General features: G+C 48.7%; 39 protein-coding genes across 39 annotated transcripts in view; 20 read left to right on the forward strand and 19 right to left on the reverse strand.

The window, feature by feature from the left end:
• Positions 1-579: 579 nt before the first annotated feature.
• FSUBG_8249 (farnesyl pyrophosphate synthase) lies at positions 580-1694 on the forward strand (the record flags this gene model as incomplete). Its single annotated transcript, XM_036686637.1, has 2 exons — positions 580-699; positions 771-1694. 2 exons carry the CDS (start codon positions 580-582, stop codon positions 1692-1694), a joined length of 1044 nt encoding a protein of 347 aa, XP_036536204.1.
• Positions 1695-2268: 574 nt separating this feature from the next.
• FSUBG_8250 (uncharacterized protein) lies at positions 2269-5102 on the reverse strand (the record flags this gene model as incomplete). The annotated part of the gene is made up of 3 exons (XM_036686639.1): positions 2269-4110; positions 4168-4973; positions 5036-5102. The coding sequence occupies 3 exons, from the start codon at positions 5100-5102 to the stop codon at positions 2269-2271; spliced, it is 2715 nt and encodes a 904-aa protein (XP_036536205.1).
• Positions 5103-6825: 1723 nt separating this feature from the next.
• Positions 6826-8025, reverse strand: FSUBG_8251 (dTDP-4-dehydrorhamnose reductase; the record flags this gene model as incomplete). Its single annotated transcript, XM_036686640.1, has 4 exons — positions 6826-7127; positions 7250-7702; positions 7758-7777; positions 7841-8025. The coding sequence occupies 4 exons, from the start codon at positions 8023-8025 to the stop codon at positions 6826-6828; spliced, it is 960 nt and encodes a 319-aa protein (XP_036536206.1).
• A 1163-nt stretch (positions 8026-9188) lies between these two features.
• FSUBG_8252 (uncharacterized protein) lies at positions 9189-10929 on the reverse strand (the record flags this gene model as incomplete). The annotated part of the gene is made up of 4 exons (XM_036686641.1): positions 9189-10209; positions 10262-10440; positions 10499-10834; positions 10894-10929. The coding sequence occupies 4 exons, from the start codon at positions 10927-10929 to the stop codon at positions 9189-9191; spliced, it is 1572 nt and encodes a 523-aa protein (XP_036536207.1).
• Positions 10930-11109: 180 nt separating this feature from the next.
• FSUBG_8253 (u3 small nucleolar RNA-associated 13) lies at positions 11110-14124 on the forward strand (the record flags this gene model as incomplete). The annotated part of the gene is made up of 4 exons (XM_036686642.1): positions 11110-11192; positions 11230-11476; positions 11524-11551; positions 11603-14124. 4 exons carry the CDS (start codon positions 11110-11112, stop codon positions 14122-14124), a joined length of 2880 nt encoding a protein of 959 aa, XP_036536208.1.
• A 455-nt stretch (positions 14125-14579) lies between these two features.
• Positions 14580-16196, forward strand: FSUBG_8254 (ubiquitin thiolesterase; the record flags this gene model as incomplete). The annotated part of the gene is made up of 1 exon (XM_036686643.1): positions 14580-16196. One exon carries the CDS (start codon positions 14580-14582, stop codon positions 16194-16196), a length of 1617 nt encoding a protein of 538 aa, XP_036536209.1.
• A 555-nt stretch (positions 16197-16751) lies between these two features.
• FSUBG_8255 (translation initiation factor 4E) lies at positions 16752-17881 on the reverse strand (the record flags this gene model as incomplete). Its single annotated transcript, XM_036686644.1, has 3 exons — positions 16752-16941; positions 16998-17795; positions 17847-17881. The coding sequence occupies 3 exons, from the start codon at positions 17879-17881 to the stop codon at positions 16752-16754; spliced, it is 1023 nt and encodes a 340-aa protein (XP_036536210.1).
• A 2101-nt stretch (positions 17882-19982) lies between these two features.
• Positions 19983-20626, forward strand: FSUBG_8256 (60S ribosomal protein subunit assembly export LOC1; the record flags this gene model as incomplete). Its single annotated transcript, XM_036686645.1, has 2 exons — positions 19983-20282; positions 20339-20626. The coding sequence occupies 2 exons, from the start codon at positions 19983-19985 to the stop codon at positions 20624-20626; spliced, it is 588 nt and encodes a 195-aa protein (XP_036536211.1).
• A 358-nt stretch (positions 20627-20984) lies between these two features.
• Positions 20985-22567, reverse strand: FSUBG_8257 (embryogenesis abundant; the record flags this gene model as incomplete). The annotated part of the gene is made up of 7 exons (XM_036686646.1): positions 20985-21128; positions 21179-21307; positions 21367-21481; positions 21531-21645; positions 21701-21766; positions 21876-21966; positions 22016-22567. The coding sequence occupies 7 exons, from the start codon at positions 22565-22567 to the stop codon at positions 20985-20987; spliced, it is 1212 nt and encodes a 403-aa protein (XP_036536212.1).
• Positions 22568-25699: 3132 nt separating this feature from the next.
• On the forward strand, positions 25700-28792 carry FSUBG_8258 (CMGC CDK CRK7 kinase; the record flags this gene model as incomplete). Its single annotated transcript, XM_036686647.1, has 5 exons — positions 25700-26126; positions 26179-26592; positions 26640-26775; positions 26831-28495; positions 28549-28792. 5 exons carry the CDS (start codon positions 25700-25702, stop codon positions 28790-28792), a joined length of 2886 nt encoding a protein of 961 aa, XP_036536213.1.
• An 863-nt stretch (positions 28793-29655) lies between these two features.
• On the reverse strand, positions 29656-31167 carry FSUBG_8259 (uncharacterized protein; the record flags this gene model as incomplete). The annotated part of the gene is made up of 1 exon (XM_036686648.1): positions 29656-31167. The coding sequence occupies one exon, from the start codon at positions 31165-31167 to the stop codon at positions 29656-29658; it is 1512 nt and encodes a 503-aa protein (XP_036536214.1).
• A 1976-nt stretch (positions 31168-33143) lies between these two features.
• FSUBG_8260 (RIC1) lies at positions 33144-33539 on the reverse strand (the record flags this gene model as incomplete). The annotated part of the gene is made up of 3 exons (XM_036686650.1): positions 33144-33343; positions 33395-33436; positions 33494-33539. The coding sequence occupies 3 exons, from the start codon at positions 33537-33539 to the stop codon at positions 33144-33146; spliced, it is 288 nt and encodes a 95-aa protein (XP_036536215.1).
• Positions 33540-37292: 3753 nt separating this feature from the next.
• On the forward strand, positions 37293-39565 carry FSUBG_8261 (RNA binding protein; the record flags this gene model as incomplete). The annotated part of the gene is made up of 4 exons (XM_036686651.1): positions 37293-37448; positions 37579-37636; positions 37784-38490; positions 38585-39565. 4 exons carry the CDS (start codon positions 37293-37295, stop codon positions 39563-39565), a joined length of 1902 nt encoding a protein of 633 aa, XP_036536216.1.
• A 1409-nt stretch (positions 39566-40974) lies between these two features.
• FSUBG_8262 (uncharacterized protein) lies at positions 40975-43065 on the reverse strand (the record flags this gene model as incomplete). The annotated part of the gene is made up of 1 exon (XM_036686652.1): positions 40975-43065. The coding sequence occupies one exon, from the start codon at positions 43063-43065 to the stop codon at positions 40975-40977; it is 2091 nt and encodes a 696-aa protein (XP_036536217.1).
• A 567-nt stretch (positions 43066-43632) lies between these two features.
• Positions 43633-45252, reverse strand: FSUBG_8263 (histone acetyltransferase type B subunit 2; the record flags this gene model as incomplete). Its single annotated transcript, XM_036686653.1, has 6 exons — positions 43633-43807; positions 43862-44347; positions 44400-44915; positions 44992-45025; positions 45079-45150; positions 45216-45252. 6 exons carry the CDS (start codon positions 45250-45252, stop codon positions 43633-43635), a joined length of 1320 nt encoding a protein of 439 aa, XP_036536218.1.
• Positions 45253-46017: 765 nt separating this feature from the next.
• FSUBG_8264 (alkaline phosphatase D) lies at positions 46018-50480 on the forward strand (the record flags this gene model as incomplete). Its single annotated transcript, XM_036686654.1, has 5 exons — positions 46018-46022; positions 46082-46175; positions 46235-46544; positions 46595-47908; positions 47956-50480. 5 exons carry the CDS (start codon positions 46018-46020, stop codon positions 50478-50480), a joined length of 4248 nt encoding a protein of 1415 aa, XP_036536219.1.
• A 306-nt stretch (positions 50481-50786) lies between these two features.
• On the reverse strand, positions 50787-51570 carry FSUBG_8265 (SPC3-signal peptidase subunit; the record flags this gene model as incomplete). The annotated part of the gene is made up of 3 exons (XM_036686655.1): positions 50787-51033; positions 51086-51367; positions 51425-51570. 3 exons carry the CDS (start codon positions 51568-51570, stop codon positions 50787-50789), a joined length of 675 nt encoding a protein of 224 aa, XP_036536220.1.
• Positions 51571-52939: 1369 nt separating this feature from the next.
• FSUBG_8266 (protease ULP2) lies at positions 52940-56150 on the forward strand (the record flags this gene model as incomplete). Its single annotated transcript, XM_036686656.1, has 3 exons — positions 52940-54027; positions 54082-55587; positions 55640-56150. 3 exons carry the CDS (start codon positions 52940-52942, stop codon positions 56148-56150), a joined length of 3105 nt encoding a protein of 1034 aa, XP_036536221.1.
• A 396-nt stretch (positions 56151-56546) lies between these two features.
• On the reverse strand, positions 56547-58295 carry FSUBG_8267 (component of the u3 snoRNP complex; the record flags this gene model as incomplete). The annotated part of the gene is made up of 1 exon (XM_036686657.1): positions 56547-58295. One exon carries the CDS (start codon positions 58293-58295, stop codon positions 56547-56549), a length of 1749 nt encoding a protein of 582 aa, XP_036536222.1.
• A 204-nt stretch (positions 58296-58499) lies between these two features.
• Positions 58500-59487, forward strand: FSUBG_8268 (proteasome subunit beta type-2; the record flags this gene model as incomplete). Its single annotated transcript, XM_036686658.1, has 5 exons — positions 58500-58504; positions 58549-58677; positions 58736-58893; positions 58957-59206; positions 59286-59487. The coding sequence occupies 5 exons, from the start codon at positions 58500-58502 to the stop codon at positions 59485-59487; spliced, it is 744 nt and encodes a 247-aa protein (XP_036536223.1).
• Positions 59488-62567: 3080 nt separating this feature from the next.
• FSUBG_8269 (ATP-dependent RNA helicase DED1) lies at positions 62568-64715 on the forward strand (the record flags this gene model as incomplete). The annotated part of the gene is made up of 3 exons (XM_036686659.1): positions 62568-62782; positions 62839-64151; positions 64204-64715. 3 exons carry the CDS (start codon positions 62568-62570, stop codon positions 64713-64715), a joined length of 2040 nt encoding a protein of 679 aa, XP_036536224.1.
• A 1632-nt stretch (positions 64716-66347) lies between these two features.
• Positions 66348-68135, forward strand: FSUBG_8270 (uncharacterized protein; the record flags this gene model as incomplete). Its single annotated transcript, XM_036686661.1, has 3 exons — positions 66348-66750; positions 66800-67989; positions 68043-68135. The coding sequence occupies 3 exons, from the start codon at positions 66348-66350 to the stop codon at positions 68133-68135; spliced, it is 1686 nt and encodes a 561-aa protein (XP_036536225.1).
• A 2429-nt stretch (positions 68136-70564) lies between these two features.
• On the forward strand, positions 70565-72892 carry FSUBG_8271 (uncharacterized protein; the record flags this gene model as incomplete). Its single annotated transcript, XM_036686662.1, has 1 exon — positions 70565-72892. One exon carries the CDS (start codon positions 70565-70567, stop codon positions 72890-72892), a length of 2328 nt encoding a protein of 775 aa, XP_036536226.1.
• A 1373-nt stretch (positions 72893-74265) lies between these two features.
• Positions 74266-76671, forward strand: FSUBG_8272 (uncharacterized protein; the record flags this gene model as incomplete). The annotated part of the gene is made up of 2 exons (XM_036686663.1): positions 74266-74802; positions 74854-76671. The coding sequence occupies 2 exons, from the start codon at positions 74266-74268 to the stop codon at positions 76669-76671; spliced, it is 2355 nt and encodes a 784-aa protein (XP_036536227.1).
• Positions 76672-80287: 3616 nt separating this feature from the next.
• Positions 80288-82518, forward strand: FSUBG_8273 (uncharacterized protein; the record flags this gene model as incomplete). Its single annotated transcript, XM_036686664.1, has 2 exons — positions 80288-81299; positions 81377-82518. The coding sequence occupies 2 exons, from the start codon at positions 80288-80290 to the stop codon at positions 82516-82518; spliced, it is 2154 nt and encodes a 717-aa protein (XP_036536228.1).
• Positions 82519-85926: 3408 nt separating this feature from the next.
• FSUBG_8274 (transcriptional activator Mut3p) lies at positions 85927-88890 on the forward strand (the record flags this gene model as incomplete). The annotated part of the gene is made up of 6 exons (XM_036686665.1): positions 85927-86157; positions 86209-86309; positions 86365-86429; positions 86490-86852; positions 86901-88137; positions 88188-88890. The coding sequence occupies 6 exons, from the start codon at positions 85927-85929 to the stop codon at positions 88888-88890; spliced, it is 2700 nt and encodes an 899-aa protein (XP_036536229.1).
• Positions 88891-90610: 1720 nt separating this feature from the next.
• FSUBG_8275 (mediator of rna polymerase ii transcription subunit 19) lies at positions 90611-91645 on the reverse strand (the record flags this gene model as incomplete). The annotated part of the gene is made up of 1 exon (XM_036686666.1): positions 90611-91645. One exon carries the CDS (start codon positions 91643-91645, stop codon positions 90611-90613), a length of 1035 nt encoding a protein of 344 aa, XP_036536230.1.
• Positions 91646-94906: 3261 nt separating this feature from the next.
• FSUBG_8276 (homeobox-leucine zipper ROC3) lies at positions 94907-96526 on the reverse strand (the record flags this gene model as incomplete). Its single annotated transcript, XM_036686667.1, has 3 exons — positions 94907-95639; positions 95690-95827; positions 95874-96526. The coding sequence occupies 3 exons, from the start codon at positions 96524-96526 to the stop codon at positions 94907-94909; spliced, it is 1524 nt and encodes a 507-aa protein (XP_036536231.1).
• Positions 96527-105129: 8603 nt separating this feature from the next.
• Positions 105130-106148, reverse strand: FSUBG_8277 (3-hydroxybutyryl dehydrogenase; the record flags this gene model as incomplete). Its single annotated transcript, XM_036686668.1, has 2 exons — positions 105130-105960; positions 106017-106148. 2 exons carry the CDS (start codon positions 106146-106148, stop codon positions 105130-105132), a joined length of 963 nt encoding a protein of 320 aa, XP_036536232.1.
• A 420-nt stretch (positions 106149-106568) lies between these two features.
• FSUBG_8278 (replication fork protection complex subunit Tof1 Swi1) lies at positions 106569-110147 on the forward strand (the record flags this gene model as incomplete). Its single annotated transcript, XM_036686669.1, has 3 exons — positions 106569-106643; positions 106698-109074; positions 109126-110147. 3 exons carry the CDS (start codon positions 106569-106571, stop codon positions 110145-110147), a joined length of 3474 nt encoding a protein of 1157 aa, XP_036536233.1.
• A 244-nt stretch (positions 110148-110391) lies between these two features.
• Positions 110392-112642, reverse strand: FSUBG_8279 (chloride-bicarbonate anion exchanger AE2; the record flags this gene model as incomplete). Its single annotated transcript, XM_036686670.1, has 6 exons — positions 110392-111293; positions 111342-111829; positions 111901-111966; positions 112027-112048; positions 112107-112255; positions 112440-112642. 6 exons carry the CDS (start codon positions 112640-112642, stop codon positions 110392-110394), a joined length of 1830 nt encoding a protein of 609 aa, XP_036536234.1.
• A 2043-nt stretch (positions 112643-114685) lies between these two features.
• FSUBG_8280 (mitochondrial respiratory chain complexes assembly YTA12) lies at positions 114686-117406 on the reverse strand (the record flags this gene model as incomplete). Its single annotated transcript, XM_036686672.1, has 2 exons — positions 114686-115467; positions 115522-117406. The coding sequence occupies 2 exons, from the start codon at positions 117404-117406 to the stop codon at positions 114686-114688; spliced, it is 2667 nt and encodes an 888-aa protein (XP_036536235.1).
• A 970-nt stretch (positions 117407-118376) lies between these two features.
• FSUBG_8281 (modification methylase) lies at positions 118377-118850 on the reverse strand (the record flags this gene model as incomplete). Its single annotated transcript, XM_036686673.1, has 1 exon — positions 118377-118850. The coding sequence occupies one exon, from the start codon at positions 118848-118850 to the stop codon at positions 118377-118379; it is 474 nt and encodes a 157-aa protein (XP_036536236.1).
• Positions 118851-120462: 1612 nt separating this feature from the next.
• FSUBG_8282 (DNA-directed rna polymerase ii subunit rpb11) lies at positions 120463-121027 on the forward strand (the record flags this gene model as incomplete). The annotated part of the gene is made up of 4 exons (XM_036686674.1): positions 120463-120506; positions 120560-120618; positions 120670-120780; positions 120831-121027. 4 exons carry the CDS (start codon positions 120463-120465, stop codon positions 121025-121027), a joined length of 411 nt encoding a protein of 136 aa, XP_036536237.1.
• A 293-nt stretch (positions 121028-121320) lies between these two features.
• Positions 121321-121838, reverse strand: FSUBG_8283 (u6 snRNA-associated Sm LSm5; the record flags this gene model as incomplete). Its single annotated transcript, XM_036686675.1, has 6 exons — positions 121321-121359; positions 121409-121472; positions 121524-121551; positions 121603-121641; positions 121695-121751; positions 121814-121838. The coding sequence occupies 6 exons, from the start codon at positions 121836-121838 to the stop codon at positions 121321-121323; spliced, it is 252 nt and encodes an 83-aa protein (XP_036536238.1).
• A 596-nt stretch (positions 121839-122434) lies between these two features.
• On the forward strand, positions 122435-124184 carry FSUBG_8284 (werner syndrome helicase; the record flags this gene model as incomplete). Its single annotated transcript, XM_036686676.1, has 3 exons — positions 122435-123428; positions 123479-123925; positions 124126-124184. The coding sequence occupies 3 exons, from the start codon at positions 122435-122437 to the stop codon at positions 124182-124184; spliced, it is 1500 nt and encodes a 499-aa protein (XP_036536239.1).
• Positions 124185-124664: 480 nt separating this feature from the next.
• FSUBG_8285 (ribosome biogenesis ytm-1) lies at positions 124665-126151 on the reverse strand (the record flags this gene model as incomplete). Its single annotated transcript, XM_036686677.1, has 2 exons — positions 124665-125998; positions 126058-126151. 2 exons carry the CDS (start codon positions 126149-126151, stop codon positions 124665-124667), a joined length of 1428 nt encoding a protein of 475 aa, XP_036536240.1.
• Positions 126152-129893: 3742 nt separating this feature from the next.
• Positions 129894-132242, forward strand: FSUBG_8286 (uncharacterized protein; the record flags this gene model as incomplete). Its single annotated transcript, XM_036686678.1, has 5 exons — positions 129894-129972; positions 130044-130141; positions 130194-130469; positions 130527-132085; positions 132137-132242. 5 exons carry the CDS (start codon positions 129894-129896, stop codon positions 132240-132242), a joined length of 2118 nt encoding a protein of 705 aa, XP_036536241.1.
• Positions 132243-134610: 2368 nt separating this feature from the next.
• Positions 134611-135417, forward strand: part of FSUBG_8287 (Noc1p) — a gene marked incomplete at both ends in the record, with an annotated part of 2488 nt that continues 1681 nt past the window's right edge. Inside the window, 2 exons of the mRNA XM_036686679.1 lie at positions 134611-135080; positions 135139-135417. The exon at positions 135139-135417 is cut by the window's right edge and continues 1681 nt beyond it. Coding sequence (XP_036536242.1) covers positions 134611-135080; positions 135139-135417 — 749 coding nt within the window. The remainder of the gene's footprint in view (positions 135081-135138) is intronic.

The following is a 135417-nucleotide window of genomic DNA, read 5'->3' on the forward strand; positions in this document are numbered from 1 at the left end:
ATTATAATTAAAAAGGTATTAAAATAGTTAATTAAAAGGTTATTATATTTAGTTATTATTTAATAAGAATCTGGCTTATTAGTATTATAATAGGAACCCGATACAGAGGTCACGTGTTAATAGGTATACCGGGTCCGGTATAGGTATGGGTTCCCCTAGGTAAGGTAGGTACTTACCTAATCAGGCTGCTCTCACCGCCTAGCACCCCCACTTGCCTTACCTCTACGAACTTACAGTAGTAGATAGGTACCTATGTACTGATCTAGTGCCCCTCCACTTTACTGGTCCATTGAACCGGGGTCTTCCTTTGTTTGGTCTCACCGAGCAAATCAAAGCGTCCACAACCCTCCTGCTCCAATTCGCGAATAAGGGAAGAGGGGCACTGAGCAAATCCCCTCTTAAAAAAGACCCCCAGTCTATTGAGATTAGTAGATAATTGTCCGGTAATTATCGTACATGTTCCGAAGATCAGTCTGTCATTCTCACTTCTGAATTTCGTTTTCCTTCTTCGTCTTCTCTCCAAAGACGGACTCTCCAACTTTCTTTTCCAGCGCGCACACGTACCTCAATTCAGCAAAGATGGCTCAACAAACCACCCTCCAGGAGTTCAACTCCGTTTACCCCAAGCTTGAGGAGGCCCTTCTCGACCATGCCCGCTCCTACAAGCTCCCTCAAGAACAGCTCGACTGGTACAAAAGAGTAAGTATGAAAAGAAAGCCGTTCATCAGTATGGATCGAGTTCCAATCTGAACTGACACACTGCTTTATAGTCGCTCGAAGTCAACCCTCTCGGTGGAAAATGCAACCGCGGCATGTCCGTCCCCGACTCGGTCTCCCTCCTCCTCGAGAAGCCCCTTACCGAAGAGCAGTACTTCCAAGCTGCTACGCTTGGCTGGATGACAGAGCTTCTCCAGGCTTTCTTTCTCGTTTCTGACGACATCATGGATTCGAGCATTACCCGCCGTGGCCAGCCCTGCTGGTACCGCCAGGAAGGTGTTGGCATGATAGCTATCAACGATGCTTTCATGCTTGAATCCGCCATTTACACACTTCTCAAGAAGTACTTCCGCTCTCACCCTGCGTACGTCGATCTTATCGAAATTTTCCACGAGACAACCTTTCAGACCGAGCTCGGCCAGCTGTGTGACCTACTCACCGCTCCTGAAGACAATGTCAACCTCGACAACTTCTCTCTTGAGAAGTATAGTTTCATCGTCATTTATAAGACCGCCTATTACTCATTCTACCTCCCCGTCGCCCTCGCCCTTCACCAGCTCAACCTCGCCACTCCTAGCAACCTCAAGCAAGCTGAGGATATCCTCATTCCTCTCGGGGAGTACTTTCAAATTCAAGATGACTATCTCGACAACTTCGGCAAGCCTGAGCATATAGGCAAGATCGGCACCGACATCAAAGATAACAAGTGCTCTTGGCTGGTCAACCAGGCCCTGGCCGTAGCAACCCCCGAGCAGCGAAAGATTCTTGAGGAAAACTATGGCCGCAAGGACGATGAGAAGGAGAAGGTTGTCAAGAAGCTTTACGATGACCTTAATCTTGAGCAGCGTTATCTCGACTATGAGGAGAAAGTTGTGGGCCAGATTCGTGAGCGTATTGCTAACATCGATGAGAACGATGGTCTCAAGAAAACCGTTTTCGAGGCCTTCCTTGCCAAGATCTACAAGCGCAGCAAGTAAACTAAAAGCTCTGAATTGAATCATATCGATACATAAGTGCAAAAGAAAGGGTACGATAGATGAACAAATTCCAGAGGTTGCTTTCAAAGCGAAAGTGGCAGATGTGTCACGTCCGTATAGCCAGCGGCACGCACAATGAACCAAGTAATCAAATTGAGAAGATAGCTGATATCATAAACGTATGGTGAACCCACTCTTCAAGGAAAAGATGGAACCCGCCATCTTGTACCAATACGAGCTTTTGCTCTTGCTCAAGGATATATAGAAGATCAAGAAAAAGTCATGCAAAACAAAAATTCCGGGAAAACGCCAAAAGGAACACATAACGGCAAAACCAGAATATAACTCGCAAGTCCCTGCCCGAGCTAGCACTACTTTCCCACTCCCGTTCACCCAAATCAGTACTATGTACCACTACCGCAGGTAATATTCTGATTCGTCAAAAAGGCCACAAACTCATGATTGAGAACGCTTATTCTTTGGACATGATAGACACAACTGCATAAGCTTTTAACATCATCTTCAATAACCAATAGTTTGTGAAAGGAAGGAAGGAAGGAAGGCTCCGGCCTTTTTAATTCCTTGACGAGAAGCCCATCGTCCCGGCTCGATTAATCAACGGCTCTCGCGGACGAGGATCACGGCCACGAGACTGTTCGAGCGGCGCAGTGTTTTCTCGCCGTAACGACCGGATTGGCAAAGGGGGAACAGGAGGAGCATGGCTAGGTGATTGTTGAGTTCCTGCGATGGACCGGCTCCGAGGACGGCTACCAACCGTCATGGACGAAGAAGAGGGCAGAGGTCGAGACTGCCCAACAAGACCAGAGGCACTCCGAGTGTTGAATGAATTGTTCGTCGATCCCCCGGTAGCGAGACTGATCAAGGGACCACCGGCTGGAGCTTTTACACCATGGCCCTTATTCTCGCGCCAGCGAGGCGGCTCAGGGAAGCTGTTGGTAAGATTGACTAGCGGCTGGGGCATATCCGGGACCTTCTCAGACGTGGTAGGACGCCTCTTGGAATCTCGCACAGATCGACTACGGTAGCGTGGCTGAGAAGACTGATCTGTTCCCAAAGGAAACCATGATTTTGAATCTGCCATATTCTCATTAGGAGACGTTGGCGAGACGACACCACCGTTGAGAAGTGAAGGGCCCTCTGTGAAACCGGCATTCGCTGAAGGAACACTGTTGTTGACTGGCGCTCGCTCAGAGATCTTGCGCTTTTGCTCATACCCTTGACCCAGGAGCGAGGCTCCTTTTGTGAAAGCCGCGTTTGTGGGAGGGGGGCTGATGACAGGTGCCCGTTCAGCTATTTTGCGTTTCTCTTCGTATACTTGACCCAAAAGCCCCGTAGAAGAGAATTGCGTCTCGTCCCGAGCCGTTGGCGGTGACCTATGCTTTTGATGTATTGATTTGGACTTTGTTAATACGTTTGGCTGTTTGCAGGTCGCCTTCCGGACGAGTCCACTTTTAAACTCAGTATCAGAATCACCATGTTTTGTTTTGTCCTGTTCTAGATCTTTGCCAAACTCCTCCAGGGGTTTATCAAAGCGGTCCATATCGAGAAGTGGCTGGAAAGCGCCAATGGTGTATGGAGTCTCGTCCACGGAAACCTGCGTACTATGCCCTTTATATGCGGCAGAACTCTTGGATCTAGAAACGGCTTTAGGGACTGTGTCGTTTTCCAAGTGCATGGCAAGTTGCGGGGGCTTGTCCTTTTTCTCGAAGTCAACCTGCTTATTGACCAGGTACCAACTTCGCCAACGTTGCACAAGTTCAAGAAAACGCCTGGCAAGTTTTCCGTCTTCAGCGCAGAAAAAATGAACAAAGTTCTCGCCGTTTGGGAAAACGAAGGTCTTCTGTTGGCTCTTAACAGCATAGCAAAAGCGTCGGGGGGCCTTTAGATGACGCCTGGCCTCACTCTCTCTTGGTGTATAGATGTCAAAATCTGATAAATGACACAGGACAGTACTGTCTTTGTCCGAAGCCTTCGAATCAGGCTTCTTGGAAGCAAACATCTGACCGGATTCCAGCAAGGTGATCCACCGCTTGTTCCATTTGCCTGGCCTGGAGGAGTGGTACATTTGCACTGTGAAGCCTGGGGGAGGGGTTGGGGTTCGTGGCACAGACTTCATATCGAGATCAGGGTCATCGGTTTGTGAAATATCATTGGTGACAACAAGAAGAGAGTTCTGCTGGTCACGATCCCAAGAATTCATAACGTCACGAATTCGTTCATAACGGCGAAGGCGCCGTTCGAGACCAAGTTCAATGTAGCATTCGATCAATACGCTGGTCTTGGGATCGATATCATGGCTGGTCAGGTTGGCGGTCGAGTAGAGGATATCAACAGGAGAGGTATCAGTGTTGACAGGAAGATTGATGACCGATGACAGGCATCGTACGCACACACGCTACAGAGAAAAATCACGTTAGCATGAGCACACCTGAGGATTAGGAATACAACTTACTCTCTCACCTCCATTGCTCGCCGAAGTTGGGGCGTCAATGCCTTGCACGATACCTTTACCACCCTGTTCTATGAAACTCATTTTCCCTGGTGATGAGGATTCCTCAGGACTGGTAGGCCGGCTGAGATCAAGAGAAAAGACTGTTGGTGCCCCTGGGCTTGGCGTGCCGGCTTGGCTTGTCAAAGCATTCGATCGCCGAGTACGATAGAGAAAGGAAAACTTGTCAAGAACAAGAAATCGTGGAAATTTAGGGGACGGAGTCGGCAGTTGCGCTCGGCGGCGGGCTAGGTCGCGTTTCTTCTGCTCGGCGAGGATACGATCAGTCTCAGCTTCAAGACGGGCGACTATGTCGGCTAGGCGTTCTTCCTCGCGCTCAAGGCCCTCTCGTTCGATTTTTGCAGCGCGTTCGGCAGTTTCAGTATTGATACGCAAGGCGTGTAGATTGCGACGTTTAAACCTGGCAATGTCGCTCGCAGACGGCACGGTACGAAGTATAGGTGATTCTGGAGCTGGCAGATCAAAAGCATAAGTCGGTGGAAGGGGTTTAAATAAGTCAGGGCCCCGGGGACGACTGCGGCTGCGGCTTCGACTACGGCTGCGGTCACGGCCAGTAAGATGCGTAGTGCTGCGGGAGAACTCTTGACTCAAATTTGGTGATCGTAGAGGTAGAGGTTTCGAAGCTAAGTTTGAAAGGAATGGTGGGATGTTCGTAGTTTTAGGCGTTAGAACATATGACGGACTTGCCAGGGGGCTACTGGGGCCGGGCGGGACAGCGGGCGATGGCGCGGTCTGAGACTCTGCTGAGGCTAAGTTTAAGTTGCCTGATGCGCCAGCGAAGTTTTGTGCACACGGCGACACCAATACTGACGGAACCGGGGAACGAATGATCGAAGGCACAGAACACAGCGAATCCTGACGGTGCCTATTGGGCCCATTGTCATTATCAGCGCTGGCCGCAATTCGTGGAGAGAGGCTACCAATGACCCCTGTAACGCTCTCCACGAGACCTTTCAAGAATTCGACTCCACGATGGCTAACTGAAACCGAGACCGAGGGGGATGGCAGCGCTGGGACCACCGGCTCAATAAGTTTTCGCTCGCGCGATAATGTTAATAACGAAGTCACACTCCTGGACCGGCGTCGAACAGTTCGCGGTACTAATGTTGGTGAGTCAAGTCGTGGGTAACAATCCCCCTCGGCAAGATGGGCTCCTTCTGATGGCGGGTCGGCATAAACCTCAAAGGTTCTTCGAGGTTCAGCACACACACTTTTCCCGCGTAAATTTCTGTATTTCGAGAAGTCCGGTATTGGTGGTTTTGTATCATTGATTGGGAATTGCAAGTAGTCATGAAATTGCAATGAGGCAGCCGCGACCGCCGCTGACGACGACATACTAATGGTGCTGCCGCTAACGAATTTGTTCCTGCAGTGGCCAATGGACCCTTGAGTAGCACTGATGCAGCCCTATCGGACCCTTTCAGGACCTGAAGCGTCCAACAAGGTTTTCGGATCGATCCGTACTGAGTTAGTTGCAAGAATATTGGGCAGGTCGTCGCTTAAGATCGCCGACAGGGTTGATCTTAGGTGTTTTCGTATCAGGTACGTCTACTCCACGGAAGTTGATAAATGATAGGAAACGACCGACAAGAAAAGCCGATGGCTTTTGGTAGCATCCATGAGAACATGAATCTTCAATTCGATGATCAGAAAACGATTGCTTCCGTATTCAGATAATACGAGACCGAAACTCAACAAACGTTCACACCGGGTGAACAATGCTGATTGCTGATATAGGAATACGAGCTTGGAATAAGCTGATCGTGTAAGTTTTTTCAAATGAGATGCTGTAAGGAAAGCAACCAACGGCCACAATTTTTGCGATTTGAACAAGCAGTCGACGAAAACCCAAGTCGAGGGCGCCGAAGGGGGCGGGAATCAGCATCCATAATATTAGAAGCAAGCACCACACGACTGGACGAGAAAGTGCAGACCGGTTTTCCCAGACTCATCCCTAGACAAAGCTCAATTCTCGGTAATTTAATAAAAGCCCGCTCAATTGCAGCAATGGTATGTGGCCAGGTGCAAGAGGTGAGTGTTTGGTATGAGGCCAGGCTTTTAAGGGCCGAGGTGCAACTTGCTCCCTTTAGATATTCATTCCAGTATTTAAGGACGCGACTGAGCGAACGCCAGCTCTCTATAAGACACATTAACCAGGTGCCTATTTAGTAGGTACCTACCTAGGTAATTTATCAAGACAGACAACTCCCCTTGCACTATAGCTGCTACAGCTGCCAGCAGGATTCGAAAATACCTTCTGCCGCGGATAAAACATGTTAGGTGTTCCACGAAAGAGTTCCCGGCGAACAGAAACGTGCTGGGTTGATGCTGCTATGATCTGACAAAGTCGTGACCAAGACGTGGCTTTTCTATAGTCGTTTTCTACCATTCTTCAGTTCAACGAATGAAATAATGCAGTGATAGTTTCGGGGTCCGGTTTCTTCATACGTCGTGTCTTCAGTCCTATGCTACGTCCAAGACATCCTCCCTTTTTCCACCAAGCACGACTCAAGGGAAGCCTTCGTGTCATCTGAAACTTTTTCTCTTAAGAATACATATCCCACACCGGAATGCAGCGATCCTTTCTGGTAGTGCTCCTTATTACTTGCGAAATGCGCGAACCTCACGTCTCCACCAGCCTTTGAAGTCGCAGGTTGAAACATCAATTCCCAGATCTTTCAGCGCCTTTGTACTCAAGTGGCAGTCGTAAGGTCGCTGTACACTGGCATTTGGGTCATTCCCTTCCGTGTTGGGCTTAATCCCTTCCGTTGACAGGCCCATTATCTCACCAAATAGTGTCACTATCTCATACTTCGTCATTCGATCCTCTGATGAAAACTGGAGAACTTGAGGAAGATAAGATCTCTCCTTAGTTGGAGTATCGAGATACTTGATTGAAATATCTGTGCTTAATGTCAGCGGTATATTCTCACGCACTTGTTTGCCCTAAAAGAGTCTGGGCAAGACTTGTTCAAATGACACCGTTGTTTTGACACCTGGTGGCTAAAGGTAGAGTGAGACATACCGTGGCAGACCCTACCGATGTCTTCTGTGTTCGTAGGATATCGAATTGCCCAGTGGTCCATGCTAATTTCAGCTCCCTGTGTCTGTGCCTTCCATAGTGCATCCATGAGAACATTGACCGCACTCTCAGCTGGCGTCTCAGCGTTCCCATAGAGGACAGGAACTCGAAGAACGACACCTAGGCCCTCCTTTCCAGCCTGCTTCAGTGTGTCCAAGACGGCCCGCTCACCATCCAGCTTCGTTTGGCCGTAAAGATTGGTAGGCCGAGGCTTGGAGTCGGCTTCGTATGGAGCATCCCCCGGCGTGCCGGGGAACACGTAGTCAGTTGATATATATATGACAAAGATGTCTCTATCCGCGGCCAGCTTAGCGAGTGCCTTACTCGCAGCGACGTTGAGTTCACGGGCACCTTCCGGGTCTTTATCGACCTTGTCTGGGAACCGTTGAGCAGCACCTTTCGCGTGTAATTCGTTAGTCTCTGTACAGATGAAACATACCAGGCAGCTTACAGTGGACAATAACTTGTGGTCTGAAGGTAGGTAGTAAAGTCAGTCTACTGGCACAGCATCCATAGAGGGAAGGGACTGCATACTTGGTCTCATCCAGAAACTCTCCCACTTCCGTCTCATTGCTTAAATTGACCTTGAAAGTATTGATTCCGTCTGCGCGAGAATAGCCCGTGCCTTTGACATTCCAGTTCTTGAGGCCGAACGCTGTAGCGACCTCACGACCCAGGAGGCCGGTAGCGCCGGTGATAAGGACAGTGCGATCAGACATTGCTCAATAAGTTGCAGGACAATTGATATTCTTGAAGTGAATTTTCAGTTATGACGTTCGGGTGGTTGCTAATGAAGCTGGTTTGGATATTGAAGTAGCAGTTGAAACGTCATCATCAAAAAGAGTCAAGGTGGGGGTTATTAATATCCATGAGGGGCAAGAAATGACGCTGAAGCTACACGGCTATATACATGAATTATAATGCTAGCTTTGGTGCTTCTCTACTATTGAGCACGATTGAGGCTCAGTGCTATGCCGGTTAGAAGCACCCAGTTTGTAAGTGATACAAATTGCATCTCTAGGTAGTTGTCCTTGAATCATAATCTGATATTCTAGTCATGTTTCCAGCTCCTCTAAGATTACTCACTGGCCCTGTTCTAGAACTTATCTACACTTTATTCCTCCCAGTCTATCCGCAGATAAGTAAATGCTCACAATAACCATCTAGGCATAAGTTTTTTGTTGCGCTGGTCTTGAATTTTCAATTTTATTGGTTCATATTGATAACTTTGCAATCGATAATTATAACGTCAACTCTTTACTTAACATGAGCAGATTAAAGGAATCAGACATGATACTAATCCAAGAAAGGTATGATGGATTTAACACAATATTGCTGTGCATTTTCTAGCTGTTCAACACATACATATTGGACGATAGTATGTGACCTCTTGCAACGCATCAGATCGCAATGTTATTTTGACAATGCATCCGTGTATCACGCCCTTCTCCCGATGTCTTAGCCTCTGCGCCCATCTCGACTATGCAACGCGACAAGGCGGGTTGTTCAGCCACAGTCACCTAGGCCTTCGGTCAGGCATGGAAGTTGTTCTGAAACAGCCGTGATGCATTAAGGTTTCTGAGCCAGTCCGAGGCTGCAACGCAAGGTCTCATGCAAGCATTTAACTTTTCTTTTTATGACACACGTTTTGCATGGCTTGACGGTAACGATTGGGACAAAGAAATCCGTCCAATGCCCAGCCTGTTCTTCAGATAGGTCAGGAAGACCCCGGTTGAGAGCATCAAAGAACGCAAGCAAGTCGATATGGAAACCACACAGTGTTGAATAAACATGGAGAATTCATGGTCAAGTCGTTCGTATTGGACAGGCGCATTCTGGCATATGCTGTGTGGTATGCAAAATGGGAATCGTCGGGCCTTGGTTAAGTACTTTCATCTGTCCAATCTTGTCTTTTCTCCTGCTCCTCGGCTTCGGCCTCCCGCCACTCGTCAGAGGTTGTGTGTAAGACTGTGGCCACTGTCGTGAAGGCTGCCCAAATCTCTCCGCATAAAGCTAAATGCAGCACTTGAGTACAGAAAAAGTTGATAGCGAATGTCAAATCGAGATGACTTAGAATATTGATTTCGCAAACGTCATGAGTTGGGAGGTTAAACCGTTGACGGAGACTGTGGGCCATCAACCGCAGAGCGGTTGCTTCCCATGGTGCAGTCACCAATCTCAAAACGGCATCAGTGAAGATATGTGAGGCAATCAACGGGGGCAGCTGCGTCAGCATCGTATCGCAGTAGGTGGTAGTAGGCATAAGTGCTCCCCTTGCTTCAACGCTTGGTCTTAGTTCAGCGCTCCAGAGCCCAGGAGGTGCTTCGCTGGTTTCAGCTGTGGCTTCGACATCAAAGCTGATCAAGGTGGCACTAAGGCCTTCATTATCTTCTTCGTCAGTTGCATAGTCATCCCCACGCGCTGAGAAAGTACTTGGCCGCCGAACGGCTTCTACTGGGCCTGTGTCGTTGGGCATTTGTCCATCGATCGGCCGTATAGGCGACACATCATCGATTGTGCTCCGAGCACGCCGGTGCTCTGATCTGTCACCAGGCCTGTCGGCTTGCATCCAGCTGTTACTCACGCCAGGGAGAGACCCAGTGTTCGGTAACCACCGAAATATTCTTGCCCAAATTCGGGGTCTCCAGTCACGGATTAGTCTCTGGGACATTACCCAGACCAGGAACGGCGTCGAACATATGCACAGGCCTCCAACCCATTGTAGAAGAGACTGGAAAGAAAGATCCTTCGCTGGTGGGGGGGGCGGAATTGGTGAATCTTGAGTAAATGGGACGAAGAAAGATAGGCTTGGGAGCCAGTTAGTGCTTGAAGCCAGGCCAAGCCGTTGCAGAGCAATATATAGCTCTAGATGAACCCGAATGTATGACCAGACTTCATGGGCACTATTGCTTGTAAGCTGTGAAGTTTAATAACTGGCTTGGGGGAAAGGCTTACAGTCGACGAGCAATCACCCTGTCGGGCCTATTCCGCCACAATAGAGCAATTTGTCGATCGATGTAATTACTGAAAAGGTTGACAGACGCACCGGGCAGAAGATCTTGGGAGATAGAAAAGGTACTTCGGGACTGTGCATACAAATCCCAAAACGGGATGTGAGAATAGCGTTTGTAAATCTGAATGGCAAGGCACCTAGTTAGTATATAAAACAGAAAGAGTTTTCAAACAACATACCAAGACTCGCTGACGGAAGCCATCTAGCCCAAAGGCCCCGGCAGCGTCCACGCAACGAAGGGCGGAGAAGGCAAGGTTTATGCCCACGTCATCCTCATACATGGCATGACGTTTATCAGACTCGGCCTCTGGATTAGTAGTTGGGTTTTCTTGCTCAGCGACCCCAATAACTAGCATAACTTCATTATGGGAACGAATGATATCTCTATTAAATCTTTTCGTTTCAGGGTTGATGGGACGGCCTCGATGGTCATATTGTTGGCCAGAGTCGTTGGTATTCGGTGGCTCGTCATGATCATCATCCCATTCAACAACATCGTCATACGGAGACCGGCCCTTACAGTGTCAGTGATTCGAGAGAAACAATCGGCGGCTCGAGCTAAAGGATGCCTTACAAGCGCTTGGGCAGTTAAGGGGCCCTGCATTCCCATGATGAAGGTAAGTAAGCACTCATCAACACAAGGCGGACATGTGTCGCTTCATGTGCAGTTTCTGATATGGCTTAAGTCGCCCTCGCCCTATAAGCTCTGTGCGTGAGCTCTCCCTGCGTGTCAACGATCTGCTGAATGAATTCACCTGGGTTGTAATGAAACGGTCGTTCAAGTGAAGTCATGACGGCTAACCCGATCAACAAGAATGTGGCGTTTCCTGTGGCTGGTGTAGATGAGCTAATGCACCCGATAGCCAATCAAATGTATGTCTCTGATAAGGCGCCTAAAAAAAATTACTAGGAAGGCTCATGCGCCGACCCATGATATTCTTTACATCGAATATTTGTTAACTCAAAATTACAACAATACAATGGCAAATAAGCAGCCGTTGAAGACCACGTTTGACGTAAACCACGTCATACGCCCAATATTCACAGGGGGCTCAGTAGCTATTGACAATAGCGCACGTATTCTAGCCACAGTTCTCGGTGAGGATGCAGTTCTCACAGATCCTACAAACGGGAAGCATTTGGCTCAAATTGAGGGTGTAAGGACCACTTGCAAACCACATTGGACCGTGACTGACTTTCCCAGGATGGAGAGCTCATTTCCACATTTGCTTGTTAGTCTCCAAAGATCGCTCAAACGTGCAAGCAACTAATACTGATTATAGTAACGCCCTCTGGATCTCACCTCATTATTTGCTCCCGCTCTTTGTCTATGAGAATATACACCTTGAGAGTGTCGCAAGAAGACGGAACTATTGACGCTACACTCACAAGAACAGTGAAGGCGCACACTACTCCAGTCGTCGTCCTGGCAGTTGATCGGACCAGCACCCTGTTGGCCACCGGAGGAACCGATGGAGCTGTCAAAGTTTGGGATATCATTGGTGGCTTTGTTACACACACTTTCCGTGGGTCTTCTGTTTTGGTATCAGCGCTCTTGTTCTTCGAAGCTGCCGCTCGGCCGATCGACAGTCATTCAGGGAAGGGAATGAAAACCAAGCGCCAAGAAGAGCCCGATGAAGAAGAGGAGGAATCAAGCGCTGTCAATTTCCGGCTGTCATGTGGCCAACAAGATGGAAAGGTCCGTGTATGGGACCTGCACAAGCGTAGTTGCGTAGCCAATTTGGACTCGCACGTCTCGGATATCCAAGGTCTTGACTACTCCCCAGAACAAAACGCTCTTGTTACCGCAGGCAGAGACAAGACCATAACCTGGTGGGACGCCAGATCCTGGAAGATTCGCAAAGTTGTTCCTTGCCTCGAACTGGTCGAAGCGGCTGGCTTTATCGAAAATGGAAGCTTGACTTATTCCGCTGGTGCCAATGGTTCTCTTCGCATCTGGGATACGGATATGGGCAAGGAAATCACTCCCCAGCAATCTGCGAAAAGTGAAGAGGAAGGCGTTGTCTCTGGCATTTATCGCCCTGGTCTCCCTTTTATCCTTCTCGTCCAGGTTGACCATACTCTTGCACTATATAGACTTCCCCGAAAGACAGAAACCACCCCCCTCCCAGCTCCGGAACCCTTCCGAAGGATATCAGGCACACACGACGACATAATCGATCTCGGATACTTGCTTCCAGACCGCTCGATGGTTGCTTTGGCCACAAACTCGGAGGATATCCGGATTGTCTCAGTCACTGAGGCTCAAAATGGGGAAGCCGACTGGGATTCGAATTCAAAACCTTACTTTGGTCAAGATGTTGCTCTGCTGAAAGGCCACGATGAAATTGTCATCTCACTGGATATCGACTGGTCAGGCCACTGGATTGCTACCGGAGCGAAAGACAACACCGCTCGTCTCTGGCGCATCGATCCAACAAACAACTCCTACATCTGCTGGGCGGTTTTCTCCGGTCATGCTGAATCATTGGGCGCTGTTGCGTTGCCCAAGGGAGTACCTCCAGAGTCCTCGCCAGCTCGGTCAGACCCCCTTAACCATCCTCCTTTATTCCTCATCACAGGTTCTCAAGACCAGACCGTCAAGAAATGGGATATTCCCCGCACCGCTCAGCAGAAGGGTCAAAAGGGTGGATCTCGGGCCATCTTCACTCGCAAGGCTCACGAAAAAGACATCAACGCCATTAATGTTCACCACTCGGGTCAACTTTTCGCCTCCGCATCTCAAGACAAAACCGTCAAAATTTGGTCAGTAGAGGAGGGTGAAGTTCAGGGCATCTTGCGTGGTCACAGACGTGGTGTCTGGACAGTTCAATTCTCTCCTATCAATATGCCGGCGATTCAAGGCGAGGATGGACCTGTTACTGGAAAGGGCGCTGTTCTCACTGGCAGTGGTGACAAGACCATCAAGTTATGGAATCTTGCCAGCTATACTTGTGTAAGGACTTTCGAGGGCCATTCTAACAGTGTCTTGAAAGTTGCCTGGTTGAACATGCCCGCTAGTCAAGAACAGTCCAGGAAGCGAGTCCAGTTCACAAGCGCCGGTGGTGATGGCCTTGTCAAGGTCTGGGATGTCAATTCAGGCGAAGCTGACTGCACACTTGATAATCATGAGGATCGTGTTTGGGCTGTGGCTGTTCACCCCGAGGATAACACTATTGTGTCCGGGAGCGGTGACTCAACCGTCACTTTCTGGAAGGACACATCGTCAGAGACTCAAGCTGCCGCGTCCCAGGCTGCTCTCAAACTGATTGAGCAGGAACAGGAGCTTGAGAACCACATACACGCTGGCTCATTCCGCGAGGCTATCGTTCTTGCATTGCAACTTAATCACCCAGGAAGGCTTCTTAACTTATTCACTTCAGTTATTACAACTAACAACCCTGATAAGGGCAGCTTGAGTGGCTTAAGTGCTGTGGACGAGGTACTGGGTAGCCTATCCGATGAACAGATCTTCATGCTGCTTCTGAGGCTCCGAGATTGGAATACAAACGCTCGCACAGCTCCTGTGGCACAGAGAATCTTGTGGACTCTGATTCGCAGCTATCCTGCCTCCAAGTTCTCGAATTTGTCTGTCAAAGGGGCTAGGGGACAGAAGAGCCTGAAGGACGTGTTGCACGCCATTCGTGCTTACACTGAGAGGCACTACAAGCGTACCGAGGAGTTGGTTGATGAGAGTTATCTGGTGGAATATACCCTGCAGGAGATGGATGACCTTGCGCCATTGCTCGAAGATGGGGATGGCCTAATCAAGGATGCGGGTAACGATGTTGTCATGGCAGGATAGATCAAAACCAGCATCCGCTTTCTTTCCTTCATATTGGTTCATTTGGCTAGGTAATCAGGTACGGTCATTCTGGCTTATTCCGGAGTACAAAGGTTTAGACAAAATGTGGTTTTTCTACTTGCACCTGTCTTCTGGCTGTGATCGATGATGGGTCTAAGACGTACTATCTTTTACCTTCCTTACCTAAGTACCTAGGTACCTTAGATAAATGTCAATGGATCTGTTTTGACAGGGATATTCAGATGGCCTCCACTGCCGGAGTGGGTCTGAACATGAGCTCCAAGGCTCCACCCAATAACCACAATCACCCTACTTGAATCTTGAATCTTTCTTCCCTGGCATCAAGTCTCAATTGCGATCACGCGAACGCGACCACGGCCAAGGTCGCGAATAATCATTATATTGTAAACCCACATAGAAGCGAGCTACATCCATTAGAACGTCTGAGATAAATAATGGCAAAGCGCCAGGCCTCCGAGGCCCTCGACGATCTTGTTGGTGTAGCCTCGCCAGCTTCCAAGAGATCTCGATTGGACGACATTGATTCACCTGAACCGAACGGTACCTTGAACGAAATCATCGACGAGTCTAATATCAGTGGAAAGGCGCAAGAAGACGATGCAAACGGAGAGGATGACCAAGACCCCACTGCCGCAGCACCCATAAGACAATCAGCGCCTACTGACGGATACCATGACCTTTACCTCGACACTATCGATCGCAACGTGCTCGACTTCGACTTCGAGAAGTTGTGCTCCGTTTCCCTTTCGAACATAAACGTTTACGCGTGCCTTGTCTGCGGAAAGTATTTTCAAGGTCGTGGTCCGAAATCTCATGCTTACTTCCACTCGCTTGACGAGGATCACCACGTCTATATAAATCTAGAAACGCAGCGTGTCTATGTCCTTCCTGAAGGGTACGAGGTCAAGAGCCGCGCGCTCGACGACATTAAGTACGTGTCGGATCCGCGATATAGTAAGAAGGAAGTTATCGAGATGGACCGCACACCACGTACCAGCTACACCCTTGATAGAAAAGTGTACATCCCTGGATTTGTGGGAATGAACAACATCAAGGAGAATGACTACCTCAACGTCATAGTACAAGCTCTTGCGCATGTCACGCCATTGCGCAACTACCTACTTCTCGAGGACTTTTCGAACAAGACGGAGCTTGTGAAGCGATGCAGCATTCTAGTCCGCAAGATCTGGAATCCGAGGGCGTTCAAGGCTCACGTCTCTCCTCATGAGCTTCTCCAGGAGATATCACTGCGCTCAAACAAGCGCTTTACCCTCACAACTCAGTCGGATCCTGTCGATTTTCTATCCTGGTTCTTGAACAACCTCCACCTTGGGCTCGGCGGCAGCAAGACAAAGCCTGGCAGTTCCATGATCCAGCGTACGTTTCAGGGCAAGATGAAGGTTGAGTCCCAGGCCATCACAGCTCGTGCCGACGCTACTGATCGACTGCGCTTCGAAGATGCGGATGTCAAAGTGGACATTGTGCGCTTCCTCCTTCTGACGCTGGACCTCCCGTCAGCGCCACTCTTTCAGGACGAACTCGAAAAGAACATCATCCCTCAAGTTCCCCTGACAACCATTCTCACGAAATATGACGGTCAGAGGGCTCAAGAACACCACACTCAACGCAAGCGTTATCGACTCATGCACCCTCTCCCCCCCTTTCTTGCCTTTCACGTCAAGCGCTTCTCCCAGAACAAGTTTGTTTCTGAGCGCAACCCAACAATCGTCACTTTTGACGCCCGTAATCTCGATATGTCACCATACGTTGAGCCAAACCCCAAGGAGTGGCCCCCAGGTGAGCCCATCTGGTATGATCTGGTAGCCAATGTCATTCACGAAGCTGTTCGAGTACGAGAGGACGTTGTTGACAGCGGCGAGGAACGTAAGACATGGAAGGTTCAGCTGAAGAATAAGGCAACGGGTGAATGGGTGGTCTGTCAAGATTTATATGTTGATAAAGTACAGAGCGAGCTATTATATCTTGGTGAGGCCTATCTCCAGATCTGGGAACGGAGGAGAGATCCCAGGGTTAAAGGCAAGGCCCTATGACGGTAAATACCACCAATAGTGAGCTTCCATCCGCGCATATACAATAGATTTTTAATACCACAACTTTACGATCCGATTCACTCGTTCCTGGGAGAGAAATATCAGCTAACGATAAGACTCAGGTAACTAAGCATAAGTTTAGGATGATTTTAGGATACCTTTTGCTGAGTTTATTTTGAGACCCCGTTTTAAGGTCTACACAAGCTCGCTCTTTGAACTATAGCTCTCGCTGAAATACGCTATGGCGAACCGTACCCGATCATACGCAGCTAGTAATACATCGTTCATAAACAAGGTCGTCACCGTGACCTCGCCCGTCGTGCGCAGCCGATGTCTCATATCTAGTTGTCCAGTCCACCTACCCTAAGCCTCATAAACACGGTATCACAGCCCCATCCAGAAGAATTCTCCAACTCCGCCCCAAGGTGATTGTGGAAACAAAGGAACAGAACGAGCAAAAAGAATATGCCACTCAACGCTGACGTTTGAAGGCACTCATGATATACAATACAAAGACTACACCGAGATGGGTTTCCAAGAGCGCGCTTCAATCTCCTAAGGGTGGGACTGTTCAGCGGCCTGCTTCGAGGGTCCGCCTGTGTGGCGCTTGTCGTGGTGGTGATGTTGGCCAGCCTTTTCGCGGCGCTGCTCCTCAATGGCTGTTCGTTGTTGAATGCTAGAATCGTGGCTCTTGAATTCGATGCGAGTGCTTGCTGGAAAGTTAAGGACATGCTTCATCGTCTCGCTGTTCACCATTTAGCTAAAATCAGAGGAAGTCGATTACACGCCATTGAAACTTACCGAATCTTAATGACTCGACCCCCATCAGTGCGAGTCCAGATGCTGAGAATGTCCTCTCCATTGCGAACACTCAACACAGCACCACAAACATCATCGCTAGCATCGGCAAACTGATCACCAATGAGGCTGAGAATGAGATCTTCCCAGTACCTGTCTGCTACACCCTTCTTCATCCGAACCACCCACTTTCCTCCCTTCTTGTTAACATCATCCTCCCATATTGGGCGAATGCCTTTCTTGAAAAGATGAAAATCAGAGACAACGGGGAGTGTAGAGGGACGTTTCAGGTGACGATAGATCTCCCAAAACTCTTCCCCAGTCCGTACAGTTGCGATCTCGTGTAGCGTCTTCTCATATTCGATGAAGCCGTGTGCCTTCGAGATCGGTGGTCGGTACCAAAATGTCCATGAATCAACTAACGCATGCGAAGGATTTGCCGCGGATACCCCAGACTGGTTCTCAGAAATCGCAGTCATGCCGGATCCTTTACCCGCACTCTTAGATGGGTCCTTCGTGCCGGACTTGACTACCGCTGATGCCATGGCAGTATCGAAAGGGTTGGCCGAAGTCTTCGGGGTTTTAGCCGACCCAAACGAAGCAAACGCTCCAGAGCCTAGGCCAAAAGCACTAGAGGCACCGCTCGTGGGTGACACTAGACCTCCAGGTGTGGTATTGAAAGGGTTCGGTTTAGTCGATGAAGGAGTATCGCCACCTTGGCGCTTGGGGAATGAGGCATTGCGATTGAAGGAGTCACCACTGGACCCTTGTCCGGGTGTTGAGAGGGAAAGCTTGCCGGTGCTAAGAAGGCGTTGGTAAGAACTCCATATTGTAGGTGAATGTGCAACTTACTTTGTGCGGCGGGACCAGAGGTTGCTGGTATCCATCAAGACCGAATGGGACAGGTCCGTCGACAAATCAATAGAGGGCGGGGAAGACCTGGTAAGGACGCCTTGAATAGACCAGGGGCAGAATCGGAGAAAGCGTGTGCAACGTCGATACACTTATAGACTGCGGCTGGTAGTGTCGGTGTCGATTTAGTAGAAATAGTGGTCGATGTTCGTGATGTTGGCCGTTGGGAGTTACACTGTCTCAAGGTTGAGGGGGGGCTGATCAGTAGATTCACGGCGAGATTTGTTCAAGGTCGAAAGATATTGTAAGATGATACAGTTATAGGCGAATTCGTGACGTTGTGTTATTTCGCAGTGTCGTAGTACGTATTACAGAAAAGAGCTGAAGAGGTTGGAACGTCAAAGGTGAAGTTGTATGTTTGGGATTTTTGATTCGGAAGAGTTGCAAGTGGGAAAGATAGTATGTTGAAGGTATGGAAGAATTTCTGACAGCCCACCTACCACTAAATCACTAGCCTGCCTAACGTTACCTTTGTACTAAAAAAATCCGAGCAGCACTGGCAGGCCTGTGTACTTTTTATGTAGCCTCACGGCTATCTTCATAGGGTCATGTACTTAACATTTACTCACCGTGGCCCCTGTCGGATCGCGAGCCCTGGAAGCTAGCACCCATCTCGCTGGAAAACACTCCAGTCATGGAGGCTGCGAAAAGCCTGTCCAACGGCCCATCCCCAGCCCCCAGGCTCCGTTCGCATATGAAATCATGACCGATCATACGGAGTCTGTCTACCTAGGGAGTACAGAGCAGTACATTGGATACCTTACCGAGGCGATCTAGGTTAGTAGGTACCTTACGTTAGAGGTTACCCAAAAAATGACGACTGTGGCCAAGTAGTGGGATTGGATGTCAATGTCAACTGAGGTAGCTTGACCTAGCCTGAGAGGTTGAGGCTCATAACTGGTACTGGTCGAGGTGGTAAAAAATGTGGAATAATGAAATTACCTTTCCCGCAAGCCGCGTCAGAATTTCGAAAACAACATGCACAAGTGAGTAACACTATGGCGATATGTCCTTGAGTTTCATCCAAGACACCTATTAATCGTTTCCTCATGACTGGCACTGATGACCGAACTCCTGTTCCTTAATTATGAGATCTGTTGAGAAAGGTCAAAGCTGTTTCCTTCCCGGCATAATAATACAATGAGGTTGATTAGTGTTTTCAAAAGATCTTAGTAAATCGACTTGTGGGTTGTTCCCTTGGGGTTGACAGTGACATTGGGCTCTGAACATGTGAGATAAACGAAAGAAACCAGGTTTTGATATATGCAAAACCCCTACCCACGGCTGAGGGAATGATCATGGCTTGTAGGTCCGTGGCATCATGAATCTCCTATGAGTCTTGATTCGCTTATCCTGGATACCAGGACCAGACCCTTCAAGTACAGTTCTGTGACGAGTTTTACACTTGTGTTCGTCGAATAATATAAAAATCATGTAATATATAATTGATAAAAGCGCCTGGCAGTTACCTAGAGGCTCTTATCCGACATTCATATCGGGTAAGGTATTTTCAGATCTGCTACCACCTGACTTCTCCCTCGTGTAAAGTATGGTACTCACTCTGTCAGGTACGTTACTAGGTAACGACCTAGCGGTCGCAAACAGGTACAGCTCATCTATGATTGCTGCATAAGGTACCTACCTATCTAGGTACCTATTTACCACATCTGATCCTCAGGGAGCAAGAAAATATCACACCTTGATATAAGGTATTAAAATAAACTTAGTAAAATGTATCCTAAATTTATCCTAAATATATACTCAAGTTATATAAAATTACCTAAGCCTTTTATTCTTTAGGATCGAGGTCCTGGGTTTTCTTTTCTCCCCTAGCCTTAGGTACCTTAGTACTGTACTCCGTATGAATTTGAGTTTCATCAAAGCTGGCTGAGACGAGACCAATCGCCCTTTCTAGGCTCATCCACTCGGCCCCACTTCACAGCCTAAAAAGTTTCTTATCGCGACCTCTTATCACATTACTCCAGGAAAAAAATATTCCAAGGCTTAGGTAGGCCAACAACACTCAAACCAGGTACCGCGGATAAATTTCAAGTGCACACCTCCACCACTGTCGCAATGGGCGTCACACGAACAAAGACCATCAAGAACAAGCACGCCGCTGCTCCTGGTGCTGCAAAAACTTCCAAGCGCTCCGCCACCGATGGCATTGCTAAGTCAAAGAAGTCAAAGGGTCCCACGTTGAGCAAGCAGGTCAAAGACAAGGGTCGCGAGGCACTTCTGCAAAAGTTCAAGAACCCTAAGAAGAAGAAGTATACGGACCAACAGTTGGGTATTCCCGAACTCAACACTGTCACGCCTGTGGGCGTTATCAAGCCTCGTGGGAAGAAGAAAGGCAAGGTTTTTGCTGATGATCAGGTAAGAAGTTATGGCCTTGAACGTCCTTGCGCAATTCTAACCTACTACCTCTCCAGGAAAGTATGAGTACTATCATGGCCCTCGTCCAGGCGGAGAAGGATGGCCAGATCGAGTCCAAGATGATCAAACAGCGTCAGATGGAAGAAATTCGCGAAGCGCGCAAGGCCGAGGCCGAGAAGAAAGAACAAGAAAAGCAGTCGAAACTTGAGGATACCAAAGACTCTCTCCGAAAGAGGAGAAAGCGCAAGAGCACAAATGATGAAGAGGACAATAGCAAGGAGTTCACCACGAGCGGTAGCAAGGGGACAAAGGCAAAGGGCAAGAAGCGAGTATCGTTCGCCTAGGCCCTCAACCGATAATATGGCAAAAGTTTTCGGAGGTTTTGCATTGTTTGGCGCATGGAGTTTGATAGATAGGCTGAGGTCATACCATGATTTCTGGTGGTTTCTGGAGATTCAGCGGTACAAAAGCACAGGACCGTATTCGAACCATGGTTGTTCCTTCGGATGCATCTCAATTGGATGGAATGATCGGGCTCATTTTGAGCTTTTAGCTCTGAATATTCTGTGTCAAATCTATGATATATGAACGCGCTTCTATAGATGTCTATACTGTGCCAATCTACTTGTGGTCATCAATTGCGTCGAGGGGGCCCTTCTTGGAGCTCTTTGGAATGTGTCGACTTTGTATCAAACCTGCTACTTAGTCTTCCACTATGACTAGCTTGCGTCGCATAGGGATGTAGCCATGTCCGTCGGCTAAATGATCGTTGTTGTTGGGGTTAACGAGAGGCCTGAGATCATTGAGATCAGTCTTGAAAGCAAGATGGTTCAAGAAGTTGGCAACCTATAAATATTAATTTTGGCGTCTAGCGATTATCACCAATAAGAACTTACAGGTTTGGTAAACCAACGATCGCCCGAGGTTTCAAACCAGCACAGATGTCCTCCCAGGCTAGAGGTGAGAAGGACAGTGTTGGGATTCTGTTTGAATTCTTCATAGGGAATAGCTTCCTTGACAGCAATCTTGGGACGGTCAGAAATGGTTGACAAGTTACAATAGAGCAAAAACCCGGAGTCCTTACCGGATCATCAGTTGAGTGGACAGCTAGGAAAGGAATCTCGATGGAAAGTATGGAATCCACCGATGAAGCATCGCGGTAGTATGCACTCTCCGTCGGATACCCCCAAGAAGGACATCTGGCAAAGTCAATCAACAGTCGGAATAGAGGGAAGAGAAGAGACTGACTGGATGAGGCGATCAAACTCATAGAGATACGTGATGTTCATCACGGCCTCGACATCGATTTTGCTGTACTTTTCCAACTCGGTTCTATGTGTGGCAGCGAGTTCTTTCAGAGCACCTTGGTAACGTCAGCAAGCGCTTTAAATGAACTTCGTATGAGTATGTCGACTCACTGCCCATGACTCGAAGATAAACTTCCTTGCCGATGTAGCTGTTCTGTAGGATCTTGCTGGAGACATCTAGATTGAATGGGTTGCTACATACAACTGCTCCCTTGAGGACACAGTTGGGACCCTCCTCGCCACAGTAATTTGTGTTAGACGGAGCCAAAATTCGGGGAAGTGATACTTATATAGTTGGTGAGCATGTTCGCTCCGAGAGAGAACCCTAGACCGAACAGAGGTCGGTTAGGGAAAGTTTTCTGTAACCACTTTATTGTCTTGGATGAATGTTAGTGGGATGTTTTTTTAAGCATGAGTATCCTTTACCTGACGAATATCCCATGTCGCTCGAGCGTTGTACAAGACACCACTGGTGATCTTGCTTCGCGCACAACCTCGCGAGTTAACAACACAGGCTTCCCAGCCGCCCTCGCCAATCAATGGCGCAATGGTATGTCGAAGGTAGATCTCGTGGGAACCACCCGAAAGACCATGCAGGACAACAAGCATGGGCTTGCAGTCGTCTGACCCGATATGCTCAAACTCTTCTGGAGTGAAGTATGCTGTTCGTCGAGACAATGAAGGGTCCTCAGGGGCCTCAAAAGGCTCAACAGCAAAGTCCACGGCGAATGTTCCATGGTAGATCTTGTGGTCAGCGTCAAAAATCTTGCGTTTATAGTAAATCTTTGGTCCAGCAGGTTTGGTCGCTGTCCACATTGTCTGCAGATGGCCATTGAAGAGTAGTGGGTTCAGCCGGCATGGCGGTGTTGCCTTTTCGCAGATGGATAAGAGATCGGTGACATTGCCATCTTTCTCTTGCACCTTTCGTGGTGACGGCGCATGAGTGAAGTTGAGTTCTGCGTGTCCTAGCCACTCCATGATGAGATCCGTACAAGCCGTGACCGATGTATGCGAAACAATTTTAGATCAGCGTGAAGAGAAGAGAGGAGTCGACCACAAGCGAAGGCGGATACAACTGAAAGGGAGTAAGGATATGGATGTAGTAATAAATTTTTTGGCATTCATCAACCAGCAAATTGCCCCTCCATCCTCCGACGACGAAACGGAACGACTTCCATGCCCTGGCTACCTACTAACTTAGGAGGTATAGGTAGCCTGGTTCTAACTAGTTGATCCTACGGTGGATACACCCGTTCCGTTGGCCGAGATAACCATCACTGGCATGACCTGCATGGACAGATCTGTACGTCGGGCTGTTATCATTTATTACTATGTGAAGATCTTCTTGGTTATCAACTAAATTCTACCAAGTGAAGGATTCAGATATCTAAATCTTGCGTGCGACAAGCGCGTTTACTATTTCACTTATGAAAATCACAATATCGATCTAATTCCCGCCTTACTTCTAGATGACTCTATGGAAGAGTCTTTGTTGAAGACTTTTATTTTAGAACAAGACTGATGTAGCGTTGGTCTCGCCCATCTGAGACTTGCATTTTAACTTCTGACCTGGCGCTCGGCAAGTGGGGTCACAATGGTCAAAGAACCGAGGCACGATTTTAGGCGATTTCCATCATACCTATGGAAGCAACGAGCCTCCTAAAAAATGTACCTTATTATAAGGTAAGGTAGGGCAGCTGAGGGTACAAATGACAGTGATTATCCGTAAGGTAGGTACAGAGGCAAGAAAACTCACGACCTTAACCCTAAGGATGTAATAAATTTAGGTAAGTCTAGCCTAAACTTAGGGGACTCTTTACTAAGTTTATTTTAGCATTCTTTTCAAGTCTTAAGTTTTCTTGCTCCCTGAGGGCGATGAACATTGATGAGGCTGGAAACGAGGTTGTATTAAAAGAGACAAAACTCAATCCCTTCTTAATTTAGTACCTACCTATTTCAAACCGTAACCAATGTCAACCTATATAAATTACTATAAGGTGACAAAAATACTGTTATACAGTATATACCGTGCTGTTACTAGCTTAGGGGCTGATCTATTATTTCTGTTACTTTATAATAATTCATATAAGCTAACAAAAAGTTACAGTTTTATTTTGGTTACGAGGTTTTGACACCACCTCTTTAGAGGTGGGCATTCTCAACCCACCGGGTACGGAGTACCTGTGTACGGATACGTACTGTTGTATATAACTTAGTACCTTAGGTACTAGGTTAGTACCTAGGGCGTATGGTCTCGTCACGAGTCTTCATGCAATTAGAGATATCATATGTTCAGCACATTCAATTGCAATGACAATGCTCTTCAAGACATGTTCTCAACGATATTCTCCAATCCACCGTTCGGTTGGTGGCGAACCGTTCAGCTTCTTTCCAGGTTGTGATACCAAGGGAAAGCCACGTGCATCTGTGTTTTCACGTGACCAAGACGCTTGCTCTTCCCGGCGCTCTGGAACTCCCACAACAAGGATCCAACCATCAACCTACACCCAGTCACAATCGCCAGAAGATGACCAACTAGCTGCTGTTCTGATACTGCGATAATAGACGACGCCTGGATGATGATATCAAAATGGCTTGCAATTTCCATTTGGCCAGGCTGACCACGAAATGAAATGAACCGTCTATCGACCGACCGCACTATATAGTGCTCCCATCCCCTCCCGGCAATCCGAACCATCATAAGCACACCATTCAACCTCGTCGCCATTCCATACGCCTTGTTTGATGAACCAGCAGCTAAATGCAACTTGCTCAAACGCATTCGAAAATCCCCACGTGTACTGGAACTTCATTCATAAAACCGAAACACTGGAAAACTCGCTCCTACTTCAGTTTGGTCTGTTTAAGGTGCTGGCTAGAATTATCACAGCCTATCCATCTTGCACCAGAGTCTCGTTCGTTCTCCTGCATGGATTTGCTTGGGTTGCTGCGATGTGCTTCGTACGCTGAAGCCTTTCAACACTCGGTTCATTAACATTGGTCCCTCATTGCCGCGGGCATAGGAAACTCTGCCTTGCGGTCCATACAACCAACCAACGCTGCGCACTGATTCGGGCGTCACTTAAATGGCTGAAGGGGTAATTCGTTGCATGATTCAATTCTGATTCGCCATGCCGGCAAAACGTGCTAATATGGTCTTGGATGACGTCCGAATTGAGTCGTCTGAAAAGGGTCGATAATCTATGGCAGCATGACTCTGTTCTCAGAATTTGGCAGGCTTACTGGCTCTTGTTTCTTGTTCGAGAGCATAAACCAATATTTCAGACGCAGCGAGTGGATTTTGCGTCGCCGTGGTGTTTCTTCATGCTCGAAGTACCGGATGGCTTTGTTGGACGAGCATTGACGTGTTAAGAGGAAGTCACAGTCGTGATTTGGACTGTCGTAAATTATCCACATGGATCCGTATATAGTTCTTTTGCTCTTTTGCGAGCAGCGATACGATGAGGCCATGCTGTCTCTCACCTGGTGGAACCATTGGGGGTTAACCCAACCGATCCAACCATCAACAGCTAACACCAAGGCGCTTGATATTTGCAAAGATCTCTGGACGGAAGCCGCACAATAGCCAGTGCATTGGCGAAAGAATTACGCCTAGAGAGCTGGAAGAGCGTGCAAGTGCATGTACCCCGGGAAATTGATCAAGCTCATCAAGAGCTTGAAACATCTGCCCATTTCGATGATTTCTGCGCCTATCACCAACTTCTGGTGCTTTAGGACATGAGTTTACTTCGGGCGAGCCTGAACTACCTATCAACAAATCCTGACAAGGCAACTCACGCAAAACTTGTATTACCCTAATCCTTGGCTTCCTTCTTTCTTTTTCTTTTTCTTTTCCTTTCCTTCCCTTCCCTCCCCCCCTTATCTTTTCCTTTGCGTCAATCGCGCTGATTTTGCAGATGACAAAAAATCCCCGACCTGCATTGGGCCAAAAAGCCTGCATGTTAAATTCCCCGCGCCGACCACTCGGGGCCACTGATAGTTAGCGGGTCACCGACGTCAAGGCTCCAGGTACCTACCTACCTGGTCATTCCCACCGGTTAAGGTGCGGCCCCTAAGTAACCACTGAAAACTCGACGCCCAGCTGCACTGATGGAGACCGCATCCAAACCTCCACGTCGACGTCAAGATGCTGCCATGAGAGACGAGCGAGAACTCAATGACCAAGGAGAACGGGCTCGACATGAGCGAGGAATGAAGCCCTCACAGAGATCAAGGTCTCCCCGTCAAGTTCGCGATTCTCGCCACGATTCCGACGCACGCCGCAACCGCCCACTCACAAGACCAGATTCTCATTCATCTCGCCGTCGTCGCCATTCGCACGATCGTAGTCGTGATCGCGCTTCTCGTCTATCGCCCGAAATATCACGTCGAGTACCAGAAGTTGAAGATCTTATTCCGCGTTATCGAGAACGCCATCGCGAAATCGAGGAGAAGCCTCCACGGCGAAGCCAGAGCCGAAGCCCAGGCCACGACTATATCAGCAGGGCGTCGCCCTCGGCAGCCAAACGACATCGAAGTCGGAGCCCTTCTTTGACCATTTCCAATCGAAAGAGAACCCGAAGAAATAGGAGCCCAAGGTCAAGAACAAGGGACATCAGCCTGGGGTCTCCATCTAGGAAGCACGTCAGGCACTCCTCACGCGACCGACGTAAATCATCGCCTCGCCAACAAGCACGATCTTCTAAATCCCCCACACGTTCACGACCTAGATCTCCAGCAAAGTCGGACTCGGGTTCGCGACGGGCAGACCGAGAGGCTCAGTCACAATTGGACCGACCTCCGCCACGGTCACGAAGCCGATCGCTTACATCAGAGCACCACTTGGCTTCATCCCGACGAGCTCGTGCATCATCTCGCGAGGATCAACGGACGTCAGGTCTTGAGCGGACTTCCTCACGGCGACAACCTCCACCACGATCACCTCAAGCAAGTAGGGAACGGAGATCTCGAGAAGGGTCGCCGGGTTGGCGTCATTCTTCGAGGTCCGATATTGACGAAGATATGACCTCCAGAAGCAATCTTCGTGGAGGCTTTAACCCGAAGTATCACCAAAAATCACATATCACTAATGACCCGTATTCCCCGTCACCCCAACACGCTTCGTACCATAACTCGCCTTCACGGTCACCGTACGGACCATCGCGTGGTGGATGGAATGGTCACCAGTAAGTAGACCCTGGCGACAAGCACACATGAAATCGTCTATTGACGCCATTCTAGGTCCTACCCTCCTCAATATCCTCAGGGGAGTAGTCACGGTCCCCCAAGTGGCCCTTCTAGCCATTATCATTCCAATACTACGCGGTCACCACCATACGCCGCTCCGACAGGCCCGATGCAGCAGTACCCTCAGGGGGGAAGCTACCGCGGTGGCTACAGAGGTGGCGGTTTTCGAGGTCGTGGGAGAGGTAGCTTCAAGAATTCTCATTGGAACTCTGGGCCTCCTTCAAGGGGATACCGCGACGATTTAGGCAATGAACGCTTCAGCAATGTGGACGACCACGGAAATGCAGGCCCTGAGCCTATGGATGTTCAGGAAGAAGTATCACAGTCTCAAGATGAATTGGGCGAAGACATCAGCCAGAGTGTTCAAGACAGAGCAAACCCATTGACTACCCCCAACAGACCGCCCCCATCTGGTCCAGGAGGTTCATCTGGTAGCAAGTTCAGTTTTGCCTTCAAGCCTTCATCAAAGCCAGCGGTCACTGCCCCAAAGCCTGAGATATCACAAAAGTTGAATGCTGCTCCTCGGCGAGAACCCCAGCCTGAGAATCGAGACAGAGATCGAGCCCGAGATCAAGAGCGCGAACCTCCCCGAAGTGCACCAACAGAGCCAGCTTCCTCTCGGCCACGCCACGAGCGCCGCCATCCTCCCGAAGGCCCTAGAGTTGCGCCCCGTATGCGTAAGGTGATGAAAATCATGAAGCGACCGAAGCCAAGACCGACTCTCCCAGCTGATCTGGTAGACTCGGATTCTGTCTTCTTCAGAAAACCCGGAAACGAATCAGTCGTTGGCTCTGGTACCTATGGCAAAGTTTTCAAGGGCCTCAATGTTTACACAAAGGGGATGGTCGCCCTCAAACGAATTCGAATGGAAGGCGAGCGCGATGGGTTTCCCGTCACAGCTATCCGAGAAATCAAGCTTCTTCAGTCTCTCAGGCATGTCAATATCGTCAATCTTCAGGAGGTTATGGTCGAAAAGAATGATTGTTTCATGGTGTTTGAGTACCTGTCGCATGACCTCACGGGGTTACTGAATCACCCTACATTCAAACTGGAGACAGCTCAAAAGAAAGACCTCGCCAAACAGATGTTCGAGGGTTTGGATTATCTCCATACGCGAGGAGTACTCCATCGCGATATCAAGGCCGCAAATATTCTCGTCAGTAACGAGGGAGTCCTCAAGATTGCTGATTTTGGCCTCGCCCGATTCTACGCGAAGCGCCACCAGCTGGACTACACCAATCGAGTCATCACCATCTGGTATCGCTCACCAGAGCTTTTGCTTGGCGAGACTAAGTACACTGCTGCTGTTGATGTCTGGAGTGCAGCATGCGTCATGGTTGAGATTTTTGATCGAAATGCCATCTTCCCAGGTGACGGAACCGAGCTTAGCCAACTGGAAAAGATCTACAACGTAATGGGCACGCCGAACTTGAAAGACTGGCCCAATCTCATTGATATGGCTTGGTTTGAACTTTTGCGCCCGACTGTGAAGAGAAGGAATGTCTTCGCAGAGAAGTACCGTGAGAAGATGTCACCAGCCGCCTTCGACCTGCTCTCTGCCATGTTCCGTTACGACCCTGTAAAACGGCCCAGCGCTGCACAGGTACTCCAACATGCATACTTTACGGATGAAGCACCAGCAGCCCGCCAGGCAACAGAGTAAGTCGATCAAGCTTGCATATGACAAGCATCACTAACTAACCAATCCGTAGACTCGCAACACATAACGACTGGCATGAATTCGAGTCTAAAGCCCTGAGGAAGGAAAACGATCGACGGGAGAGAGAGGCCAAAAAGCTGGCTAAAGAGAATGCCGGGCGGGACAAAGAGAAGGATAAGAAGCGCATTAACGAAGGGACCGACCAGCGCGACACAAAGCGGTTACAGGTTGACAAGAATGGTGGGAACAAGCCCACGCCGGTAGTCGCACCACCGAATTCGACCTCTAAAGCGTAATGTTCATGATACCTTGATTTATAATTCGAAACGATCACTCCTCGGCTACACATTTGGTACTTTTGAACCCAGACGGCATTACCCAATCTGCAGGAGTCTTCAAGGCAATTCGACGTTCCCCGTCCTCTTGTTGGGCGTTTCCCCATAGGCCAAGGCGACCAAATCAGTGGACTGGCGTTTTTGTTTTAAAATATCATTCTTCGTTTCTTTTGAGTTTTGGTGGCTTCATGACTTCTCATGTTGGAACCTGAAGCATGGGTTTCTATTTATTTTGCCGGCTTCATCGCCTTCTTTTTCCCATCCTGCCTATTGGCACTGGATAGGCAGTGGCCATAGAGCGAGGACAGAATTTTTTTTTGACGAAGGCATGGCAAAGTATTGTTGCTATATAGAACTGACCAAGACAGTAAATCAAAGACAGGGGGCGAAAATTAGACAGCGAAAACCCGTTAATTTGTATTAAGCCATCCTGACAATCGCCGCCAACTAAGTGCACCATTGAAGTTTATTTATATGCGACGAGTCCTGGGACTCCCTATGCCAGCAAAGATATTCCGGCTTACCTATTGTCTTGGGTCGTCATTGAAGACGTCCTATCATACAAATGTAACTTGCTGCTGTTGCCGGCCCTTTTTTGGATTTCCATATACAGCTCGATCTGATCTCATACTTTTGACTTCTCTGTATCTGTCCCATCCCTAATCATATCATTATTGGCTTCGTGAAATCGTGAGTAATTCGTTACATCATTGTTGGACGTTGAATCCTGGGTGATTACCCAACCCAACTGCCCTTTTTAAGTATGCGGGTATGTCTTTGAACAAGAGTGCTGTGTTCCTCTTGTTTGAGCTTCGTCTTCTTCTTTACTGATACGCCGCCGCCTCGACACCTTTTCCTTTAATATCTCGAGTTTTCAGAAGCTCACGTAGACTAACCTCCGCACGGCCCTTAATCGTTGGCAAAGTATCAGGCGAACGCCAAGTCATCCAACCACTAAGCGTGGACATCAAATTGCTCCTTTGGTTAGATGTCTCGATTGCAGATATAGAGCCATGGACGACCGGCTGGTCAAGTCCTTCTGTAGCTGCAAGGCCCTTCTTTGGTATACCAGGAAGATGCTCTTTGTTTGTTACCTCAGGTGCTGTTCGGATTTCGAGTTGACTGCTTGATGTTTGAGGTAAGGCAGGCTCACTGACAAGACCAGCAGCCGTGAGTCGACTCGAATCCAAATCATGGAGGTGCATGCTCAACCGATTGCCATCAATGAGGGCCAATGAACCAGACCGTTTTTGGCGAGGTGACCGCTGTCTTACATCCTCCTCTTCCAGGAACACGTTCTCGCTGGCTCCTCCCTCAGACGAGACCGATGATCCGTGTTTGCTGGACCCTTTTTGTGCGGCTCTGCCGCGAACGTCCTCGGCAATCTCTGCAGCGGACTTCTTCGATTTATCTTCATCCGATGATCTACTCGATGACATTATGGTCTCCAATGTCCCCATGGCTCTGCTGTTCCTCCTCACGCCCATCGGTCGTTTTCTAGATTGTTTGATGTTCCTCTCATCATCGGATGACACAGCTTGAAGGGTGGGTCCATGAGCCTCCTGACTCTCAATAGCTGGAGCCATAAAAGACGAGCCTGAGCCATGGGGAGCATAATGAACTTCATACTGGTTGCTAAGAGAGTATCGTGATTTAGCACAGATCTCTGCGATACGGTCCAGATCAGCATTTATATCAGTACCACCACTCTGGTCTTCTAGATTAGCCATGAAGCTTTTGAAGCGGAAGGCTTCGACAGATGGAAGTTTTGGCTCCTCTGGTTCATTCTCGAGTCGTTTCTTTGTTCGATTTCTCGCCATTGTACCCATAATTCCATTCCGGACCGAGGCAGAACCTGCACCGAAAGGCAGCACTCGTCGTACGAAAGCTGAAGGGCCGCTACTTTCTGAGAGTGCTGAGCGGTGCCCTCGACCGTTGACAACAATGACTCCTCTGTCCGCAGGCTGTGCTGGTACAGGAGCGTAGTAACTTCGCACGATCACAGGCTGGGAATAGGTACTGCTCTGGGCACCAGTAGACTGTCCGTATCGATGACGAGTGGGGAAATTACTATTCAACTCTCGAAGAGCCGACGTTCGATGCTCAGCAGTTGAATTGTCAACGGGAATGGGTTTTCCCTCTGCATTTGAGGGCACTAGGCTCGTCGATGAGGCGTTCGTCTGGAACAGGGGTGGGAAGGAGAATTGAAGAGAGTGTGGACGTTGTTTGCTGAGGGCCGGTGTTGATGAGGTTGACGTAGAGGCGTGGTGTCGAGATGGTTTGTGTTGATGGATTTGGGGCGGCTGGGGGAGCTCCTCTGGAGAAGGGGATCGCATGATGGTGAATTGGGACCTGACTCCGTGTATATATAGTGTGAGTGTGGTGTGTGGTGTGCTTGGTTTTGGTATACAAGTATGGGAGTTGGAGGCGATAGAGCGAGGTGTTGATTCGGGTCAAGCGCAAATGTCACCCCAGGTGTACACCAATTGGGCTGGCATTGGACGCTCCGAAGCGGCAGGGCGATAGCGTAGTATACTCGAACTTTGCATATGGCCTTGTAGCTAGTATCTGCACAGACGTGTACACTTGAGGGTGGCAAGCGAACGCTGGAATGGGGAAGCTGTTGGGATGATGATTGTCGTGGTCAACAGTCGGTCTAGGATACCTATGCAAGGTGTCCCGGGGATTAGCTGCAAATGCAGCGGTTAAGAAGCAAGTGTAGGGAGTAGAAAACTTAGTACCTTTGGGCTAGCTCCAGCAAGGTAGGTACCTAATGGATGTCAGGAATGATGTGCTCTGAACAATTTGGCGCATCGACCCAGAGGCTGTATGGATTGGCCAGCTAAAACAATGAATAGCGAGTGATGGGAGCCAGCAAGGCAGCAAAACGTAAAACCATGGATTTTGGTTTATCAATTCTGTCTTGTCTCGTCCTGTCTTGGCTGACGGTCAAGCCGTTGATGCAAGACGCGGTGCAGTGGGTCGATGGATGCAGGAGATGCAACAGACAGTAGCAAAAAGAACAGTATGGCACTCTTCGGCTACAAATACGGCGTAGTTAGTAAGGCAAAGGGTTTAGTTTGTTCTTGGTGGAGATGTGGGATGAGAGCTGATAGATGATGAGATTGCAGGAGGAGAGGAGAGGCAATAAGTCAGGTTGAGTGTCGAATTGGTACCTCCAATGTTGAAGGGGATGCTAGCTGTACAGCCAGGCAGGCCTTTAACTTGAAGCTAGGTACCTAGGTACCTCCACTTACTTCATAACACTGTATCTGAGACCGCAAGCTGCAAGAGCAAAGGGTTTCTTGGAAAATAAAGGAAAGAAAGAGGGGGTCTTTTCTCTCACATGCGTTTCATTGCTTTTCCCTCCGGGTCCATTGATATTCATTCTTGAGGCTGATAGGAAGTAGCGAAGCCAATCAGGACAACCTAAATTTGGCCCTTATGCATGAGTGTCGTGGCTGTCGATAATTAGGCACTCACTCAGTGAAAGGATCAAGCTGGTCTCGAGCGACGTCCCCGCATTGTCTTTCATTGGCTTCCATGTCTACGGAGTACAGTAAAGCTCTAAAGCAACATATCCCGACCTGAGGTATACCTAGGTACTTACCTTGAACCACCTCGATAAGAACATTCATTGCTCACAAATGTCCAACATGTCGAAAGCTGGGTTTTCCTATCAACTTTACTTTGGCGAAACGAACGGATGATAGGCCTAAGAACTAGGATCTACACATTGGATCGTGTGTCGGTGTGTTGTATATTTGAACCCGTTTCTGTCAACTACGTTGGCACGACATATGTATGGATAATATGCACATATCAATGCACATGCCGGGATAGCCAAGGCGGACAACTCACACCTCCAAGTCATTACGCAGCAAATTTTGTCCATTTAGTTCCCAGTACGTTCCTAATGCCATTCAATTTTACATGCAGGGATGTCCAACAATACGGACTATATGTACGGAGTACATACAGACGTTTTGTTATCCTCTCTCTGTAATTGAATTTCAACCCCTTCCCTTACCAGCATGGACTAATATCGAAATCTAACTTGAATTCAACACTCTCTAAGGTCTTTCGACATTAGCGTACTAACATCGTATTGATATTGCGTCGCCGTTCTTACACCAGACCAGTTGATCTGTATAACCCCAAAGTTAGGCAGGCATCAGCTCCTTGCACCACCTCTATCGCAGCCGATGTCGGGGAATACCCATGCAAGACCCAGTTGATGCAAACAAACTCGCCTGAGTTCGAATACAGCCCATAAGTAGGTAGAGTCGAGTACCACCAACGTCTATTCATTTCATGCTACGCGCCCCATTGTTCCATAGCCCTGTCCACCAGTCTGCACGTTGTCGGAGTAAATGCCGGGCGCAGGTCCTGTCGCAAAACGGCCCTCGCGCGCCTGTTCACGGCGATCGTAGTAGATGTACTCAAGGTAGAAGGCGTGGATATGACCTGGGATGAAGCCAAGAAGGGTCAAGCAGATGTTGATGAACAGATCTGAGAAAGTTAGCATATGAGTGTAGCCAGATCAAGAGATGTGTTACATACCCATTCCACATCCTGCAACGGCCCAGACGCCGATGGGAGGGACTGCTACCACATTAGTCCTACTTTGCATTATACGATCAGGAGGAGTATGCGACTGACAGAAAATTGTAATGAGGATAAGGAAGACGGCAGAAATAGCACCCATGGTTGCGACTCGTCAATGCAAGGCTGAGAGAAGTTTTAGATGTAGTTTTGTCGGTGACTCAAGAATTCGCGAGTTCGCGTTCTGTTAGCTGAGAGAATATGTAGCTGAAGGAGGGAGAAAATAAACAAGTAAGGTCGTCACAGAAGTCGTCGTAGATATGCGCCACATAAATAATTCCAAGTAACGTGAGGCCTTCGCTACCTGTCACGAATATCTACCTACTACGGAGTACCTTAGGTATTCTTGATTAACGCCAGTGATGCTATGACGTAGGCCACGTCGGCATAAAATTTGCCGTGACAAATCCCAAGAAACCATCTTGTGGCGAAGCCTCGAATAACAACAGCCCATACCCTGGTAGTCGAGTGATATTTTCTACGAAAAAGGATCAATACTGATCTTGATATTCGAGTGTAGGAGACCACCCACCTTAGCATGACATACTGAACGACATACCATACAATGTAATTTCCAGGCATTATTATCAGAAGTGCGTAAAATCTTTTGGCATGAGGAATCTATTGTCACTGGCCTATCAAATCATTCACGAGTGAATTCTGTCCAATTACCAACAGTACAAGAGGACAGGCTACTGTAGACCACCACCAACGTGACAATGCTCAGAATGTCACTATCACCTGCATCATGTTGTTCATATCACAGCGGTTCCTCTCTTAATTAGCACTCCAGTGGAACGTAGTGATTCTTACCTACCCATCCCCTCTAGCTAGTGCTGCGTTGGAATAGGTGCATCGATGTGCGAACATGTGACTGTGAGCAGGTATGTTAGAAGGTTTTGGTGGTTGATAGGTACCAGCTGCGAGAGTCCGGTTCCTAAGACGAGGGAGGTGGCTGAGCTCCAGGGGACAGTTCGTTTATATCAGACGGGCTGCTCGTCCCCCATCGACTATTGTGGAAGTTGAAAACTTACCTTCCTAGGTACCAAGTCTCATCACGGGCTAAGATCGAGGAGTAAAGACAGACTCTGCATGATCAAAAGTATCCTTCTGTCACTTGGCCATATTCAGATTGATAAAGAAGGGTAGAGAAACCCAAAGAATGAGAAAACGTGGCTCAACTGTATGCTACGGCATAGTCGAGTGTAAATAAGAAATGTTTTTGCTTAGATATTATATTATCGTGTCTTCGCTTTTGGTGAGAACAACGAGCAGCCTTTCCCAGAGTGTTCGATTCGGACACGTCTGTCTTCACGCCAGTGGCTGTTGGCCACGGAACATCGTACCCTTTCTAAAGATAAAGCTGAGGTATCGATACCGAGGTGAACCCGTTGATAATCCTTGTTAGCCGCCAGCCGAAACTCATCAGAGTCACCCCTTGTCTGGCATAGTGATACTCTGGTATGACACAGTGACTGACTTTATAGCCCCATATCCGTAGTCCTGAAAGAAAAGAGTAAGTTGATTGATATTAATGGAGGACGTTTCCGGGGCTCTATTTATAGCTAAGATAGTATAGGCTATCTAGTTGAGTAACATTCAGAAGTTGAACGGGATTCATTTGCGTCCTGGCCTCAAGAACCTGCTCAGGCCATATATGAACTACGAAGACTTGCGGCCTCATTCGGTGAACTTCTTGGCTATGAGCTCTCGCTTTGGGATTTAGAATATGGATTGTGAACCTCAACTCTTTATAAGCGATGTTGTTTATCCTGTGCATCGTAAAGCCGCTCAATATCGATCCAGCAGAACCGGCTCATCAATCGACCTTGTATGATATTACATAGTACACAACGCAGCAGACGTCATGTGCAGACATAATTCGCGGGCAAGTTAGGCTACTTAACGGGCTTGCTTTGATCAACTCAGCATTATGAAGATCCAAAGTCAAGTGGCAGCAGAAAAGAGAAGAGATGAGGGGGTCTGCATCATTGTGGACTGACTGATGTAGTTGGATCGAGGTTGATGACGCCTCACCTCAGGCGGTAAATCTGTGTCCGGGCACGGGTGGGACCTTGCCATGTGCTAGGCTATCCCGCCTGACTGATGATGGATTTCTGCAGGATATCTGCTATTCTTATAGTATCTGTTTGGGTAATTATTGAAATGTCACAGATGAGCGTGGAACAATATCTAAGCGTTTGAAGAACGTCTTGTCTGGTTGAATCAGTGGTAGCAGAGCAGAATCGGGATCTGGAGCGGGCTCCGATAATGAGGCTGGCACTGTACTGTTGACTTTCTGCCTGAGCGGAGATTGCTCCATGTTATTAGTCGACCGGCTACGAATCTGTCAGCCTGTTCACATGGAACTTAAACCTCAGCGGGATTGAATTGAGTTGCTGGAGTATTATTATCAATGCGTCTCGAATCTAACACAGCAGCTTCAATCCAATCCTGCTCCTCGGCACCTCAGCACGCATACGCTTCGAGAAATGTGGTTGGCAATGGTAATTACGCGCGGTCGCTGCGAAAAATCAGCGGTAGGGTTACTTGTAGTCTTGGCGAAGGTACCTTACCTAGGTATCTACCTAGGGACCTCTAGTAGGTATCTACCCTATTCATGAAGATATTGATGTGTTGAGAACTTGAGCGGAATGGCAAAGTTTCGAATTATCAACCCGAGTTTGAGGTGGTAGGATTCGGACGCATCGGAAAGTGCAGATTTCCAAGCTGGCTTTGAAACTATCCCAACTCAAAAGCCGCTGTGTCAGTGTCTTTTAACACAGCATTATCGCACTTTGAGGAGGTACGAGCTGGAATATGTTTATTTATTGATAAAAAAGTTTGGTGAGGCACCTAAGTACGGACTAAGGTAAAGAAATACCGAAAGCAACCTTTCGATGTCAAGCGCTTTGAAAATCCAGAAATTATAATCAGGTCAAGAACGTTTACGGAATATTGGTCCGTCAAACCTTGCCTTCGTCAATTGACTTCAACGGGCGTCAATAACTTAGGTAAGTATATATAGTTTACCGGAACACCTCATTCTGAGCCATGAAGGAAGGTGTCTGTATCAGAAGAGTATCTGGATCTGGTCATTCTGAGATAGCTCCTGTTTATAGTTCGCTATTTCAGAGTACTACCTACCTACTGTAAGGTACCTTAGTAATGGACGTCGTGTTTCCCCTTGCAGGTCAAGAAAGGCCAACATGGACAGCGGAGTTTGATAGTAGAACTTACTTGAAAGTTTGAGCTTCGATAGCAATACCTAGACAATTTTCAACGCCTTCAAGAGCGATAGCAGCCAACTTTTTGCAGAGTCCACCTTCCATAGCTAATCTCTTATGACCTAACGACATGATAACTTATGCTACCCATGAAGTTGAACAATCGCCCTTCATTCATGGCCGGCTCTTTAAATAGCCTGGTAGCGTCGGGTGTGCTGACATTCTCCACTAGGTACATTACCTACGGGGCCTGCTCCCCTACCTAGGAGAGAAAGCACCCGCCTCAGGCCCATTTCGTGTTTGGCACCAACTCCCCTGAAGGATGGAAGCTGCCATTTCAACTACTGGCCACATCCACATCCGTTCCGCTTCCCGTCAACTTCCCGCTCACCCACCTCACGTATACCTTTCTACCTCTTTCATCGCGAGCTGGCCGGGCCACGGGCTACTTGCACATAATATTTCTTTGCCTTTCGATTGTTTATCACTACGACGATCTCAGGGAATCTACGAGATCCCCTTGTAGTTCGCCGCTGCCGCCCCCTCCGCGCTGCCAGTGAATCAGATACTGATTCTTCTCACCTCCCAAACTCGCAGCCAACCCTCGTCCGAGCGATTCCGTCGCGAACATGGCCTCACAACAACTTCCCCAGCTTAACATCGATCGATATGTTGTCATCCATGTTGCGACTACCTGCGACGAGCACGGCGTTTATGTGACAAAAGACTCGGCCGAAGTAATTGAGCTTGGTTGGATCCTGGTCGACGCAAACTCACTCGAGGAGGTGAGAAACACTATCCTGTCCCGGCCAAAAACCCTCCCCCAAAAATTTCCATGTGTTGCAAATTCTCCCCCAGAAGCATTCGATGTCTCCGTATAACACACCGATTACTGACTAGCCTTGCCACTGCCAGATTACTCATGAGAGCGTCCTTGTCAAACCCGTCAATACTCCAATTACGCCCCTCTGCAGTAAGTTTTCTTACGCTAATGGCTCTTTTCCGTTACATACTCCACGCTGCACTCTTTCGTCCAGACAATTGCCCAAATGCCGAAACCCAATATTGCTGGCCTTTCATGTCGAGGTAAAATATTTTAGCTAACCCACTGTTTTCACAGCGAGCCTGACTACCTTGACTTGGGAGCATGTTCGAAACGCTGGTACCTTTAGAGACGCTATCACCCGATTCGATACATTCGCTACCGAGTACTTAACCTCCAAGAACCTCGATTTCGTCTTCGTCACTCTTGACGCATGGGATCTCCGTGTTCAGCTGCCTCGCGAGGCCCGCGACAAGGCTGTGGTTCTCCCTCCTTACTTGCAGCACTCGCGTACTTTCGATCTCCGCACCGAGTACCAGCGCTGGCAGCAACACCACCCCGAGTCTCTGCCATTCGGACCTTCGATGCTCTCCAACATTTGCGCCGCTCTCGAAGTTGAGCCCGTTCAGTCGAGTGCTCCAATTAAGCACAACCTTCCATTCCACCTCCAGGCTCTTGCCCCTGCCTCGCCACGACGTGCAATGGAAGAGGCTGTCACTCTTGCCCGAGTCCTCAGGGGGTTGATTCGTAAGTCGCAGCCTCCCCAGGAGCATCCCGATGTCTTGACTCGGCCCATGGATGCCCGGGCCGATGTTCGAGCTTTTCTTTCGGAGAGGAGCAAGGTTCTTCATATGTCGGGACTTCCTCACGATACCACTCAGTCAGAGCTCGAAAGTTGGTTCACTCAGTTCGGTGGCCGACCCATTGCATTCTGGACTCTTCGAACCCCTGAACAGCATAAACCCACCGGTACCGGGTTTGCCGTGTTCTCTTCTCATGAGGAGGTAAGTCTAGTAGTTCCTTCACCAAGTCTCATTTTGCGCCATTTCCATCTTCTTGTCGGCAACATGTGTTATCTGTCATGCTAATTAATTATAGGCCGCTGAGAGCCTTTGTATGAATGGTCGTGCCCTTAATGAGAAGGCCATTGAGGTCTCGCCCTCCTCTAGCCGTGTCCTCGACCGCGCCCAGGACATACTGACTCCTTTCCCTCCTAGCAAGAACCGCCCTAGGCCTGGTGACTGGACCTGTCCTTCTTGCGGGTTCTCCAACTTCCAGCGTCGAACTGCTTGCTTCCGATGCTCGTTCCCTGCTGTCGGTGCTGGCCCTTCGAACGATATGGGCGGCGGCAATAACAATTACGGTGGTGGATATGGTTACGGACCCCCTGCTATGATGCCCCCCCCTCCTCACGGTGGCCACCATGGGCCTATGGGTCATGGCGGTGGCCGTATGGGCGGTAGCGGTGTGGTGCCTTTCCGTGCTGGTGATTGGAAGTGTGGTAACGAGGTCTGTGGCTACCATAACTTCGCGAAGAACGTTTGCTGTCTTCGATGTGGCGCCAGCCGCGCAGGCGCAGCTGTTGTTGCTGATTCTGGATACCCTTCTCCCATGGACAATGCCTCTCAGTACGGTATGAATCAAGGATCCATGGGAGGTGCTCCAGGACCCGGACCATTCGGCTCCGGTAGCTCCTTCGGCGGCTCCGGTGGTGGTTATAACCAACAACACTTTGGAGGCCCGCCCAGCCACTACCTTCCCTCGGGTCTCGGAGGTGGTGCTGCCGCCTACCCTAGCTCCCTGAACACTCATGGCAGTTTTGGATCTGGACCTGCTTCCCATGCGGCTGGTCCTTTCGATAGCCGTGCTGCTGAGGCTGCGTTCCAGTCAGCCACCAATGGACCTGCATCTGGTGGACCATCAAACAACTTTTATAACAATAACGCCAACAACAACGGTGGCAATACTGAGAACGACCCCTTTGCTTTCCTCTCCAGCGGCATTGGAGGGCTTTCAGTTAGTGGAGGAGATGGCCGCCAGAATGGTGGTTCTGCCCCTCCTAACAAGTCGCCTGTTTAAACGGTAAAAGACTGTTACAGCCGATCCGCTGCGTGTTTCTTGGGTCACCCCTCCATGTATATTGACCCGGGTGATACGCGCCGCTTTATTTTTTCGCGAAATTTCTTTGATGACGAGCATAGAGCATTTGCAACTACATACCCTGTGGTATCAGATCTATCAAAGGAAAGGTGGAACGGTGTGTGTATTGGTTCGGAAGGTCTGGTCGGAGTGACGGATAATTGATTATAAGGTGGGATGTGTTACAAAATTTCAAGGGTTGGGAAGACAAAAGTGACTTGCTTACTTTGCTGGGACCAGGGCCTCCTTTCTCTGGTGTTGCCGGTTGAGTCCATATGGTACGGACTTTGCTTACTGGGGTCGCTGTCTGTTTTATGTTTCGCAAGACTGGAGATGGCATGATGCGGCTCTTTTTTCCTCTTGCCATGATGGCAAAGGAAGATCCATAGAGCTGTTGAGGTCTCTGAAAGCTTCAGGGGCTGGTGGTGGTATTGCTGGAAAACGGTTACGGGGTTGGGTGCATAGCGAAGGGGAGTGTGTACGGATATTTCTTGGCCTTTGTCTGACTCAGTTATCCCAGTTCACGCAAAGTCGGCGGCTCATTACCCGACAAACTAACTATTTCTCTCTATTGTCTGTCTCTCATAACTACACTCATCTTCTGGTTTTTGCCCCTGTCACTCATTCTCTCCCGCATGAGTCTGACGTTGTCTTTCTCACGTTGCTCAGTTGTTTGATAATCTCTGCATCTTTCTGTCTTCATCTGATTTTGCTTTGGACGTGCAGGAGCTGGGGAGCTGGGGAGCTGGACGGGGTGGCTAATAGGAACCTAAGCCACGGTAGGGAGGAGTCGGGGTGTCAAAATGGATGTTATGTCCCATGGGTTGGCCAAAGCTGCATCTTTGCTGTTCATAGGAGTTGACGATGCGGGAGCATGTCGCCAGTCCTACATAGGTACTATCTGGATTCCTCGCAGTTCTACTAGGGACTATGACTTTGTCTACACAATAGGGTTCAAGAACTTGGCTAGGCAAGATCGATTAGGCCGGCTGGCTGTTGGAGGTTGTCATTTATTTCGTCTACATATTGTGTTTCTTCCTCTCATTGAACTACCCTCGCATGATCGATAGGTAATTCCTTAGACACCAACTCTCCCTGCTTTTCACATTATGTATGTCTTGCATAGTGGATTAGTATAGGATGCTCAAGAAGTACTTTGACTTATAATCTCTTGTTTTCCCCTTTTTCCTCCGTTGGAGATCAGCCAACGATGGATGCAGAAACACAGCAAGGTCACTGATCAAGAGTAGCACTGGAATTCGCTACCCGCCTGCTGTCTGACCAGGGCGATCTTATGCCATTCGTTTAGAAGTTGCACAGATCTTTTGCACCTTTATTCCTCCACAGCCCTATTGCCCATTGTTGTTCAGATTGTTACCGGTGGCCTGGTTCTGGAAACCCATCGTATTCGGCGTGATGGTAAAGGGGCGTTGACCAGAGCATCCATTGGTAAACCAGATGTCCCAAGCCTTGGCCGTTTCGTAATCGCCATCATTCACTTCGGGGGTTGAGTTGATGAAGAGTTCGCTGAGCGTGGTATTCCAGGCCTCGATCTCTTCTCTTTGAACGGGCACGTCCATTCCTCCCACCATCTCAGCGACTTCGTCACCAGAAATCTCCTGATTCCCTACGCGAATTGCCTCTCCACCAGCTGGTATGTCGCTCATGCTCTCGTCAGGTGATGAGTTTTCGTTACGTGCGGCAGGCATGCGATATCCACGGTTGATCTCGGTGTTGATGTCGTATTCGCCGTCGCTCTCGTCGTCGGATTCCCTGTCCCAGTCTAGGTCCTCGTGGTCGACTGATGACCAGGCCATAGCACGGAGGTGTTCATCCGCATCGTCGTCCTTAATGTCCTGTTGCTGTTCAGGGGTTAGTTCAGTCCAGCGTTTCTTGAGAGCGTGCTTGCGCTGCCAATGGTGAGCATTGTCGGCCTTGTTGAGTTTCTCATCTTCATCTGAGATGTACATCTCATCTTCGGTGGGGACGAGGTTCTCTCCCGTCTCAAAGTCAATATAGCCCCATAACATCATTTGAGTGATGTGGTCGTCTAAATGGAGTCCACGGGAGGCTGCCTCGATCGGCAATATCTCATCAGGGCGCTCGAGACGAAGGACGCCTTTCCCCCAGCCTTCCAGGTGACCAAGACCAACCTCGTGGAGAGGGACGCCATAAGCCGAGGGGTATCTTTCTCTCTGTATACGGTCCCAAGCAAGCGTAGAGAGACGCAAGTCATAGCGAGCCTTGAGTTCCATGCATTCCGACATAGTTCTGTATTTCTGCCGCATGAGGCATTGCCACAGGGGATATAAGCCTTTCTGGCCCATCATGAGTTTAACCATGTCAATGCTGATGGGGCTGAAAAAGGGGTGTGTAAAGGCCATTGAAAGCTTGATGATGAAGAAGTGCGCGTTGTAGAGGTGAATGTTGGTCCAGTACTTTCTGCTACTCAGAGACAATCGTCTCTGGCGCGTAGTAGGAATTTCAAGTAGGACCCAGAGTCGGAGAAGGGTGCTGTGCATTGTGTGTGGCATGCGAAAACCCATGCGAGCCATTATTGCGATGATCTCGCGACAGTATCGATCACGACCGATGACCAACTCAAGGTACTTTAAACCAGGAATCAGTCGAATCTGGCTGGGGTTTGTCTTCGCGGTTTCCCAGCGGCCTTCAAGGAACCGAGCATCATGAGTACTTGAATTGCGGTCCGCTGGATCCTTGATGAGGGTTCTGCCATAGAGCTTCCAATGGAAGACTTTACCAGCCTCAGGCGCATTGGTGTCAATCCACATACGAATGCAGGAGAGCATATGCCCCGTAATTGCTTCTCGAAATGTAGGGCTGGCAATGTACAGGCTCACGATGTCTCTGGGAGAGAGGTGCTTACCAATCTCAACAGCAAGCTCAAGGTTGCAGCAGAGGGCCGTGATAAGATCGAGACTGGTGTGCTTGAGACTCAGGGCGAGATGATCAACCTCATTCTCAATTTCATATGGATTATGTCCTTCAAATAGACCATGAGAGTAAGCTTTCGAGAACTTGACCCTCTTTGCGATGCCGAGTCGGCTGTCGGGCTCCTTGATTTCGACATCAGGGCCCAGATCGATGTTTGTGTCTATGTATTCGTTCCTATGTTCGTCAAGGCCTTCAGGATCGACCCCCATTGCGGCCAGTTCTTCATGTGTGCGGGCTTCGCGAGCAACTGCTTCCTCGAGGCGACGTCGCATGCCATCTGTTAGGAGTTCAAATTGCCGCTCTGGATGTGTGAGGAGCTCATCTGGGGACTGGGCTTGACCTTCTCCCTGGTCCTGGGGAGTAGTTTGAGAGTTGACACTGGACTGAGCCGTGTTGCTCGCAGCTGGATGCATGTTGAGGGTATTTTGAGGGATGTTGTTTGGTGCAGATGATCCCGCATCTGGATGAGATGGGTTGGAAGCCATAAGGATTGTGAAGAAGAAATAGGCGAAAGCTCAGAGGGGCCGAATGATGTTGCCAGATTTGCGGCACTGTGATTGTAGAAAGCTGAAGTCGAAAGTCGTAGTGCAGAGATACTTGGCCGTGATTCGTGGGGCATAATTCAAGAAACAATAGCCAGGCAGCTGGCCACTGACTGGCTTTAACATCAGGCAACGAATAGTATCTAACCAGGGCACCCAAGTTGCTTTAGGAAGTCGAGTCACCAGGTCAACTAGAGACAAGAGATGAGCCGCCAGGTGCTGCCAGTGACAACTGTGCCACGCCACCGAGAGAAGTTCGCGACACTGCTAAGAGCTGGAGTTCCGAAGAACAAAAAACTATTTGATTTGATCTAGGGAGATACGTGGATAATTTGTTTGTTATCTTTCTTAGGCTGCAAACCCCCTTTGAGTACTTGTACACCTGGCACTAGGATAACTATTTTGCCCCTCGATGCTGGTGGCATCTATCTCTTGAAGCCAGCGCCTCCAGAGCTGCTGCGTCTCCTCATCCTATGAAGACCGGAACTTCTCCACGAACTTCCACCTCACCTATCGGTCGAGCTCATCGACAGGCAAGTCGCCGTCGTCCTTACCGACAATGGACTCGGCTACCTTCCAGATCTGCAGCAGATTGTCTTCCGCAGCGCTTGCTACAAGCCAAGGCTCGTTGAGATTCCAGCTGAAGTCAGCCAAATGGTTTGTATGGCCGCCGTGCATGAACAGTCTAGACTTTGTTAGCTTTTTGTTATAATCAAGCCCTGGCAGTTTCTGGACGTACAATTCAGGGGGGCCATCATCCTGGTCGTCAGGCAATACCTCCTCGCCAACCCGCGAAAGATCCCAAAAGATGATTCTTCGATCATAGCTGGCACTTCCCAGGATACCGGCCTCAGTCGGGTGCCAGGCCAGGGATGTAACAGCATCGTTGTGACCTTCCAAAGTGTGGACCTTCTCCTTGACATTTCTGAGGTCCCAGATGCCAATTGTCTTGTCGGCTGAGGCAGTGGCCACAAGAACTTCCGAGTTGGGGTTGAACGCCAGAGCATTGATCGCATCAAGATGGCCGCGCTTAGCAATAACTGCCGCCTTAGCGGTCTCGCTGTGACGTACGTCAACGATTTGGAGGGTCTGATCGTCGGACACAGAACCGATGAAGTTCTTTGAGATTGGATGATACTGAACGTCGTTGACGATCTGAGTGTGGTGAGTGTACTTGCGAGAAGGATTGAGGATTCTCGAATCACTCTTAAGGGTCTTCAAGTCCCTGAGTACCGTATGTGAGTAGAGCATTCGGAGTACCAGGGTTCAAGACTTACCAAAGACACATTGTGGTATCCTCGCTACCAGAAGCTAAACACCCCTCCTCATGAGGGTTCCAGTTCAGGCCGAAACCTTCGGCCTTGTGTCCAACAAGCTCAATCTGAGCGTTGATCTTTCCAAGGGAAGTGGGCTGGAGAGGGTGCTTCGTTCGGTCGAAGATAAGGATCTTGCCATCCACACAAAGAGTGGCGATGATGTCAGGATTCTGAGGTTGGTATCGAGCCTTGTTAACTTCTCCGGGGTGCTCGATCTTCTGAACAATCTCGCACTTGATAGCAGCAACATCACCAGGCTTACCGTAGCCACCAATCTCGCCTCGCTCGTCATCATAGTCCTTGGGATTGGGCGCTACAGCCTTTGGAATCTGAACATTGGCAATTTGAAGAAAGTTGGGGCTCTCATCTGAAGTGTGAGTGCCAAGTAGGAGGCGGTGAACTGAGTAATTCTTGCCCTCTGGCTCCTTGACGTCGGGAAACCATTGGACCGTCAGAGTAGGCCAAGTCAGAGCCGTTCTGGAAGATGAAAGTTAGATCGAGAATTCGTGGTAGTGATCAAAGACCTATGACTTGCCCGAGAATCATGTCATACAAGAACGGACTGTTTTTCTTCCATGTCTTGTACTCTGTTTAGTGTTAGTACGGTTAGTCCATATTCTTGTCACTATTTGCTCCATACCTTCATTAATCATGCGCTCGCCCTGATCATCATCATCTTCGTGAGTCATCTCGACTGCATTCAGGTCAGTAACTATGTCTGTGCAAGTTTGCGGTTACGGGCAAGTTTAATTGCTTGCTTGTGAAGCGCAAACTCACTGTCCACATCGCGCTCTGCAGATTGAGCAGGTGCCATGATAACTTTTCTTATTTGCTGAGTTGACTATTTTGAGGTTGTTTAGAATGTGAAGAATATGTGTAAGACAATAGCAAAGGCAAAGTAAGTACCTAGCAAATCGTTGCTGGTAAGAAATTGTGTGCACGGCTGAGGACGATGATTGTAGTTGACCGGGAAGGCTGAAAAGTGCCCCCTGTCGCGTCGCGCGTAAAGTGACGACAGTACCTAGCAACGGTGAGCCACAGCGAGTGGAAGATCCCTGTGGCTAGAGTACCCCACAACCTACCACGGGCAATTCACTCACAGCGGGGAGTCGCAGCAAGGCACGTACCTAGGCAGTACTCCAAACGTCAAACAAAACAGAGAAGCCTACAAGTACTTCAGAAGTAGATCACTGAGCCCCTCCATCACAGGTCCAGAGCCCCACCATCTCGCCGTAGGTCCTGGGTTCCCTCAATGACTCTTGGACTTCACGATAACACGGTTCGCCTTCACCTTCACCCTTCTACCTCATAAACCCTCACGGAACTCGACGGTACCCTACGATACAGCACAATTTACGGAGTGTCCTGCAGTATCACTTGGCGAGGTCTAATCGCTCAGCTATACCACCATCCGCTCACAGATTGTTTGGCGCCACGTTGACTACTGTCTCGCGATCCTGATTTTACAGGACTTCCCACGTTTCCCGCCCAGTTTCTTAGGAGTGTGTTCCCAATAAAACATCGCGTTCAATACATTTGACGTTTTGTGTGGACTGGAAACTGTCCACGACCCGTCAAAATGGGGTGCGTACCTCTCGTTGCTCTTCATCCTTACCTCCAATAGCTGATTCTTTTCGTCGCAGTGTCCCCAAGTTCTTCAGATGGCTCTCAGAACGATATCCTGCCATTTCTCAACTTATCGCAGAAAACCGGATACCCGAATTCGACTGCCTTTATGTTCGTCGCCTGATGCCCTCCTGTCATCCTTTTACGCATACATGCTGACCGTTGTCTAGCTCGACATGAATGGTATCATACATAACTGTACCCACAAGGATGCGGGCGAGGATGTATCATTCCGTCTCAGCGAGGAGGAAATGTTCATTCGCATATTCAACTACATTGAACATTTGTTTGGAAAGATTAAACCCAAACGACTCTTTTTCATGGCTATTGATGGTGTTGCGCCGCGAGCCAAGATGAACCAGCAACGTTCTCGGCGTTTTAGGACTGCCCTCGATGCTGAAAAGGCCCGTGAAAAGGCCATCAAGGAAGGTGTCGAGATTCCCAAAGAGGAACCTTTCGACAGCAACTGCATCACCCCCGGTATGTTGAATTCACCAGGAATGTCAACGACAAAATCTGACAAGTCGCAGGCACGGAGTTCATGGCGAAACTATCCCAGCAATTGAGGTATTTCGTCAACAAGAAGGTGTCCGAGGACACAGATTGGCAGGGTTGTGAAATTGTGCTATCCGGCCACGAAGTTCCTGGCGAGGGAGAGCACAAGATCATGGAATACATTCGAAATGCCAAAGCCCAGCCAAACTATAACCAGAACGTCAGACACTGCCTTTATGGTCTTGATGCTGATCTGATCATGCTTGGTCTGCTCAGCCATGACCCTCATTTCTGTCTTCTCCGAGAAGAGGTTACATTCGGACGGGCGTCAAAGACCAAGTCCAAAGAGCTTGAGCACCAGAACTTCTATCTGCTTCATCTTTGCATAGTCAGAGAATATTTGGAGATGGAATTTCAGGAGCTCCAAGAGGATGGAGCCCTGAGATTTCCCTTTGATCTAGAAAGAGTCATTGATGACTTTATTTTGATGGCGTTCTTCGTAGGGAACGATTTCTTGCCCAACTTACCCAGTCTGCACATTAATGAAGGTGCTTTGGCGAAAATGTTTAGAATCTACAAATCTATCCTCCCAGAATGCGATGGATACATCAACGAGAATGGAGTTATCAATATGGAGCGACTACAGCGCCTCCTCGGCGAACTTTCCAAGACCGAAATTGATGCTTTCGAGAACGACGTATCTGATGAAAAGTGGTTCGCGTCGAAACAGATGGAAAAGAAACTCGAAAACAAAAACGCCCAAGCGAAAGCCCCCAAAGGGGGTCAGCTGGTGATCACCTCAGCGCAGCGCGATTTATGGAAACAAATGATTCGCCCCTATATTTCGAAACGCTCTGAACAACCTTTGGATCTCGGTACGAGTCTCAAGGCCGCTGATCGTAAGTTTGTTCAGGATTTGGCTGATTCAATGCACCTCCAGTGGTCCACTAAGGAAGATGATGAGGGGCACCGTCACCTGATCGTATCTTTCCCCCCCAAGGTCAAGGATAATGCCGACGAGGAGGAGGATGATGATGATGACGACGAGGAGGGCAATCTAGCTGCCTACCGGGTAATGAAGACGTACGACAAGGCGTTGGTGATCGACTTGACTCCCGAAGATGCTCAGAAGCATTACGAGAAACTCTACCAAGACAAGTACCAAGGCTGGAAGACAAAATACTATCTCCAGAAGTTTGAAGAGTGGGCACCTGGCAGTTACGACAAGGAGCTTACAGCGCTTTGTGAGAACTACGTCCAGGGTCTCCAGTGGGTCCTGTACTACTACTATCAAGGAATTGCATCATGGCCTTGGTTCTACGGGTACCATTATGCACCTCTCATTTCAGGTATGTAATATGGCTGTATATGAGTTCTTGTAGCTGACAAAATGTAGATGTCGTCAAGGGTGTCGGTGCGGACCTCAACTTCAAAAAGGGCCAACCTTTTTTGCCGTACGAGCAACTCATGGGCGTGTTACCGGACCGGAGTAAGAAGATCGTCCCTAAGGTTTACCACGACCTGATGACGAATCCTGATTCTCCAATCATTGACTTCTATCCACGAGACTTCGAACTGGACATGAATGGCAAGAAGATGGACTGGGAAGCAGTTATCAAGATTCCCTTCATCGACGAAAAGCGCTTGTTGACCGCGATGGCCCCCAAAAACGAGTTGTTGGAACTTGATGAGAAGGCTCGCAACGGGTTTGGGGTTCCTCTGAAGTTCACCTATTCCCCCGAAGTCGATTTTGTGTATCCTTCACCACTACCTGGCGTTTTCCCAGAGATCCAGAACTGTCGCTGTATTGAGAATATCTTCGACCTTCCGGACATGGAGGGACTCGAATACTTGTCAGGCTTGACTAACGGTGCTTTGCTAAGCGTCGATGCACTGGCCGGCTTCCCTTCGCTGCACACTCTTCCATATACTGCCCAACTCGTTGAAGGGTACGGTGTCAATGTATTCCAGGCTGACAGCAGAAACCCAAGCATCTGTGTCACACTGACTGAAACGGAGAATCGTACCAAGATAGAAACTTGGAAGGCCAAAATAGGCCATCGATGCTTCGTTGGATACCCATTCCTTCAGGAAGCCAAAGTCATCAAGGTGCAAGACGAACTTTTCAGCTACGAAATGGCCGACAATGGGAAAGATATTGTGACGAGGGACCACAATAACAGGGAGGCTGCGGATTGGGCCAAGGAAGCTGATCACCTGGAGAACTGGCATGCCAAACGCTTGGCAATCACCATCGGACAGGTTGAGTGCTTGGTATATGTCCATATGCTGAAGGGTCTCATTCGTACGGAGGAGGGTGCCCTGATCAAAGAGTATGCTGAGAATCCCAGCCTGAGAAGCACCTATGCTGCGCAGACCATTGTTAACGAAGTCGTTAACGAAGATGAACGTTTCATTGAAAAAGAGGCGTTGCCAGTCGAGGAAGAATTCCCTCGGGGTACTCGTGCGTTCTTCCTGGGAGAGTACGCATACGGACGCCCCCTTGAAGTCGCTGCCCACGCCAATAATAAGGCTGAGATCGTTGTTTCGATGCTGAAGAATAAGGAACCGGACTTTGCGAAGCAAATTATCCACCAGGCAGAACGCTCCAACCCCTACACCCCTTCTTTTGCTGTTGCCAAGCAGTTGGGAATCCATCCTCTTGTTCTAAGCAAGATTACGTCTTCGTATCAAATTATCAATTCTGCTGGACTTCGACTGAATTTGGGACTGAATTTGAAATTTGAAGGGCGAAAACTTAAGGTTCTAGGGTACTCAAGGAAGTCTCACACGGGCTGGGAATTCAGTGGCATGGCAATCAAGTTGATTGCTGACTACATGGTTGCCTTCCCCGATTTCTTTGCGGCCATCCAGCGGGAACCTCAGAAGAGCGAGGTTCTCGAAACCGATCTTTGGAACGACACCAGTGTTGCTTCGCAGAGAGTCAAGGAAATTGTGGCCTGGCTCAAGAAACAGGAGACCAGCAAATTCGAGCGTGTTCCTTTAGAGGCTGAGCAACTCGACTCCGAGGTTGTCAAGGCCCTGGCTAATGTCGGAGAACAAATCCATGCTGCTTCTCAAGATATTGAGATCAAGAAAATGCGTAGTGTTCCTCGTTCAGCGCTTCTCAAGCCGTCTGATGCTGAGATGGTGCTCGGCAGCCAGAACTTTGTCTTGGGAGATCGGGTAACTTACGTCTCTGCCGCGGGAAAAGTTCCTATCGCGACCCGTGGAACTGTTGCTGGCATCAGCCGCACAGCTACCGCTCTGCTTTTAGATGTTGTCTGGGACACATCGTTCATGAGTGGCACCACGCTTAACGAGAGAGCTCCGATGTTCCGCGGACAGACTGTGGCATCTTCTTCGGTCCTGAATACCACGAACAAACAAGTAATCTCAACCACAAGCAAGTCACAACAGCGACGACCAGTCATTGCCGCCCACGGTGGATATGCGAATGTGGGTGTTACACAGTATAAGGATGCTCCAGCACCTGGTCCGCTTCGTGGTGGTTGGCGCGGAGCCTTGAATGGCTCCAATTCACCAGGACGCAACTCCCCTGGACGAGGACGAGGCAACAGCGCTCGTGGAGGTGCCCCTAACCTCATGCACAGCACCTTGGTTTACCGGAATGGCCCTCCCGATGGCGCGGCCCAAGGCCAGGACGCTAATGGGCATGGAACTCGAGGTAGAGGAGGTCGTGGTCGCGCACGCGGTACCCATCATGGTCCCCCAGGTCCTGATGGACACCAGGGGGTCGAGCCTCCGCAGGAACAGAGATATGGCAGTGTTCCGCCACCAGCTAGCCTTGACTCACCCAGAGGCAGGGGCCGTGGACGTGGACGTGGTGGAAGAGGGCGAGGCGGAGCCAGCCGCGGACGAGGCAACGGAGGAGTTGCTGCTGATGGAACCCAAGGCTAGATGCCTCGCAGTTCTGATTCATACTTGTACTGGCGATGACTGATGGATTGTTCATGATGCCGTGTGTTATAGCATGATATTGAAATGCTTGGATTGTTCAAAACATAGCCAGCGTTGAGATAAAAGTTGTGGATGTGAAATGTATGATAGATAAAAGCTAGATACTTGTATCACGGAGTCACGAGTGCAAACAAATCTTGCCAGGGATCATTCCTACATAGACTTGCATCCATGGCTTTGCCAAAGACCCGGGGCCACATCACACCACGAATGCAATTTCAAGAACACACAAGTATTTGTCTACCATTAGTAGCTCTTCTTAGGACTATCTTTCTTCTTAGTCTTGAGAGCAGGGAGTTGGAACTTAGGCGACTCTCCCCATTTCAAAGCCCTCCAGTGACCGATATCCCGGGACTGATCCCAAGTTAGAAAACCGACCCACGGTTGAACATTGTAATGTAGCTTGAGCTTCACATCATCTATCTCGGCGACCTTTCCACTGGGGTGGGTGATCTGATACTTTGGCTTCTGGTTTTTGAGGCCGATAAAGCCACTATAATATTCTTAGGTTCTGTTTGAATACTTGTGGATATAGAGAGACCTACCGTTCAGGATCGATGGACTTGCCCTCAGCGCTACGCTTTAGCTTCTTCATCGCAACAGGTCCAATGTTCTGGAGATGGTCGGCGCTGGGGTTGGTGATGATTTTATCCCAGATAACAGCCTCATTAGTCGAATTGTTGGGACCCGGCCACTCAGCAGTGACGTAGACAAAAACCTGCTTGGTATTCCATGTAAAGAGGCTCCTCAAGTCAGCATCGAGGTTGAATCGAATGATGGCGTATTCCTCCTTCTTCGAGCTGTAGTAGTGTGGTCGGCCCTTCACACTGCAAGACAAGAGACAGTCAGTATATAATGTTTGTTTCTAGAAAGAGAAGACATACACTTGAGCGTTTGTCTTCTGGAATATGCCAGCATCAGGCGCCCGTGGAGCCAAGAGGTCGGACGCAGCGATAAAAGCTGCGACCACAAATGCGACAGTGGTAAAGAAACCAAAGGTGTTCTGAATACGAGTAAGAGAATTGTACATGGTGAGCTTTGAATTAGCTGCAGTTGCAGCTTTTGCTCTCGAAGTGTTGTACAAAAAGAAAAGGAGAGCTTGAAGGAGAAATGTTGACGATGTCGCGTCTTGGTATTCGAGTTGTTGGTGCTACTGGCCACGTTTTGGGACGGACGAGGGTAATTCAGGTGAGCACTGGAGCTGTGAGATTTCTGCCCCTGTGATTGGGCCGCTGTGTGCTCTATGAACTCCACTTTTCAATTGGACTGAATTCAGTGAAGATGATCTCATTGAGGAAGCATCGCATAAAACATCCAATACCGGTATTGATTTAATGTGGACATGTTCTAACATCCACACAAGACTTTCAGTGTTGCATGTTAAGACAGCTTATGTACCCAAGTCAGTAGAACCTGTTGGACCTCTTCAACCCCATTAGATTGAACCCTGTGTTAAGGCTAACATTTTGACAACTTAGAAACCCGACCTTACCTAAAGGAAGTAGGCACCTAACTACTAACCTAAGCTAAGGTACCTACCTAGGCAGTTGACAGTCATCACTATCTGGGCCTCGGGGGGCAAGAAAACTTAGACCTGGATATAGGGTATCAAAAAGAAACTCAGCAAAGGAAATCTAAACTTAGTAAAGTTACCCTAAATTTATCCTAAGTTACCTAAGTCATTTTGTCACTTAGGACCAAGGTCCTGAGTATTCTTTCCTCCCCTAGCTGGGCTCCAAGTTTATGCCGAAGTCGCACTAAATTGAAGCGTAGCCCCACTAGAACCCAGCCAAGCCAGTGCAGCGTCTAGTGATCCCGCTAGAACCGTCCATTCAAACTTGCATTCAACAGCTCCGGGAAGACAATACCTGCTCGATTCAAGAAGTCCCTGTTCTTTGCTCATAAAAATTTGTGCTCTTCATACTCGACGGTCCTGCCTGTAACTCAGGGAACCTCGGCTATCTGCTGCACGAATATCTGGCGGCTGCTGATGACCGCCTCATAGCCTGCCGCATCGTGAACTGCCAGGGTGAAAAGCTGGAGGCCCACGCACAGTCTTCGTCAATAGGTGATCAGTGGAGGAAAAAGGCTCGATGGGAGTGCGCATTGCTCTTCTTCTTTCCTTTCCATACTGCTGCGTATTCTGCTGAGCTTCGCTCTAATTCGCCTTAGCCCTCTCGCACGCTATTTCTCCACCGCCAACTCTTTCCCGGACTATGGGTAGGCTCCTTGTCCACTCTTCGTGAAATTACTCCTGCTGACACCTTTTGCAGAGCTCCGGGTGAAGAAGCGAAGATGAAATCACGGATTGTCAGTCTCTCACTGCGCTTGCAAAGATACATGCTAGTTACTGATATTCAGAGCAGAGAGCGATCAATGACCAGAAACCACGAAGCTCGATGGGTGGCGGGCAATCTACTGAAGCAAGAAGTTACTCCAGCGAACCTCGATATGATCGACCGAACAAGCGAGTCAAGCCATCCGGACCTGAACTATCCAACACGAATTTGTCCCGCTTCTTCCCTTCGGGTTCTCTCCACCGGCCGCTAGAAGGAATCGAAGACGAAGAAACGCAAAGCTCGCCGCAAAAGTATCACGATCTGACCCGAGAAGACTCTATGGTCGAAACTATCGATGGCTCGAGCATCGTCAGTTTCGGTAGGACTGCAGGAGCTACGAGCAACCAGCAAGAGTACCGCAATGTTCACCGTCACAACAGCGTGAAACATACCCGACGACGGCGCAGACACGAATCCAAAATATCTTCGTCACCTATCGAGATTGACGATACGAGTGCCGTTGCGCACCGAAACCTTGCTCCTCAAACTTCACATCCCCCTACAAGCCCAGACCAATTAGCAAGGGAAGATGAGGAGGGTCCGCCACCCGCCAACGTCACGTCTGATGTCGTTTCTCATCCAAAGAGAGCAGCAACAGAATATAGCCAGAGTGCGCCAAAGCGCTTCAAGGTGCACCCGCAGCATTCTGATGATGAGCTTGCGACTAGAGCTCCTGGACCCCGTGAGACAATCAAGAAGCCTGGCTTCCCGAAGCTAATTTCACAGCCGCGAACCCAACGGGGTGACATACAGTCTACCACATTCAAAGCGACAAAAGCCATGCCGGGGCGCGAAACCTTGGCTAACAAGAGATTGGCGTTGAAAGATGTTTCCTTGGAGGCTGCAGTCTGTGGGAAATACTCGTTCTCTCCAGCAGACAATATCGAGCCAGTCACACTTCGACTTGGTCCCGACGCTGCTGAGCCCATGCATGAGAATAGCGGAGATCTCTCCTGGCTTCAAGTTTTGCGGTCGTCAATCCAAGATGTAAAACACCATAACACTAATAGCCCCATTGTCCTCATTAGTCGCTCAGCCAGAGCATCTTTCTCCTGCGGCAAACTCGCACTAAAGTTTGTGAACGAAGAAGACGCCTCGTTTTTTATCTACTGGTTGCACGGCTTGCCATGCCTTTCAGAATGCAGCACGTAAGTGCTTGTCAAAACTTCATGGCTTTCAAAGATAAACTAACAATTCCCCAGAGACAAGCTGGAGGCAACATTCTGTCGCGCAAAGAAAGAGGCCGATGGTTACGGGACAAGCTTAGCGAAGGCATCTGGTATATTCATACCGCATGATAATCATCGAGCCAACAGTTCCAGATCTCAGCAGCACCACAGAGATCCTTTCTTAGGTGATCCTGTCTCACCTGGCCTTCCTGCTTCGAAACAAAAGAAGCTTAAGGATGGGATGCAAAGTATCTTTGAGCCCAAAGATGGTGTGCAAATGGAACCGCCCGACACCGATGATCTGTTTACAGGGTTGGCTCGCAACCAAAGGCTCGGGACTCGACAATCAACAAGAAAAGAATCTCCACAATCTCAACATGAAAGAACCCCGAAACCATGGACGGCTTGCAATCCTGGTTGGGAGAAAAAATGGCACAGATCTTTGGTGTGGCCTCCAACAGGAAAGAACAGGGCAACAGTCGATAAAGATGATATCCAACGGCTGGATGAAGGCGAATTTCTCAACGACAACATTATCAGCTTTTATCTTCGCTATCTACAAGACCAGCTTGAGAAAGAGCGACCAGAGGTCCTAAAGAAGGTGTACATTTTTAGTACATTTTTCTTCGAGAAGCTAAGATCAAATCGCGGCAAGATCAACTATGATGGGGTCAAAGCCTGGACTGCCCGAGTCGAACTGCTGTCATACGAGTTCATTGTTGTTCCCGTCAACGAAAACGCGCACTGGTACCTTGCCATCATATACAATGCACCTCGTCTTCTGCAACAAGAGGTGAACGCGGAACCAAACATCAAGAAGGAGTCTTGGAATCCACAAGATGCAATAATTGTTGAGGATAATGACCCAGTACTGAATCGTGCGGAGAGTCCTTCTGCTGCAACAAACCCTCCCATTGTGTCTATAGATGTGGAAGTGACTCGCTCAACCAGAAGCCGGGCGATGAATGACAGCAACCCTTCTCTAATTGATGACAAGCGTACGCCGAGCATAGTGACTCCTGGCAGAACGAGCAAGCGACAATCAACTGGAGGAAATCAGAGGTTCAGCCTTGACGATTCGAAAATTATTACACTCGACTCGCTAGGCTCATCACACTCACCAACCTGCAAGTGTCTAAAGGAGTACCTCTTTGAGGAGGCAAAGCACAAGAAGGGCCTCGAGATCACCAGTGTACCCAGCGGCATGACTGCTCGAGGCATTCCGATGCAAGACAACTTCTGCGACTGTGGTGTGTATGTCCTGGGTTACATGGAAAATTTCCTGAAGGACCCAGATGAGGCGGTTCGAAGACTCCTTCACAAAGAAGACACCGAGTGGAAAATCAACGCCCCTGAGATTCGTGCCAAGGTGAGGGATCTTCTCTTCGAATGTCAAGAAAAGCAGCATGAGCGTCTAGAAAAAGAAAAGGAGATTAAGAGACAGCGGAGGGCAACAAGGGGCCCCGTCTCCTCACCACAGATACCTGCCTCTTCACCACAGGTGCCCCGAAGAGAACCAGAGACACCACAACTTAGTCGGTATCTAACAAGCCCGCCAGTAAACGGCGCCAGTGGCTCCTGAGTCGGCTAGACAAACCGGGACCACTTCTTCATATTTTGCAGTCGCTTCTGCCGAGAGGCCAGGCCAGTCCCCAATGTCCAAAAGAATCGATGAACCATCCCTCGTCCAACCTCTCAGAGAGGACTCGGGCAATGAGTCTAAGGCCTCTAGCTCAGGAGATGTGTATCATTCGGCTCGATCATCGCCTGTCAACAGCGTACCACCTGTCCCTTCTGGTTTGACCACAGAAGGGTTGCGCGACGAGCGGCCGCCTACGCAGCCATCAACCCCTGAGTTCGTACACAAGTTAACAGACTCGCCTGATGACATGGCCCCAACAGCCACTTCGTCTACTATGAAGAGGGCTAGTTCGCCGCTGCTCTCTCTTGTAGCAAGACAGCATCCCTCGCCAGGGTCTCAAGGCAGCCAGCGAGCTGCTCAGCTCGAACAGACTGTTGTGAGAAGCATAGAGGATGACGTGTCACCTCCGAGAGGACCACAATATGACGGAGTTGATCAGTCCATCGACTTGACAGTATAGGATTGTTTCTGTCTTCGTCAGTGATGACACGACGAATTTGTCTATGAGAACAAGGTGTCAGGGGTTTTGGCCCCTATAGCTATGTGTGATTAAGATAGTTTCAGGCGCCAAAGCATATTATCACTACAGGTCCCTAGGCTCCGGCTGCTTGGGGCAAGAAATCGGAAGGGAAAGAGTTGACATAACGAAAGAGAGACATTAGAGGTGTAGAAAGATGATCAAAGTTTATACCCATCACAAAGGCTTTTTCCTATTTAACACCCGACTCCTGAAGCAACATCGGTCCCCAGACCTATCCATCCCCAATATGCTAATGATATATAACATGTGGTGCGAGTTGCTATCTCCGCCACGTCTATTGAGTGTTTGATTGTCAAGTATCTATTATGCTTTGTTTTATTCATCTTGCTTATCTCCATTCGAGCTCTCGTTCATGCCGTTTACCACTGGCCGCTGTATCCTTGGAATTTCGAAAATGAAACCTCCATTGCGTCCAGCCTTTGCGGGAGGGTTCCATCTGCCGAGTCGATGTTCGTTTCCGATAGCTACAGCCACGCAAAGACCATCTTTGCCTCTATCACCACGCTCAAATATGTCGATATCGTTTACAACACCATGAAGAGGGCCATGAATGTTCTCCTCATGGGACGCCTTCTCTCCGTCTTCAGGCTTGGCGAGGACCCCACGGAACTCAATCTTGCGCTTATCCTCACTAAGTTGCCAGATTCGAATATGGCCATCCCAACTGCCAGTCAGAATAACGTCAGAGTAGGGAATAGTTCGGATAGCGGTGATCCAGCGGGGTGTGGGAGGTGGCACGATCTTGGGGTCTGGGTTCACCTCGGCCGACGCCTCCTCAGGCTCCAGGGGCGGGTCGATACCATGTGCAATGGGCTCTATATACACAGGCTTCTTCTTCTGCACACTCCATAGAGCAAGGGCACCGTTGTCGCTACCCGTGACAAAGAGATCATCGTCGATCATGGCTACTCGGTCCATGCTACCTTCGTGAAGGAGAGATCGAGGGTGAACACCCGTAGGACGTGACTTCTTGTCTACAGCGCCACCGCGGAAGACAAGTTGCGTTTCCTCAGCGACCTTCCAGAGACGCGCAGTACGGTCTCGTGCACCAACGCTAACACATCGCTCTTGCGCAAGGGCATCGACATCGAGAATTTCGTCCTGGTGACCAAACAGCGTTTCAACGTAAGCCATTTCATCTAAGCTCCAGACCTTGACCGTGCGGTCCTTGGAGCATGAGTAAAGCTGGTTCGTTCCTCTTCGGAAGACGAGTCCAGTAACAGCGTCTCTGTGATGTGTGAAAACCTTGATTGGCTTGAGGGCATGGGCGTCGTAGATAATAAGCTTCCGATCTGCGCCACCAGTGGCTACATATTTACCATCGGGAGAGGCTGCAACAGCAAGAATACGGTCTGTATGGCGCTGATAGTTCTTGTCTTTTGACTTTGTCGTATTTCCCTTTAACCACGCCTCCAGCACAGGCCGCTTCCTCGGAGGTGCTGGGGGCTTTTTTGGCTTCCGCTTGGTTGTCTGTGGGTACTGGTGTTGTGGGAGATCTTGGGTCTTCCATTTCTGTAGATGTAGATCCTTCGTCGTGGTGTAAATGTAGGGGGCGCATATAGCGATGGCAGTGACAGTGTTGGTGTTGCTTCGGAAGAAAGTGCGCGAAGCTTTGTCAAATCCTAATTCCGAGGCCAATTGGCGATATACTCGACCTTTGCCCTCTGCTACATCCTCCTGCAGTCGCTCGGCAATCAGATCTCGGTCAATGTCGGCAGCATCAAAACCAGTTTCGTCCGTGTGCTCCTTGATGTTCTCGAGGTACCGCTCTGCTAGCCGCCGTCTTCGCTCAGCGGCAGTTTCACCCTCCTCATCATCAGACTCGTTGTCTGTCATTTCCACGTCGCTCGCGACCGAGGCGCTATCGTGGCTCTCGTCATCGTCAGAATCGCTCCCAGAGATAGACTCGTCGTCTCGCTCGACTCGCTTTTTGGTGGGGCCGGCATTCTTCGAATTTGTCTTGCCAGCAGGTTTTGAGGGCGCAACTCTTTTCTTTGGTTGCTCTGACGTCTCAATACGCTTGCGCTTCTTCTGTGCACCTGGGACCGTAAAAAAGGACGACATTGTGGCAGCGTCGTGAACTTGGCTGTCTGTTCACGACTTTTGAACCCGTCTCGAAGATAAATTTCTAGACTCAGTGAAAAAAAAAGATGAGCGACGGTGGATCGCGGAAAATCTAATTGGCACTTGAGCATTCAACTGGCCAGTCATAGCTTCTCAGGTGGGTCTGGTTTTTCCGCTTCAGGCGGTAGAGAGAGGCAGAAACAAATGTGGTATGGAAAGCTTCCCGGGCAAGTGTTGACGCGCAGCGCTACAGCCTAAGGAGAGCTTGCTTGCTTGGTTGCTACTACTGGACCTTGAAGAAGGCTGAACAACTACTTGGAACAACTCCTCCACAACCACATATCGACATTTCCTCCACTACATTTCAAATCATCGTCAACATGTAGGTCCCCCCACAATCTGCCTCTACTGCTCCAGACTTTCCTAACATTGATAAACAGGGAGGTGCTTTTGGGAATCACTGGAAAGGACTTCACTATCATTGCAGCATCCAAGGCTGCGATGCGGGGCGCCACCATCCTCAAGGCATCCGATGACAAGACCAGAGCTCTTAACAAGCATACACTTCTCGCATTCTCTGGAGAGGCCGGCGACACAGGTACTTGAATCAGGTTGACGTCGACAGGCCCCGCGATGACGACAGCTAATGCTCACTCCGCAGTGCAATTTGCCGAATACATTCAACGAAATGCCCAGCTCTATTCGATGCGAAACGAGTCCGATCTTTCTCCGTCTGGCCTGGCTCACTTTGTTCGTGGAGAGTTAGCCACTAGTCTGCGATCTCGAAAGCCCTACAATGTCAACCTCCTCATGGGTGGTGTTGACCCCATCACTGGCAAGCCCTCGCTCTACTGGCTCGACTATCTAGCGTCGCTAGCAGATGTTCCTTATGCTGCGCATGGATACGCACAGTACGTTGTTGCGAGGACTATATTCTCAGGGCAAATTATGTGAATGGAACTGAACTGGTGCTGATTTGTAACATCACAGATACTACTGCCTGTCTATCCTCGATAAGCACCATCACCCCGATATCACACTCCACCAGGGCATCAAGATTCTGACAATGTGCACCGACGAGCTGAAGCGCCGACTACCAATCGACTTCAAGGGTATGGTAGTGAAGGCGGTCAAGGCCGATGGGATTGTCGACATAGAGTTTGATGATGACAAGGTTGTCAAATGTGCTTGAGACCAGCGACAGACTAAAGGAAACTCGACTTTGTACTACTAAATGGGTATTAGAGGCTAATACTAGCATCATTAAGGTTTCCCAGCTTCGTCCAGACGATTTGTTCAGAAGCCGGGTCAGCGTGAATCGAGGGCCGTTTCGTTATAGCAGGGTTTAGTCTATCTCAGGCCACCGATCTCGGCATGAATGCTACATATCAATCGTGTCTCCAGTAACTCTCTGGTGTTTCAGGCATTTCTATTGCTAGCAGTACCTACCTCCAACACTCGAAGGTCGGCCGGAGTGTAATTAGATTGCTTTTGATCCTTCCACAGCTACAAATGTCGGTATTTATTAATCATGTTTTGTTGTAAATTCTGTACATGCTTTGATCATAAGTATCTTGTGTTTTCATGATCGAGGCTTTCGCATCATGACTGACTTCTTACACGCGTAGTATCACTGCTTCATAACATCTTATTTCGACGTCGGAATAGGGAGACACAATGAAGCAAATGTAACCGCGTCTGACACTGATATCTCTGAGTGAGAACCCTATCCGGCCATGTTCCGTAGAAGTCATACAGTAGTGTCATTCAACTGATAGTGCTTTGGACATAGCTCTACTTGATCTTGATCATTGAAAAGGTAAATAATACGACAGATCCAGCACGAGCTAGTCTAGTCCAGTTCACCCAGCATCTTGTGCTCAATATCCAGATTATGTCTCATAACCAGCAAGGATAACACGACCGTGGAGGTTGGTCGAGAAACATCCAATTCATAGAGGCAACCCTGTCCTGCCAGTGGGCTTACTATTTCAGTCTCTTACACCCCAGCCCAGGTCCTGGCTCCAAGCGTCATGCGAGGCTGGTGAAAAATCGGTATGGAGGGCAGTGTTACTGTCCACGTGGATAAAGGGCTATAGTAGTCATCTGGATTTTCATTATGCAATCGGCCATCATGGGATGATCGTAATGAGCAGTAGATTCTTTCCAGATTTCGAGAATCTCCGGCATGATGCCAACCTGGTCCGGACAGATACTTACATACTGGTCTCATCCGATTTGATACAATGTACTCAGTACTAACCTTACCTAAGGTCATAAGCTGCTACGAAGTACAGTTGTCGTCATGAGGTATCTTACTTACAAGCATGTACCTTGGTAGCCCGTTTTTAAGGAAGGCGATAGGTTCTAAAAGACGAATTATTCCTAGTCCTTTAAACTCGTTTCTGTGTCTTTTATCTTATAGTTTACCTTGATTGTATCATTTTCGCTGGATATCCTTCCGCTTTTGTTTACACTCTATACAAGATAGATATAGATATACATAAGATCATAAAATCATACTCGCCAGTTGTCAACGTTAGGTGAGCTGCATGTCTGGTACTGAATTATATTGTTCCTAGTTGTCAGATCGCTCGTGTCCCGCTCATCAGGGATTTTCAGGCTGCCACGATCCAACTTACTTTATTAGTTTACAGGATCTATTTAACTATTACAACGCAGCCAAACCAGGGCCAACGGGACAAGCTCAGGGTTCTTGCATATCCCTGTATGTTCCTGTGTTACACAGTCTTTCTAGCAATCTTTATCAGTATTGTTCAAACGCAAAAACTGACGCATTTGCGGTGTCCGTAACTGTTTGATTGTTCCCTAGCAACATTTGCCGAGACATACCGAGTCGCAAGTATTGTAGTTAGGTCCTAGTTCTGACACCAGATCCGGTAGAGTGCAGGGCTTTCGACATTGTTACCACTGCCTCAAGTCAATTTACCACATGCATAGTAGTGGTCGGTCAATTCTTCATGTATCACTTTCTCTTGATAGCCGGTTATGTAGCTGTGTTTCCCATGGCCTTTGTTAACCTCACGGTCCTGTTACCATCTCGTACTCGACAATCAGAGTAAACTCACCTACTTCAGGTACGGAGCACATGGCATCAAAATAAACCTACCACTGGGTGACAATCGTCATCGCCTGTGTTTGGCAGTAGTCCCCTATTAACCCACTTTGCCCCAGCCCATCTGGGCTGTTAGCCCGCCCCAGAATCTGGCTTACCTCCATTAGGTAGTATCGAGGTACTGGTCAAGTACCAGAGGTTCCACGGTTTCTAAGTGTTGCCCCTTGCCTCGAGTTACTCAGCGCGTGCTTCCACCTGAATTCTTTGCCCTTCTGCATTTGCCTCCCTTACTGTTTATGCAATCTTTGGGCTTCGAAAAAATACAAATTAGAGTCAAGTAGTGCCCGCCATTTGACTACTGTATAAGTAGGTAGGTAAGCTTCACAGGGCCATCACGATTCTGCGTCTACGCCATTAACAGCGATCGATTCAGGACAATTCTTTTGCCCACTTAGAAAAGTCTACGGCTAGGCTAGTCCGCTCTCCGTCATAAGTATCAGGTTGGTCACTTTTCTGTTTTACTGCCCAGCCACTTCAAGCCTCTTTCGAGGTCTCTCCACCAAACTCCGAACTTTACTGGCTGCATTAGCCGTGAGCGGTGGCCAAAAGATACTTCTCGGATACCTTGAGGCTCGCCTCGCCCACTCACGGCCCTCCCTGACCCTCTCTCTCTCTAAAATCCTCCCACTCGCCTTCACCGCAGAGCAACCCCCTCCAAAAATCTTGAACTCGACAGATGCCCGCACTAAGCCTATTTGATCACATCAACCAATTTTTTTTCCCACTCTTCTTTCGCCTCTCTCTCTCTTTTCTCAACTCTGTCCCTTTTCTTCTCTTCCTCCCACAACAAACCCTTTATCCCACAAACCTCCATCCCCCCTCCATCCGCGGTATTTTTCAAGACTCTGTCTTTCCTTCGTCTCTCCTTTGAAGATTCTGCGTGTTCTTCGAGGGATAATTGCATAGCACTGACATTTGTTTGTGCTCAAAAGTAATCTATTTCGGGAAATTATTGGAAGCGTTGGTCTTCCGTTTCTTTCTCTCGTCTTTCCTGTCTTTTCTTCGGACGGGAATTTCACAACACCATCACTCTCTTTCGCATTTGAGAGTGCTATTTGCCAGCTTCGGATTCTTACGCGTCTTTACGACTCAACTATCTTTCTACCTCTATTCTGATCCGAATCACGACTGTCATCATGGCTGATCAAATCAACATGGGTGGTCTCTCCCTCAACGATGGCGCTCAACAGGGCCCTCCTCAGGGTCAACGATCCTACATCCCCCCTCACATGCGCCGCCAGGGTGGCCCTCCCCAGGCTGCCCCCCCTCAGGGTGGTCCTCCTGCTATGAACGGTGGTCCTCCTCCTGCTGGACCTGGTCCCAATGGTCTCGGCAACAGTGCCTGGGCTAAGTAAGTGTTTCTTTTTATCTATATGAACTTGATGAACAGTCACTAACAACTCGCAGCCAAAACTATGGTGCCCGTCAATCCAACTGGGGCAACGACGTTCCTACCTATCAGAACAACACCAACAACAATCGCCGGGGCGGCTGGGGCGGTCGAGGTGGTTACAGCGGCGGTGGCGGCAACTTGGATGGTCACTCTGGAGGCGGTGGTGGTCACACTGCCCGCGGCTCTGGCGATGGCCAGTGGCGCGATGGAAAGCACGTTCCTGGCCCGGCTAACCCCCGTGTCGAGCGCGAGCTTTTTGGTACCCCCGATGACCCTTCCAAGCAGCACACCGGTATCAACTTCGAGAAGTACGATGACATTCCCGTTGAGGCCTCTGGTCAGGAGGTTCCTGAGCCTGTCCACCAGTTCACCACTCCTCCTCTGGATGAGCATCTTTGCCGCAACATCGAGCTTGCTCACTACAAGGTTCCCACTCCAGTCCAGAAGTACTCGATCCCCATCGTTATGGGTGGTCGTGATCTAATGGCCTGTGCTCAGACTGGTTCCGGAAAGACAGGTGGTTTCTTGTTCCCCATTCTCTCTCAGGCCTTCATCAACGGCCCTTCTCCCGTGCCCGCTAATGCCGCTGGCCAGTTCGGCCGTCAGCGCAAGGCTTACCCTACCTCCTTGATTCTTGCCCCTACACGCGAACTTGTCTCGCAAATTTATGAAGAGTCTCGAAAGTTCGCTTACCGATCTTGGGTCCGACCTTGCGTTGTCTACGGTGGTGCCGATATTGGTTCTCAGCTCCGACAGATTGAGCGTGGCTGCGATTTGCTTGTTGCTACTCCTGGTCGATTGGTCGATCTCATAGAGCGAGGTCGTATCTCCCTGCAAAACATCAAGTATCTGGTCCTTGATGAGGCCGATCGTATGCTTGACATGGGTTTCGAGCCCCAGATTCGCCGCATTGTGGAGGGTGAAGACATGCCCCAGGTTCAGGACCGTCAGACTCTCATGTTCTCGGCTACCTTCCCCCGCGATATTCAGATGCTTGCCCGCGATTTCCTCAAGGATTATATCTTCCTTTCTGTCGGTCGTGTTGGTTCTACTTCCGAGAACATTACCCAAAAGGTTGAGTATGTCGAGGATGTCGACAAGCGCTCCGTTCTGCTGGATATTCTGCACTCCAACGCCAATGGTCTGACCCTGATTTTCGTCGAGACCAAGCGTATGGCCGATTCGCTTTCGGATTTTCTCATCAATCAGAACTTCCCAGCTACTTCCATTCACGGTGATCGTACTCAGCGTGAGCGTGAGCGCGCTCTTGAGTTTTTCCGCAACGGTCGATGCCCGATTTTGGTCGCCACCGCTGTCGCTGCTCGAGGTAAGTTTATACTCAAGATACCAAAGTAGAATAAGAACTAATTCGTTTTAAGGACTTGACATCCCTAATGTTTTGCATGTTATCAACTACGATCTTCCTACTGATGTTGATGATTACGTTCACCGAATTGGTCGAACCGGTCGTGCCGGAAACACCGGTATTGCGACCGCTTTCTTCAACCGAGGCAACCGTGGAATTGTCCGGGAGCTTATGGATCTCCTGAAGGAAGCTAACCAGGAGGTTCCTGCTTTCCTCGAGACCATTGCTCGTGAGTCTTCCTTCGGTGGTCGTGGTGGTCGTTCTCGTGGTGGTGGTGGCCGTGGTGGTGGTGCAACACGTGACTTCCGTAAGTTCGGCGGAGGTGGCGGTGGTGGTGGCGGCTTTGGCGGCAACAACGGCGGCGGCGGCGGCTTCAATGCTCCTTCCCAGGGCTCAGGCTATGGTGGAGGCGGTTTCGGTGGCTCCGGCGGCTACGGAGGTGGTGGCTACAGCGGCGGCGGTGGCTATGGAGGTGGTGGTTATGGAAACCCCAGTGGCCCCGGAGCTCAGTCTTCTTGGTGGTAAACATCTCGACACCATTGAGAAATGCGCACCTGACGAGGTGTGGAACGATGCCAGCAGACGCAATTTGCAGCATCACCCTTTTGCGATTTTCTTTTTATGTTTTTTTCTCGATGTTATCTGGTTGCATGCACGACTTGCATTTGGACGACACGGCGACACCATGACCTGTGGCAGACGAATGCCATCGCTACTGGCAACAGGCAGTATTGGGTTCGGTCCAGGGATTTCACGAAGCATCTGATAGATTGCGTTTCTTTGATTTCGGCGTACTCGTCGCTTGATACCCTTAGACCGAGATGTGGGGAGCTTTCAGACGTTGGCAGCACGCTGTGATGCAGACGGATCTAGGCCCATGAGCCAACAGATCTGACACAGCATTACGAATATTATGTTTCCGCCGTCTACCTGGGGTTATCCCCTTTACCCCAAGGGCATTTTTCACGCATTCACGATAGAGGGTCATGTTTTCGCCGTGCACACACATAGACAAAAGTGGATTTCTCGGTTCTCTGGCCACCAATTGCTCGCTGGTCCCTGTTGGGAACGGGGACCGGAGGGAGAGCAATCAGCACAGCTGGAGGGAACAAAGGTTAATGGTCAACAGGACGGTTATGTCTGTTTTAATATCTAAACAGATCGGAGAGCACGAGCGTTGCCGCGCGACGCCCACAGGTTATGGATTTTGGTTTGGGCGGCACGGCATGGAAAGGAAAATAAAAGCTCTTGCTCTTTGCAAGTCAGGAGGACACGACGAAGGCTTTGACTCCATGGGATATGAATGGGTCACGAGGCTTCTGAAGACGGGACCATGAATGCATGGGCTCAGTTCCCGTAGTAGAACAGATAACCAGACTGGACTGAGGAGTCCTGATTAAAAAAACGCCTTGTTTTATGTTGATGCCTTATGATTGTCACTGTGTATTGATGTAGTGGATGAGTGCGTACGCTTCTGATAAGCGCGTTGCGGTGTGTTCGTTGCCTTGTTTAATCGATCGTGTTGCGTAGAGCGAAGGCAAAATAACATTATACCAGGAAGCAAGATGACTTGAGACCCTAAGGTTATATCCTAAAATATCTAAGGATCCTAAAGATGTACTAAGTCTATCCTAAAGATTTTCTATGTTAGAAAAGAGGTCCTGATTTTTCATGCCTCCTGTCTGTCCTCTAGATAGGCTAGGTAGGGAGGGAATAAAACTCGGGACCTTGGTCCTGAATGACAAAAAGACTTAGGGTAACTTAGCATACCTTACCTAAGTTTAGGATATCTTTGCTAAGCTTAGGGTGCCTTTGCCAAGTTTATATTAATTTTGCTGACTTTGCTTTGATAGCTTATATCAAGGTCTGATGTTTTCTTGCTCCCCGAGGATAGGTAGGTAGCCAGAGGCAGCCAAGAGAGTGACGTGAAGCTCTCAGCTCAGCCCCGAGCTTTCCCCACATCCATTCCATCAATGCCGCCTCATTCTCTTCCCCGCCCAAAACCTGAGACCTTCATTATAACATTACACCCGAAGTCCACACTAGGCGAAGGACGTTTAACTGTGCATGGCTGATTTGCCTGAGCCCAAACCATTATAAAGTCCCGGAATATATTGTCGCATTGCAACATACGATAAGCGAGACACACAACCGATCATGGGTGTCTTTGACAGCCTCGACGCAGGCGTCACCAACCTGTTCGGCCAGTGGAACGTTTATTCGACTGGTCTAGTGACCCTCCTACTGGCCGTGGTCTCATATCGAGTTATCTCTACCCGCGATCCCGATGTGCATCCCATGCTTCTAGCTCGCCAAGCCGTCCCGTCTTCAGTCCGAAATGAAGGAGAAAGTCCTATTTACCGATCCCAGGCTGCTCCTCATGGCATGCCGCTGAATACTGGTCTTAATGTGAAGGGTACTGGAGCTTCTAAGTGGTCTCGCGGTCGTGATGGCGACTTGCGAGATATATGGAAGAGGGCGGCTGAGGGCGGCGAGAATGGGGCCAAAGGAAGGATTCTGACTGTCCTCGGTTCCCAGAACGTTGTGGATCACAAGCTCGGTATGGTTGGGACATGTCAGCGAAAATGGACAATGCTAATAAACCCAAGATGATATCACTCGTCAGATTAATCTTATTGGTCAGCACATTGCCGAGACTGGTGGTATTAGGGTTGCCGTTTACCTGCCGAACTCAGTCGAACTCTTGGTAACGCTTTTCGCCTGCAGCTTCTATCAAAACCTCACAACGGTCCTGATCCCTTTTGATGTGTCCAATGATGAGCTTGTTTCTATGTTACGCCGCTCTGCCGCCGATACTTTGATTACCGCTCCTGGCGCATTCCCTTTCGATGCTGTAATCCAGGCCTACCCATCTCTTCGACAACTCATTTGGGTCACAGACGAAGGGAGTAGCCACATGGACTGGAATGAGATCCCTGAAGGTACTGGCGGTAACATCAACGTCGCTACTTGGCAGGATATTCTTCGCGACTCCCCCGCTCATGCCGGCACCGAGCTCCCGACTATTGACCCCTCGAAGACTCCATCCGATGTTGTCACCTTTTGGCAGACTGAGCCTGGCGAGGTTGAGGAAATGGTGCGCTTCAGTCAAGCCAACCTTGTCTCTGCTATTTCTGCTCAACTCGCTGCTATCCCAACCAAGGAACGCATCAACCCATCGGATCTTTTTCTACCCGCTGATTCTCTTGCCAACGTCTATACACTCGTTCTTGCACTTGGCGCTCTCTATTCGAATGCTTCCATTGCGCTGAACTCGGTCGCCGGCAAGTCACCAGACCTGGTTCTAGCAACTCAGGGGGTTGCTCCCACTGTTTTGGTTGCTAGTCCCGAGACACTTCTCAAGACTCATGAGGAGTCCACGTCCAGGCTGACATCTTCTTTGGCCAACGCCTCTCATGTTATGGCAACTCGTTCTCTGGCCCTGGAGGGAGTTCATGCCACCTCCAACTTGCTTTCTGGTTTCTCTTCTGGCGCAGCCCCGGCCCTTGGCACAACACCTGGCAAGCTTCGTCTGGTGTTAGTTGCAGAGCGTGCAGGTTCTGATACCCCTCTCCTTCCGGCCAATGTTTTGTCGGATCTACGTATCTTTACTGGGGCGAGGGTTGTGTACGCTTTAACCGCAGCCAAGGTGGCTGGAGCTATTTGCCAGACCGCTCTCTACGACTATCGACTCCCGGCTGATGCCAAGACACACTTCGGTCCACCATTGACCAGTGTCGAGCTATATCTCAAGGACGCCGGCGCTCACAAGACTACTGATGAGAAAATCGAAGGCCACGTAAGTCACCCACTACAGCACTTAAATCCCTTGACATGCTAACAAATTCATAGATTATCGTGAGAGGACCTTCCGTGGCAGGAGGAGAAGTCAACATTGGGATTCCCGGAAAGATTCGACATGACAATACCCTTGCTTATGCCTGAGTTCGTAGAGCTACGTCCGAGGGGTGGTGATGTCAGCGGATATGAGATAGCAAGATATACAAATTGATCGAACCTGGCCCCTCAGTCCAAGCATTATAGCATCTAGCATGTATGATCTTTTCATGGTTCTTTCGAAACCGAGAGAATACGACATATGAAAGTATGGCATTCCCTTATTTTTGCCCAGTACCATGCATCAGGTATCGACCCAGTTGGATCGGACCATTTCCTTGATATCTGTCTGTATTGCCATGATCTAATGTGACCACGGCAATACCGTTTTACAAACAATCCGAAAAACAAATAAACAAACTGACATACTACTGAAATACCCTGTAATCTTTTTCTGGCTATAAACAAGGTCACGCGACCAGTTGTAGTTCGATCTGAGCACACAACGCTACCCTATACCAAAAATGCAGCTCAAGGGTCCTTATTGTTATGACGTCGAGTTGCACGGACATGAGGCTGAATTGACAGCTGTGCCGCTTGAACGCTTGTAGATCACAATAACATGGAGAATTGAGTGTCAGATCGAAGACAATGCGTAGTATTAAGACCAAGAATTATTATTTAATAAGGAGTCTATGCTCCACGTTGAGAAGAAACGCTAGTAAGGTGGATGTCTCGGATGCATGAGTCCCACGTGGAATCGGCTGTCAGTGTTTCACCGAACTCAATAGTCTAAAAGGATGAATAACTTAAACTTTGGCGGCTGTTAAAGGGTATAATCTCGTGATGTACGCTAGACAGTTCAACTAATTAGTTACATAATTTCTTGTACGGAGTAACCAGGGTTTTTATAAGCGATCCGGAAGAGCTCGTATGCCAAGTCAAGGGAAAAGCTCATGCGTTGAAATGCAGCCCAAGGCCAAACAATCCCTGTCCCGACTTGCAAGACCCTGGCCCCTGCATCGTCATTCCCAATCCAGAAGCCCGGACGGAATGTAGGTGCTCCATTGATTATTCCCGGTATTGGCTAGATTGCCAGTGCCTGATCACCAGGGTCTTTTAAGAAGTGACAAGGAAAGTCGACAGAACAAGGTAAATGCAGCAGCATATTTTCCATTTCTGAGTAGTAATTGAACCAGGTAGACAACATTCCTGGAAATGGAGGCGATATACCTACCTGCCTTCCTGAGGAAACTTACCAATGACCTTATTGTGACCTGTCCATCAGAGACAACTCAAGAAGATTTGCGGCGTGAATTAATGAACCCATCTTCATCAGAGCCTAGACTTAGTTAGGGGAAGCAAGAAAATTTAAGGCCTCTATCCTAAGCTGAGGAGGCTTTTTATTAAGTTTATTTTAGCATTCTCTTCTCAAGTCTTAAGTTTTCTTGCTCCATGAGGCTTAGCTAGGTGTCTAGCTTAAATGCGCTTCAGTAGTAACTAATTTCAAGGGTCCATTCAAGCTTTGCTCTTCCTGAACCAAGCCTACCTTAGCTACCCCAAGGAGCTCCTCCAACCAGCTGTAAAGCGATAGATAAACACGCCGTGTCCAATGGGATGCGAAGGAAATGATACCAAAGATCAAAATAGTGGCCACTGTCGTAAAGAAATCGTCTTTTCATTGCGTACTGGATAAGTCTGCTATCAATGGATGTCTACCGATGTCCCACGCCCTAGACGTACGATATGTCGGCATTGTACGGAGTAGACCTTTATCCGCTTTTGGGTCATGATTGACAAGCTAATAAGAGCTTCCTCAAACTGAAGTTTGTGCTTGGAAGAACAATAGGAGCATATAGCATTCGGTGATGTGATACTTATATGGTCAAGTAATGATGAAACTTGACTCCTTATATGCAACTCTACACATTGAATGTGGATGAATCCAGTTACCTTTATCATCAACAAGGTAGGTAGGCACCTGACTACTACCTAAGGTATACTAGGTAGGTAGGTAAGGTACGGATACATTATTTATTATTATCATTGGCTCGTTTCTTGATTACTCCTACGTCGGGGCCTTCGGCCATACCAAGCATGAAGATACCATATCCTCCCCATTAGGGGAAATGCCTATTCCATGTTTCTCTGTTCCACCATAACCACAGCGCCCTCAGTCCCCCCCAAAAAGATTTCCTTTTGACAATCGATTCGACTAACATGAGCTTGAGCTGAAAAGGGGAAGCAAGATTGATATACCTAGTTAGTGGGCATATATTTTCCTACCCTCTCTTTTCTTCAGCCCCCGCTGCTCAACCCCTTTCGGCGACGCCGTCACTTTTAGCCCCGCGTCTGCATTGCACTAAAGTACCGAAATCAAATAACTACTAATAAGCTAAACCACCAAACGCTCGCTGAAATTCCGTATGTTTATTTTACTACTATCATTGCCATCACTGCCCCTTCGCATGTCGTAAAACGGCGTCGCTGTCGCGTCAACCCACGCAAAGGAAGCTCGCAAACGATCGAATAGCCCAATGAGCCAGAATGGCACGGCGGCAGCCAAACCCTCCGCGGGTCAAAATACAGCTGCTCGTGTTGGGATGAAGAAGATATCGAGGCTCTTTGCCTTCACACGACTTGGGCGCGGTCGCCCGGAGAGCGCCAATGGACACCACCAGACCGAAGATTCTGCTTCTACACGAGAGAGCTCACCCGATGTTCACCAACTTACATCACGACGTCGCCGCGGCGCAGCGCCAGAGCATAGAAAGCCTGCACGAAATGGCCTTAGTAGACTTATAGCCGATGAAGAGAATCAGCCCTGTGCCATTTGCGCGACAATCGATTTTCCATCACTGCTCAACTGGCGCCCAGGACAGCCGCGGCCTTGGATCCCCCTGGCTCACACCCTCGCCGAGCTATCAGCTTGCCCATATTGCATTTTCTTTCAAGCCTTAGTAGGCGCTGAGCCGGACACAACGCGCAAGTTCACGCCTTATCTGCGCATTCGCCAGGCATTTGAGCGCCTTGGAGTCGGAGAGAAACATGAACTTGGAGGCGCGGTTATATTTGAGGTCACTACAAAGAGCAAGGTACTGCCGTGGGGTTATATCGTGCGTATCGTGGATGGGGATGACGATATGGCTGGGTACAGTGAGACTACACCTGTGATCCGGGGCCGTGTGATACCTCCCAAGCTTGACATTGCGTTACCTCGGACCTGGCTGGACTTTTGCCGGTCCAACCATTCTCATACGAAATGCGCTTCATCTGGGCCACCGATCCGAGGTCTCAAGCTTGTGGACTGTCAGGACAATCAAGTCGTGTTTGTGGACGACCTCAACGTGGAGGCGCTCGAGTATGTCACACTGAGCTATGTGCGAGGCAGTCCGACCGACGAAGAATGGGATCATAATGGCTTGCCCGAGGTCTTACCTCCGCTGCTTACTGATGCCATAGCTGTGACCAAGTCTCTTGGTTTCCGATATCTCTGGGTTGACCGTTTTTGCTTTCCTCAATATAACGCGCACGAGCGCCGACGGCAATTGGAAAAAATGGGAGATATTTATGCTCGCTCTGCATTGACCATCATTGTCGCAGCTGGCCAAGGCGTGCAAGACGGCATTCCCGGTATCAGTATGGTGCGTGAAGAGCAGCTATCACTGCAGACCGAGGCTGGCTGTTTCACCACATCACTGACGAGACCTGATGTTGAAGTGGCCAACTCTAAGTGGGCATCCCGAGGCTGGACATATCAGGAAGGGCTTCTATCACGTCGGCGTCTGGTCTTTACTCCATCGCAAATCTACTTTCAGTGCCAAACCTTACACTGTCACGAATCCATCTCTTTCCCTTTACAGACAAAACCTGCCCTCAACCTCGGCCGCGTATTCCCTGATAACGGTGCTGGCGGCTGTACGGGCGATTTTAGGAACATTGTCAGCGGCTATGTCAGTCGTGAATTCTCATTCCCAGAAGACCGTCTGGATGCCTTCAGAGGTATATTGAACAAGTATGCCCAGATGGACAATGCTCTGGAAACCGTTCTTGGGCTCCCTCTCTTCCATGAAAGGGACTTCAAAAACACGCCTAGTCCCACACGAACTGATCGGCTGGCTGTCGGTCTCAGCTGGCTGTACGACCCCCCAGGCAATGCCGATATATCGACACACCCTTTGCAGCTTCAGGGCCCATTCCCCTCATGGAGCTGGCTTGGTTGGAAGCTGCGCCCTGAGTATACTGGACATGGGCCAAATCTGAGCTTTTACCAAGTTGGCGAGGAAGCTCCTGTTGTCGACAACATTTCGGCAGTTCCCAATATGACCATTTCTATAGGCTTCAAGGATGATAAGATTCTCTGCTGGGAAACAGAGGGGAGTGAAATTGCCGCTCGCTCAACACCTATCACGTTTCTCCGCCTCACTACGTATTGCTTCGAAATCCGTCTTACAGTGCCTTCTCCTGCTACATCCTCCGCTTCTACGTCCTCAAGCGCAGCGGCAATCACACTCACGTCGCCCGACCTCCTCGACGCCTTTCATTCTCCCATCGCAGCTTTACTCCTCCGTGCAGCGCAATCACCCCCCGAGTCCCCTTCAGAACCCCCGCCCGGCGAGTATGAGCTTATTGGCGCTTTTATTTCCGGCCGCGATTGGAAGGTCGACGAGTCCTACGATTCTGCCAGCGTTCTTATTTGTGGCCGGCGCAACTGGAACGCTGAGGACGTTCTGGTTCGTCTTGGTATACTTGAGCTTGGCGCTGGTGGCTTGCTTGGTGTGGACGAGGATACAGCTGTTGTCAAGGGGGCGATGAACAATGAGAGGAGGCTAGACGTGCAGCTGAGGGAGCTCGATATCTATTGATAATCGCCTTCATGAATGCATGAACCTGTATGTTATAAGTCCCATTGTCATGGCACGCTTGATTTTTATATATCATTGTCTGGGTTTCCTGTTCTTGGCCATCAAGGATGGTATAGATAACCACATATGTAATGAGTGTCTGGACAGACCCGGAAGTGTACAACAGATGGATGAGTATTGCATGGATGGCCAAACGGTTGGTACGGTGTTCGTCGGATGTCTTATTTAGATACCATCTCATGTATACGGAATACCATAGTGTAGAATATTACGATTAATATCTGGAAAGTCTATCTCGAGAGAACGAGGCGCAAGGTAACTAACTGGCTTAAGCTAACTACCTAACCAGGGGAGGTAAGAAAACCTAGGAGATTTGGACGAAACTCCTCGTCTATTACTGTTGATACTTGCCAGATGTTGTCTCTCTAGCCAACACTGCAAAGTTATGCATGTCTTGCACGTTGTACAAAACACCATTCTGACCGCCCTCGTCTATTGGGATTTATTCTTTGGACGTGACGAGGACGAAGAAATTAGGAATTCGAGTAGATTGGCCGCTTTGCTGTTCGTTGGCTTCCCCCACAACTCACAGCGTAAGGCATGAGACGGACGGCGCTCAGATGATGAGAACGATACATACCAAGGTAGTGTGATGTTCAAAGATGAATATACTCACGTTAGAGAAGGAATAAAACACTAGGACCTAAGAACGATAGTTGTAGCTCGATCCAAGACCCTCCAAAATTTAATGCAGATATCTGCATCAAGGACTTTCTGTGGACTATGAATAGCTTATTTAGTAAATCAGTTATTAGTCTCACTTTCATTGTGAAAGAAAGGGCAATGGTGAATGACCCCCCCCCACCTTTTTACTTTGGGACCTTGTTGAGAGTTTTCGGTAAGGCATCCCATCTGCTGATCAGAACCAGAACCAGAACCAGAAACTACCTAAGGTACCTAAATACAGCGACCAGACTGGAGGGGAATGGGCTGCAATTACTTGAAAGTTGGTACATCGCTGTTGATCTTGGCACCGTCGACATCATTCTGTGTTTCAGAATCCCGTGTTTATGGAAGGCCCAGTCACAACCTGAGGCAAATCTGATCAATTCGTTGTACATGAGGCACAGCCTCTCCAAGACCCGGCGACTGACACCCCACACTCATCACTCTCTGAATCTGAATTCAACGTCTTTTCACCTCTATATAACAACACTGACTCACCAATGTTGCCAAGTTCAGCCGATAAGCCACTGAAGAATCAAATGAGTGAACGGGGAGCAGAGAAGCTGTAACGTATGAGGCTTATTCAAACCCCTGTCATTTATTCTATCATTCGCTCCACGACATCTCTCGTCAATTTGATAGATATCATGGACCCCTCATCACCATCGCCGCCAGCCTACTCAGAAAGGCCTCCAATACCTCCCCGAAAGCCAGTCAACTCCTCAACTTCAACGCAGACACCACCTTCTGCTGCGTCTTCGTCGATATCAACTCCTGGACCATACATGCATATTCTTTCTGCTGGACCATGGCTTGGCCCAGATCCACGATCTTCGTCCACGCAGTCTCTCCTACCTGACACTTCTCGAGATAGCCAGGTCGCAAACCCTGCTGATTATCTAGGTCGGCGCAAACTTCTGATCATCTATATTCATGGCTTCTTAGGAAACGACCAGTCTTTTCAATCGTTCCCTGCCCATGTTCATGCTCTTCTGGCCAACCTCCTCGCGGAGTCTCATGTCATACACTCTAAGATTTACCCGCGATACAAGACTTATCGCTCAGTAGGCGTCGCACGAGATAACTTCAGCGAGTGGCTTCGTCCCCACGAGTCTCCAAACACTGATGTAGTTCTTGTTGGGCATTCGATGGGAGGTATCCTAGCGGCCGACGTTGTGCTTATGGTACGTTAACTTAATTCGTTGTACACATGGATATTGCTAAACTCAACTCAGCCCAACCCAAGTCCATATGGTTTATACCCTTTCAAGCACCGAATTATAGGACATGTATCTCTGGATTGCCCATTCATTGGTCTTCATCCTGGTATCGTTGTGTCTGGTATAACTAGCTTATTCAAACCCGCAGCTACACCACCACAAGATAGCAATCAGAGAGGCACCAGTAGCACAGCTCCCACCAGCCCTGAGACGTCAATCCCTGGTGATCCCAGTGTCTCCTCACTATATCTCACCAACTCTCAAAGCACTGATCCTGCATCATCCACAAGCCTTCCGTCAATTGCATCCTCGTGTCAGCCGCAATCCGATCCCTTCGCTAACCAGCCCTATTTCAACCAACCTTTCTTCAACGACTCGGGCCTGCAAGAACGCCCTTTTGTACAACGGATGCTTCACTTCGCCAACAAATATCGCTCCGAGGGGTTGGTACAGGCTGCCGCCAAACACATATTCTCATACCTTGAGTTTGGCAGCTGCCTTGCTGACCCGACAGGACTTGAGTCCCGGTATCGCAAGATACGTGCACTGGAAGATATTGATGATCTTCACCCAGGAGAGATGAATCAGGGCTCAGGTAGACCTTTGACAAGAGTTCGCTTCGTCAACTATTACACTCTGTGTACGGGGCGCCCAAAATCGCCTAAAGCAAGCCCCGATGTTTGTAGCCCCCAGCTTAGTACAACCAACACAACTCACCCCGAAACGAGATATGCTCAATCGAACAGTTCGGCATCTTCATCTTCCGTGGAGTTGGACTTTCTACCAAACAAGACAAATGTCGACGAACAGATCCAACCCCATACCCGCCAGGAGAGTCCTTTGCCTACCATCACCTTGGAGCATCGTGATACCCTCGGGAATTCTAGAGATCACCAAACTATACTAGATTCATATGTAAAAGCTCGGGCATCGGATACCACAATAAAAGACAATCAAGTCGATGATTACGAAGCTTTAGCTTCCGATGTTAACCGGTTATCAATGCAGAGCATTGATCCCACGCCAATTGACGAAGAATCTTTTGCTCATCCTCTACCCGCAACTCCTACCCTTAGCTTCCAGGACAAAGCGCCTACTGACTCCGAGATAACGAACAATTTGTTGCCAGGAAAAGAAGAGGCAGATCTGCCCCCTCTCCCTGATCCCCCAACAACCCCGGATATGCCCGACCCCAGTTTGTACATGGAAAAAGATGAGCGCAAGCAAGTTGAACGTGAGGCCAAGCGCATTAGACGTGCCCATGAGAATGCCCTGAAAGACCATGCTAAGGCAGTACGCGAGCGTGAGAAACTCATCGAAAAGCGCCAGAAGCGTTCACAAAAAGAGGCAGAAAAGGCCCTGAAGGAGGCTGCTCGACGGGGAAAGGAAGCTCTCAAGGAATCGCAGAGGAAAGAGAAGGAATCGGAAAAAGAAGAGCAACGCCTTGTCAAGGAAGCTTTTAAGCATGAAAACGAGGCTCAGAAGGTGCAAGAACATGAAGATACCCAGCGAAACAAAAGTCTTGAAACCCAATACAAACTTGAAGCCGAAGCCGAAGCCATCACGAAGGCTGGTGGCCTCAAGCCATCAAAACCTCGGAAACTCCGAAAATTCTGTAATCTACCTACTAAGGGTGGCAGAATAGATGATCCAACCTGGGTCGACATCTACATGGCAGACGTGGACGAAGTCGGTGCACACTGTGGTCTTTTCTTCGCGGGACAACATTACGAGAAGCTTGTTGGTGACGTTGGCAACCGAATTATGGGGTGGGTGCAAGATGACATGACCAAGAGGACAATTCAGGACATGGAGAAGGAAACATTCAATTGACCGAGGGTTAAATACATGCTGTAAGTTAGATCGGGATAACATAGATACCCATATGTGCGAGTGGCATAAAGCGATACCCAAGCATTGGGGAGGAGCCGGAAGGAGACCAACAACTTTCAGGAATCCAAGCATGATTGAGCAAAAGCGTCCGAAATTAAATCTAAACAGCCAACCTAAGTAGTTTTCATATATGTTGATTTTATCCTCCAAGAGTATCTAAAGTCTCTTTCTTAAGTCGAGCATTATTAATTATACTGCAAGATGTCGACTGATAGACAGTGGGATAGGCCTCAAGGAGCAAGACATTATCAGGCAGGGTGTTAAAATAAACCGTAGACAGGCATGATCAAAGAACAACAGATCGGGCCTAGACTTAGGTCATCGTGGACCAGGGACCCATATCTATACGGGTCAGGCCTTTGGTTTACGTGGTGGAAGGGTATTTTTGGAATATTCATAGGTCTCAGGAATTGGAATGTCACTTGGGGCAGAAGTATTTCTACTGATAAAATAACAAAAAAGGAAAAAGAACAAGAACATGGGAGGAGAAGTGCTGGTGGAAAAACAAGTAAAAAGTGCAGAACTTACTGAGGTTTCATATAACATCGAGAATAATAAACATTTGTATGCCTATGGGGCCGAAACTGACTGGATGTCAATCTTTTCCAATGCTTTACATCAGATTGGTTGATTGACTTGCAGCTCGGGATACCTAATATTGACCATCACCTAGTCTCCTACTCCGTGCGGATACAAATATTGAATAAGTTACCTTATTGGGTAGATAGCATGTGTGGGCGATGATTTTTAACCTCCTATCTAGAACTCCTTTTTGCAACTTCTGACCTCTAATAATACTGAAAAATCCGCCGGGCTATGAGGCCACGGCAGTCCGTCAGTAAATGCCAAGCTTTAAATCGAATCTCAGCTGTTAGCCCAGATTCGTCAGGTCTGCCGTAACACATGCGTGCTCAGCGACCCCGGTTTAATTTCCCCGATTGCGTTGCTTCTTCCGTTGTTTGAATGAGAACCATACTTCGGGGTCTGGGCCACACCCACCCATGCTGGGCCACCGTTTTCTCCTACCAAAACCCACACTTTGGTCCTAGCAACAGCTAGATGATAGCTTAAGACAATGTCTAGTATAGTACGTAAAACTATTAAGCCGGGAACATGGATTCATTCATGCTTCTCAGTGGGTTTGACTGTTGAATGAGATGGTGTTGAACGACTCCTGTTTCTACGCGTTAAAGGAGGTCTCGTTGTTGTTTTTGCTTAGGTACCTAGGTAGGTAGGTAGGTACCTAGGTATTATTATCAGCAACTTCCATATTGGTTCTCTCGAGTTCACTCACAGTCACAAAAGCAAAGAGGTTGGAAGCTTAGATTCTGGCAAGAGGGCAACAAGACTTGGAACTTCTATCCTACCTAAGTAATAAAAATATTTAGGTAGATTTAGGTAAACTTAGTCCAGACTTAGGAAGCCTTTATTTTAGACCGGTTATTTTTATCACTTGGGGAAAATATTTGGCTCTTTCTGGTTCCCTGGGGTCCAGTGCATCAGACCCTGGCTTCTAAGCGCAGTTGTGGCTCCTGTGGGCTGGATGTTTCTTGTTAGCTGATTGCGTTGCTTCCTGTTAGGGGCTACCTGATGTTGAGCGTGCCCTTGACAAGTATATCAGATCTGCCGCACCGTGGTTCACGTTCTGTGCAACGTGACCGCTGTAGTTGAACAGTCCATCCGTGAGATGTTGTTGGTTGACCAACAATTCTGGATTACACCAACCAGAGCACGACTCAACCGTGGTATGCCCCCTGCGGCTCTAAATACCTCCGAATCATGTTTCTTGTCGTATTTCGTGGGCATTGGCTAATACATAAAGTGATGGTCCTACTGATCCCACCGACGCCGTTGTGTCGTACGGCTGCTCCACGTTGATTGGCCGGCCTCTTTGAAGCGAGATTATCTCCATCTCGGGCCTCTTGTCCATGACCGTTAGCTCATTCATAACCGCGCATCGTCCAGTTTAACCTAGGCATGATCACCGAATATTGACAGGGGAGAGGCACGCAATTTACGAGGAATAGAGAGGAAAAAGGGAAAGACTGAGAGAAGAATAGGAATAGCTCCAGGTACCACAGACTAAGTACATACCTACCCCCATGGATCCATGCACCACACACACGCACGACCTGGAGGAACGCTCTCAGAAGGTCACCATCAACAGTACCCTGAGGAAAGGTCATGTTTGGCTTGTGTTCTGGGCCTGTTCCTGTTTCCTTGTCCCGCATCGTATTCAATTTTAGTATAGGCGCCTCCCGTCGTGTCTTGTCTTGTCTTGTCTTGACCTTGTCTCTCTTGTTTCCTGTCTCTCTCTCTTTTTGCTCTACTTGGGCTTTTCTCTTTGCTCTTGCTACCCTTTGTCACCGACCGTAATACTTTCATTTCTTTGCTCTGTTGTCTTCACTAGTCACTCTCTTTGTTCTTTTTCTTGAACGACATCGCTCTTTTTGTACCATCGCTTCTGAGACGAATCTGGACGACCAAAAATTACGACGTTGACGACGACTACTCAACTAGCGCTCCTGTTTGTGCTTGTCGCCATACAATTGTCGATAATAGTAATTGGAAACTGAGATTGAAAAGGAAGGGTAACTAATACCGAAGAAATCGGGAGGACCATTATCGCTTGTGCATACCTACCTATCTACCTACGCAAGCAAGAAGATCATCATCAGAGCCAGCACTCACCACGCAATACAACATCACCAATCACGATAGACCTACCGCTCGTTACCTTTCGGGGTTATATTCATCAGATCAGCGCCGCCGGAAGGACTTCACGACCAAGGCACCATCAATTTTTATTGCCATATATCGACTTTGTGTGTCGCACCGACCTGGAAAGACGCCTCAAATCAAGGAGTCAAAGGACCGAACAGTGACGGAGCAAGATTGCATAGGGGCGAAAATATCTCCTAGATTCAGCTTGGACCCGTCCTTTGTCTCTGCACGAAAATCATACCCACATCAGTCCAATTCTTTGCCTGTTTGTGCGTGTTGATTAGTGCTTGCGCGTCATTGTTGGAGCTGTTGCCGTTACTCTTCGAGTCGAGTGCTTCGACGATCGATCATGTGCTTTGTTGACGGGAGCTGATACAATCTGCACTGTTTGATCTAGAAACGACGCAAGAAACCAGCCTCTCTCGGGAAACCAACACTTATGCAAAGAGAGAAAAAAAGCAGAAACACTTCTTTCTCGAAGCACGCACTAGCGAATACGATCACCACATCGTGTTCCGCTTTGGGGTCAAATTCGTCTGTCCTTGTCCCCCTTCAGCTCAAGGAGCCACTTAAGTCAAAGTCGTGTTGTTATTTTAGGTATCGGCCTCTGAAACCGGTTGGTGCACGTCCCTTGCGTTAGTTGGCTACCTACCTTAGTAGGCAGGCTGGGCTACAACAACGCGCCACCTTTACGCACACTACAGGGCCATATCCACTAAAATTATAGCGAAGCGAAAGTTGGTATTGGCACCTCTCGTCACCTTACTTCAGGTTCATCGCCACGTTCTCAACGGGCCACGCCCACGGCCGCGACGCATCCATATCCAATCCAATGACTTACTCATCCAGCGGGCCTTCACTCGCTCAGGCCCTGGATATGGGTAAGGAAAGCAACAATGGTAATCTGGATACGGATGTCGATCATTTGCATTCAAACTTGGATCCCTCAAAATCACATTCCCTTCCTGCTTCGGATCTGTCCGTCCTGAGTGAATCCGACCCTGGTTCAATTCAACAATCTCGCTCTTCTTCACGCCCTCGCTTCGTACGTTCCAGCGAAAGTGAAAAGGACATATCTCCAAACCATCTCCACCACGCTCATCTCCAATTACACCAGCTCGAAATCGTTGATGACAGAATCGTTGACAAACCAGCCGACCAGAGCCATCTGCAGCTCCACAAGACCGGCCACCACTCCCATCACCCCCACCACCGCCTGCATCGAAGCAAATCGCCCGCCAACCCCCATCTTCGTGCTGCCCAGCCCAACCACGTACACGCCATCGCCGAAGCCAATGCCCTAAAACCTCGCGCTGAACAAGATCTCGTTACTCAAGTTGTTCAGACTGTATCTGTTGTTCAAGTCGTCGATTCAGTCGGATCGCCAATCGAAGTCCAAACCTATTACGCACCACCTGCTACCGTCGTCGTGGATTCTGCCTCGGGTATCACCGTCGCCGCCATTTCTGACCCGGAACCCAAGATCTCCGTGGCGGCCGTGGCGTCGGATCCGGCTGCGAGCTACAATGTTCCGTTACCTCCGTCCGCCCCAGCCGCGACCGCCGTGGAAACACCTGGGTTGACCGACCCATCACCGTCTGCGCCTGTCCCGGATGCAACCGTATCAGATTCAGTGCCCGAGCCTGTCAATGACACGACGTTGCTACCCACTGCCGATTTACCGTCTAACACGGTTCCTCCAACAAATGAGACTAATGGACCTGTAACGTCGACAGATCCTGATACTGCGAGCCACGAAACAACGTTACCAGTTGCTCCTACTACTGTCGTTGACTCAACAGCCTCGGATGTTAGTGCGTCGGGGACCGCCCTCGTAACTACCGGTACGAATATTCGCCCCTCCTATTTATAGTTTGAGTTTATGACCAGGCCATGTGCTGACTGACGTTGCTTGCTTCAGAAGACCTGACCGCGACAACAACCGACATCCCTACTTTAGTAGACACTACATCCGACTTGACCTCGGAAGCGACGCAAGATGTTTCATCAGAAGTGACGTCTGATGAAACTTCAACAGCTACTACCGACGTGACACATACAGAGTCCAAGCCTTCCACAACCACGATACTGCCAACGACAAACACAGCTTCACGGACCCGCAGTTCTTCCACTGTCCTGGTGGTATCTTCCACCTTCATCACCTCTTCCATCAACCCTAGCGACACTTCAACGTACAGCTACTCTGACTCGGTGTACTCGAGCATTTCGGCTCAGGAAACTTGGTCTTCGGGCTCGTGGGGGGACGAAGATTATGAAGGAGGTAGCGGTGCTGCAACAGCGGATAACCAACCACCAGCGGCGACGACTACTTCGAACTCCAACAACACCGATACTGGCACACTCTCGCCTCAGCAGAAGCAAGTGATAGGTGGTGTCGTAGGAAGCATTGCAGGCGTGGCGTTTCTGGCGTTCTTCGTCCTGTTTGCTCTCAGGTACAAGAAGAAGCATCCTGGAGGTGGCATACTTGGTGGGAGTCAGTCCGGAACGCGGTCAATTGGTGGCCCAACATCTGGGCCTGACGGTGATAGTGGCGCATCAATGGCCGAACGTGCTGGGGCATCTGCTGCCATCACTGCCGCGTTTGCGGGACTGATGGGCAAAAAGCAACGACAAACCCCCGAACCGGAGCCTGTCAGTGAGAGAGGGTTCTACCGAGTTTCAGGAAAGAAGCTTCCTTCTGTTCTCCAGGTTGGTGGTGATGGTTATTCTGATCCGCGGACCGAACCCCCCTCGACTGGCCGGGCGAATCGAGAAAGCGTCATGAGTGGTAACTCTGACTACTGGAGAGGCTCTATGGCATTTGATCCGAGTGATCGGGACTCACCCCATCTTGCTCTTGGATCACCAATGCGGCCAATAAGTGGCGTGCCTGTAATTCGGTCCGGTCCAGCTCGAACGCCTGTTACAGAATCGAATCCTTTTACAGACCCGTCACGACCAAGACCGGATTCTGATGCTCTGGGAGGCTCAACAGGTGGTGGCTCAATTGCATCTCGTGATGGATCATTTGGCTCACCATCACGGTTCCAGGAGAGAATCTGATTCTATCACCGCCCGCATTTGCGTATTACTTTGATTATCCTTGATACCTGAGCGTTCTGTACCTGCTCTGCACCATGAGCGATCTTACCATATATTTTTAGCCCCAATTGCTGCTACATTAACCAGCTGCAACCGCGAACTCACGGTCATCACATACTTTTTTCTTCCATCATAAACTTGGTCGCCGCCACCTGCATCAAGTGGCGCACGAAGCATGTTGTTCGGCGTTTAACGGTGGTCGTCGCACCACTGCGGATCTCTTTGGACGTACAAAACCTGAAGATAGGGGTATTAGAGGTGGAGTCACATGTATAAAGAGGAGGACGTTTTTGCCACAAAACGGAGGAAGCTGGACTGATTCACCTGAAAATTATATACTATGCGACGCTCGATGGTACATTCTCTTCTTGACTCTCATTAACGACATTTTTGCAACTATCTTGTTGTTTTTCTTTGCTTCCGACATTACGACCTCTACTGGGAAGGGGATATATACCTGGATGGATTTGCAAGCTGTAGACAAAGCATTAGAAAAGGTTGAGAGGAAGAAATAGTCTATACAATAGGCTTGCTAGCCATGATTTGAATAAAGATATAAAGGCCTGGAAGGCTTACTTTCTTCGTGTCTTAGAAACCAAATGCCTTGACCCTAAATGATGAAAAGATTTAGGTAGCTTGTTATAAGTTTATGATAAGTTTAGGATCCAATATCTTCTGCTGGGTTGATTTCTTGTTCTCTGAAGCTGGGACAGTCTCATTAGACTTTCGGTGCGCATCGGCTGTTGCATATCAAACACTACCCGCGGCGAATCCGAAACAACAAAGGGTTGGAGACCCTGAAAGGCGAGGCGAGCTCTTACGGATGACGGATTTGCAAGAAACATTCAACTGCCTTCATCCATGTAGTAGGCACCACAGTGTTATAAGGAATCCAAGTGATGGCCTCGAAATTCATTGTCAATTCTAAGCAATAAGATTTATATTTTGACGTGGGCAACGGGTTTGACTCCACGATATTGAATGTTAGTAATTAATACAACGGCTGGATGAAGCTAAATTGCCGCGCCTTGGTTGTATCAAGAATTGGCTGCTTTCTCTAATACTGTCACGAGTCAAGAAGGAAGTGTTTCGGGATGCACAGCCCCCCTTGGGTTCGGACGAAGCGACGTATTCGGGATGGACGATCTCTTTCCAATTGAAATTGAATCCACTAAGTTGCCAGGCGTTTAGAGAGCCGTTGACATTGACTAGCAGACTAGGTAGGCTGACACAAGCTGGCATGGGTAGCTAGATAAAGTAGTTTAGTTAGGTTCCAACGGTTGTCTGTGTGTTTTAGGTCTGAGACACGTCATCAGGGGATCAAGGCCGATACAGATTCGTTGTAAGATCGGGGGCCAAGAGAGACGAGTGATAACAAGGCTCTCCAGTCTCGACGTAGAGACCAATATTGAAGCCTGTCGGAGAGGTATTGATTGACCATAGACTTGGCTAGTTAGTACCTTAGGTATCTTAGTAACGCTGACGGTCACTTGACGGATATAAACCATGAGATGAACAGCGAGTTGCTTAACGCCAATGTCACTACATACTTTGGCTGTCAATATTTAGCAAGGTCTACTAGGCTGAAGCCATACTATTTGCGGAAGAGTGACTTGGCTACACTGGAACGAGTAAGGAGTAGAGGTATCTCTATCAACCTAGTAGGAGGTACCTTAGATAGAAGACATACGAAGTGCCTGCCAATCGAGCAATGCCCAAGTTCAGAATTGCGTTATAGTACGATATAGTAGCATGCAAGGAAAGGGTGTATACAGAGTACATGGAGTCTTGATCCACCCAGAGAAGGATTCCGGGTCATGTACCCTATTCTATAAACAGTTGGCTATTCTCAGCGACCCATTGCCAAGAGCAGAGACGAACTATGTACAGTGGAGGCCTTAAGCAGTCAAAATTGACTGCCGTAGAGTCAGGGGTCCATATGGCGATCATTCGCTGGAGGTGGAAGATGTGTTTACAAATCTGTACATCATATCATTGCTTGCAGCAGAGAACTACATAATTACCAAATGGTTGTTTATTCAACAGATCTGCGGCTACAGCAGGGCATCTCATAGGTAGAATTTATTTTATTCTAGGGTGATTGGCTGATACAATTGGCTGAAGCCAATGACACCGCCATGAGCCTTAAAAGGTATTGGAGGGAGCGTCTATTAACGACTGCCGGCGGCCTCGCCTTGATGCTCGATGGCAGTTAAATAGTACCTACTAGGTAGGTAGTAAGTATATAGTAGTAAGAAGTCTCGAGACCTCATTCCCAGTGAAAGGAAATATTCAGGCAAGCACAGGATGATTTGTGACAAACTTACTCTGTAGCACACTCTTTGGTCGGTAATTTTTTTTTTAACACCCTCCCCTCCACTGATTGAGGGTCTCAATGGAAGGTCTTCATGCACCGGCAGGAGTGGCAGGTAGTGAGGCAGGGGCCTACCTTCCTTTTTTCCTCGTTCCCGGATTCGAAACAAATACCCGCGCATTGAGTCCTTGCCTTCCCCTGTGACTTCTCTTGTCTCACCGGTCCAAGTTGAGGTTAGCAAGGTACCAATTGGTAACTGTAGCAGGTTCCAGTTCCAGTTGCAAATGCTAACGGATACTTGACTTGCCGGTTTATGCTTTGAATTTGTCATTATCGGTTGACTCGGACGAATGAAAATTTCGTCAACACCACGATCTGGCGACATAGACTTGGATTTGAATTCCATCATTATCTTCACCTTCATCGCCGTCGTGACTTGGAAGTCGACCCTTTACTGACACAGCAGTACTGTACACTCACTCACTCCACTGCTCAGTCAGTACCCGCCAGAGGAATTCACACCAAGACAAAACCAACCAAACTCCGCCACCCCACTCTCTCTCCGCCTCAGTCTGACTGTCTGACAGTGATAGTCATAGAGCCGGGTCTTAACCAAGCTAACGTTAGTCGACCGACCGCAGACTTGACCTGGTCTGGGAGCTTTTTAGCGCACCGGCGCCTCTAAATCGCCCGCCTCGGCTTCTTCCTTCTCGACTCCGTCTCCTTGGTCCTTGTCTGAATTATCATACCTTAATAACTATTAGTGATCCGTGGGCTCCGATCTACGATTTACCCCAACCAACAAAATATTCTTCACTCCACAGCTCCGGCTCCCACTCTCCGTATCGCACAGATGATCTCACCGTGACCGAGACTCTCACAGCCCAGCCTATTGCACTATAACGGTTGCTTTGTCGCATTCCAACTCTCGTGTCGCAAGGCGACGACTCATTGCCTCTGAATTGACCCACGGGACCGCCGCTTTGCGAACCTCGAAACGCGATACTCCCACTTCAACCGACTATTAATCAGAAAACCCTTCCACTTCGATCAGGATGGACCATATGGGCTTTCAGGTCCCGGGCATGGCCCCGCCGATCATGAACCAGCCGCCGCAGGTTTTTGGTGGCTACGATGGCATACCGCAGTTGCCCCCAGAGATTGCTGCGCAGATGTTCAATGATTCAGCTATGTTGCTTGAAGATGCAAACGACCCCAAGAGAAGGAGAATCGCTAGGGTATGGGACCTGGGATGGATCCCGGCGCAGCCGGCTTTCGAGAGTATTGTATGCTGATCGGAACTCCAATAGGCCTGTGATATGTGCCGGAAGAAAAAGATCAAGTGTGACGGCAAGATGCCTTCTTGTACTCACTGTATCAACTATAAGACTGAGTGTGTCTTCACGCAAGTTGAGAAGAAGCGTGCTCCTCCGAAAGGGTATGGCATTTAACCTCATTGCGAAAACATGTGATACTTACTGACAGATATGAAGTGCCAAGTACATTGAGGGGCTCGAGAACCGACTGAACCGTATGGAGCACCTTTTGAGACTTTCTGGTAAGTGACTTGAAGACTTTCCTTTACTGTCACGACCTCGTTATACTGACCTATATATAGGCCTCCTTGATGAAGATGATGATGACCTTGGCGCGTTAGAGAAAAGGTTACTGGAAAGACAAGAGAAGTCGAGACAGCTGTCAATGCCTGCACCATCCAACCCCAATTCACCATCTCAATCGACATCCGGCCCATCGGCAGCTGCAGATGGGGGCGAGATGACCCCTCAAAGCTCACTTACCTCGCCCAGGGATGATAAACGCAAATCAGCAACACCGGCTCCGTCGACAGCTCCATCAACAGCTCCGGCACCAGCTGCGAACGCGGAAGACGTCAAAAAGGAAGACCAGGAAGAAGTGGAGGCTCTTTCAGAGTTGATGTGTTCTTTGGTAACAAATAATTTTGGAGAGACCAGATACATTGGTAAGTTACTACTGTATCTGTATGAACGCCGTTACTGACATGCTGCAGGATCGTCATCTGGCTTCTCTATATTCTCACCAAAGGGAGTTTCGTGGGTGAATTCGAAAACAGGGGATGATTCCTTTCAGCGGACCATATCGGATATATCTGTCGATGACCATAAATGGACTAATTGGAAACCTGAAGTCTTTGGCGACCTATTCCAACGGCCGATCTTCCGGCCTCTGCCCCCCAAGCCTGAGGCACTTTCACTTCTCCAGGACTTCTTCGACAACTTCAATTGCATCTTCCCTCTATTTCATCGGCCGACATTCATGCACCTAGTACACCTTCAATACTCATCAGACCCTTACCAAGGCTCTGGATGGTGGGCCAGTCTCAACTGTGCGCTCGCGATTGCCCATCGTTTGCGAGTTATGAGCAATCTGGTACCGCAGGATGAGGACGAAAAGGCATGGGGTCACTTGAAGAATGCCATCGGAGTGTTTCCCGAGCTGACCATGCGCAACACCGATTTGTTGAGTGTCCAAGCCCTCCTTGGTATGGCTTTGTTCCTGCAAGGAACGCCAAACCCTCAGCCCACTTTGCTGCTGGTCTCAGCAGCCATGCGCCTGGCGCACAGTATCGGTCTCCATAAGCGCGGGACTGGTTTCAACCTGAACCCCATAGAGATCGAGCAACGGAAGAGAGTCTTTTGGATCGCATATATGCTAGACAAAGATCTCTGCCTTCGAGCCGGTCGTCCACCTGCCCAGGACGATGACGACATGAACGTTGAGCTTCCAGATGCTGACCCGGAGGACAACATTGGCAATATCCCCTTGGCAGATGGCAAGGGTAAGATGAATCTCTTCCGGGCCATGTGTGAGTTTGCCACTATCGAAAGTGAAGTCTACAAGAGGCTGTACTCAGTTCAAGCTACAAAGCAATCAGATGGTGAGCTACTCCACACCATCGGCGAGCTGGATCACAAGTTGGAAGAATGGAAGGATCGCATCCCGATTGACTATCGGCCCGAGCACGACATCAATGCCTCGCATACTCCTCTGATTCTTCACGTTGTCATGTTGCATCTTACCTATTATAACTGCCTGACAACCATTCATCGCATGTCAGTTGCCCATGGACTCTGGACCAGTCGACTGGCCAATTATGCCATTCAAGGTCTGAATGCCCGACCACTAAACCCACGGGTGTTTTCTTCTGCTGCACTATGCACGGCTGCAGCACGAGCTTCTGTCTCGTTGCTAAAATATGTGCCTCAAGGCGATTTTGCTTGCGTTTGGTAAGGCTCGAACTCTCATCATACTGGCGATACACTAACATCACTGTCAGGATGATTCTCTATTTTCCTGTTTCTGCACTGGTGACGCTGTTTGGAAATATCTTACAGAACCCACTGGATCCCCGAGCAAAGTCAGACACTCGGCTCATGAACATTGTGGTCACCTTTCTCTCCATGCTTGGACAGGAGGCTGAACAGGGCGGTGTGCATCGAATGCTCGGTATATGTGCCGAGTTTGAGCGTATAGCAAAGGCTGTAATCGACAAGGCTGAAAAAGAACAGTCTTCTCGACGCAAGCGTAAGAACCAGGATACAAATAAATCACCTACCAACGCTACTACGGCTACGGCTCGACAGCCTAGCACTGCGGAATCAGCAACAAATACTTCAATGTCTTCTAATTCTCAGAGAAGATCATCACAAGCCCAGTTATCGCCTCCCCAGAACGGTGCTTCAATGGGACAGTTCTCCATGGGTAGTCCAATGAACGACCCTTCTCCTTCGGCAATGTCAGCTGGCTGGCCTCAAGAGTTCCCGGTACCTCAGTCGGGCGACTTTGACTCAATGAATTATGGCGACACAAACATGAACTCATCTCCGCAGATGCCAGTGGCGGCATTCCAGCAGCCCCTTCTTCCGCAAGATCTGTTCTCTCTGCCGATGACACTAGATTGGAGCTGGGCTGAGATGACTACTGGTGCATACCCAACAGTTGAGAATGGCAACTTTGGAGAGGACTGTAACAATTGTTAAAGGATATGAGAGTAGCGGGTGGCGACGCATTTTGAGATGCATGTATATCATATGGCGATAGGATGTAATGGCTGGATATAACGAGATATGCGCAATGATACTACATGCAAGGCTTGGAAGATGAGCGAGTATCGGTTTTTTCCCTTTCAAGTAACTACCTAGATCTGTTTGTTTCTATTTGCGCGGGATACATACGAAGATTAGCAAGCGATAAGTGTTAATGGTCAAATATCTTTGCGTACGGTCAACCTGATGTAACACGACATCCCGGCTTGAAGCTTGGCTCGTCCTCCTCAACCGAGAGGGCGGGTAGCGCCGTGGCTGTATCTGGTTTGTCGACGGCATGCTGTCACCTAAGAGGCCATCGGTAATGTTAGTGACAATGAGAATAAATGATTTTTTTTCAGCCTCTGTCTGTCTGTGCCTACGTTAACAAAGCCAATCTCATGGGCGCGAGTCTTCGTTTGCTTTCATACCTAGCGTATCGAAGGAGATGTTGCTCTCTTTAGTCTAGGCCTTAATCCCGATGATAATGGCTCGGCCGGAACGCTGACTCTCACTTCGTGATATCGGATTGGTGGCAGTTGTAGGATCTCTTTGGGTCTCCCGGCTTTCTTTGACGACAGGATCACTATATCTTTCTTACCGGGCATGTCAGACTGACTAGAAGCAAGGCTGTCGACAAGCTCACTGGGAGTAGCATGAGCTGACTAGCAATGTCGCACTATATGTTGAAAGCAGGTCATGATGAATGCATGCCCGTACTGCTACCGACGAATGGCTTGGTTGAGTTGTGTATCCTCCTTCTTTGCCGCATGTGATTCGGCGGTGATGACTGTTGATATCACCTTGCCTTCTTCCTCATAGAGGCCAAAGTGTTGAGGTATATGCCCATTGTAGCGTCGGGCAACCTCTAGACCACGAAGGCAGGGCAGGGTAGGGATCGCTGAAATCTTGAAATTAATTGGAACCTATCATAAATATTTTGGCCTATCCTAAGAATATCCTAAATATCCTCAACTCGTTGTAGAAGTTCCATGCCCTAGGGCCATCTCCTGTGCCCAGCAAGTGCATACTCCGATACGGATGACCTATGATGATCAACTAATCTATGTATCTGTTTTCTTCTTCTCCTGGCGTTATGCATCATGCACACCTTGTGATATATTCGATACCTGTTGCGTTATTGCTGCAGTGCATGCCTGACTTCACTGCTGTATCCGTCCATTGATGTTGGGATCGTCAACAACTTGATTGGGTACAAGGTGAAATGGCATACAGGTCAAAAACTATACCTAACCTTTCTAGTATCTTGCCCAAGCCCTGACTATTGTTGTCACCACTGCCCAGTGTCCGCGCCCCTCGTGCTAGGCCGTGTCGTCTTTTGAGAGAAATAAGAAACGTAGAAACATGCCTCCCCTACCCCCGAGTGACCGGCCAACCTTACCCATATGCCGCCTCTCTCCTTTGCCCAAACGCCGTGCTCGTTGGGACGCACATGTCGTATGTCCGTCCCCTCAGAATGCAGAGAAGAAGAAAAAATGAAAACCCAAGATTGAAGATTAAAAGCCGAGGAGGCTGTCAAAGCAAGTAGCACCGAGATTTTTTTGTTTGTGTAGCGTGTACGAGACCCAGGGAACAATGGCCTGTTGGAATCGTTTCATAGTGTGTATACAAGTCGTGAAACATGAGACATGAGGGCATCTACCGTCAAGATATTTCATGCGCCCACCATGCCAGGGCCGTAGCTTTGCTGGCGCATAGCACTCGGGTATGGCGAGGTGTTTCCCGGGTTCTTCTTGCGTCGCTTCTGGCCGCCCTCTCCCTCACCCGTTGAATAGCCCCCTTCCACAGCTGTGTCATCATCAGGGTAACCTTCACCATAGCCCTCGAAACTGCTGTCACCATATGTTCGCTTCTTTACGTTACGCTTTGGTCGGTTTGGATCGTTTGCTGAGGGCCCCTGAGCCTTTAGTCGTCCTACTGCACCAGGTACGCTGAGCGGAGTGTTGGGGGCGGTAGGTCTCGCCGACGAAGTTTGCTTTGAATCCAGGCCGGGTGACTGAAGTCCTAATCTTGAAGTGTCCCAGTCCTTCTTGCCTATAGGTCCCTTGGCCATGGTTACTGCTCGCCCGAGAGCGGAGAGACTTGCTTGTGATAGCCCGTGTTTGATGTTTTGACCCTTGACTATCGTGTTATCCCAATCCTCATCGGGCATATGCAAGATGTCGAAAAAGTCGGGTTTCTCGGTGTTAGAGTCCTTGTCTGTTACTCGCACTTTCCAGTTGCCAGCAATACCTAAGTTCTTCATATGGCCTGTGTAAGATGAACGTAATGCGTTCTTTTCTCCGTTTGGCTTCTCCCGAGCCACTTCGGCGGCGAGCCCACTGAGGTTGAACATGTCATAAAGATCTTCCGAGACGCGTGGTAATGATTCCGGATGAGGGGTCTGGCAAAGAAGGTATTTTTTCCCCACATCGAGATGCAGGTCTTCAATACCCAGCTTGCTTTCCTCTGTGTGAACCTTCTTCTGCTCGCGGTCGCCACTGTCATCCACAGAGCGCTTCCGCTTGTGGGGGGAGTCGTCGGCCATTGCAACGTCGTGATGGGCGCTTCCAGTGACGCTGTGGGCGGGAGTCGGCAAGGTGGTTGGCGTGGCTGTGGAGGTCATTGAGGTTGTCACGCTTAACACGGGCTCCGAGGTCCCGGAGGAGAATTGCGATGGGCTCTGGGGAGTCTGAGGATGGAACGACATCGTGGACGACTCCGCGAGGGAGATTTGTGGGCGAGAGTCGCGCCGGTCGTCGACCGAGAGTCGCTGCGCTCCGCTTCTCTCTTCAGCCGAACGTCATGCACTGCACTGGGTTTTCCTCGGGACTCGGTGAGCGGAGCCGGCGCGGCGCGAGCAGATAACAGTCTTGTAGTGGTCTTTGCAGAGTTCGAGGGAAAGGAATGGACGATTTTTTAGGAGAAATGGGCGAATGTCGCTGGCGCAGAGCGAGGGTTTTGACGTCGAATAGGGCGATGTTAGGTTAGGATGTCAGAGGTTGAATCAGGGTCGGGGGCGAGAGGTGAGGTGTGGACTGTGTGGAGTGTTTGGAATGAGGGAGAGGCAGAGGGTGATTTGAGCCTGAAAGACAAGGCATTTTGGTGAGGGTGGGTCTGCCGGTTGTCAGTCCCGTCAGCAAAACGGCGGAGACAGGAACCTGCCAGGCGGGCTGGCCGCTGTTCCCAGGCTGCTGTTCACTGGCTAGGCTGAGGGCTCTTTCAGTGGCCTTTCGGCTCACTGACCACTTCTCGGTACCATCATCCGCTAATCTAAGTGGCTGGCCTGAACCTGGCAGCCAGAACAAAGACAAATGGAAAGAACGTATGTACATACAGCCGTGTGATCGCAACCATTCATTGGCTTGGCTTCTGCACTGTCGCATTCAGCTCCACAAAGACGGTGACACCGAATCACGTCTCAGCCTGTGAACTGTGTCGGAGCATACCTACCTAGGTGTAGTACCTAGTTACCAATCTTAAGTTCTAATAATTATCGGATTATTCGTTACCATAGTCTATATCAGTTCGAACAAAGCAACTCCGTCCTGATAAGTTTGTGCTCTCTCTTAGTTTTTCACTATCCAGTTCTTTCTTTACTTAACACTTTGAAGGTAAGAGTTTGGACCAAGGCAGCTCAATAGTAATAGATCAGCAATAGGTGTCTGAACAGAATCTTATCAAGTCCGAAGAACCTTACTACATAGAGATGATTGAACTGTCCATCTTAATCGGGGCCAATGAGTGCGAACATATCGTAAGCCCAGCGAAGGAGCTTGAGGCTCTCTTACTTGAGTACATGTGCATGGTTCATCAGCCAGTTGAAGGAGATTCTATTTAATTAAGCAGAAATTATATTTATACAAAACTGAACATGGAATAACTAGTAATTAATGAACTGATATCCTAAGAGCTAAAGACTTGGGGAACTTTTATATGACTGAGCAGGTATTTAAACAATTATTTAGTATTAGTACCGTGATTATATATATATGGCAGAAGTTCCCCTGCTCTCTGGAGCTTGGTATTGTTGAGGGGACCAACAGTTAGACATTTTGAATGGCTTTTGGTGTTGTTCGAGACGATGATGCTGCTGTATCTCCACTCCGCCCGTCGCCTACCTAAGGTAAGGTAGGTAGGAAGAGAAGCTGGTGGATAAACCACATCACGTGACTAAATCGCGTCGATAAGATCTTGTTCAAACCGCCAAATTTTTTCCCTCTTCTTTAATACAAACAAGACCACCACCATCCCTCAACAACTGTCAGCTTGCTCGATCCTACTCTGCTGTAACATCTTGGGATATGTGGTCGAGAGCACACTTCAGTAACCTTGCCTAAAACCATCATCACGAGGGCCCCTTGTGCGGCTACCATGATGCGATGATGACCTGATGCAAGTGACATATCCTCACCCTTTTGGGTCATTAATTGCCTGGTTTCAAAGACAACAAGAAACACTCATTGATTGGTCCATTGACCGTGATATCGTGCGCAGTGTGAATCACTGTTGTATTTATTTACCCTCAACTACTCCTATGTAAGTTCCGATAATGATCTGGTTTATGCTATCGGTACCGTGATGACGCCCAACATCTGGTAAACCTAGTAGCCTTTTCTGTTGTTTTCAGCTCGATGCATACCATCACTGATAACCGTCCGGCTGCTGTTAGGAAAACTGGCTTGTCTGACTTTAAAGAGCTTGCATTAGTATCCAGGGTTCTGTTCAGAAATTGAAGGAAGGCTAATTATTAGCATCTGCTAGATCTCAGATTATCACTACATATCAATAAGGGATGTTAATTCTTTCTATAATACCAGACATTTTTTTTAGTACGTTATTGCGTTATGGCATTGTTAGCAATTGACACCACCCTCAAGGAGCAAGCAAGAAAACCTCAGATCTCAACAAAGGATGCCAGTAACAAGCCGCGAAAGAGCCCGGTGAGCCTATAATAGTTATCTGGATCTCTTTATTAGGTAGGAACGTAATTGCGTCGCCCTAGCAGTTAGAATACAACTGGTCTGAATTTGCTAGTGTTTGTTACCGAAAGATAAGTTCTAAAATAACATTTACTAGTGAATAGGGTTCTGAGCGATGTCTCATTGCATAAACAGGAAATTGATCAGATATCATTATAAGAATATTAGATAAGTGTTCTCTTATAATTTGTTTTATTCTTGAGAACAAGTTGTCAATGGTTATGCTACCTGGGCCGCCGATACAGCAGACTACCAACAATACCTAATACCCTTCATAGAACAAGAACAGAACCTTAATATATGGTATCAAAATAAATTCAGTAAAAATATCCTAAATTTATACTAAGTTACCCAAGTCTTTTTATATTTAGGATGAAGGTCCTGAGTTTTTTTTACCCTCCCCTAGCCTATACTGAGTACTTCTTAGTATCAACTTGCTCAACCAACCTTAAGAGAACAGAAACCAGTCTGCCCGAAACCAAACTAGAACAACAATTCCGCCAATTGCCACCGATGATTGCGCCCTCCACTTTTCACTAAATCCCAGCTTTAGGTGTTTATCTTCATGCTATGTAACTTACTCCCTGAACACAAGAAAGAGTCATGATCGTTACCAGGTACCCAAATCATAAATTCTAGATGAAACATTATACGCCCTGATGCACCCCGTGCGCTTCGTAATGCAAACCACACCAAAAAAAAAAAAAAAAAAAAAAAAAAAAAAAAAAAAAAGAATTCAAAGAGACGGAAGAATTAGACAGAGAACAGCAGGTACTGCAAATAAAAGGAATAAAGGCCGAATCGAACAGTATGAAGAAGAAATATATACTCCACTGTGAGGGATCCCAGACGGCATGTGGGCTAGGCATAGAGTAACAACATCCTTTAGAATTTGTCCACAAGCTGTTTGAAGCTTCGGTAACTTGGACCTGCCAGACTAGGGCTCGGCTGTTGGAGTACACTGGCTAAGGGCTCCCCGTCGATGGCGATCAGATTTCTGTTCTGTGGATTTGGTTCTCGGGAGGGGCCCTGGAGCCGGGAACTGAGTTTGCATCGTAGCCGCTCATGGCAACAGAGGGGTTGCTGAGTGGCGCAGGGTGGTAGATAGATGGGTGTCTGTCTGAGAGGTTCGGGCTTGTGTTAGTCCCCCTGTAGGAATAGTCAACTGCATCGCCTTTCCATAGCATATTGGGTCGCAATGGCGACTGTGAGGATTCCGATCTGTCCCTGCAGAGGGGGTCGCGAAGCAGAGGAGGCGGGATGGGCTGGGGGCTCGATCGATGGATTTCAACAGGAGTCCCAAGCCCATGGTTTTGGGCAAATGGGTGCGATGTTCTCGGGCTGCCTGTTAGCGGGGCTGTGAAGTGGCCGCCATAGGAATATCGGTCACTCGGAGCTGGTGAAAGCGGCGATGCAAGACCTGAGCTTGTCAGACTGCCGGCGGGACTGTAACCCATCCCACCAAATCCCGGGGTCATGGCGGTCGGAGAAGCATGTTCGCTTGTATCATGCCTCCGTCCGTCGACGATCAAGGGTCTCATCATGTGTTGGGCATACGATTGTGTATTGAAATGTCCTGGTGATGGCACAGGAGCATTCATGCCGTGGACTGCCCCGTAGGGGGAATGAAGGGCCTGGACATTGTCGAATCCCTCAGGGACTGCTCTCATCTTTATCATACGATCGCGATCATCAGCATTAAGACGCTTGATTTTGGCACGTCTGCCACACGGGTTAGCGAGAATTATGTTGACCATTAATGTGATGATTACCTGTTCTGGAACCAAACTTGGACCTGGCGCGAACTGAGGCCAGGAATCTCCCGTGAGAGCCGCTCACGGTGTGCCGCATCTGGGTGAGGCTGTTTTGCAAACTCACTCATGAGGAACCGTGTTTGCTGATGGGTGAGTCTAAACCAATAAGCTTTTGCCTTGAACGAGCAACGCGTACACTGACCTGAATCGCTTCATCTTGCGTCGAGCAGCCGCCCTTTCTGCTGGAGTCTGGGCTGGTAGCTCTCCATCCCCGTCAAGCATATCGTCATCATCGAGGTCGTCTTCCTCTTCATCCTGTGGCGAGTCGATTCTTGCTCCTTGACTGGATTGAGCGGACGAGAGGTCATTTGTTTGGCGACTTGGTGGCACGAAAGTACTGTTAGTGGCTGTTTTTGGGGTGCCGATCAGCCCTGAGTGTATCATGTCCTCCATATCTGCGGTACTGGGTTTCATCCCGTAGCTATCATTTTGAAGGACCGAATCTCTGGGCCCGGGCAACGACATCCTACCTCGGTCTATCGTCTGGAGATGGGGTGAGTACATCTGAGTCGCCCCGGGTCTCATGTGAATTCCCAGAGCATTGCCTCTATTTTCTGCCGGGTGGCGCATTAGGGAAAGTCTTGAGGCTTCGTTCCGTGACAGATGTTGCTGCGCAGGTCCACTGCCACTATGAGAAGTAGTCGGATTGTGCGCTTGCCAGCTCGAAGGGGCCGGCAGCTCGACATTGACATCGAAAGGATTAGACATGCGAGGGCTTGTAGAAGTGAGAGATGCTTCGTATCTGCTGAATGGCCAACGGCTATGCTCTGTTTCGTACTGCCTTGTGACAAGCATTTGGACGATGTGTTGAAGGGAGACAAGCCCAACTTAAATGAGAAGAATGGCCGTGAGACCGACGAGTGTAGCTAGACAGGTACACCAACACAGTGCACCTCCAATGTTTCTGTCTTGCGCTTTCAGGGACGGGTCGGCCTGCTGCAGAAATGTTGAAACCACTTCCGAGATGGCAACGGAAGGACGAACAAGGGCGTGATAGTTTAGCGACGAGTCAGCATGCAGCAGAGTATCACTGGATTACAAGAGAAGGAATGCGAAGAAGAGGTGATCCTAAAGAAGGGACGACGAAACAGATATCGTATCCTAGGGGCGAAACGAAATGATGGCGATGATTTAAACGAAAGACTCTGGGACCTGTGGTCTAGGGAATGAAAAGAATGGATAAGAACATAAACCGCAACCTGGAGAAAGATACAGTTGATATGTCTTGGATCGGAAGGAGTGATATCCAGAATGTTAACAGTTCACATTGGCGCTGGGCTTGGGATGGATATATGAATCCAAGCTGGTAAGTCAAAACACGCCTTATGGTGGAGTCAGACGAATGAAGCCGTCACTGCCATGTCCTTGCCCAGGGGGCCGAGCAAGGTCATCGCATTTCGAGGACTTCCCTGTCATGGAAGGTGTAGAATAAGAAAGCAAAAAGTGTGGTGCTTGCCCACGCACCCATGGACCGGCCTGCGCCAGGACAGGAGTGAACACCAACGACTAACAAGAGGTGGGGTTAATATCTGATGCTGTCTGGCGGAGAGTTGAACGAGCAATCCGTTGCATGTCTGAGCTCTCTGGTGCTGCATATTCACGGGCCAGGGTTCCATATCGGAGATACTTATCCCACTCTTTAATACCACGTACGAGTGCTAGGACGGCAGAAACAAGCTTTCGAGCTGATTCACGAGCTTGCTTATGGCATCTTGGCGACGAACGAATTGGGCCTGACAAGTCTGTACTATGGCGATGGATAGTGACATGTGTCGAGAACGAAGCCAGACTAGAGTATCCACAAGATATCTGTTGAGGTGCTGAGGCATCGATGCTGTTGTTCGCCTGGATGTAATTGATACAGTCAGCAAAGATGCAAGTGACAAAGAACCACAAGGATGAACCAAGGGTATAGTGCTGGGCTAGGTTTCCTCTGAAATTGTTACTGAATTTTCTAAATCTGAATCTGAGTCGACGTTGCGGCTTTAGTGCATGTTGCGCATAACCGTTGTCGCGGCTTGTGCGGGAACGAGCCAATAGAGTCTTAACAGGGGTGTAGAGGGGTGCAATGCTACACTGTGGGTAGGATGTACGTATGTACATGTAATCTTCTCCAGGATCTGACTGGCCCTCCAAGATTGCCGGGGTATTTCATGGGAAAAGCATATCAAGCGGCCAAGATGAGATGAGGGACTATTAGCCAAGAAGGTTGATAGGTATTGTTACAGGAAGAAGGCGGATGAATGATGGGGAGATCGTAAGGATGATCGTCCTCTACCCTGTGAGAAATGTAACAAGGCACGTGCAAGGCTGGACCGTGTGATGGTATGAAGCGAGGTGAGGCGAGACAAGGTATCAAAACGACGCATCCATCGCTGGCCTGACCAGATCAGAGATAAGGGTTAAGACATTGTTGAAGGCGGTTGAAATGGCCACATCGGAGGCATTCGCAAGCAGGGCAAGAATCAGCTAGAGGCTGTCATGTAGTTTGTGGCTGGGCTTGTTTCGACCTTCTCCAACCAAGTCTGACAGATGACTGAACTGAACCCCCTTGAGTTTCTGTTCCAAATTCGAGATTGTGGGGACGACGAGCAACAAAAGTTCAGAAACTCCGCCAAACAATCCATGGAAACGTTATTGTTAGGACGGCACTTGGAGTCCTGGCCAGGGGTGCAAGCAGAATGACAGGATCAATCCAGAAATTACTGCGTACGTACACTATATACATGCAGTGCGGTGTAGGGCCAGCCTGATGAGAGAGGGAGGGGTGGCACTTTGGCCGACTCTCACAGACATGACAAATGTTACAGGCATAGGGAAGTCTCCGGTGCTCGAAGGGAAACAACAGTAAAGCCATGTGATGTCGCGGGTAACGGAGCCTCTCTTGAGCCTTGGGGATCCTGTCAAAGGCTCAGGAAGATTCTATTTCTGGTGGCTACCTTAAAAATGAACTCCTGAGTGACTTGTGGATTGTGCGGGTAAGACCGGTGGGATGTGTTGTCGCTCCTCTAGTTGTCACAGGCGATCATCTGCGCTGCTAAAGGAATGTGGGAGTGGCAGTGGTTGCATTGACTCGTGGGTATCCGTAGACTACATGGAACGACTTCATTGTTGGGGCCCGTTCCGTCATGCGCTTGAGCAAACATGGGTGTGTTGACAAACCACTGTAGTCGATAGACGACCTATATATCTACCGACCGCAAGATCCGCGATGTAGATTTTGTGCTTCATGTGAGTCGGGTCCGAACCTGCGATGAATATCAGCGTTGTTGTCTCGGCGTTGGTTGTTCACACCATTTGGTCTTGAGATGGACTGTGAGGCGACAGTGCTGTTGTTGAAGACTCGTTGGTGGTGTGGCGCGATAGGAAGGGAAGCCTAGAAAGACGCATTGCCAATCATTGGGCCGTTCCTGCCTCGATCCTGACAATCTAAGTTTGGCAGGCAACATGTTTTGGATTCTGACAGACATCAATCCGAATGCACTTGCTTTTTACTCCGCACCTGCCTTGAGCACTCATCAAACCTGAGGGGGGCAGGGTACTGAGGTAGGTACCTGTTGTAGGCTTAAGGTACTAGGTACCTAGGTAAGGTAAGGTAATTGATGACCTTGGTAAGGTACTGACCTTTCCCTACCAACTTTACAGGTAGGTAGGTACGGGCATCCCTAGATGGACAGGAATTGTAACTCTCCCTGCTCATACCTACCTTAGAGTTATTTCTTAGATAAGGTATCGATACCGGTAGACTCCTCCTGCCTTACCTCAGACTAGTTGTCATCTGCTCCTGAAGAACATCAAACAACCCGACAGCATGCCTTCTCGGCGCCTCATGTACCTTATTTCATGCGACGCCAGGTGCCCGCCAACGGGTAGTAGTGCTGTCCAGGATCAGGGATCATGGTGGGCCTTGTGAGCCCGGATCTAGACGTTTCATCCTTCGACTGGGCCTGAGCTTTTACACATCCGCCATGGATTGACGCTGCTCCCGATGTGATTAATACTTGCTCAACAGTATGATGACGACTCCAGCAATCACTGAAACGACACTTCTTTCTGCGGCATAGAAACACGGGCCGTATTATGAGCCTCAATCTTCCGTCTCTAGCTCCAACAAAAGGTCAGGCTAGGGACTTTCATATCTAAAGCCCCGAGATTTCTAAAGAATGTCTTCGACGTCCACATTTATTGCCTGACGTGGGGTACTGCAATTACCGTTGGTGCCAAGGTCCTAAAGCCTAGGAACAGCAGTTCTAATTTGCCGAATACCACACGATTCTCACACTGCCGCTTTTCCTTCCAGTGTCAAACGGGGTAAGACGAAGAGGTCACCTTGCTAACATAGAGGCTTTTCTTGTTGTCTCATTTCTTCTGAGATAGGCCTCTTATTCGCAAGGAAAGCTGATCAGACTGAGTCAGGTTGGGATTGCACAGCATTATCATCAAAATTGCATTGATCAACTGCAGCCTCTGAAAGATATTGCTGAGACAAGTTTTGAGTCTTGACTTGCCCATAGCGCAGCATGGGGAACCAGAGAACGAGCTAACATCTCATAATACAACGGAATCTCGCTGATCATAGTACTATTGCGATCACATATAGGTACTCCGTACGGTTCAGTGCTCTGTCAGTAGCCGAACCAGGGTACAAGCTTGATCATAAGCGAACACAAAATGCAGGATAGGCAACACTGAGATTGAAAATGTCGTTACTCGCACTACATTACAAAGTCGTTCTCTTGCCAAAGTGCCCATCCCGTTCGCACGGTATCCAGTCGGCTCCATGCATACTTTCGCTTCAAAGAGAGAGCTTCGGGTTGTTTCACAAACTAATCACTTGGCTACTGTCGGGCAAATCTATGTTAGGATGCAGTTAGAACGCCCATTCCGCCAGTCCGTCCATCGTTCGGTGCGGCTGCAGAACATGAATATTCATGGTTATGGAGACACAACGATGCACCTGGTTCAAAACAGCAAAGCTCTGAGCTCCATTGTGGTAGGGTCTTCCGGAAATATTCGTCCATCAACCAAACTTCAATGGCCACCTAAAAATGGCGATTGATTTACAGCTTTCCGTACGTACACGAACGAATATGTTACAGCCACACCTCTTCTGTCCCCAGATTTCAGGAGTGCCTGCTCCGCCTTCGATGAATGGGCCCTGGGATTTTCAAGACAAGGATGCTTGAGTACCGAAGCTGACTATCTCTTGAAAACAGAAAACCTTCATTATTAGGGACTCTTAGACAGTCCCCAGGGAGCAAGAAATTATATAAGACTTTAGAGGAGGATGCTAAAATAGACTTAGAAGAGAGCCCCCTAAGCTTAGGTTTAATTGCCTAAGTCTTTTCATCACTGAGGATAAAGGCCATTAGTTTTCTTACCTCCCCCTGGCAGTATATGATCTCACAGGATACGATTAATCATACCTCGAATCTCTCGAACCTAATCAAGCGCACACCCAGCGCAGGTTTTCTTCTGCATCTACAATTCGTACAAGGGCCTACGCGTCGTTAATGAAGTAGAAGAATTCTAACAGGCAAGCATCTTACTACAGTCTGTAAAGAGAAGAAATGGCCATGCTCGGTCTTGAAGTTGCCAATCACCCGTCACTTTATGTCGTTTACCATGATTGAGAATTCCGAGTGGGATCTTCTGTTGGTTCCACTAGCGTTTTGACCAGGATGCCAACGTTCTTTTTCTTCGAGAACCTTATCCCAGGTATACTTTGGGTGCCCCTACCCGTAATGACCTGCCCTGATTTTAAATTGTTGTTATTACAATTCTTCTTGTAGGCAAGTTTGCGAGGATAGATCCTCAGCAGGGTAAGAAAACTTGCTTTGGGGATCTCTGGAAATCGTATGTCTTGAAAGTCACTGTTTCAACCGCCCGAAACTCATGTCCAATCCATCAAACTTAGAGTTAGATATACGTTTCTTTATACAAACGGAGTAGTGGACTGCTCTTCTAGTTGTAAGGGAACACCAATCGATACGGGTGATCTCGTAACTCTTGAACACCACTAATCCAAGTATTTTCTAGGCCACGAACATGTGATTCAACCCTGCTGCTTATGAGCAGCCTTCTACTGATCGGGCACTAACCGTATCTCCCGTGTATATGTACGCTTCTATTGCATTGTATTACCAAGACATCTTGTGAAGGAACATTGCAGAGTCCTGATGGTCCCCAAGACCTTGTTCCGGGACAGGAGGTGTACACCCTTCAATCTGATGAACCACTCGCATTCGTTTCTGAGCACACTGGTGATAATCATCAACAAAGGGTTTGACCAAAGTGAAACCGGCATGTCCTCTTGGCCGAGATGGGGAAGACAACTGCCCAACTCTGCGATCTTTGATTCCATATGCTATCAATGAGCGGCGATGTCCTAATTCCTATTTGTAGTGATGGAACTTGCGAGGAGAAAAGGAGAGAACCAACTTATTTCCCATTTATAGAAGTTTTATTAGAAATTTCTATGATCGTTACGATACGGGCATAAACCTGAATTGCTCCAGCATAATCTTGTTGAAGTTCATGGTTCTGTAGATATTATATGGAGGACCAACTCTCCCCCATGTCTGCTGGCACTTTCTTCCTCCCCTTGATCTAGCGGGCCACAATTCTGAATGCAGAGAGTTCCCAAGTGGCCTGATTAATATGGAGACGATGAGGTTTCAAGATGAAGCTTATGGCAATCCAATGGCCACAGCCTAGGTAGCCAGCTGGAATCGCTCGGATGACCCTTGTTTGCTGAAGCCCAAGCATGAAACACTCGACCTCCGGGTCGTAACATCAAGTAACAAGCATGGAATCTTAACACCATTCGAGAGTCTGCCTCGAGAGTCTAGTTGTGCTATTATGATATCATAACTCAAGATTGACTGCTGTCTATGGTCGCAGGTATCAATGTGATGGATATCAGTGACAACAAGTTTGGCTTCCAACACCCTCTCATGCCTGGAACATAGCCCCCAGAAGTCAGCTGTATTCACGCAACTGCCGTGCACATACCCTGGCAGAAGATCGAGCGTCTTGTCTACCTGTACCGGAAAAAGACACAGCCTAGAAACATGTCAGTTAAGCTTGTTGGCGTGTTTCGTTTTCGAGGCAAGCTCAAGCCAATATGTCTGCTCTGTAATTGCGTCTTGTCAGTAATATCAAACCAACCTCTGGAATCTTTGTCGGACTTCGGGCTTCCTCTGTTATAATATGTTATTCTGGTTGATGGGACATGTGGATTTGATGGCGGTATAAGATATATCTCGTTATATCGAAGTCGAAAGTCAAGAAAGCCACAGCTGTGCATTTCCCGATTTCTCGATATGGTCTGTCACTGTGTTATTCTAAACAGTTTCATCATTGGAATTTCCCTTTGCCTCTCGTGGTGATTCAGAATAAATCTACCTCTGTAAACAGAAAGAAGCAAATACCGGAAGAATTAGGGGTTTGTCTCAGAGTCTAACTGACTATTTCACGAGTAGGAGACTTCTGCCACTTCGCAAGTCTATCCCCAACTGTCGCTTGATGCGAAAGAGGTGATTCTCTCGGGTGCATGTTAGACACGCAGAGATTAAGCATGCCTTGCCAGAGAACCTATGCCGAACTTCTGATCAACTTTGATCAGCGTCCTCCTGTTCTCATAATTCACCGTGCGGCCTGTCATTGAGATAGACCTATTCGTGCAGTAGAGACTACCCAGCCAGACAAGGTCTAATGATCGGCGGGTGTTTCAATCAATTGGTCGAACGGAGGCTCGCAAAGAAGGCCCGTAAACAGAAGCACGAAACAAAGTGACTGAGCGCAGATAGACAGTTTCATCTTTTATGTAGGTGTCAGTGCAGCTAGACAAGTTACTTAGGTAACAAGTGGTTGTTTCGAGCTTTGACCTTTAGCTACATTTTAGCAATTGGTGTTGTGTGTGGGCCTGGCTTGGTTGGTACTTTGACAAAAGACCCAGGCTCTTCTTCCATAAGAAGAAGTTATAGAACCACGCAGAAGTTGCAATAAAAAAGACATTGAATATACCCTTGTGTTTATGAGACAAGGGTAAGGGTAATGATTCAACAGAAGCAACTGCCGAAGAGGCTGACGGGGGGCTTATTTCGAGGGCATTGCCGCCCTGCTCTGGCGCCCATCAGGAAATCGGATGCGTCTGCATCAGCCTTGATTGCGCGGTCAGACCTTTTGGGGAGGTCTCGGCTCCATGTCGTATGATTATGTAGTCGGTGTATTCTGACAGAGAGAGGCGTGCTCTTGGGCGAGGCAAGAAAACTAAGCTTCTCGGGCCTAAGCAATGAATTCTAAACAATGAAAAGATTTTGGTAATTTGAATTAAGCCTAGGGAGGCTCCTTGATGAGTTCATTTAGTATACGAGTCTCCTTGCTCCTCAGGATCGCCTTCTTTCTCATCCGAAGCAACATCAATCAGCATTGATTCTCTTCATGATACGGTCGTTATTGTTCTCAAGGTCGGGCAATTCCACTTCCGCTTCAGTAGGATCCTCTTCCAGTTCCGGTGCCGTTAGAGCTGACGATAACTGTCGAAAACCCCGTCATCCTTATCAAAGAGGGTCCCTTGTAGAACTGTATGTATCTTAGCTGAGAACTGCGACTGTTGTTCACCAGCTCATCTACCATCGAAGAGTGAAATACAACAATGCATACATGGAACTCTCGTTTTTGAGGCAGTCTATGGGCATATTCAATGACCTGCTCCTCTCTTCCTGTTGTCCAGAATGGCTCAATGATAGTCAAATGAGAGGCCTCTGCTATGATTAGACCAACGCCTTCCCTAAGTAGCACTCATTGTATAGCCGATGTAAATATCCAGGCGGGGCGTTGAAAGGACAAAACTATTATGCCCATATCTCTGTTTACTTTCTTCGATCTCGAGAGCGGCGAGTAATGATGTGGAAGACTTGTCCAGACCAACAACATCGTAAGGGACTCCCTGGCGGAATGCAGAGTCCGCAATCAACTTGAGTAGTTCTCTACCTATCAATTGATGCTCAAGTGGGATCATTTACAAAGGCCATCTGGTCTTAGCTGTTGGAGGAGAAAACCTCAAAAGACTTCTATCCTAAGCAATGACAAGACTCAGCTGAATTTATATGAATTTAGTTTAGATTCACGAGACTTTTTACTAGTGATTTTTGGTGCATTGCGTTTATGTCAAGAACTTTTCTTGCTTCCTGGGACCTATCTATGTTAATGCTGTTGGCAAGATGTTGCATTCCTACGTTCGTATGTGATGTATGAACTGACCCATAACAACTCTCAGGATAGGGTAGCTTGAACATTATTACTGTTTTTATTTGTATTTAGACAGTCTCGCGAAAAGCATACTGAAGTTTTGTCAGGTATTGCTGTCGCCGAAGACCTGTTAAGGGAGTGACTCAGTAGTCGTAAAAGCCCTTGCCACTCTTCTTACCATACCACCCAGCGCTGACCATGTTTTTTAGCAACACGCTCGGCCTGTACTTAGAGTCGGCAGTCTCCTCATACAGAACCTTCATGATAGAAAGACATGTATCGAGACCAATGAAATCAGCAAGTTGAAGAGGACCCATGGGCACGTTTGTGCCGTTCTTCATGATGGCATCAATGGAATCACGGTCTCCAACACCAGTCTCAAGACAGATGATCGCCTCGTTGATATAAGGCATGAGGATACGGTTGGCAAGGAATCCGGGAGAATCGGCTGACACCGAAGTGACCTTGCCCATGCGCTTGCAGAACTCAACAGCAGTGTCGAGGGTGTCCTGGCTAGTCTGCAGGCCGCTGATGATCTCAACGCCCTTCTGTACAGGGACGGGGTTCATGAAATGTGTCGACACAACACGAGAGGAAGCCGAGGTATCAGTGGGATCCTTGGTAGTGGCAGCAGCGATGCGGGTGATGGAGATAGAAGATGTGTTTGTAGCGAGAATAGCGTGCTTGGGGCAGATCTGAGCCAGCTTGCCAAAGATGTCAAACTTGAGATTGGGCAGCTCGGGAACAGCCTCGATGACCATGTCTACAGAGGAGAGATCTTCCATTTTGGTGCTCGTACTGAGAAGAGAACGGGCGCTGTCGGCTTGCTCCTGTGTGATCCTTGACTTTGAGACGTCCTTTGCTAGGAGTTTCTCAGCAAAAGCAATGCCCTTGTCCAGGGCCTTGTCTGAAGTATCGATCAAAGTAACGGGAACTTGAGCCCTTTGAGCTGCAACAAGAGCAATCCCTAATCCCTATCGTGGTGTTGTTAATTGTCTGAACGCCGGCAATGTCTTTCACATGCTCTTACCATTTGACCCGCACCGATAACACCAAGCGTCTTGACCTCTGCGGCGGCATATTGGCGAGGTGAAGAGCTGAAGCAGCGGACATGACGCGCAACTGCCACCATAGAAGGCATTCGAAACATGGAAGCAGCCATTTTTTTTCTCCCTTCTCAAAGAATGTGTGGGTGGATTTTGAAATCACGATGCAATAGTAAAGTGCCAGGTCCCTTTAAGTTATTCCCCACGGGGACGTTGGCATCTACGCCGACGCCGACGCCGAAATCAACGGCTCATGCCATCATATTGCGGGTAACCTCGGCTCGGAGCCGGCGGATCTTTCTTATCAATTGCCGAGAACTTTCCTTATCTTATCAACGCTTATCGATTTTCGCGTTAATTAGACACGCCAGATAAGACGCGTCTAAGCGCGTCGTATAATGAAGTAGGCGGGTGGGACTACCTCAGGTAAGTAACTTATGTTTTCTAATGATGTCAACTTAAGGCAGCACAAACCCCACGACCTGTAAATAGAGACAGTCAACCATTTGTCTGTCAGTGCTGAGTGAAAAAAGATCATGGAGTTGGCAGATGGATCAACAGATATTGTGCACCCAGAAGTGCGAGCGCACATCAACAGTCTTGTCTCAGCGGTAAGCTTTTCCATAAAACCAATAAGTTAGAATGTTCTGACGAGCGGATTCTAGCTTGGAGGTATCAGCGCCGACGAAGATGGCGGCTATCAACTCGGTGACGATGCCCTCGAGGTTCTTCGCGATCTAAAACGATGGATACGCTTCTACGACGAAAAGACGAATCGGATGGATGTTGCGCGATGCATACACGAGGCGAACCTGATCGAGGGCGACCTGCTCCCCATTCTCTCGACATGGCCCGAAAACGCCACGGACAGCAAATTCAAGTCCAGGATAGCCTTGGCTTGCTTCGAACTCATGGTTCCTCTCACCTGGCCAATGGCAAGGGACAGAGAGCGAATGACGGTCAATCACCATCGCCACATGCCGGTCCTTGAGCTTGCTCAGGTTGGATACAAGCGAGCAGTTATCAACTACGACGGAGCTCGCGTACTTCATACCGCTGTAAGGGTGGCTCTCCCGTCCATGGCAATACCGATTGGCGATCGAACACAACGTGATCAAGGTATCATCAAGCTGGTCTTGTTCTTCCTCCGTAACATCGCCATGATCGAGCCTCCCCCTGATGTCAAATACGAAGGCGATGAGTCTCAAATATCTCGATCCGCCACTATCGATGCATTCTCATACCAAGACATCTTCCTCGTGCTCTTAACGTTTGCATCGAACATGGGAGAGGATTTTCGAACCGAAGATACATCTGTCATGGAAATTATATACCATCTCGTGAAACAAGTCGATATTGAAAAGCTCTTCATGAGTGAGCAGCAGCTAAATAAGGCCAAGGCTGGAGAGCTCGCCGATATGATGAGTAAGGAGTCGTCCATGTTGAAGGCATACAACCGCAAAGGCCCAACTCGCCACAACCGATTCGGTACTATGATTTGGGTGAAGCGAGACGACGGCAAGATGTCATCTCTTTCGGGCCAAGATGCGCTAGCTGATGCTTCCATGAGGAACCAAAAGATGGATAACTCAAAGACTTTCCGGCCTCCTCGCCGAGCACGAAAAGGGGATAAAGATGAGAAAGATCTCGGATTACCAACTAAGCTTAATTCTCGTGCTTATGACCAGTTGCGATCGTTTGTCGAAGACTTCCTTGACTCGGGCTTCAACCCCCTATTCCAACATGTCCGCAAGACCATCGATAGGGAGGCACCACATGTAATGCAGTATCACCGCCGCCAATTCTTCTACTTGGTAGCATGGTTCCTAGAAGCCGAGCGCATGAGGTGCAAGGCAAGAAAACAGTCGAGTAAGAACCCCAGCGAGGACATCAGCAGTTTCAACCTTGTTGCAGGTGTTCTCAACCAGGAGATGTTCATCACTCTCAATAAAGCTCTCCACGAGTCTCTCGAGATGAAAGATTGGCATGAACTAACCGCTGTTATGCGTTGTTTTACCCAGATTCTTCTCACTGTGCAGGAAATGTCAGAGTCGGGCAACGAGGACAACGAAGACATCGCCGAAAACGTGCTTAGTCGTCTGTTTTACGAAGAAGCAACCCACGATGCAATTGCCACCATCATTAGAACTTACAAGGACCAAAACTTCAACTACCTTGATGCTGCCACCGAATTGGTCCACCACTTCCTCCGTATTCTGGAAGGATACTCTAAGCAGAACATCGATATGCAAGTTCGCTCGCGGAAACGCACTCGACGGAAGAAGAAGGCTGCCCAAGACGCTGCAGGAATCGAAAATGACAACGACGAGAATGACGGTTCAGATAATGACGCCGCATCCGCCGAGCGAACCACTAAAGAACGAAAGTTCGACTTTCATCGCTTTGCAACGCGTTTCACGCCCCAGAGCGTAGTGGATACATTTGTCGCTTTCACCAAGTATTACCGCGATCTGACAGACTCGCAACTCAAGCGAGCGCATCGATATTTCTATCGTGTATCTTTCAAAGCAGAGGCGAGTGTCATGCTATTCCGTGTGGATATAATTCACCTCTTTTACAACATGATCAAGGGACCCGCTGCGCTTGACAAGTCCTCTAGGGTGTTCAAGGAGTGGGAAGAGTTGGTGAAGCAGATATTGCGAAAATGCTTCAAGAAGCTTGAACAGCGACCAGAACTGCTTGTGGAGATGCTCTTTAGCAAGGGATCTAGTACTGCCTTCTTTCTCGAGTACGGTTTCGAACGACAAACTGTCACTACAGCCAGCAAAGCCAAACCTGCCGCTGAGCTGGTCTTCAAAAACACTGAAGAGCTAGACCGGCAGATAGCTATTGTCGTCAGTGCAATGCTTGACAAGAACCAGGCAAACCATGTCGCTTGGATCAAGAAAATCCTCGGCGACGCTGAGAGCGAACGTAAAGCTTATATGGCAGCGGAAGAAGCAATGGCTTCAGTTGAGCCTCTACCAGACGAAGCTGAAGAACAGCCAACAGAGTCGGGGCCAAAAGCGCCCCCTATATTTTGTGAGTTCAATATGAGATTAGAGTATTTGTTCGTTTACTAATAATATCCAGTCGTGCGTCCAGATGATAAGGACCGTCGCAATGCCATGTTCAAGAACTCTCACATGCGACTCCTCATGAAACTCGTGGGTTTTCAGCTATTAGGCCCGGCGTCAGAAGAAACACCCGAGTCCGCATGGATTATACCTTCAGATGTCTCTGCCGATGCTCTCAAGGATGCTATTCACTACATCAATCAAGCCGAGTTCAGCCCTCCAACATTTGAAGAGGGTGTCCTGGCAGAACACCAATTGAAACGCAAGACTGCTCCACGTAAGAAGGCCGATTTCGATGATGACGAGGAGGGCGAGCTTGACGACCCCATGTTCGGGCCCCTCGGTCCCACGGTGCGCAGACCTATTGACGAAGAAGATGGCCCCAAGAAGTCGCCCAGGAAACGTAAGCCTCGAAAAGAACTTACCGAAGAAGAAAGACAAAGGAAGCTTAAAGAAAGGCGAAAAAAAGAGCAAGAAAAGTTGAGGAGCTTCAGATCAGAAGAGTATGTAAGACCCGAGGACGATGAAACGGATTCTGAATATGATGAGGCCTTCTACGCTCGAGAACGCGAGGCAGGAGAAAAGGCAAAGGCAATGGCCATTCGCCACGCTGCGGAACGCCTTGCTGTACCTAAAAAGCCAACTAAAAAGCGTGGAATTGCAGCTACAGAATCTGCATCAAGTAGTGAGGAGCATCAGGAAGGAGATAGAGATTTTAAATCTGGTCACGATTCTGATTCTAGCGACGATTTCATTCTTAGGGCAATGAATACAACTCTTGAGGAAGAGAACGAGGGGCAGCCGGAAAGAGCATTGCCAGATGGTAGTGATGGAGAGAGTCGCAAGAGGAGACGAATCAGTGTTGAAAAGGTTCAGCCTGGCGAGGATGAAGAAATGGGCGGCGTGAATAAGAACGGAGATGAGGGTGAGTATGAGGATGAGGATGAGGATGAAGCACCTGTCGTAACTCGAAGACCGCGTGTACGGGGTGGGTTTGTTATGGATAGTGATGATGATGATGATGATGATGATGAGTAGATATCAGGTAGCCCCGGGGTGCAAGAAGACTTCTGAAATTGAATTAAGGTGCTAAAAATACTTAATAGTCTAAGATCCTCTAAATCTATACTAAATTATACTAATAAGTTTACCTAAATTTACCTAAGACTAACGTATATAGCCCCTATTGAAGATGGGAGACTATCAAACAGTGGTATATCCTCCAAACATGTTATCCCATCGGCTTGTATCTTTCTATCCAAAACATAAAGCAAACTTTATTCTATGGGCTTGGCTTTCTTTGTTGACGTCTCTCCAAACTCCTCCTTCTTGTCGCAGTGCTCTGGCCAGATTGTATTTGACCTAGTTCTGCAAGATCCTCCTGACTCCTTCTAGGGGCACCAGGATGCGCAAGCACCCTATCGCGATGTTCTGGACGCCGGAGGGAATCTCTCTGTTGCAAAGCAGGCTTGTCATCGACCTTGCCGCCCCATGACCCCCCAATTCCTTCCATGATGAACTCAGAAGCTGTTGGTTGGTCAAGAAGAGAGAGTTCCTCGGGGGAAAAGATGTAGGGAAGTAGGAGAGCGCGGATTGGTATTAGGGCAAAGATGATGACAGGGAAGCCGACAGCGGCTACAGTCTGGGTGATAGCAAAGGTGGCACCGAAACCAATGAGCTCGATGAGGACAAAGTACCAGATGGCTGAGCGTCGGCGAATTTGAAGTAAGGGGCTGTTTGAGGGCGTGAGGGCACGATCGCGAGCTAAGAAAATAAGCTTGCTCGTGATACCATTCCCCTCAAGGGCCTGAACACCCATAACAAAGAATAGACCTGCGAGCACACCATGAGGAATCAAGTGAAGGACCACTAAAAGAGGTCCCGTCATAGTACCCAACGTAAGGAGACCTTGAGCAAAGTTGGAAAATCGTTGCTCTACAACGTGTGTGGCCTCGAAGGAATAACCACCACCTACTAGGTTGCCATCTTCGTCATCTTCCTTGACAGCTTTTGTAACACAGAGCGACTCGGTATGAAAGGGTGCTTGGGGGATAAGACCATTGGGGAATGGTAGGCCAAGGATACCTGCAACACCAGTTGTCAAACCGAGGAGGAATATATCCCAGTGAAACCCAGGGGGCTTGCGAAGTGGAAACTCGCTGCCTTGAGCGATGAGTGAAGAAACTTTGGTTGTTAGCAAGGCTTCCAGGCATTTAGGATTCTATAACATACCATTATGATCGAACCAGAAGAGAATGGTCAGAAGAATTGCAAAGGGCAGAGCTAGAAAGATGTCACCTACGCTCAAATCCCAGAAGCGGACAAGCCAATCACGGCCACTGGTAGGCTCAAAGGCGATGCCAGTGGGTAGAACCTCGAGATCGACTTCCTGCATACGGCCGAAATGGACAAAGCCAGTGAAAAAAATGATTGTCAAAGGTGTGCCATAGTCCTTGAGAAACACACGCAAGGGGTGGCGGAAGAGGCTGCTTCCGCCAAGTTCGCCGCACACGTATGCTACCATGAAGACAAGAAGAGCGGCAACGATGGAGAGATAGAACTCTTGTCCTCTACCGAGATGCTCGAGGACTTGGATGCCCTTTTGGAGGTAGATAAAGGCGACGTAAAACCCAAAGATGTCACAGGGGAAGCGCGTGACCCATCGAAGCCAGTTGCATGAGTTTGTTACGGCGAGAATCCAGTGAAGGATAAGTGACCATCTGAATGGATCAGTCACCAAACTGTGAAATTGAAAAGAGCCCCCCGTGTTGTGCGGTGAACGCGGACTTACATGCCGATCCAGCACATGAAGCCAATATAATTGACGCCGGTTGGCTTCATGATGTCATATACGGTGCTTCAGAAGCCCAGGTCAGCTCCACGATGCAAATCAGTATGTGAGTAGCAGTAATCTTACTAGTTGAAGACGGTTATTGGACCTAGAGAAGCATGGTTAGAGTGACGGCTCGGTTTAGTAGGAAAGGGAGGCCAAATTACCCGTAACTCCGACAATGACAAGCGGCTGTGCAGCAAATAGAGAGAAGATGACCGCTCCAAGAACAGAGGAGAGTAAGACTTCGTTGACGCCATAGTTCGATCCTGTTTTCTGGAACATGTCGAGAGAAAATGCCAGAGCAGGGAGGATGCTTGATGAGAGGTCAGTGTCACATGCTGTTTAATATGTAACGAAGGCAAGGCAAGGCAAGGCAAGGCAAGGCAAGGCAAGGCAAGGCAAGGCAAGGCAAGGCAAGGCAAGGCAAGGCAAGGCAAGGCAAGGCAAGGCAAGGCAAGGCAAGGCAAGGCAAGACAGGACAGGACGGAGATACTGACTTGGCAAAATACATATACACTGTAGCAGGGACTACACGATAGTCCCACGCGTCTGTCCAGTCGCTAACATAGTATGGTATTCGTCGACGGATGTCACTAACCATACCACGAAAGAGGTGGATTCTCCACCAAGCCTCTGGTTTTTGGCGAGGTGAGGCCATTCCATCGTAGTCTCTCTCGTGTCCTGGAGAAGCTGAAACCATGATGGTTCCCTCTAGAGATAATGACAAAAAAGTGTTGTAATGGTATTAGGCTTGACGATAGATTGCTTGTTGTAGGCTGTCTCGAACAACCAGTGGCAGACTTCAAAGATGACTTTGAAGAGAGGAATTTCCGTGATCAAGAGACGAGAGGTAAAGCGGAAACCAACAAAGTTGATATACATATATATAAGAAAAGATCAGAATCGGCCGCCCAAGAATGTCACTGCTACAAGGGTCTTGTCTTCGGAGAAAGTGATTGATTGTCGACTCCACTCAGTTACTCAACATGACAACATCCCTGTCCTAGTTACATCCAAACGTGCTCAGTGCTCACCACAGTGGGTAAGGTAAGTAGGGAACGGGGAAAAGGGGATAAAATAGACTGCATTGATGTATATACATACATACATACATACCTTATCGAAGCAGTTCAAGGGACTGCGGTGCGGGTCGATAAAACCCACTAATCGGGTTTCGCAGAGGGTAACGCCATAAAAAAGAGGCACTTCCATCACGCTTCTTTGGCAGCTCTATAATAACAGTGATGCGATCCTGACACCTCGGCAGCCAATAGAGTGCAAGCGACTCAATTGCATGCATGCCCGCTTAGACCAAAAGCGATACTCGTTTATTGCCGGCCAAACAGACAAGACGAAAACTTGGATTGTGGGGGATCGGGATGCTTATTGATACCCGAATACGTTACAGAGATAGGTAGGTAAACCAACAAACAGTGCAATGGATATCATGAGTATACCGTCACAACAACAGCCTACCTTAGGTAGGTTGTACTAGTACATACTTCGTACTACCTTACGTAGAAGACTACCCCAGAATAAGATCCTCCCAGTCCTTATTCATCCTAACATGCACGGAACCTTTCGTCCACCTTAGCCATCCCACATGGATGCCATCATGCCAATGTTGACGTTGATGACAGCCCACATGGACCCTGTTGTCAACAAGTGCATGATGTCGTAAAAACTTGTACCTTTTTATTACCCTTTCTCGACATACGCGGTTACACCAAGGGAGCAGAGCCTCCTAAACCTCGGTCAGCAGAGGAACTTTCTCAGCCAATCAGCGTCACAGAACCAGCTCGCGGTCCATGACAATCGCGAGATCTTTGACTTACACTACCTACCTTACCTACTATAGGTAAATTAACGTTTGACGGCCGCCGGCTGCTTCAGGCCATGCCAAGGTCACTAGGATCGACATTCTCTGTTACTATTTGTTCTGTTAGTTCCTCGACGGGGCTGGTTGCCACAAATCACGACTCATACCTACTCCGTACTGGTAGTCCGTTTCCCTCAGATGGCATTGTTATCTGGTAAGGCAACGCAAGGAAACTGGGATCTCTTCTCTAACTAAATGACATGCCCTCAGGTGGTCAACATCCGCTCGTCATCTCGAGATGTTCATTAAACCCTCTTCTGCCTCCTCCCTCCTGTCTGAAATACGGGATACATGGCAGCATGACGCCAATGGGTTCTTAATCAACTGTCACAAGACTGGCGAGCCAGGCAAATTAGACAACAATTCAAATCATGATGTTTAAGATAGAGAATTCAGTCATCAATATACACTTAATGTTTTACAGTTCTATAGCCTAGAATACATTGTTACATGGTTGTTCCTAGCCTCGACCTCCAGGCTTTCCAACACGATGAGGGTAATTTTGATGGTTGCGATGTGCCGGTTCTGCTAATAATGCATTAAACATCCAAAGGAATTCATCAAATGTTTGGTAGAGTAGAGTGCCGCTTTTCTCTGCGCCTTGCTGTGGCCTCCATGACCCGTGCTGCTTCCTCCTGACGGTTAATCGTGATGTCCTGGCCTGACATCAGAGTCCTCGGTTCTAGAATAGGCCTCGCCGTTATGCTCGTTGCTACGCAGCCAATCCTCGCTCTGCCTCAAGTTCTCCTGTATTTCTTCTCCTCCTGTCTTGCCTCCGCAGCACTGCGCATGACCAATCGTCGTCAATCGTACTACAGAAGCTACCTTTACCAACCGTGTGCTTGGCGACTTTTCTTTTCGACTCTACTCAAGCTTTTTGAAAGCTGGGGCAGGGGTAGGGGGGTCCTTAGGCGTATCTGTCTCCTCGGGGAATGGTGGGGGTGTGCTCTCCTCCTTACCGCCGCCAAAGTATTTCTCAAAGTCCTCGTTGTCACCAAATGGCCGCTTGCCCAAGATACGAACCATGTCATCTCGGACGAGAACCTCCTTCTTGAGCAACTCCTGGGCGATTAGTCCAACTTCCTTCTTTTTCGAGGTCAGAAGCTCTCGGCATCGCTGGTAGGCTGCTTCCACAATTCGGGAAACCTCTTGGTCGATCTGCTGGGCAGTAGATTCGGCAAATGGCTTCTGCATGCGGTTGGGGTCATTCTCGAAGTGAATGGGGCCCACCTTCTCGGACATGCCCCATTGGGTCACCATGTTTCGTGCCATCTGGGAAACCTTCTTGAAGTCGTCACTAGCACCTGTTGTCACGGTGGGGAAATGAAGCTCCTCAGATACACGGCCACCCATTGTCATAGCCATTCGGTCCATGAGCTGGTTGGTGTTCATCAGGTAAGCATCCTGGGGCAGGTACTGAGCATAACCCAGAGCACCTTGGCCGCGGGGAATAATGGAGACCTTGAGAAGAGGATCAGCATGTTCCAGGAACCAACCACAGATGGCGTGGCCGGCCTCGTGGTATGCAACGGTCTTCTTCTCCTCTGGCTTCAGCACGAGAGACTTGCGCTCAAGACCTCCGATAACCCGCTCAATGGCCCGCTCAAAGTGGTCCATTTTGACCTCATCAGCGTTGCCTCGGGCAGCTACGCAAAGTTAGCAAGGTGGCACACAGTATCAGAATAGCCGGTAGAACATACCAATTAGAGCAGCCTCGTTGACAACATTGGCAATATCAGCACCGGAGAAGCCAGGGGTCAGAGTTGCCAGGCGACCAACAAGGTATTCGTGGTCCTCGTTCGTCACAATCTTGTTCAGATACACCTTGAAGATTTCCTGGCGGCCTTTCATCGTAGGACGATCAATGAAGATATGTCTGTCGAATCGCCCTGGTCGCATCAAGGCCTTGTCGAGCATATCCGCTCGATTAGTGCCAGCAAGAACAACAACCTGCTCGCGGGTATTAAAACCGTCCATTTCAGTGAGAATCTGGTTCAGAGTTGCTTCCCGCTCATCGTTGCCACCGAATCCCCGGCCGCTCTCCTGTCGCGCACGTCCAATTGCGTCAATCTCGTCAATGAAGATGATGCAAGGGGCGTTCTTACGTCCTTCGGCGAACAAATCTCTCACACGTGAAGGGCCGACACCGACAAACATTTCAACAAACTCAGAACCGCTCACACTGAAGAATGGTACTCCAGACTCGCCGGCTGTGGCCTTGGCAAGCAATGTCTTACCAGTACCAGGGGGGCCAGCTAAGATAGCACCTCGAGGGATCTTGGCACCCAGCTTTTCGAATTTCTCGGGCTGCTTCAGGAAGCTCACAAACTCCATGATCTCGGTTTTTGCCTCTTCGAGGCCAGCAACATCTGAGAACTTGACCTTAACAGCACTCTCGGCGTTGAACTTCTTCGCCTTGCTCTTGCCGAAGTTGAACATACCTCCTCCAGCACCACCACGTCCGCCCATTGACCGCTGAGTCCAGAGAATCAAACCGATGAAGAGCAGTGTAGGACCAAAGGCTAGAAGAAGGTTGCCAAGGGTACTGCCTCCAGCCTCATAGCTCACAGGTATCCTCTCAGAAGGCGGAATACCTAGCTCATCTTGCGCCTGCTCTAACTTGCGCTCGAAGGATTCAACAGACCCTATGGAGAACACGTAGCTCTTTCTCGCAGGTTGCCCGCCCTCACCAGTAGCTCCAGTTGCAGATGGATGAAGCTCTACCCGCACGTGTGAGCCGTTAACAACAATCAGCTTCTGAACCAGGCCCTTATCCAGGAAAGCTTTCCGCATCTCTTGCCAAGTAATCTCCTTCTCAGAGAAAGGGTTGGCAAAGAGTTCCGCAATCCATACAGTGACACCTATGGCGATACCAGTCTGAACAGCCTCCAGCCACCCGCTGCGCTCATTCTTCGGTGGCTTGCCACCCTTCTGCTGCTGCTGCTGCTTCGACTTGTCAGCGCCACCCTTTCCGTCCTGGGTCTTCGGTTCCTGGTCCATGCGGAAGGAGGAAAATTGCCCATCCTGGCTGTCCTGCTGATCTTCCAATTCTATTATCCGTTCTGTGACCATGTATACACATCGCATAAGCCTTCCCTTGTCCAAAATCGAAAGGTTGCCGTTCTGGCGTTGCTTCTGAAGGAGATCTCGGGTCTCGGCAGGAGCACCAACAATTTGAAGTTTCTCAAGAATGTCCTTTGCCACCGGCCTTTGAGCCTCTGGAAGTCGACTTGTAAATTCCTCGAGATGCGCCAGTTCCTCCTTGTTCAAGTGAATCCAGCCTTCGGGAAGAGGTGTCGGCTTTGGTGCTTCAGACTTGCTTCCATCGGGCCCATTCTTTGCACTGTGTTGATTCAATGGCTTGCTTCCATGCTCATCATCTTTTTCCGGGTTTGATCGGGGATCTTTGCCGGGAGGTGGGGGTTGCGAGGAATATGTCCTTGCCCGAATGGCGAATGCGGCAGAAGTCTTTGCGGGGATCGATCGGGTGACAAGTGACGGCCTTGCGCATAAGCGTAGTGCAGGCTGCGTTGACAATCTCGTCGCTCGTGCGAGCTGGCTCGATTGTCTTAAAAATCTCGACATGGCGGGCAACGCGGGCTGTCGCGAGTGCGGAACTACCGGGGTTGTGTGTATAGTTAGAGGTAATTGAGAGCGCCGTGCTATCTCATGGGGTAGCACGGCTCAAGCCAACAAGGCTATTGACTAATATTTGAGGCCGGTATACAGTCGTATATGGCGAGAACTCGGAATCCCAGCGCCAATGGATGAATATGAATATGTTGGATGACACCACCAAGTGAAAGGTTCTGGTGATGAGTCTACAGCGGTTGCTTAGCTCGAAAACTGAGGATCACGTGTTGGGGAAGTCGCTGAGTGTGGGGTCAACTGAGGGCGGAGGGTGAGAGGATTGGCTGATATGATCGCCTCAGGGAATGTGTCAGTACGTCAATGAGTGATGCCTAAGGTATTACCTAGTAGTCGGTACTGGTAGGTAGGTCTGTTCGGCTCTGTAATGCTTGACGTCAAGTACTTACCTGAGGTAATGATGTGAAGTAATACATCGAATGGGTAGGCACATCGTTTTTACACTTGTCAACATGCATCCTCAGACTACAACTTAGGTACTGAGGTAGATAGTGTCGAAGTGAGCAGTGGCAATATGCGCCTTATTTCCCAGTACTAGTGATAGATGTAAGTATCATAGAACTCTTCGAAGTGCTCTCTGCTTCATAGTGATCTTTAATACAAGAGAGTATTCTTTGTAGCTATCTCCAACGATATTAGATATGTCATATCCAGTCTTTTCAGTAGGAGGTTATGAATCGGATTGATCAAGGATTCGGTCAATACTGAAGGAGAGACTGCCATTCATTGATAGTGGAGGCAAACGTGTCTGTCTCTAAGGGCCATTTACGATAATCTAGGTAGTGACAAAAAGACCTAGGCAAGTTTCATACAAGTTAGTGTAGATTTGATAGACCTTGGATTATGTATTTTTGACACCTGTGCCCCAAACAGAGGTTTTCTTGCTCCTGGAGGTCCATCTACTACCCTATCGCTCTGCCCATTCCAGGCTGTGAATTAGAATGGATCGTATAAGGCCATCGCCTTTCACCGGAACTCGGCATTCTTCCTTTGATTCATTGAGATGCAAGACAATCTCTGCATCCTTGCCTCCCTCGAAATCAGGCAAGTCACGCCAAATTTCAGTCCTTGACTGTTGGGCAATTGGGTGGTTGAAGTACAGCTGCAACACGCGAAGGGCCTGCTCCTCGTCACCGATTTCGAACAGTACCACTCTGGGCTTGAGGAGCTCTGCAATGTCCAAAAGCCGTGCGTAAAAGACGTCTGCTGGGTTGCATTTACTAGAACAAGGGAGGTCCTTATCGGGAACCAATGCGAGGCGCGGTTCATATTTTCGGACTGAATAGCCGAGTTGCCCACGGCCATGATGCCAGATATCTTCTGATATATATGGAGGATTAGACACGAGAATATCCCAGGGGGTGACGGCGAGCTGCTGCATGTCTCCATCACTAAAAACATTTGCTCTTGTGATGTCAAGCCGCTTGTGTTTTGTAGACTCAATCAAATTTCCAAGCCTGACATTCCGTGCGATGTTCTCCTGTGCGAGCCGGAGGGCTACAGGCGAAACATCCACTCCTCGCACGGTCAATTTGTCAACCGAGTGCTGGAGGGATGAGAAAACTCCAAGAGGTATACAACCAGTCCCTGTGCAGAAGTCGATTATGTTTACTCCACGGCCCATCGTCCTTACATCTTGACCTAGAAGCTCCCCTGATTTGACGAGGTTTATTAGATGGAAAGTGTATGCTTCGGTTTCTGGTCTAGGTATTAAAACACCTTGTTTACACTTGATGTCGAGTGAGCCAAATGGCTGAGAGCCAACGACATACTGAAGTGGCTCACCACGCCCTCTTCTTCGACATAAATTGTCTAACAGCCACGATTTGTTTCGTGACCGTGATTCATCGACATGGCTTCTTAGCCATCGGAGCTCGTTCTGGGCTGAATTCAAGTCCCGGCAAGCTGGAAGAAGGCTTGCGATGTGTGGCGAAAGGCGCCTAGCACGCCGCAACAAAGATGGCTGAATGCGCGGCATTATGAAAGAACTTCATCGTTGAGCCTGCAACGGTGAAAGGTAATGCATGACAGGATTGTAAGCTTGCCATCGAAAAGTGAGGTACTAAGGTTGAGGTTGGATGTACATATTGTCATGATTAACCGACCTTTATCCTGTCGCGCCTCGAAGCTTTGAGAGCAACCCCCCTGCATTATCATGCTTTATTCTTTAAATCTTTGTTCACAACTTGTCCAACTCGCTCAAGATACAACTTCCTTTTGGATCTTTTTGGTGCTGTATTCTATAGGTTTATCCTGTACTCACAATCACTCGCCGAACGATTCGAGCGATACGAAACGCAAACTGCCGACATTCTTGGACTTTTGTTGTAATCGCCACTTACCGCCAAATCCCAAAACGCCTAACACCCCGATCAAGAACCAAAGATGAACGCGCCTGATCGGTAAGACCGTCTTTTTCTATCTCTTTGTCTGCCCCTTTCTCTTTTTATTCGGGTCTCCTTTCGTGAGCTTTCAGGCTCCTTACTCTTCTCTAAGTCTGGCAAAAAAACACAGACATCAAGTCAGATTTCAATACTACACGCTCTTATTATCCCACTTGGTCAAGCGTCATGTGAAGCCAAATATCCAATGTTGATTCGACATTCGGTCTCTACCTTAGCATAGGGAATAGCTTTCATGCTGGCAAGTTGCCAGCTTGGTCTTATCCCCCTGCCGTCATTTGGTTTAGAAAGCATAATGCGACTGGCAGTGTTACCTAGTTGCGATTACCCCTAAGTGTGTATGCCCAGCCTTCTCAAGGCAGTCTGGTTTTTCGAATGTCTGAAAGTCATCAAGTAGCTATCCTTTCCTTGCGTTCATTTGCGGTGTCAGTGTCAGTGGCGGGCACTGTCTTTGAGAAGAATTATCTCGCGAAGTGCGTTTCCCAAGCAATTCAAAAAGCATTTTCCTCAAGCGAGTCAAGCTCATCTCATCTATTCCAACACCATAAAAAGCACAAAGCATATATTTGCCTTTTCACCAAACATTAGACAATGGCCGGTGGTAACCCCAAGCATTTCAATCTCCAAGATGACCCGTTACGTTGCTGCAAACTACTTGACGTCTTTCGCAAGCTAACAAACTTGACAGTTTCGAGTTGTTCCTGCTCGGAGAGGGCGAGAAGAAGATAGAGGAAAAGGTCTTCTCAGGTTAGCTCTATTACGACGTATGTCTATCCCCTACTTACAATATTTCGTCAGGAATGTCCAATACTTCCGATTTTGTCCTCATGAAAGAAGACCACACTCTTGGAAACCTTCTCTCCGAGCACCTAAAGATGCACCCCAATGTCTACATGGCTGGGTATAAGAGTACAGATCCTGCCGCCCTGGATGAATCTTATGCTGACGTCGTACCACAGTTGCTCATCCCAATGTTCCTGAGCTTTTCATACGAGTTCAAACAGATGGAACTATCACCCCCCGCGACGTCTTTACTTCTGTCTGTGAGAAGCTCATTAAACAACTCGAGATGCTGCATCAGGAGTTCACGCGAGAGTGGGAGTTGAGACGCATCACCAACACTGGTGAGCAGGGAAACATGCAGAACGGCCACTGAGTTCCGCGTTCATTATCAGGGATCATCTAAAACGGACAGGCATCATGGGCGGTCGGCGTTGGGGCTGCAGGTTACTGCTTATTTATTTTTAACCAGATATAAACTGGAATGAGCTTAAGAGCAGACTCTTCTGGGCTATACTGCGGTCCTTGTTTCCACTTGATGTGCATGTTGTGACACACGTATAAAATAGGTCGCGTCAGGTTCGCTTGAGTTTAAAATAGGGGAGTCTGGGCTCGAGATGAGTTTCGACCAAAAGAGATGTTGCTGTCTATGATCCTAGTAGACCATTCTCAAGCAGCTCCTTCTGGACCTTCACCACCAGGGATCAACTGATAGAGTTTTAGTACAAAAGCAGGGGACGAGTTACGATTGACTCACCATGCAGATGTTGTTGCCATTCAGCAAAATCTTGGGAAGTTTAGTGTGGTTACCCGAATAATCACTGTTGAGTTAGCCAGTGCCGGCAATGCAATAATGGAGATTTTGCTCATACAACTCGGTCACATCCTCCAGAACCATGTCTATACCGGTGATTAGTTTCGGTAGGGGCGAGCTGGGAGAGCAATACTCACTAACGTAGTCATCAAAACCGACGAGAGTTCCGCTGAATTCTATCACCTTTTCAGCACAATCGTCCATGAGCATACAGAAACTCATCTCTCACCCTTATCGCCTTTCATAATGACCCAAATCCTGGAGCCCACACACTTGTCGATAAGCTCTACATGGAAGAGTTAGTATGTAGCCTTGATACATCAAGGCTCCCTATGCAAGGCTACTCACCGAGAGGTAACAGTTGGGATGCCATTGTGAAAATGTGACGTGGGTGGATCGTATGAAGAGTTATCGATCTGAGGCGGCTTCTTTTCTCAGAACTATTAGTACGTTTCTGCCGAATTGCCGGCTTTAGTTACCGAAAGCAAAATGCTTTATATCAGAGTTGAGCTGAAGTCGTCAAGGTCGTCGCCTCAAAGTCTCAAAGTGGGATGGATTATGGAGGTGTGAATTAGGTGAGCACGTCCCCACGTGCTCTCGCGATAATCAAGGTGACTAAGCCAATTCATTGCCCAGGCACCTCCACCCTCCCCAAGCCACCCGCTAACGCTCAGAATCAATGATCGCTGTATCGACGCGGCTGCCTAACAAATCTCACATACTGCACAGTAGCCTTCGCGTATCAGGGTCATGGGCTTTTGCCACAATGGCTCACCGACGCTGGCTACATTTCAATCACTTCATACCCCATTGATACTGTCTTCACAGGGGTGCATTGCTGGCAGTGTATTAAGACCCTTGACAAGAACGCGCCGGTTCCCCTCTGCTAGTAGGTATGTTTAGATATCCGTCTTTGATTTAAAAACTTCCTGACGGTTCTATCTATAAAGGAAAGAGTTTAGCTCCAACATGTCACCACATATAAAGAATCGTCTGTGGAATCCGGCTTTTGGGATCAGATTCTCCACGAAAAATGATCATCAGCCACCTTACCCTTTCCTAGATATTACTCGCTTCGTCCATACCCCTGCCTCTGGGTCTGGGGGTGTTGAAAAGGGAGATGTCGAAGCTGACGAGTTCAGCGAGGGTGAAGAGTTCGAGCGTGATGCGGCAGAATGGTTCGATCAACAAGATCGATTGGTATTGCCGACCATTGAAACAATCTCTAAAGGCACCCAGGTTGCATCAGACACAGACGGAGATCTCGTCGACGCCTCAAAGCGAGAGAAAGCCCTGGCGGAATCCGTCACTGCTCCTCTCACATCCTTAGACTACACAATCGACGCCAACCTTTGGGATACAGCCCGAAAGAGTAAGGCCGGCTCCAGCCAGTCGTTCTGGTCCTACAAAATGTACCGTCAGGTTCAAGGGGACGGCGAAGAGCAGAAAGTCAAAGTCCACTACTGCACCTCAAAACATACGATGGAGCATGTTTGTGAAAGGTACTTTTCTGACGAGAAAGTCATTGGCTTCGATTTGGAGTGGCTTGTTGCGAGGGGTCCTGCCAACTCCAACCCTCGACGAAATGTTTCGCTCATCCAGATCGCAAGCCCAAGTCGTGTAGGCCTGTTCCACGTTGCACTTTTCCCCAGGGACGACTTTGTCGCCCCAACTTTCAAGAGGATTATGGAGGACGAAAGCGTAACAAAAGTCGGAGTGGCTATCAAGGGTGACTGCACGAGGTTGAAGAACAATCTCGGTATAAACAGTAGAGGGATCCTCGAGCTGTCGCACCTCTACAAACTTGTCAAGTATTCGAAGGCTGGAGAGCTAGACCGAATCAACAAGGTCATGGTGTCTTTAGCCGTGCAGACACAGGAGATGCTAGGTCTTCCTTTGTTCAAAGGAGATGATGTGCGGTCCAGCAATTGGATGATGCGTCTGTCAGCAGATCAAGTTACATGTGAGTTGAAATTTACGCCTTCTGTGATTCTGTAGCTCACGCATATATAGATTCCGCGTCAGATGCATATGTTGGTCTCCAGCTGTACTATGTGCTTGAGCAGGAGCGCATGAAGCTTCAGCCTACTCCTCCTCGACCAGCTTTCGTCGAGCAGAATCTTCCTATTCGGTTCTTAACCGCTGACGATGTTGACGAAAGTGATACGACTTCAGAATCCGGGGAATCTGAGGTTATTGCTGATGTTGAGGTGAAACTTGAAACACCAGAAACCAGGCCTACGCCATCGATCGCAACGCCCACGACAAATGCTACGCCGCGATCAGAGGATAATTCCCATGATACAAGGGATCCCCGTATCCTTGCTGCCGAAAAACACGCTCAACAATACCACAGCGCAACGCGCCCCAAGCCGATCCCACCATTGTCGTCCCTTCGCACTTATTACATGTGGTATGACAACCAAGATCTTACACCAGAGGCCGTTGCTACACTCTTACGTACTCCTCCTCTTAAGACAAACACTGTTGTTTCCTATATCCTTGATGCCATCATCTCGGAAGGGTTGCCTTATTCCAAGGCGAGGCTTAGAAATGAGGTATTAGTCCACCTTGCCCCCCAGTCACTAGTGAGTTCCAGGTATCGAGCATTAGTGGATGCAAGTCAAGAATCTGAAGAAGAACTGTGAAATCGATTCTAGGATTCGAGTGCACGCATGGGGACCTACTTGAAACGCAGCTTCACGGCAAATGGGATTAGAAACGAATAGATGAAGACTGCTTATTACCTTTGAATCAGGTTATAATTCGTGACCTTCAGACCTGTTGCCAACTGGACCCCTAAGATCCTTAAATATTCCAGCTATATCATCTAAGGACACAATAAATATGTTTTGGTATAATCGCAATTATCGATACGAGTATCTTTGAGGGATAGATAGATTAGGAAAGGTCAAAGTCGTAGGGGAGTTGCAGACTCTGCAGTCAAGCTTTTTATAGCTCTTCAGCTGGTCAAGCGACGTGTTCATTATGATTAGAGTTGCTTGAGATGCTGCAGCCTAAAGGTAACCTTATTAATCAAGTTTACTAAGACTTTAGTCTGGCCAGAGACTTTATTGTTAATACTTTTATAGCTGTTATTAGAATACCTAGATCCTATTTATTGGTCGTTACTGGGTCAAAGCTAAATAATGTTTTGGTATAAAGGAATAATCGATTTTGGGTCTCCATTTCTATTACACTATGATCCTGGCCCAAACAGATTACGGCCTCTGTTGATCTGAACCTTCTTATCCTCACCACCACTCACAATACCCCAGGATTGATCCCAGACCACACTCAACACCTTGGCCCCATCACCAGCGGCCGGGAGCTTCTTGCCCTTAAGCCACTCTCGGCCTATGGTGTACACAGGCTCACTGACGCTGCCGCCACCCTCTTCCGATGTACCCATCCGCACGCTTCGAAGATCCCACACGCGGCATGTACTGTCGTGGGAGCCAGACACAAGCGAGTGGTCGTTTTCGGGTGAAGGCGCCAAAGAGGCAACCATATTAACGTGACCGCGGAGTGTCATGGCTGAGGTAGTAGTAGCTGACTCGCGGGGGTCGAGGAGGGTAATATGTCGGGCCGACGAACCAGCAGCGACAAGCGAGGATCCGGGGAGCGCCGTTGCGCATAATAGTGGGTGCATGGTTGTGAGTCGGCTGACCTCGCGCTGGGTTGTCAAGTCAATAGTGCGAACAGTATGATCTTTGGATGCCGAATAGGCGACCGTTGCGTCGTTGGGATGAAAGATGGCAGCAGTCACTGGCTCATCATGGACAGGGATCAAAGCAAGAGGGCCACGCTGTGCAGTGTTGGCGGCACTTGCAAGCTTGGCTCGCTTCGTGCTATGTGCAGAAGGCAAGCTCTCAGGATCCGCTTGGGGAGCTGTTCTTTTTGACGATGTCCAAAGGCCAACTTTACCATCGGATGATGCTGTGAGAATGCGCTTAGTGGCTCCGTTAATGTCAAGACAGTTGATTTCCTTCTCATGACCCCAGAGTTCCATGCTGGACTTGAGGGTACCAGAGAAACCATCCTCGGACTCGCTGTAGTCCCAGACAATCACCTTGCGATCCAGGCCAACTGAAGCCAGCTGCTTCTGTGAGATCCACTTAACCGCATTCGCTCGCTGCGTGTGACCACCAGCTCGACCAGCAGGAGACACTGCGATTGCGTCTCCAGAGGGGTTCCAGACCCTAACGAGGCCGTCATAGGAAGCACTCGCAACTCGTTCGGGGATGTTACCACCATCAGCCAGGAGGCCTGCTCGTGAAGTGGCAGATAGGAGGTCTATACCACCGACCCAGTCGTCATGCTCAAAGCTCGCTTCGTAAACCGGAGGAAGCAGACTTCGAACATACTGCAAAGTCAAGGTGGATTCAGATGAAAGACCATTTGTTGCAAGATACTCTTCGATAGACGTTCGGAGAAATGTGCCGTTGGCGAGAAAGTCGAGGGGTATAGGAGAGGAGGTGTCGAGCATAGACTCGGAGTTGAGAATGCGAGAAAGGCCATATCGTTTAATATCTATGATAAGGATTAGCCCCTTGATCATTCCAGGATATTCAAGAACACCAATAACTGACCTGCAGGCACGAGCAATTGTTGCTTAGAGTCTGGGAGTACCAAATCCTGCTCAGTGGTAGTGAAGACGACCTTCACCTGTGCAACGTCCCCCATTTTTGCGTGGCTGTTCAATTCTTGTTATCCTTCGAATTATTTTTTAGTTAAGTCGATTTGGGGTCGTAGAACAAAAAACTTCTACTGGGTCTGCAGCCTATTGGACTCCCGGTATCTCGAACACTTTATTGCGGTGAAGGTATGCTTGTGGCAGATCAGCTTGCAAAAGATCTTAGCAAAATCTAGAAAATTTTGGAAATTTTTGTAGCCTTGCAGTACTTTCGGCCCCACTGCGGGGAGCTGATCTGAGACGCTGGCCAATGACGATACTGGTCATTACAAGGCTGAACCACTTTCCTGGTGCTCTTAACAGACCTGAGATAGGTGTAGAGAAAGGATACTATGTACGTTGGCACAAGATGAAGATATTTTTTTTAGAGCAACTTCTTCGTGAGTCCAATCACCAGGACTGGCTCACTATTTTACAGCATTCAATAAGCCAAATACAATTAGGATGTGGGTGATCCACCTTCAAGAGCTCTTGAAACTGGATGTTTTTATCTCGCTGATAAGAACTTGAATCTGGTATCAAATCCCTTCTTAAAGGTTCAAGGAGTCCATTGTGTTTTAAGTGGATCCCTTGGAACTGGCTAAAGAATACATTGCGTGTGAGTTAAGTCTCAAAATTATTTTTCATCAGGGGGGTTATAAAAGGTGCTTTGTAGGTGTTACTTAGACCATTCGACTTCATCTTGGTCTCGACGTAATATCCAAGGGTTCCCTTAGAGCATACCTTAGCTTTAGATTTACATATAATATAGGTACCTAGCCAAAGATACATTATCTCCTAGTATCACAATATAGGTACCTTATGTAATCTTACTGAACGCAGAAATGGTTTTAGATCATGAGACCCCGATCTTTACTAAGTCTATTCTACATTCATCCTAAGATTTGTAGATCTTGACTTATAATAGTCTACAATCAGATAAACTCTTGTGCTGAGGTTTGTTGAATGAAGTCAGAGTTTCTTGGACCTCTATGATTTAATTAAACGGAGCATGCTTGTTTCGAAGAAACAGGACCATTCTTGAGTCAGCTCGCGAGGCAATAACTTATGCTTGTGACTCTCACTGGGGGAGTAACTGATGGTCTCTTGCATTGTTTCTTTGTGGCCAAGTAATCATGACGATTATCGCTAACAATTGCTGCTACATCTGGTCGCTCATATTGCTGCTTTAATAAAACCCGGGGCATTATTGCAAGACAAAATAAACTCGTATCCTGTTACCGTGGTATTTGGAGTAATGAAGCTCTTCAAACTCACCCCATCTGTCTCACTAGAGGCAGGGAGTCGGGTTGACGGAGCAGTCCTGGCACATACACGCTTGTTAATCCCGTAACTGTGGGGAGCTAATATTGTAGCGTTTCAAAGGAGAGACATACAACACTGAATTCAGGGAGTTGTTCGAGACGTGAGTATTACGGCTCGGGTCTCGGTAGAACTTAAGCCGCAGAGATTCGGTCTTTGGCAACAAGCCACCTATCTCATTTTGTTTACTTGCGGTTGAAATCTATTGTCAATTTTCAATCAAGTCGAACAAAGGTAGCTAGATTCTCTGTGGGTGACTAGAGGTTTTCTGTTGTGCGCTTTGCACATGAGGTTGGTAAGAAAATAGGATGCAATGGCCTTGGGGGTTATGCCTACTACCTAAGTGCTAATAAGGTATCTAATTTTGGAGGGAGGTACTTTGCTAAATTGGTTTATAAGCAATTTACCTTAGTACCTAGTAGCTTCAAGGTATGGGAAGCCCTGTGTGCAGTCTTCAAATTGGTGAGATAATGAGTCCGTAGACATTACTTTGCAGTAGGATTAATACTCTCATCTTCGTCCTTCTCCGATTAGTACCCTCTAGAGTAGGAGTATGCATTTGGCGCTAGCTGATATAATAGTGCTGACATCGAATTTAAAGGCGTATCATAATACAGAATGGATTCCAGTGACTTGGGGAAAAACCACATCTGGTGAACATGTCGATCTCTGGTATTCCCCCGCATTCCATGACCTCATCCCGACATCCCCCAAGAAGTGCCAGACCTGCGTCTGGCCATACACAAGGCAGGCCAATTTTTTAGAATGAAAAGTTTTGCCTGGCCTTGTAACCTAGTCACTAGTGTGGTGACAAAAGTCTGCACCGTACCCTATAGAACGGGTGGGAGACTTGCGCATGCCGTTGAGAAAAAACGTCGAGGCGTATCGACTAATAACAGGCGAGGGAAGAAAGAAAAATCAACCCATGCTCCTCAACAAAGAGACTCAATCTCATAATTGCGTAACATCGAGACCTGGAAATGGCAGTGAAACACCCTGATCAATGGGCCGGCCTCGGCTCTTTGACCGGAGTGGCGTTGGTGTTGCAAGGAGCTATTCCTTTTGATATCAAGTCTGTGGCGTTTGGCCCAGTCCAGTTCTGCGCGGTTAATCTTGATTGAGTTTAGAGAAGCTGGCAATTGAGACCCTCAAAACAGCTTCTTCGAGTGAAGTGTGAAGAAAAAAAGGTTGCAATAACCTGATGGCAGTCATGCATACATATGTATGATGGTCGCTGATATCTTTGTACGGGCGGCTCAGTCGAAGGAAACACTAATCTTACGCTCAATCGACTCCTCCAGGCATTAACCCAGGACATTGTCTTTCTCAAAGCATGCAAGACGTTGACCCTGGTTCCTGTCCTTGGGAGCCAAGAGAACGGCTCCATGGGGCGATGGGAGACTTGCCAGCTGCCATGAATTCCACTTGGTATACGGGCCTTTGGGTTGGCTTTTGTTTAGGCGCCGTTGCTAGGAGCTTGGGGCCCCGACATCCCACCGACCCCACCCAAGCTTGGGCCGCTAGTACGCCAAAGTCCGAGCTGAAGGCCTAAAAGCTGTACCCGTAGGAGAATCAACACCAGGCAATATCACGGCCGATAGTTGCTGTAGTGGCCTCTTGGTACCTGCCGAGTACATTATTACACCATCTTTTTTTGTGAACTCAACGTCTTCTACACAATCTCCCTCCATATTGGTTGCTTGCTTCCAACTTCCTGGGCTCGAAATTTCTCCCTTATACTTCCATTTTCCCTTTTTATTTTTCTTTCCTTACTCTTTCCCTCTCCTCTTCACCACACTTGGGTCCTCTCTCCCTTTCTCTCATCTCAATTGGTGTAGCGCTTCAAAACACCAAAGCAAATCAATCACCACCGCCTGGACCTGAGATCCATCGTACTAGGTATAGCAGTACCCATCGCTGTTAGTCTTTCTGGCTCCTACATCTCCGCTCCCCATGGGCATATATCCATCTGCGAATGGATCCCCCCATCCCCTGTGAATGCCCCATGTTCGCCCAGTGCTCATCCATCCATCCATCGCACGCAGATCCGTTTCTTGGGCTAGGCTCACTCTCATCAGCGGCACAGTGACGCAACATCGAGACCACCACCATCTCGATTCGATCCCTCCGTTTCGCTTCTGCCGACTCCCCCCAGCCACGCGCTTCGCTACTCCCGAGAAAACTTCTCAATTGGCTTCGCGGACCATCGTTACAGCTTCCTACTCCTTTATTATAGCTCCTTTCCCAGCTCTCCAGCTCTCCAGCTCTCCTGTTACTGTCCGCCTGAAAGGTTTCTGCGCTAGCTCCACTGCTCAATTCAACGCGACCAGACCCCTGGCCGAAGCCCATCAGATCATCGCGTTCACTGTCTACCCTTCTTCCCCTCAGCGACTTACTCCTCACTTCTTGAATTGAGGTAAACACGTCAAGATGAGTGAAGGCGAGCAGCAGACTCGCGACATCAAGAACCACCTTCTCTTTGAGATTGCTACTGAGGTAGCTCATCGAGGTCAGTCATTTGTGATAGCAAAATCCTTCATTTTCGCGAGTCTTCACATACTAACCGGCGGCGCAATACAGTCGGTGGTATCTACTCGGTTATCAAATCCAAGGCTCCTGTTACAACAGCTGAATATGGCGATCGCTATACCCTAATTGGTCCCCTCAACCATCAATCGGTAAGACTTCAGCCTGAAGATTGTCATGACTTTCACGTACTGACCACGATAGGCCGCTGTCGAGGTGGAGGAGATGGAACCCACCAGCCCAGAGATCGCTGCTACCCTACAGTCCATGAGAGACCGAGGAGTTCACATTGTTTATGGCCGTTGGTTGATTGAAGGGGCTCCTAGAGTTATTCTCATTGACACCAAGACCGCCTATGGTCGCATGGATGAATGGAAGGCCGATTTGTGGGAAGCTGCGAGCATTCCTTCACCACCTGGCGATGATGAGACCAACGAGGCCATTATTTTCGGGTATCTGGTCGCCTGGTTCCTAGGAGAGGTAAATTCGCTTGACTATTCCACTTGTGTTAGATCTGCTAACCCTGGTATCCTATAGTTCGTCTGTCATGAGAAGAAGAGGGCTGTCATTGCTCACTTTCACGAGTGGCTTGCCGGCGTTGCCCTGCCCCTCTGCAAGAAGCGCCGCATCGATGTGACGACAATCTTTACCACGCACGCCACTCTTCTCGGCCGATACCTCTGCGCTGGCTCTGTGGATTTCTACAACAACTTGCAATGGTTCGATGTCGATGCTGAGGCTGGTAAGCGCGGTATCTACCACCGATACTGCATTGAACGAGCAGCCGCGCATGCGTGCGACGTTTTCACCACAGTCTCTCACATTACAGCGTTTGAATCCGAGCATCTGCTCAAGCGAAAGCCTGATGGCGTTCTGCCCAATGGTCTGAATGTCACAAAGTTCTCGGCGGTTCACGAATTCCAAAACCTGCATCAACAGGCAAAGGAGAAGATTCATGACTTTGTTCGAGGGCATTTCTACGGTCACTACGACTTTGACCCCGACAACACACTATACCTTTTCACAGCCGGTCGTTACGAGTTCAGGAATAAGGGTGTCGACATGTTCATTGAGTCCTTAGCACGATTGAACCATCGTCTCAAGGCCGCTGGTAGCAAGGTGACAGTTGTTGCTTTCATTATCATGCCTGCTCAAACCACTTCGCTCACTGTAGAGGCGCTGAAGGGTCAAGCGGTTATCAAGTCACTCCGGGATACCACACACGTTATTGAGCAAAGCATTGGCCGTCGCATCTTTGAGCGGTCTCTTAAGTGGCATGAGGGTGATCCCATGCCCGATGAGAAGGAACTCATCTCTGCTCAAGACCGAGTTCTACTTCGCCGTCGTCTCTTTGCCATGAAGCGTCACGGACTTCCCCCAATTGTCACCCATAATATGCTCAACGATCATGAGGACCCTGTCCTGAACCAGATTCGACGTGTACAACTTTTCAACCACCCCACTGACCGAGTCAAGGTCGTCTTCCACCCCGAGTTCCTTAACTCTGCCAACCCTGTTCTTCCTCTCGATTACGACGACTTTGTGCGAGGTTGTCATCTGGGCGTCTTCTCTTCGTACTATGAGCCTTGGGGCTATACTCCCGCCGAATGTACTGTCATGGGCGTGCCCAGCATTACCACTAACCTTTCAGGTTTTGGATGCTATATGGAAGAGCTTATCGAGAACTCGAGCGACTATGGTATCTACATTGTGGATCGACGAACCAAGGGCGTTGATGACTCCGTCAACCAGCTCACCTCGTTCATGTACGACTTTTGCGGCAAGAGTCGCCGTCAGCGTATCAACCAACGAAACCGAACAGAGCGTCTTAGCGACCTCCTCGACTGGAAGCGCATGGGCATGGAGTATGTCAAGGCTCGTCAGCTAGCGCTACGCCGTGCCTACCCCAACTCTTTCAGTGGCGACGATGAAGAGGATGACTTTATCCCTGGTGTCGAGCAAAAGATTTCGCGACCCTTCTCTGTCCCCGGTTCGCCACGAGATCGCACTGGCATGATGACTCCCGGCGATTTTGCCAGTCTTCAGGAAGGCCGTGAAGGCTTGAGCACTGAGGACTATGTTGCATGGAAGCTTCCGTAAGTGAACGTTCGTGCTTGATTCGACGCCCTTACTAATATTGTTCGCAGTGAGGAAGAAGATCCCGACGAGTATCCATTTCCCCTCACTCTTCGCACGAAGCAACCTGCCCCCCATAGCCCTTCTGATAATGTACCTGTCAACGGAACACAGTAGGACCGATATTCCAGACCCTTTCGGACAGGGCTTAGAGAAGAGGCTGAAGGGGAGGAACTGTATTTGAGTAGACGGGCGAACTTTGATTAATTATTGTTGTTTTATGGGAACGAGCAAGAGGTGGAAAGGAACTTTCTCATCAAGCAGAAGCTTGTATGTCATTACTGGTGTTGACGCACATCCGCATTGTCGCAATTTGCATCCTGTGCTTTTCTAGTTGACTAGTTACATCCACTTGGGAAATCTGTTTGATGAAGCCTCCGCAGCTATTCCAGCCCTCGGCATGGTGAATTGATCCAAATAATCGAGTAATATCAGATGTGTAGGTGCTTTAACCTGACCTTTAGCTATTCGAGCTTGACAGGGCAAAACATACTCTGACGCCCACTGAGTTTGCTCAAGACATGAATCCCAAGTGTTCTTATCTCCGGTAGCCCGGCTATCCTAGAGGGCACGACTTTTCTTACGACACGAGAGTTGTATGGGCACAGTGATGTTTAGGAATAAATAGTTCGGCTTACATTGTTGTTGAACCAGAGAAGTATTGAGTGACCGATATTCCAATCTTTCTTGACAAAAAGTCAGAGCGTATCATAACCGTGGAAAGTCAAAAGACCAGGAAAAGCAATATAACAGCCCCAGTTATATCATCCAACGACAGCCCTAGAGCTTCTCATAACACCAAGAAGGCGGCTACAGTAATGAATGGCTGGTGTCCAAACGATTGTACATATGTACGATACGTTACAACGAATTTGAGCCTCTCCACCAAGCAAGGGTAGCATGATGTGCACCGTGCAGTTGAATGCGGGAGCGAATGAGACCTCTTGAGCTGAAGGGCTTAAATTGGAGAAGTTATCATCAACACATGGTTCGCCATTGGCGGTGAAGGATATGGCACACTTGATGCAACGCGAATGCATGGCAGTGGGACGATGCCGTGGTGACAGACGCTTATGTGCGTGTAAACAAATGGTGTTCATCATGACAACAATGTCAACGGAAGTGGTTCTAAGTTGGTATGTTGAGGTCAGCATGATGCGAAAGAGAAGATTTGCAAGCCCATCACCAAACTTAAACATGAGAGGAATCATACGCTTTTCTTCCCGTTTGAATTCATTCATTGATAGTTCTTTGTTTTGATGCTGCAGTCATGATATTCTCCAGGTCCTTTCCTTTATCTATCGCGTGTTAGAGAGGCGGATATGTACTAAAGCTGCATTGACACCCTAGGCCATCAAATCACACTACCTCACACCACCATTTTCAGTCTCTCGCAGGCCTCAGGGTGTAAGAAGACTTCTAACGTTAAGCTAAGGTGCCAAAAATACTTAGTCTAAGATCCTCTATATCTATACTAAATTACACTAAGTTTACCTAAGTTTACCTAAGGCTTTTTTGTCACATAGGATAAAGGTCCTAAGTTTTATTGCATCCCCTTGGCAGGTCCCTCAAATCCTTGCTGCAGTTCAGACTTCCCCGTGTTTCTTTGCTTGTCTCCTTGTGCATCCCCTGCATCGTCCCTGTCCGAACCCCTCCCGGGAGAGGGTTTAGAAGCGGTGACAACGAACCAAACAAAGACTGAACCTGATGGCAAGAGTAAGAGGCCGGCTGCCCTCATAATGAGGAGAATCCAACTATCTCTTTCTTTCTCTGATCTAACCCAGTCCCTCTCATTTCGTTCCGCGAACAGGGCTTTCACGGCGTTGGCACCAGTTTTGCTGAATCACTTTTCATCTATTATCCTTTCTTTGTCAATAGCTTCACTCCACTTTGAGTCTGAGCACAGCCGACTTCTCCTGCATATCCGAACTGTCGATTGTTTATATACACGCATACATCCCACCCATAGCTGCATGCTTCTTGACTCCCGTTGTCTTCAACCACTGTCCCTTTCTTTTTCCCAGAGACAAGACTGATTACTCCCATCATATCGTTGGATCCCCACCACCTCACCCTTTTCGAATTTCCGGTCTAGTTGTCCCGCTGCGACAACGTCCATCCTGTCACATTTCTTCCGTCGTTCAATTTCTCCGGTTCGCTTCTCCTGGACAAGACCTTTCATCTCTCGACCGCCTCGGAAACTTCAGTACCTCAGCTCTTCAGCAACAGACCACCAGCCGATCAAGTATCCAATACCCGTGCTCATTCCCACTAAAACGAAAGCCAAAGCTAAAAGCCGACGGTACCTGGCGGCGGGAACTAAAAATATTGTTAGCACAGCCAAGAAAAGCTCGTTGCTCCCCAAGAACAAAGGTTGCCCCCCTTTTTGCCAGATGCGGCGTGGGGTGTAAACAAATGAGACACGCCCGCAATCAGTACCCGACACCGAAATAAGGGCCCCAGCTGGGCCTTGCCGCCTCCCAAGATGCCATCTGCTACAACAACAACATCTACGGTTCCTCATAGGCCGACGACTCCAAAACTCCGTCCCAGGAGCTCCTCACGCGCTATCCGAAGACCAAATAGCGCTGCATCAACCCCTAACCTCAAGTCCGCATACGCTTCGCATTCGCGCGCCGCGCCGCCGCCTCTACCGCGCAAAGGTTCCCTGGCCCAGCTCACACAAGGCTCCCTCGCCAGCATCCCCGATGTTTCTGAGAGCTACGCCGTTGATACTGTCCTGAGCGACTCCTCACAAAACATGATGCCTCCTACGACGCCCGGTCGCTCACAGGCTGTGAACGTTGCACTTGGTGATATTGTTGATGTCCCTGGTGGAATGCACGGCGTTGTTCGTTTCGTTGGTCCTGTGCAAGGTAAGAAGGGAGTTTTTGCTGGCGTCGAGCTCGACCAAGACTTTGCTAGCCGAGGCAAAAATGATGGCGATGTGGACGGGTAAGAATAATACAGCGCAGTGTTTCATGAGTTTTCAGACACTGACAATAGCCAACAGCATATCATACTTCACAACAACAATCCCTGGCGCCGGTATCTTCTTACCAGCCGCCAAGGCCCTTCCTCGTCGCGATTCGATTCCGCCCTTTCCCATGACCCCAGGCGCGATGGGTGGACTCCGGGCTGGCAACCAAAACTCACTCAACTACACTTCCCCAACACCCGGTCTCCCCAAGTTCAGTGCTTCTGTTGGGCCCGGGGCCCGGGCTCCCAGTCCTCAGCAAAAGCTAGCACCAAGAACTTCCCTTCCCCGGCCCGACTCTCCTGTACGCCGGAT

Source organism: Fusarium subglutinans (assembly GCF_013396075.1).
Source record: "Fusarium subglutinans strain NRRL 66333 chromosome Unknown NRRL66333_c0000112, whole genome shotgun sequence".
NCBI lineage: Eukaryota > Fungi > Ascomycota > Sordariomycetes > Hypocreales > Nectriaceae > Fusarium > Fusarium subglutinans.